The following is a 144179-nucleotide window of genomic DNA, read 5'->3' as shown; positions in this document are numbered from 1 at the left end:
TTTATTTCTGTTGGCAAAATGGTTGTCAGTATGTAATTGCAGTTTGTCTGAAAGTTGTTTATCCATTGTGTTAACTTAGTCTTCAATTACAGTAAGGCATGTTTTTATTGAGTCATGAACTGATAGATAAGATTTGACTTGAGTGGTAACAGCCTCGCATGTAGCGTTTAAATGTTTGACTTCAATTTGAATATCTTTTACGTCTTTTGTGGTTTTTCCTGCTGTAAGTTCAGTTCGGAAAATTTTGAGTCAAGTTTGGACACTTGGCCGCTCAGTCTCCTGTTAATCTCGTCTACTCTTTCACACAAAGTTTTTAGTGCTCTTAATTCAGCCTTAATCTCGTCATGTCGCGTTTTTAAAACTGTCATGTGTTTGTCAATGTGTCCTTCTTGTTTTCAGTATCTGATATGTATTGATGTCATGTGATTTTTGTTTTCAGTCATTTGCTTGATAATTGCGTCAAACATACTGGCAATATGTGTCAACTTAAATTGCTCTGCCCCCGCCATGTCGTTTGGCAATATGTCACGGACATGAATAGGCTCTGAGCTGGATTTAGCTCTTTGACTAGTGGTCGGCCTGTTTACGAAATTTACGTCACTAGGGCATGTTAACTGCTGACTGATCTTTATTATTGGAGTCAACTCTGAAGTCATTGTCAGTGTTTTGTTCAATGTCCAAGTTGGATTCCGTTTGTATATCAGACAACAGACAAACAATAATAATAACAGATAATGATAATATTATGTGATCAGAGTATAAATTTCAAATGGTGCTTAATAAAAACTTTGCACCATTGATAATGGCTCTTTGCATAAGGTCCATTCATTCTAAGTTTGACCGTTAGTGACTTATCTGAAAATATTTCTTTATCGGACTTCATAGATTTAATAATTCCAAAGTTTTGGCTCGTGCTGCATCGTCCATAAGATTTGTAGCACGTAACCTTTAGCCATACCAAGACACCATTTAATTGTAACTAAAGCTTACAACATAAATGAAATACAAGATTAAATAATATCACTGTATTCACAAAATATTATACTGAATTAAATTACATACACTTACATTAATTCTGTTGCTGTGTGCAACTATGAGTAGGCCTAGTGAGGTTGCTTCTCAATAAAATAGAACAATTGCGGTGTGCCAAATAATTATCTGCAGTGATGGCAGATTTGCGTCCGATCTGGACCACTACAAGAACAAAAAAGGTGCCACCTTCTCGGCAAGACAAGTGAACTGCGTAATTACTCTAATGTTTCAGCGGTTGCTCACCACAGTCGATACATCTGCTTATACTAATTAATACTGTAATTCTTTATTTATATTCTCAACTTATATCTACGTTTTTGCAATGCGTCGATGCCCATACTGCAAATGTGCCTTTAAACAAGTCACATCGACTGAGGCTAGGCCATATGGTAATAATTTCACTGACTTTTCGTCTTAACCCAAACGTCAATATGCCACTCTCATTGACCACCAGTAGCTAATGTGATGTTCCACCACATCTCACAAATTTTACTTTTAAGCTGATACCCTGTCCATGGAGGAGACTCAGCCTCTCAGGTGTTCCTTTGGACTGGTTTCCCACCATGTGTCACATACGCAATACAAGTTCGCCTTACAAAACATTTTCAAAGTTGAGAGTCCATATCTGTCCACAACAACTACATGCTAAATGACTCCTTTTGCTATTTTGCTTACATCTACGCCATTTAACAGTCTATTAGTTCCTTGAGAGCATACATCACTTTGTGCTTCTGCACTTCTCACATTTTGTCAAAACATATGCCCTTGAGAATTTGCAAACATTCACTGCTAATTTCACAGCCTTATATCCTCTTAAATTCTACCAGATACAATTTTTTTCACAAGACCAAATTTCCTTTCCGGCTCTAAGAATCCAATCTACCAGGATCTGTATTATCGGTGGACTGGTCTGCCAGGTGCCCGTCCACCTCAAATAGATGAAGGCTATGTGAAGCAGTTAGAGTCACTAAGGTGCTAGGTGTCATGACACTGAAGGTCACAGTTACTTATCGCTGCCTATCCCAATATTGTTTAACATGCTGTATTAACTGCTCCACAGAGATTTTGGTTTAGACGCTTAGGTTTGGCTTAGAGAGTATCTCTAGTGGTTAGTGCAGCCAATACAGCTGTGGGCATGTTACGTTCAAGTGAATAACTTCAGTCATCATGGCTCGTAAATGGAAGAAAGTTGGTCATGTTATAATGAATGTTGTCCGGTTAATTAACAACACACTAACTTCCAGTTCCAACCGTCTTCCCCCCGTGAGCCTTATTTGCTCGCAGCAACTCGCTACTACTACCAGTCTGTCATATATTCAATAAATCCAGTGTAGATCCGTTTCTTGGAAAGACACTGTGTTGCATTATCTCCCTTGGACAATGCTGACACCCTGCTCTGTCCATGAATAACTGCAGTCACATTCATTCACACTTGTCTGAATCACATGGAGTGGACAGACTGTAACTTCCTCCCTCTAACATTGTTGCATCTTTTCCACTGTCAACACTGCACAACTGTCTCCCTCTTCAGATATCAGTAACACACCACCTGTTCTCACTTGCACAAATTTCGGTATGGCTCCCAATTTCATTAGATAGGATGGTTTGATGTAGCACTTAAAATGAGCATATCTGTCTGATACTAGGATTCTGACCAGCACATACAATTGTGCCTGTCCATCCTCACTTCCACTGATGCAACATGATAATAAAATGGCAGTTTTGCCCACTATGCCCCATTATCAATCCTAGGCATGACTTCCTCTCTGCACTTTTCTCAATCGCGACACATACTTTTCTGGTGACAACAAGAAAGGAGTCAACTTCATATGTAACAGGTGATGAGTAGCCTCTTGGAAACTCCTCATCTCCACTCTTGCATCTCAGATACTGTCCACTAGTGGTTGCTGAGAGGTGGGACGGCACTCTGTCACTTTAAAAACACTGTCAGTTAGATTAACGTTAATATTTTAGATCATGATCTCGGTGTTCCCCAGTACTACATTTGGTATGTGTGGTATGTGACTTTTTATGTGGGGAAATTGCGGGCAGAATATTCTTATAATTGCATGTGTAACCTGTAGAGAATGTGTACACGAGGGGCCATAGTGGCTGTGACAGAGAACAGGGACAGAGACGAGTTGGGGGCCATATACTGAGTGCAGTGACCTGGCTGTGTGAGTGATTCTGAGAAGCAGCGGTTAGTGGATAGTACTGCATAGGGACTTCTGGCCAAAGCACTCTCCTCCTTCCCCTTAGGGTCAGACAGCAGGATGCGTTTGCAAAACATTTTACCTCAGCCAGGCGGCAGTCTGTCGTGAAGACAGGCAGGTGGCGAAAATGGGTGAAGGAAGCCATTGAAGAGAGACTACTGTAAAATGAGCTTTTGTGCAAAGGGTGCGAAGTCTTAAAACGCCGTGCATTTTCATGTTAGAAGCTGGGACGGTACAGGCAGAGCGGCTGGCATACATGTTTGGTGGAGGCAAGACTGTAACCCTCCCCCCCTTCCCTCTGATGACAGGAAGTCACCTGGTTCTTTTAGCGAGTGGCAAAAACATAAATTTCACAGGTATGACTGACTGTGAAGTTTAACAGCCCTCTTTTAGAAACTGGAAATGGTCGGCCCCAGAAGATTAGATCCCTCAATAAATGAGAGACTGTGGTCCCCTCTAGGTAGATGTTTATTTTGCCAAAATAATGGCCATGCTTCCCGTGAGGACGACGTCTCCCTAGTCTAAAATCTTCTTTTTTCAGATAAGAGAAATTTGGAGTCACTGACTGTCTCTTCTCACATTATGCAAAGTGGAGACCTGCTCCTCCAGCGTGGGAACTCCAATGCTGTGCCTGGACTGGCTACCAGGTCAACAGAACAGTCAAAACGGTAGATTCAATGAGTACAGGATAATTCGATTGGTTTGTGCAATGTGTGGGCGGTTTCGTTTTTCCTAATTCGGCTCCTGTACTGAGGCTTGGTGGAAAGCAGTTGTGATTCTTTGCATCTTCATCTTCTGGTCCTCCCCTGATGGAGAACTTTATGTCTTTCCTTTGTGGTGTGTATGTTGTGGTGGACTAAGAGCCAGTGGCGGTTACCAACTGTACCGACAGTGGAACTGCATTTCATCTCGGACATATCATGTGTCACAATGACGAACTTATACGTCCTGAGTCGGCCATTTGACATCTGATAATTCCAGCATGCACCGTCATACCTATGAGTCAAATTGGTTTGACCAGAGCAGCAAATGGGTGAACTGCACACCGAAATCTGTCGGGATTTCAGGGCACTCATAGGGAAGTTTCCTACATTCTGATAATCAGAACGCCAGACCGTATATTTGCAAATTTTCGTGTATGTGTCAGTACATTACAGCTGTTTCAGCGCACTGCTCCTCGCTCACAGTGCGCTGTTTTCTGCTGCTGCCTGAATCAAAGTGAAATGGTAAAATACTGCTGCACTGGTGTAGAGTTGTTAAATGATATTCACAGCTCCTTGTTCTCAGGTGAACCGTAGTTTGTGGTATACTTGGCTGTAGTTGATTCCATTTGAATAGAGTTGGGCCTCACAGTGGATTCGTGTAAACAAAATCAGAGTGCACTGTAAAAGGGATTAATTCAGTGGAGAATTTGTATAGCTTCCACCACAACATATGCTTTGTGAATCAAACACCAGTCCTCTTCTCGTTTGTGTTTGTCATTTTTGTGTAAGAGTTATCAGCTAGTTGCAGTTACAGAAGGATTAATAAAACTTGTTATTATTTTGTAAACTTAAGTACACCACTAATCGCATTCATACTCCCTCAACTACTCACTGTTTTTATTTTATTGTGGTGGTACATGGGTACACCAGGAATTTAAGGTTCAGTCTAATTAAATTAATTAACTTGATTATTAAATTGATTTCTAAAAGGCAACAAAAGTGATGTGAGTAAATTCATTAATTCATATATAAAAATTAAGGGTGTAGCTCACGATTTGAAGGTTATTGAGTAGATAATATTTTTCTTTAAGTAAAAATAATAAATTTTGGCATCACTCAGATTCGTTTCTACATATCTTTCAAAATGTGCTGACTGTATATGAAACCCATATCATTCGATGGAATGAAGCATCTCCGGAGACAATGTTCATTAAATCAAGAAACGTGACAAAGATCTTTTACTTCCCTGATTTTCCACGTTTGTAGGAACCTTAAACATGGAAATTTTATGTGAAGTTTATATCCTTAACTGAAAATTTTGGCAGTGTGTGCTATTAATTTAATCGTGAGGCACTTAACTTGTAATTTTACTTCCTTCACTGCTTAACCTGTGAAACATTGTACTCATTTAAAAAGTGTCAAAGATTATTTAAGTTGAGAATTCTTTAAGAAATAACTATATTTGTAAAAATTACCAAAATTATCCTGCAGATCTTTGAAATAGAATATCCTCGAAAAACAAAAATCAAGAGAGATGTAAATTTACTACTCAGTACAAAAAAGTTGCATGCTAATATGAATCATTAAACCATTACAAAAAGACAGACAGATACATAACCAATGCAGCAATACAATACAAGGTACTTACAGTTTTTTGTCTCACTGTAGAAACAAAGCCATTTCTTCGTATCTGCTGAAGAAAGTTGTGCACAAACTAAAAGTCAAACTTCATAGAAGTAAAATTATGCCCACTCTTAACTTTGCAGAACACCTTATCGAAATAAATTTAGTCTTTTTCATGAAATCATAATAGGCATGATAAATAAGGAAGATGAGATTCCCATATAACTGTAAGTAACAGAAAAATCTAAAAGTAATTCTACAGCTCTATTATATTCAACAAAAATCATTTGTAATATGGCTACGAAGTCTTTCGCGACGTATTTCTTGAATAAAAATCTCTCGGTGTACATGCCGCATCAATTCAGGGTAAAACTCCAAGCTTTCGACCACTACCTCCATGGTCGTCGTCAGGGCTAAAACAGACTGTCGTGAACTAGAGAGGCTCCCACTTTTATATGCAAAGGATGGCTTCTGATTGGCTGCAATACGTCATAGCAACAGCGATATGGCGCGTAGTGACGTGGAGCCCTCTACTTCCATATGTGTAGTTTCTATCCCGCATTGCTTGCAGCGCCATCCCTTGAATGAGGAGGTAAAGTGCGGGAAGTTTTTCTCTGCGATTTTTCTTTGTCCAGTGCACTCTTCCAATTGTTGCTAAGTGCATAGCTGTTGTCTCTATTAAAGTTATTATCGCTATGTCTAATTTCGACTGCTTCCCGGATCACAGAGTCCCAGTAATTCGATGCGTGGGCTATTACTCTGGTTTCTTTAAATAAAATCTTATGCTTGTTGCGCAGGCTATGTTCAGCCACCGCTGATTTTTCCAAATACCTGTATTTCAGGTGGCGCTGGTGCTCGATGCAGCGGTCGGCAACGGTTCTTACAGACTGGCCCACGTAATTCTTGATGCATTTGCAAGGAATAGTATAAATTCCCGGCACTCTTAAGCCGAGACTATCTTTGACTGGTCTCAACATTTCCTTAATTTTCCTAGGTGGTCGGAAAACTGATTTTATTCCTTCTCTCTTTAGGATCTGCCTATCTTGCTTGTTGTAGCACCGCAAAAAGGAAGCCGCACTATGTGTTGGTCCTCTTCTTGTATATGGCCGGCATCGTGTCTTACTTTCTTGGACAATACTGATTTAATTTCACCGGCAGAATTACCATTCCTCTTGAAAACAGTTGTCAAATGGTTAATCTCGGGACCGAGGTGGTCCTTGTCGGAAATAGTCCTGGCTCTGTGTACTAAAGTATTCAGCATAGCTCTCTTCTGAGACGGATGAAGGAAGCTGTGTCTTTGCAGATATAAGTCTGAATGGGTTGGCTTCCTGTACACAGAATGGCCCAGTCATCCATCCGGCTTTCGCTCCACCAACACATCTAAAAAAGATAACTTTCCTTCCTTCTCTACCTCCAATGTAAATTTTATGTTTGGATGTACACCATTGAAACGTTCGACGAACTGCTGCAGCATGTCACTGCCGTGTGGCCAGATTAAGAAAGTATTATCAACGTATCTGTAGAAGCATGATGGGCAGATGTGAGCACTGCTCAGCGCTCGTTCTTCAAAATCCTCCATGAAAAAATTCGCTATTGCTGGTGACAGTGGCGAACCCATGGCTGTTCCATCAGTCATTTCAAAATAATTTCCACTGTATAAAAAATAAGTGGTCATACACCAGTAAAGTTAGTTCAGTTCTATTGGTCTAAAGGCCCACAACAGAACTTTTCTAAAGCTTCATGAGGTAATTAGAATACTAATAATATATAGTAGCAATAACTAGCAAGTGCCTGTTTCGATATTAATTTCATCTTGAATAATACCAAAATACTGGTTGAGAACATTGTTGTTCAACTTAGATTTCTTTTGCATAGTAATAGTCCCAACTAAAAGAGAACATAGAATAATTTATCAATCATTGATGTTCTAATTCTAGTTGTATTTCATGAAACAGATCTGAACTCCATAGTAAATGGTTTAGCTGCCAATGATGGTCATAGTTTAGCAATAAAACATCTTCATCTGTCATGTTCAGTTAAAGAAGAGAAAGTACAGTTATTCAGAATCATAAATGCCGATCATTCAGTTAGAATTTTCTACATGAACAATGAGAGGAAGTTTACTAAGGTCAAAAAGGTGAGAATTAAATATCTCTCCAAAAAACATTCTTACAGTGTTATGAATACACTTTCCCTTTAAAATGTTCCAGAGGTAACAGAAGAGGAAACAGAAGTTGCTTCCACTAAAAAATATAACCAGTCCCTGGAAGATAACAGCCAGAAAATCAGAAATCCCAAGATATTAAAATAAAACTAAAAGGGTATTATTACTAGCCACTCCCATATTTTATCAGAATCTTCGGACTCGGGTACATAACTTCCAGTGCACACTATTGCATATTATTAACTAGTTTTTTATTCCAAAATGTAGACAGATAATGATAATCTGTAAAATAGATAAGGTTACATAAATATTTAGCATGAAATAGTAAATAAAAACAGCAGATGGATATTACAAAAGTAATGTGGTGATTTTGTTTCAAACCAACTACTTCTCTCCTGCCATGATTTATTATTTGTATACTTCTTATAAATATAGTAGTAGTAGTAGTATTTTATTCATCTGTAGATCTCTTTTTACAAGGACACAGGACATGTCAAAGTATTTACAAAATTAGATCAATTTAAAATAATCTAATTCATATACACATATATTTATAGCCTTCCAGTTAAAGACAATCATTAGATTTACTCCTGATATACAATACTTTTTTACAAATAACTTATTAAATAATGTAATGCCACACTGTTCACTCATATCTCACTATCAGTCAGCACACACACTATGCACACATTGTTTCATAATACTTCACACACACACACACACACACACACACACACACACACACACACACACACACACACTGGTGATCTCTGGGCCATTTTTGTACCACAACTACCCATTTGCTATCCTGAAAAACTAAGTCAGCATCCCTCCATAGTGAGTGAGACGTTGAGCTCAGAAAGAGGAAGAGGTGTTAGTATTGTGCTATCCATAGCTTGGGGGTAAGTATTTATAGAAAGGAAAAAAGAAGGAAAAAACATAAAGTGAGGCTGTTGTGTGGAATGTTGGATATTTTATAATCAATATTATTATTATTTATTTGTATAACATAATTTTATCAAACCCCTACTACGTTTTAGCTAAGCAATCCTTCAATGTATAAAATGTATTGCATAACAGGTACTTTTTAGCTGCCTTTTTAAATAAGTGCATTTTTGAAATGTCTTTAATCTCTTTTGGTAATTTATTGTACAGTTTTATTCCTTGGTAGAAAATGCTATTTGGAGTTTTATGTTTATTTTTTCTTGGTAAATGTAAGTTGAGTCAATCTCTTGTTGCATGGTCATTGGCAGAGCTGTTTGTATAGTAATTACCAATGTTATTTTTGATGTGCACAACTGACTGATAAATGTATTCACATAGAGCAGTTAAAATGCCCAGTGTTTTGAACAGATCTTTAAAATGAGCTCGACTAGTATTTTTGGTTATTATTCTTCTGACTCTTTTCTCGAGTTTGAAAATTGTGTTCATATTTTGTGCCTTTGTTCCCCAAAAAAGAATGCCATAGCTAAGAATTAAGTGTACATATGAATAATATGTAACTAAAAGACATGGCATGTTGCACACTGATGATAGGATTCTAAGGGCATAACATGCTGATGACATTCTAAATGCAAGTACCTATGTGGATTCACATCACTTTAACTGAGAATCAATATTCATTCCTAAATATTTTGCATTTGTTACACAGTCTATAGAGATGCCATCTACACTTAATTTAAGATTGTCATTTTTCCTCTTCAAATTGAAATTCATGGCATTAGTTTTCTTTATGTTCAATGTCACTTTATTTCCAATTGGCCAATCATAAACATCCTTGAGAGTTTCATTTGTTTTCTTGGCAAGCAGTTCTCTTGTTTCCTCAGCGACCATAATATTGCTGTCATCAGTGAAGAGAATTTTTTCACCATGAGTAACACCACTGGGAAAGTCAACATCCTTCTGTGACCTGTTGAGCAGACTGAGATTTATGGAACATGATGTATCAATGAACGAATAAAGAAAATGACAAAAAGCCATAGAAAATACTTAAAACAAAGCAATTCAAGAAAACCAGTCACGAATTGGAACCATTCCTCCCCAATCAGTTTGTGCCACAAGGTTTGTAGCAGCTGCAGCTGATTATTTATGGAACAATATACGAAAAAACTTAATAACCACAAAGCTGTTTCCTGGCATTCTACTTTTTCACAAGAGGGTCATAAACAAGGAAACATTAATTGATTTTCAAACAATGCAGTCTGCAGTAGAATGATAGCCTGGATTACAGGAAATTGCGGCAACTGATGAATTTCAAGCATTCTTCCAGACTGTTAAACCCAAATTTGACTATATCTATCCATAGAAGACCAAAATTTTTTCTGCAAGCATGTTGTAACATAGGTAAAATTAGGGAAAAAATGTGGTATACTAGCGAAATGAAAATATTGAAAATAATTTTATCACAGTTACATGATCACTTCAAAGCGCCAACAGGTCCCAGCTCAAAGGAAATGTTTTACAGCATTTAATTACAGGCAAAAAGAATTTTTAGAATTGACGTGGAAGAAGCCAAGAAGAAAAGTGGTGATAGCTTCATCGAAGGAGCTCACAAATCATACAAAGCCGTCAGTCTCGTAGCAGCACAGCTGGAAGAGGCAGCTGAAAAGGAATTGTGTTTGGATGGGGCATTAACAAATTTCCAGATTCCATTATGAATCTGTAGTCAGCTGATAACTTAACCGGGCATTTCTGGCCAGTTAGCTTAACCGGGGGAATAATTTTTCAATATGGCGGGAATAGTGACGGATGCAGACAGTGACGACGAGATTTTGGCTGAATTGTTCATGAGTATGAGGATGGAGAAGAAAGTGAGACAACATGATTCCAAGTTTAATTCCCGATTTCGCTTATCAAAGGAAGCCATACTTCGTCTTTTCAATATTGTACATGAGAAACTGGAGTGTATGACAGACAAGTGAGACTATTTTTCTGTTTTCTTAAATAAAACTTTTTATTTGTAGTAAGATGCATTTGATTTTAGTACCTCGTGAATTCCGTTGTGTTATTTCTGTAACTCAGGCACATTCAAATTGCGATTCGTGGCCAAATAGGCTGGAGTGTGTTAATGTTGCTTCAATAGTGAAAAGGACCATTTCGTTTTATTTAGCAGTCAATGCCATAATAGACATAACCAAATCGAAAAACCACACAAGTTTTGTGTACTATTTGTATTAACAGCTTTCTCCTGTTTTAGACAAAACGTCGATTTTTCGTGTTGCAGAATGTTTTGATATACCAGTAGTGTCCCAGTTTCACTTAACCACACTACAGCAGTAGCAGAGAGCATTGTTCCACTCTGTTTTCTATTGAGAATGCCCCTTTTTGCAAACACCACAGCAGTGTCAGAACAACATTCCGCCTTTTAGTGAAGATATTACGATCACAGGCCCATTAATGCTTCAGAGCAACGACATTGTCTCCCACTTACCATTATTCACTGAGGTGTATGAACTTTTTGTGCTTACTCAGGCTGAGTTTAACACAGTAAGATCAAGAAAAAGTTGGAATTTTTCCTTTTTCTTTTTTAAGAAAGGTGATACTTCCCCAGCTGTAGAACATAGCTGTTGCGTTACTCGAGTGTCAGTATTATCCGCATAAGCCTATCCATAATTATAATAAAATGGTAGCTATATGTGTACATTATAAGAGCAGAACAAGAATGTAATTACTGAATCTTCATAATTATGGCATGTGGAAGCAGCGCCTAGAATGCGATATTTTTAACTTTCCTTGAATAACAAGTTATTTTCAGTGTCCTCCTTTATGTCAAATTGTAGCTAGTTGAAGATAACATAAACTGAAATGTATTACGTTGTGCTTGTATGAAGTACAATTTTTATGTGAACTGATAACTTATTATGATTCTTTAATGTAACAAAAAGTTTGATTGTACACTAATATCCTGAGTTCACTCAGCCACATCCATAGCAAAAACATATTGTTGACTCTTATCTCTCATTGGGATAACAACTATCAATATTTTAGTGAATGCTTCAGAGCAACAGAGTTGTTCACCAACTAGCATTATTTCCATAAACATATCAGTCATTTGTGCTTACTGGAACTAAGCTTGACTTTGTTAAATTAGCAGGAAAATCAGCTTTTTGGAGAAAACTATAGCAGATCGCTGTTGTAATTCTCAGTTATTATTATTATCCACATAACCACACCCATAATTACCATAAAGTAGTTGTTATCTGTGTGTTATTAGAACATAGATACTTGTCATTCAGCTCTCAGAAATCTTTAGTAATTCAATCTACATAATCATTACACTGGAAGGAGTGGCTGGGAATTTTTAGTTATTGAGTCAAAATAATCATATCAGTGGAAGGAGTGGCTGACAAGTTACGTTTATAATTTCTCTTGAACTGTCTCATGTCAGTCTTTCCTTTTTTTGGAAATGACTCTGTTCCACCAATGAACCAGCTACTATGGACACTCTGATTTTGGATCCTTGTGATGCCTTCTGTCCACTGGCACTGGCAATGGGACAACCAGCAGGTTTATTAAAAGGATGTGTATGACACTGGACAACATGCACAGGAGACAGTTTTTCAGTTATTTCAGTTCTCTGAAGTAATTAAATGTAAATAAAATAAACAAAGATATATGTATCAATATATTTTTATTCTGAAATCATTTTGTTTTAATTGTTATTTTCTGGTCATAATTTTGAGCTTTATGCTGTTTTTTAACCAAAATATCTCTTCCTCCCTTCTGTGCTTCTTGTCAAGCTTCTTTTGAAGGAGCACCATCTGGAACTCTGTTAACTTTTCACGTTTGAGAACATGTACTTTTATTCTGAAAAGAAAACTGACAGTTCTAAGCTGAGATGACTGTAGAAAAAAAAGAAAGAACACAGTGAAGGTGTCAATCCTCATGTTACTTCTCCTTCCCTCTCAGATTACACGCAGCTGCTAGAGATGATTGCATAAGCCAAAATTATATATGAAATATTACTGATCCTCAAACATTTAGGGTGAGAACAATAACAGCCTCCAGTTTGATATGTGCCATAGGAACATTTCTACCCTATGACCATAAAAAAGATAGTGGTTTCTTACTGTAAATGTTGGCATCTTATTCGTCTTACATACCCTCAATATCATTAATAATCACCACATCATAGGAACAGGATTTATATACTCCCAAGAGCTGCTAAAGTGGATGCACAAATAGTGTTCAGTAATTCAGCAAGGGTATTTTCTGTAGAAAGCCCATTGCTGCAGTAATGAATTAATAATTCTAAGACATAAATACAACAGCATGTTAACCATTAAACCCTCTCAGAATTTCCAGTCAAATCAATATCCATTATGTCTGTGTCATCACAGTTTGTTGGAGAGACTGAAAAGACCAATTGTTTCAAAAACCAGACCGCATTTCATAGTTGCTTCTGTATTTATGTGACTGCCTACTGTTTACCATCTACCACACAGCTACATTTAACGGTATACCATCGTGTGTAGAACTTACTGTGGCGTTCTTCAATTGACAACTTTATCAAATTGTGTATTTCGTTGTACAGAATTTGGAACATAGATTCCACCAATTCGTAGCCCCTTCTGCCGATTCTGGGTATAATATTTACGTGTTTATTTCTTTAAAAAAATCGTACATCGGTTACAGCTGCTCTGATCATCTGTGTAAAGTTGTTTATGAATAGAAACTGTTGCATATTATTTGCCACACTTTATTCGGAAATCAAGAAAGATGACTTACTGGTCAAGCAACAAATATCTGATCCTTCAACTAATTTAAAGATAGATCGTTATATTGTTATACATGTAAGTACTCTACCAATTTAATTAAATGTTTTGCACTAATATTTTCACTGAATGAGACTGCAACGGTTTTTGTGTCTTTTGCTACACTCTTGAACTTGTTTACAATATCTACCAACCTCAAAATATCCCACAGGCAATAGTTTTCCGGTCTGGAATGCTGATCACTCACGTTTGACAAATATGCCTGCAGACAGCAACTGTGGTAGTATGAAATGATATAAGTGAAAATTCCCAGAGTGCTCTGCAGCTGTTGCCAACTTAACCGGATGACAACACTATTCCGGGAATAACTAACCAGGAAATCAAATGGCAGTGTACAATGCACACTCCAAGTTAACCCTTGGTTAGCGTGTTCCTCCATTATCTATCACTGGATTTATCCAGAGATTGTGCAACCAGCCCTTAAAGAGCACTTAAATTGCTTCACAGATGAGGTCTCATTCACATGGTTTTTAATGTACAGTTACTACTGATGTAATAGGTTTACAAACTATGTATTGCTCCATAAGAACTTTAAAGACAAGGTTAGACTAATTACATCACAAACAGAGGTAGTTAATCAATCATCTTTCTTGCACTTCATAAGTGACTGGAATATGAACTCTTAACTCTCTACCAAGAATTTCACAGTGGTTTACACATATGTTTTAAATTAATTAATAAAAACAGAAATGTGCTTGCTGAATTTGCAAACCTACATTTATTGTTAGGACATTTTATTGCAGTTATTAACACTTTCATTAACAACTAATTGGAATACCTGTGGAAAATAGTAATAGGATATGAAGTACTGTTCACAACTAAAATTCTAGCTAAATTACAAAGACAGAATCATCTTCTTCAGATACTCCATGTGAAGACCATTTGAGACCGATTCACACTGTAAATGAATGAAACAGACCAAGACAGAAGGCAATCTCACCTTCGGATGGTGGTGTATTCACACTAGATTGAACATCAACATGCTGTAGCTCCACTTAGCACAATATGGAAAAGCTAAAGAGCGACCATTTGTGATACAAAAAGTAAGAATGTAGTATCTGAATTAAGGAACTAGCTTGAAATTTATTAATTGCAGAAACAAAATTCACACTGTATGTTGTTGACTTAGTTTGTATGGGAAACTCCTGAGAAGTAAAACAAAGGGAAAAGCATCATACAAACATTTCCTAAGAACGACATTTATTCGCTCAAGAAAATATATACATACGAGGGTTGTTTTTTAAGTAAGCGCCCTTCGCGCGTATAGTCCCGTAGTTCGTGCGGACGCCACAACAAGCCACCACGCCACTTGCTGGCATCCTTCCCGTTCACACTGATGCAAGTTGCAGCTCTGTAGCTGACGTGTACGCATCGCTGTGCTACTTTATAATGTTTACGATTATTGAATCACCCCACCGCGTGTGAGATACGGTCAGTGATACGTTTTTTGACCGCCAGAAGCCTATCAGCTGCAGAAATTCATCGTCAGTTAACAGAAGTTTATGGCTTGAATGCAATGAGTGAAGGTAAAGTGGGTCAATGGGTTAGAGAGTTTAAAAATTGCCGTCAAACCTTCCATGACGAACAACGCTCAGGCCGGCCCTCTGTGATCACTGATGATTTGGTCGCTGCAGTCGAAACAAACATTCGTGAGGACAGAAGATTCACAATTTCCACTCTTTCTTCGGAATTTCCACAAGTTTCAAGATCGGTTTTGTACAAAATTTGTCTGGAAACCTAAACTTTAAGAAACTGTGTTCTCGGTGGATACCCAGACTCCTCACAGAGGACCACAAAGGGAAGAGATTTGCCTCTTCATTGGACTTTTTGATTCATTACGAGGAAGAAGGGGATGACGGTTGAGTCAAATTGTCACTGGAGATGAAACATGGGTATCCCATATCACTCCCGAAAGCAAGCGAAAATCGATGGAATGGCGACACACAACCTCACCCGTCAAGGTCAAAGCCAAACAGACGCTGTCAAAGCGCAAGATTATGGCAACTGTGTTCTGGGACCGGCGCGGTGTTTTGCTAGTGGACATTATGCCACGAGGAACGACAATCAACTCAGATGCCTACAGTGCAACTCTAAAGAAGCTCCGCAGAGCATTTCAAAACAAAAGGTGCAGCATGCTGACAAAAGGAGTTTTGCTCCTGCACGATAACGCTAGGCCTCACACCTCTCAAAAGACTCGGGATTTGATTGATTCTTTTGGCTGGGAAGTTTTGGACCATGCACCATACAGCCCCGACCTTGCTCCTATCGATTTTCACCTTTTCCGGTACCTGAAACACCATCTTGGCGGGCAGCGCTTCAATGACGACGATGAAGTGAAAACGGCCGTGAACTCTTGGCTGTCGGAGCAGGCGGCCGAATTCTTTGCAGAGGGAATTAAAAACTTAGTTGTGCGGTATGACAAGTGCTTAAATAAACAAGGCAACTATGTAGAAAAATAGGTAAAAGTGTATAGAATCAGAAAATAAAAGTTTTTTTACAAAAGTATTTGTATCTTTTTTAAAAATAAAAACGGCCCTTACTTAAAAAACAACCCTCGTACAAAGAAACTTATAATTCAATAGATATAATAGCTCTTTTACATTATCCATTACATATTTTTCATTCTAAGTACCAAATAATGTCCAAAACGATTGTAATTTTTTTCTTCATTCTAGCTAACTGTTTCATTGTTAATTTTTTTTAATGAAAGCTGTCACATCGATTTATGGTATTATCTAGAGACTGTATAGGCTTTTCTTGTGCAGGTATTGTAAAAGCTAAAATCTGAATCACAGTTGATGGAGTGGAATGTGATGGGACAGAATCTTAAAAGATTACACAGTACATTTCAAATGGTAGCATTTTTACAGGCCGCCAACAGAATGGAACAAGGACAAATGAAACGTGATGTCACAGTCAAGGTTTCTCAGGATGATAGATGTGATGTTGGTGAGAGAGTGGTGTCATACTCTGCTAACACCTGATGTTTGTTTTCGCTATGTGAACGAATATTTCGTATTTCTGTGTCTTCGTAGTATGCATCATTTTACTTTAGTTCGATGACACACTGCAATTATTTCTTGATTATATGGAGACATTGATTGTTATTCCACAAGAGAGAGAGATATCTGAAAGCTAAAAGTGATTTATATGTTACAAGAGCTGGGCAGAGAGTAAGAATGGAGTCTATATAAAGAAGAACATAGATTGATGTATTACTTATCTTACTTTATCTCCTTTCATCCTCAAAAGTTATTCAACTAGATAAACATCATGATTTTTTGTTTTTTAGTTCTCGTACATAAATATTTACGTCAACATCTTTCAATTTATATGTGATTGGATTGGAGAGAATAACATCTACAATTTCGAAAATTTCTGTTGACCAATTGGCGGTATATGCTTTCCAAAAAGTCTTTTCAGTTTGCTTTTCTCTCTTTATGGCTAATTTTTAAATTTGGGCTCAGCATCTAACAAATTTGTTACATAAACAGTTTTCAGTAAGATCTTTTCAGCGTCTTTTGGAGCCATTTTTATAGTTGTATGTCTTGTTTTATTGTATTCATCAACCAATCTAGAGACTAAGTCAACCCATTTGTAATTTTCTTGAAGAGCAAATTCCTTCGACATTTTTTCTTTAAGTGTTCTGTTAAATCGTTCTTCAACAGATGCTTTTAATTCAGTAAGAGTTGAATAATGATTAATGTTAGATTTTTTAAACAGCACATGAAACTATTTATTGTAAAATTCTTTACCATTATCTGTCCACAAATTTTCTGGAGTTATCTCTCTAAATATTTTTTTCAAAAACCCCTGTTACATTCTTACTTGTTTTATCTTTAACCGGAATAGCCCAAGCAAATTTTGAGAAGGCATCTGTAACAGTTAATAAATATTTATATCCTTTATTTATTTTTGAAATTCCTTTCAAATTACCTGAGCCCATTTCAACTAGATCGTCTATATCAAGAGATATAACATTTCTTCTTTTAAATTTTTTTTACATTTGATTATGTAATTCATTAATAATTTGTTCACAAATATTTATACCATCACAAACAAAATTTTTTAACGAATTTACTCTTTTTGCTTTTACATACTCTACAAAGACCTTCAATTCTTTGTCTTTCATTTTTAGTTGTTAATTTGTGAGGATTGTGTGTTTCAGTAAACTTTTACACTTCAAACAGTAGATGTGATTATGAGTATCCATTTATACACAATAACAATTTAATATGATTTAAATTATCTCACCAAATACAATTAACTTTACATCAACTAGAACAGTTTTAACAGAATCTTTCAAACTTAGAGTCAGAAAATTTGATTTGTGTAGAATTGTTGAGTGATTAATAGTAGTTATTTTATAAAGATTATGAAAAACCCTTACTGTGATATCAAAATAATCAAATTTCAAATCTTTGTTTATATTCTTACCAACAACAATCATTCTTTTAAGTCCAAAATTGTATTCGAAAGTGTGCATTTTTCGTTCCCTTCTGGTCATAAATGTAAATTCAATAATTTATTTAACATATCCATTAAGATTACTCAATTTAATTAAGTATGGAGTTAAATGTGTTTTTGACAAATGGCCGGCCGGAGTGGCCGAGCGGTTAAAGGCGCTACAGTCTGGAACCGTACGACCGCTACGGTCGCAGGTTCGAATCCTGCCTCGGGCATGGATGTGTGTGATGTCCTTAGGTTAGTTAGGTTTAAGTAGTTCTAAGTTCTAGGGGGCTTATGACCACAGCAGTTGAGTCCCATAGTGCTCAGAGCCATTTTTTGACAAATAATCTGTAATGCTTTATCTATTACCTTTTTTAAAGTAGTTAGTTAGATTAGTTTTACTGATATAATTATTCTACTGTGTTAGAATACTTGTATATTCAGGTTTTGTAACAACATTTGATAACTCTTTCTGTGAATAATGTTCGTTCACTACATCTTTTGCATCACCTGAGTCAGTTACATTCGCAATTCTTCTACCTTTAAACCCAATATAACCTCTAGTTACTTAAAAAAAACATTAAACTCTTCCTAAAATTGTTTAATTACATTATTTGTTTTTCTATCTTTCATTTTTGAGTAAAATTTGGAAATTAATTAACTATCAATTTAACCCTTTGTTGCCTGACGGTACTTAAAAGTACCAGTAAGTTTTGACTCTCATTATTTTCTCGTGTTGCAGTTTCGTGATCTGAGAGCCTGTCGGTACGTAACAGTAACTCTGCTCTACTGTTTCATAGATGTTATTGTGCATTACATAGACCTCTCTGGCGGTCAGAGCTTGAAATTGTTTTTCGCGCGCTGCTGTGAAAACAGAAGATTGTATGTGCTTGTTTCCATGGTGTTGCCATTGTACGTACTTACCTTCTTTGTTTTTTTTTTATAATAGTTTGAAGCATTACGTTACAAGTGAATGAGATAAAGTGGAAAATATAAAGCTGACTTATTAGTACCGTCAGGTTGTGCGAACACTTTATTGTAGCAACAATGCGTTACCTCTCACTAGTTGTTCTGTCCACTTTTTCTTACCCAGAAATCCGTAAATACATTTGCCTGTGGAACAATTAGAACAAACAGGAAAGGTTTGCCAGGGAATTTACCTAAAGAAAAATGTCTAAATCAAATCACTGAGAGTCATCTTTAGACCTAACAGTATTTCAATGGAAGGAAAATAAAGTAGTGTATTTTGCGTCAAACTTCCATGGCACTGAACAGAGGGTAGTGACAAGAAAACAGAAAGATGGAACTAGTATGACTATACCATGTCCAATTATTTTACGTGATTACAATAAAAACATGGGTGGTGTGGATCATGCAGACAGATTATGTTCAACTTATGGTCTTGACAAGCGATCAAAGAAATGGTGGCACTGTCTCTTCTGGGGAGCAATAGAAATTGCTTTTGTCAATGCTTACGTCATTTTCAGTGATCTACATGGGGCGCTGCCACTGCTGGAATTCAGGCGTGCTGTAGCACTAGGGCTAATGAATGAACAGCAAGTGCCAAATCTCAAAAAGAGAAACTCTGGTAAAGATGAAATAACTCTCCCAAAGAGAAGGAAGGATAGCTTTTCTGTTCCGAAGGATGTACGTCTTGGCAACCGAGGGAACCATTTTGTAGTGTTCAGTTGTAAAAGAGGACAATGCGAAATGTGTGCGAAAAATAAAATTCAGTCGAGACCACATTTTCAGTGTAGTAAATGTAAAGTGTATTTGTGCTGCAGTGAGAAAAATAACTGTTTCCTACAATTTCATGAGGTATCACTAAATATGTGATATGTATATACTGTCAAAAATGTATAGCTAAGTTACTATGTATTGTGAAGTTGCTCTAGAATAAATTTATGCGAAATTTAAAAAAAAATTCAGAAATATCATATTTCTGTTAATTAATTTTCTAATGTAAAAATATTTAATATTTATGTGGCATAAAGTACAAGTTATAAAAATTGGAGCATTTTTCTGCGCATGTTGTGATTCTGTCCATGGAGTCTGATGGTACTTCTGAGTACCAGCAGAGAAAAAAGTTGTGAAAAATAAAATAAAATTTTACAAAAAATCCTACCATCATTTGAGGCCACAATAGCATAAATTCTGCAAAGAAAATGTTAAAAAGTAAATTTTATCTTATGTCAGGAAACAAAGGGTTAACGCTCTGATGACTGAAAATCCTTAACGAGTTTCTTTAAAAAAATGTCCATTTATTAAAGTCAAAGTATCATTAAACTCGTAGTTATCTGAGAGCAATTTTTACGCAAGTAGACATGTGACCACAAATTAGTTCATTAAAATTTTGTATTGTCGCAGCATTGTAGTATAAATCATTTTTTCCTGAGAGTTGACTAGTTTAACTGGTATATTATCACAAAACGAATCAAAAACAAATTTTATATCTTTATTCTTATAATAACAAATCCAGTCAGAACCAAGATAATCGGATGTATCTCAATTAACTATACCAGATTCGTATTCTCTAGGATGACTTGGTAATTCATCAATCATAAAAACGCCAAGAAAATATTTAATTTTTATTGTTTAACTAAAATTTCAAAAGTGAAATGACATAATGCAGTAGAATAGAAATCGATTGCTTTTTGAAATTTTTTCTAGATCCTGCACCTTTCTTTTCCATTGATTATGTCTACTGTGTGCTTCCAATTGTGCATCAGCTTTTTTTCTTGTTTATTACTGCATTTGTAATTGCTGCAGATCCACCAACAAGTGAACCAATAGTTGCTAGATATATTAATGCAGCTAGTAGTAATGGAAGATACCCACCTTCATGTTTTGTCAGTCCTTTTCCTCCTATCATTTTTGTTAAATATTAAATAATCTTTTTCACAACAGGAATACCTAGAACAATGAGTAAATTACCACCAGTTTTTTCTCTTTCTTTCTTTTCTGAGCATCAGATAAAAACCGTTCAATACTATTTAATGGATCATTATTTGGTTTAAATGTAATTGATTTTGGATTAGTCTTGCCACTTGGTAGCAAAGTATAATCGATTGATAAGTTATTCATTTATATAGATTAAAAAATTTATAGGTATTAATATTTTTTACACTCTCCAACTATTGTCATCCATGCCTAATCCCACTCCTCAAACTGCAGTTGCTGCTAATTTTTCTCCTAATGAAGCATCGCTTCCTTTAATTCTTTCTTTTACGGCTAATTTTTTTATCAGCTTCATGTTGTTTTTCTAAATCTTTATTATCACGATAGGCAATGTCATGTCGTTTGCAAGCTTCATCTAATTTATTTATTCACCATGTGCTACTCTTTCTTCTAGTTTAGTAAAAGGCCTGCAGTACGAATATCTTAGTAGGTGCATTTCTGGCATTGGTACAATATTGAAATCCCGATTGACTAATCCTTTACCATGTTTTTCACTTTCCCAAAATGTATGACGAAGATAATTCGAAAATTTATTCAAATATTGAATACCTTTTGGATTTTTGACGACGAAATCGTTAAATTTATTTGTCAACATTTGTATTATTCCCACTTTTTCATTGTGATTATTTTTATTTCCAGGTAATTCTTCCACATGTATTACAGCTAATCTAACAATTAATTGATGAACATCATTCATTCAGACATATTCGATTGGTTTTTCTGAATACCATTTTACTAAGCCTTCACAAACGTTTTCTCCGTCACTTCGCAACGAATCACCTAAGTTATTTGTCTCAATGCTGTAAAAAGACATCAACAATTTTCTTTATCAAATATTTGTATGTCTACTTGTTTCCTTTACTCGATTTTGTTTTATTTGGATTATTATCAGAATATAATGCTCCTGAATGGTATAATATATATGCATAACTTGATAAGTCAGTACCTGTAAATAGTTTATTCATGTCTTCCATAGTTATCAGTTTTTTAGTTCAAAGATTTATTAATCCATCTGCACCTTCATATGTCCTTTCATGAATAGTTAATTTATCTCCATCGAAATTTACTGGTAATTTACCAAAGAATTTAAATGAACCAACATGTCTTAATTCAAAAGTAGTATCTTCACTGAAATTAATATGTCCTAACATTTCTTCACTTACATTTATTTTTTAACATTTTCATCCTTTTTTCTCTGTTCTTCATATTTCGTTAATAAATCTTGTATTTCTGATCCACTTCAAGGGTGGTCACACCATGGACTTTCATATTATTTAATTGGTAGTATATCATTTAATTCTTGTAACTGATCATGGGAATAAGGATTCATTTGCTTTTCAACTTCTCTATTTTCTTCAATAGCTTTCAAAACATTACCACCTAATCCTTTGATACCTTGTCTAACTTTTTCAATTGCATTGATACTGGGTTGATATTCTTTTTCAAATTTTTCATATTCTGCTTCTGATTGTTCCTTCCATTTTTTAAATTCTTCTTTGTATTGTTCTTTTGCTCTTCTCTTTCGCCTAGCTTTTTAACAACTTGTGGATCACATTTTGCAAACATTTATTAGAGATGAAAAAAACATTAATTAAACGTTTTTTAATGTTTGTGTTGAACGTTTTATGTTTGTGTTAGACGTTGTATGTTTATGTTGACTGTTTTATGTTTATGTTGAATGCTTTATGTTTATCTTGAATGTGTTAAGTGTTTATGTTTATTGTTCAAGAGGAACGATTCGTTACCGTTATGTTGTAAAGAAATCTTTTACTTTGGCTCTATATTTTCCTTCGTTCGCTTTTCTTGTCATGTCTATCATACAAAGTCCAAACTCATCATTCCAACATTTACTATACATTTCTTTAAAATCATCGAACTTCAAATTGCCACCAACAAACTCATGATAAATATGACTGAAATTTGTGACATATTGTATAAAAGTGTCTGACAACATGCAAATAAATTCTATGATCTAATCAATCCGATTCTAGCCACAGAACTTTGTTCACTACAAGTAGCAGCCATGTAGCATTCCCTTTCATTACTACGTATAAAAATCTACTTTGTAAATGTAGTAGATGACCAATAATTTAGTGCACATATGTCATAGAATTCAGACTGCTGCCTCACTGCTTCAATTAATCTTTAATCATTTATTATAAAATTATAAATTCTAGCAAAAGAAATAAAAAATAGTGAGCAACTGATGTCTACCACAAAAAGTATGTGAATCGAAACCTGTATGGCTGTGTATTGGGAGGAAATGAGCTTGGGTGTCACATGATCAACAATGGATAGATGACATCAGCCATGAAAACCTTCTTCCCAAGAAACCTTGACAGTGCTGTGATGTGATGTTACGGGATGGGATGGCCAGTTTGGATGCTGCCATGTGAAATGCATTGCAGAATGTTTTGGTGTGATGGGACTTGAAGTGACAGGTCGTGTGAATTGACCTTTAGATAATATCATGATTTTGGTGGTACTATGATTGTAGTTAATGTTATCTGAACGATACTGTACCTATTTATGGATTATATATGGAGAATGTGCGCAGCTCGAGGTCTCGCGGTTGCGTTCTCACTTCCGAAGCACGGGGTCCTGCGTTCAATTCCCAGCAGGGTCAGGGATTTTCATCTGCCTCGAGATGACTGGGCATTGTTGTGTAGTCTTCATCATCATCATTCATCCCCATTATGGTTGGAGGAAGACAATGGTAAACCACCTCCACTAGGACCTTGCCTAGTATGGTGGTACGGGTCTCCCGTATCGTTCCCCTATTCTCTGTCAAGGAGTATGGGATTTCATCATCATCATATGGAGAATATATAAGAAAAGAGTCCACATAAAGGCTAATTCACACTGTCTGTCATGGCACCATCACGTCACGTCACATCATGGTGTATTCACACTGTCTGTCTTGTCACGGCATATCAAGTCAATTCGAACCATGTGATCTCAGTTAGCATTGCTATCCTCAATTGTTCTTTTTTACGGAATTGTTTTTACACATGAAGTGCACATATGCACTGTGGTAGCTTAGGTTGGAGTATACATTTGTATGAAAATGATGTTTGTTGGACTCAAATTGTTTGCAGCTTGCAGGGATAGCTTTTACATTACAGAAGGAAGACAGAAGTGCAAAACAGTAAAAAGAAAGTGTGTGGGCCTGCAAAAATGTCATTACATGGTACAGAAGGAGAATGTCACACACTGTACAAGGTGCTTGAGGAAGAGAAATCTGCATTTTATATTTTGGAAAGACAAAGCAACGTTTTTTTAGTTATGCGGCCAGAATTACTGTAAGAAACTCAGTGCTAGTGGCTACCATTACATACTGTGAAAATTTGGTTTGTTTTAAGGTTATCTTTAGTTTTAGTTCAGTGCAAATTTTTGTGAAATAGATCTCCCTCAATACCTTTCCCTTCAAGATAGATTTCCTTTAAATGTTTTATTTGGTTTTGATAGTTAAATTGCCTTATTTGTATTGGGGTTAGCTAATGAAACCACGTAAGTATTGACCACTGATGCTTGCAGACCTGTTTCACACACAATTCAGAGAGCTACTGACCTATAAATGCGCCAGCCACAAATACACTTTAAAACAAACAAATTGCAGAGTCTAAAGGTTTCAGTGCGTTTCTTTATGTAACACTATAAATGCTTGACAACATACAAATAAATTCTACCAACTAATCAGTCTGATTCTAACCACAATATTTTTTTTCACTTCAGTGTCTCACCACTGATGCTTGCAGACCTGTTTCACACACAATTCAGAGAGCTACTTAACAATAAATGCGCCTGCCACAAATACACTTTAAAACAGACAACTTGCAGAGTCTAAAGGTTTCAGTGCGTTTCTTCATGTAACACTATAAATGCTTGACAACATACAAATAAATTCTACCTACTAATCAGTCTGATTCTAACCACAATATTTTTATCACTTCAAGTTGCACCCATGTTTCAATCCATTTCATTGTAAAATGTTAAATACTGTTCCATTATCTATAAAAATCACTCCATATTTGTAGTAAGGAACAAATAATTTAGTACGCTTATGTTGTACAATTCAGACTACTGTCTCACAGCTTCAGGTAATCTTTCGTCATTTATTATAAATTTTAACGAAAGAAATAGCGAAACTAAACAATTTATAGCTGATAATGAGCGACAAATAACTGATATCAACTACCAACACCACGATGGAACGAAATATAGAGATCTTCGATGGCCATGTATTGCGAGGAAATGAGCTAGTGAGTCACGTGATCAGCAACGGACGGATGTCGTCAGCCGTCAAAGCTTTCCACCAGAGAAACTTTGACCATGCCGTGACGTGCCCTGACTTGACGGGCCGGTCAGTGTGTATTGACTTGAATTGCCACATAAAATTTCTAGTTATATTACATTTCCTTCCAACAACAATGAATCAGTCAAGAGATGATGCTTTGTATAGGAGCATTCAAGGCAACGGTCAACTAAGAAAAAGAAGGAAAAAAAACAGAATAATATTAATTCTCTTCTGAATCTACTAAATAAAAAGTCCAACATGATACACTAACCAAACAGATGTATTCTGGCCGTAAACTGCATTTTAATTACGAGTATTTTCTACTACGATACTTTTGCTAAAGCGTTACGTAACGAAGTGAGATGGGATAATTCAGGACCAACAAGAGAACACGAGAATTCCTGAAAAAGAAAAAGACAAAACACTTTAATGCACCAAGGATGCCTCAATCCACCATGGAGGTTCTAGCACAGTCTATATTAGACTGTGGTTCTAGCCTCCTCGGAAAACAGGAAGATGATTGCAACTTTCTAAGTGGAGCTTCTTTGAAACGAGAGTGTTTGGCAAGAGCAATCGTAATCTACGAAGAAATGACTTTTAGCGGAAATGGTTATAGATAACAAAGTGCAAGTGAGATGTTTTATTATCAGTTGTGTAAACAAGTAGTAAGGATGTGAGACACGTAGCGGTATTTTGAGGTAGGTTTGACTTGCCGAGATGCGCGGAAGCAGGAATACATTTTATAAGTGCTCTGCTTCAGTCCATGCCTAGGCTGTAGTACTCCCATGTAGAATTTATTATTTTACCACATTTACTTGCACGTACCTCAGAAGTTCCCATCACTTTTTGTAAAATTTAATTTTAAATCGTATGACGTTATGGTGGATTTGAATTTTTAAATCGTGGTTGTATCGGAATAGCCACAAGAAATACAATTATTGCCCATCTTTTCAACTTTGGCGGTGTTTATAACCTACTCGTAACTTTACGTAAGTATGTTAGCGAATGACTTGTGAGATTTCATTAGAGTTAAAAAAAATCATTGCGCCTTCGTAATTGTACTGTGGTGTTTTTAAAATAAGCCACGAGTTGAGCAAGGTATCTCATGTGATTTTCTTATAATAGGCGATAGAGATAACCATGAAGAACGCAATGTGTGATTAATAAGGAAAGCGATTGGGTAATGTTGAACAGGTTGCAACAGTCTATGGTGTATAATTATATTCAGCTGATGGATGCAGAAACTTTTCGAAATATACAAACAGCATACAGGAACCTGTCGAAAAACAATCGAGGAGCGGTTAGATGGACTTTGGGGGGGGGGGGGGGTGTAACTATTGAATGTTTTGTTGAACTGGTAGTGGGTGAAGGATCCTCCTCACCTCTCCCAATCAGTAGTAGGCTAAGTGAGTCATTACTGATAACTTGCATGTGAAATCCGATTAGGATGTAATTGGAATTATTAGATTACTTTGATGACTGGTGGAGGGGAGAACACATTGTTTAAAGCACAATTTTAATCAGGAGTTTTTTTGTTATTTTACGTTGGAATTACTACAATAAGCAATTTGGAGTTGATGCATCCATTATGAGCAACAGTACGAATCTCCCCCTACTCCCCCCCCTGCCCCCCTCCTCCAATACTACAGGGTGTCTGAGGGAACACCTGGACTGGAACACAGGTAATGGTATCGGGTTCTCTTCACCGTCGATTGCGCGCTCTCTCTCTCTCTCTCTCTCCTCGGATGGCAGTAAACACCAGTTTCTAGATTGATGTCATGTTTCTTGACTTCCAGTCGGCAGTGATACAGTTCCACTTCATTGCTTGATGAACAAAATATGAGGGTACAGAGATCAGACCAGCTTTGCAATTGGACTGAAAAGTTCCTGACAAACAGAACAAACCCTGTCATTGTCAATAAATGGAGATATTCAGATGTAAAAGTAACTTTTATGTACCCCAAGGGAGTGTTACAGGGCTTTCACTTTTCACAGTATATATAAATGAACTGATAGATAACATCAGAAGTTCCATGAGGCTTTTCATTGATGATACTTGTACATACAGAGCAGTCACAGTGCTAGAATTTTTAGTGAAATACAAGATGACCTGCAGAGGGTTGATACCACATGCTTTGATTGACAGTTGACACTCATTGTAGGCAGTTGTAATGTGTTGTGCATAAATAGGCGGAAATACTTATTACTATGTGATTACATGATTGCAGAACAATCACTGGAAGCAGTCACAATAATTGAATTTCTGGGAATCTGCATTAATGTGTAACAAATATACAAAACTACTTGCAAGTAAGGCTATGAGACATTGGAATAATCCTCACAAAATTTAGTCCACCCACAAAGGAGGTAGCTTACAGTACCCTTATGGACGAATACTTGAACATAGCTTTGCAGTCTGGAATTCGCACCACAAGGGGCTGATCAGTGAAATAGTGAAGATCGAAAGAAGACCAGTACATTATGTCATAGGCTTATGTAGAAAACTTGAAAGAGTCTCAGAGATTCCTAGAAGAGTCAGCTAATAGCCCACTGACCATTTGCAGTGTAAACAGGAAAGGAGGTTGGTGACAGTGGTACACAGAGTCCTGTGTGCCACACACATCATAAAGTGGTTTATGATACAGATACTTTTCGTTTGAGTATTAAACATCTGTTCCGAACAAGGTGATGACAGCTTTTTAATTTTTAGGTGTAAGTTTGCATTGCTAGTTTTGGAATGGTTATTATGATAAAGCTTTGAGATATTTCCCCTGTTCAAAGATTGCATCAGCCTTTTGTTACCAAAATCTGCAGAAAGGGTTGCCCAGTCCTAGCACAGAATGTGTTAAAGTGTATTTAACTTAAATGAAAATAGGCTTATGTGTTTAATGCATTACTGGCAGAATATTCCATTTTATCTTTTATGAGCAAATAAAGGGTCGACAGAAGCGTCCGATCCCACGCGTCGGCTTTGACCCGTGACGTAAGGGTGTTGTCGTGTGTGACGTCATGACGGCGCGGAGTTTGGTTTGAGTGTGGCTGTCTGTAGTTCTGTTTTATCTTATTTTCTCTACTTTTCTGATCTGTTCGTTCTATCTCGTGAGATTTTTTTTTTTTTTAATTTAAAAACACTTATTACTTATTTTAATTATCTGTTTCCTCCATTTTCTGTTTTAGTTTATTATATTTATCTTTCTGATCTGTTCGTTCTATCCAGTGAGATTTTTTTTTAAAAGACAAAAAACACTAATCAGCTACTGAAGCATCTTTATCTTCTATGGGTTGCAGGGGTTACAACCCCTGGGGAGGTGGGTGGGTATTCATGCATGGCTGTCTCCACTTACACGTTGTAGCTACGCAAGGCGTCTAAATTTGTTTATATTTAGTTTGCCCCCCCACCCAAAACACCCCATTTCCAGCGCTTGTCCCGTAAGTGTCATTAGGCTTCTTGTGGAAAGTGTGTGTGTTTGTTTTTGTTTCCGCCATATTTGTGACGTCATGGGTCAAAGCACATGGGCGGGATCGGACGCTTCCGTATTTCCCAAATAAAGTACTAGAAGAGAATAGGCCTAGATGCTTTTGGAAGCAGATTCACTGGCATTAGGCCCGTCTACATCCATCCCTGGCAAAAGAGAAGGGAAACTTTTTTTAGAGAAAATGGGACTCTTCAGGTATTAGACACGCAAGTCATCCACAGCCCCTTCTCAAGGAAGACTGATCAGAATTGGATGACAGGGAAGTCACAGTGTGAGAACATAGGACCTATCTTGGTTTTCAGGGTGGGAACTGTGGTGTTTGATTCTGACTGATGTCTGCATAATCTGACCATTGTGCTCAAGCCTCTTTTGACAGAACAAATTAGTCACTATCTCTCGGTTTTCTTTGCGTGTTTACTTAACACTGTTTGATGACTGCAGTCCTTTAAACTCTTTATAAAGCTATTGTTATTTTTGACTTCTTTTGTTTGTGATTGTATTTGTATAATACATATAACTGATAACTGAAGAATATTGTCTAGCACATCTCTTCTTGAGCGTTATGTGACATTACTAATTTTTTATTCACATTACCATAGAGCTATCAATGTGAGAAACATGTAATTTTGTTGATGTTCCAATCACTGCAGTGTTTTTTATTGTAATTTTTGTAACTTACAATTTAATTTTTTTTCTTTTCTAGAATCATATTTCCAATATGCCTTGAGATTTTTTAAAAAAGAGGAGGAGCAAAAAAAGGAAAAAAGCTATGGATACGGTTGTTGATGAATTATCTCTCTCTCTGTCAAATGTAGTTAAATGGATTGCTATAGGAGCAATAGTGTTTGGTGGCATAGTGCCATATATTCCACAGTACAAGGAAATAAAACGAACAGAAGATACAGAAGGGTTTTCGTTATTTGTATGTCTCACATTGCTAATTGCTAATACACTGAGGATATTTTTCTGGTAAGTAATGAACTTTTTTAAGACAACCTGCCATTTATTACTGTACATAAGATACATACCTGTGAATGATTTGTAATCCATTTTGTTCCCAATTGGTTGTTGTATTGTTTCATAAAAGTAGCTTCAGGTAGATAAGCAAGAGACATTGCATGAATAACTTTTCTGTACCTGTAAACTTCATTAGAATGTTGGGTATTGCATCTCCCTATGGGAGGAAAATTAGGTCTAGGTTATGACTCAGTGCATTAGAGGACTTCAAATAGAATTAAATTCTGGAGAAAATAAAATGATTTGTAACTGATAGAAATTATTGTTGGATTATTATAGAGAGATACAAAAACTTCTGTTTCTTATTTTTATTGCAGTGTTTAGCAAAATCTGATTTAAAGAGCTCTCAGGAAACGTACTGAAATCCTGGTTATATGTGTGCATTGTCAGTGACACTAAAGATAACGCCATATGATGCCAAAGCATCCAAATTTGAGGGTAGGAAATCAGGACCAGAAATGAACTTACTTTCCAATTATTCCTTTGCAAAGCAAGAAGCTGGAGTATAGCTTCAGTTTAATTCTCACACCACCTCAAGGATGAGCGATTAGTATCGGTGGCATTGAGAAATAAATTTTATTGATAAAAGTTCCAAAGCCTGATGGAACCCTATCAGGTTCTATATAAAATTTTGCAGCTGATTTAGCCCCTCTTTTAATCGTAATGTACTGTAGAAAACGATGTGCACAGCAGTTGGAAGAAAGCAACAGGTCACAAGGAGGATAGCAGAAGTGACCCTGCACTATTGTTCAGTATCTGTTGCATAATCTTAGAAAATATTGTGAGTTCCGATATAAATATGTATCTCAAAAGATGATCATCTCCATGCAAACTACCAGATATTCCAAAGACATCAGTTGTGTGAAACCCAAATCGTGCATTGCTCAGATTTCCTGTAAGCAGGGCATCGAGGCAGTCAGGTAGATGCAGTATTTCTTGACTTCTTAAAAGCTTTTGTTTCAATAACGCACCCACACTTGTTATCCAGTGTACTTGTGTATGGGGGTATCAAATGGAAATTTATGGTCAGATTGAGATTTCAAAGGGAGGATTCAACATATTATGTTGTATGGAGAGTCATAGAACTTCATGTATGTTGTAGGTACCATTCATGTTCTTGTATATTAATGATCTGCAGGCAATATTAATACTAACCTTAGATATTTTGCAGAAGATGCATATATTTATAATGAAGTGCTATCTGAAAATAACTGTATGTTGTCAGACCTTGACAACATTTCAAAGTATTGCGGGTCCCAGCAATTTGCTTTAAATGATCAGAAATGTAAAACAGGCTGTGCACAAAATGCAAAAGCATTGCATCCAATGACTGAAAATCAATGAATTACAATTGGACAACTCTTACAAATATGCAAATGTTTTGTTGATGTTTAATAGAATGATCATGTAGGCTGTCATAGGTAAAGCGGGGGGCAGACCTTAGTTCATTGATGGGATACTGGGAAAATGGAATCAACTTTCAGACGAGATTGCCTATGAAATACTAGAATGAGCCTTGTGAGAAAATTGGTGATGATGTGGGACCTGTACCAAATGGGTCGAACAGACTAATTTCTTAACTCAATGTTTACCTTCCATCACTAATGTGACTAAGGAAATGGTGTGACCAAAAGTATGCCACACTACATTGGGATAACAAACATATACAGAGAGGGGCAGCACAAATAGTGACAGGTTCCTTGACTGACAGGAGAGTTTTTGAAGGGCTGAAAAATCTGAATTTGTAGATAATTGAAGGTAGATGACAATCCTGCAAAAGCCTACTTAGAAGTTTACAGAAACTGTATTCAACGAGGAATCTACATATATACTACTGCCAGCTATGTTCCCTCTTGGGGCACACTGATGAGATTAGACTAATTAACATGTGTGCAGATGCATTTAAGCAGTCATTCTGCGTGCACCCCTTTTGTGAATGAAACAGGAAGAAACCCTAATAGAAGTGGCTGAGCGATTCTAGGCGCTTCAGTCTGGAACCATGCGACTGCTACGGTTGCAGGTTTGAATCCTGCCTCGGGCATGGATGTGTGTTGTGTCCTTAGATTAGTTAGGTTTAAGTGGTTCTAAGTTCTAGGGGACTGATGACCTCAGATGTTAAGTCCCATAGTGCTCAGAGCCATTTGCACCATTTGAATCCCTAATACACATTATTGCTTGACTGTCAGGAGAGCATTGTCTGATAGCTTCTGTGACTACCGTAGCAGACTATTATCAAATGACATTCCGCAAAATCCAAAGAAATTTGGTCATACACTATGTGATCAAAAGAATCCGGACACCCCCAAAAACATACGTTTTTCATATTAGGTGCGTTGTGCTGCCACCTACTGCCAGGTACTTCATATCGGTGATCTCAGTAGTCATTAGACATTGTGAGAGAGTAGAATGGGGTACTCTGCGGAACTCAGAGACTTCGGACGTGATCAGGTGATTGGGTGTCACTTGTCATACATCTGTATGCAAGATTTCCACACTCGTAAACATTCCTAGGTCCACTGTGTCCAATGTGATAGTGAAGTGGAAATGTGAAGGGACACACAAAGCACAAAAGCATACAGGCTGACCTCGTCTGTTGACTTGACAGAGACTGCTGACAGTTGAAGAGGGTCGTAATGCGTAATAGGCAGACATCTATCTAGACCATCACACAGGAATTCCAAACTGCATCAGGATCCACTGCAAGTACTATGACAGGAGGGAGGTGAGAAAACTTGGATTTTATATTTGAGTGGCTGCTCGTAAGCCACACATCACACTGGTAAATGCCAAACGATGCCTCGCTTGCTGTAAGGAGCGTAAACATTGGATGATTGCACAGTGGAAAATTGTTGTGCGGAGTGATGAATCATGGTACACAATGTGGTGATCTGATGGCAGGGTGTGGGTATGGCGAATGCCCTGTGAACATCATCTGCCAGCGTATGTAGTGCCAGCAGTAAAATTCAGAGGTGGTGGTGTTATGGTGTGGTCTGTTTCTCATGGAGGGTGCATGCACTCCTTGTTGTTTAGCTTGGCACTATCACAACACAGGCCTACATTGATGTTTTAAGAACCTTCTTGCTTCCCACTTTTGGAGAGCAATTTGGAGATGGCGATTGCATCTTTCCACCCAATCAAGCACCTGTTCTTAATGCACGGCCTGTGGCGGACTGGTTACATGACAACAATCTCCCTGTAATGGACTGGCCTGCACAGATTCCTGACCTGAATCCTATACAACACCTTTATGATGATTTGGAACGCCAACTCCGTGCCAGGCCTCACCAACCAACATCGATACCTCTCCTCAGTGCAGCACTCTGTGAAAAATGGGCTGCCATTCCCCAAGAGACCTTCAGCATCTGATTGAACGTATGCCTGCGAAAGTGGAAGCTGTCATCAAGGTTAAGCGTAGGCCAACACCGTATTGAATTCCAGCATTACCTATGGAGGGCGCCACAGACGCATAAGTCATTTTCAGCCAGGTGTCCGAATACTTTTAATCATACACTCCTGGAAATGGAAAAAAGAACACATTGACACCGGTGTGTCAGACCCACCATACTTGCTCCGGACACTGCGAGAGGGCTGTACAAGCAATGATCACACGCACGGCACAGCGGACACACCAGGAACCGCGATGTTGGCCGTCGAATGGCGCTAGCTGCGCAGCATTTGTGCACCGCCGCCGTCAGTGTCAGCCAGTTTGCTGTGGCATACGGAGCTCCATCGCAGTCTTTAACACTGGTAGCATGCCGCGACAGCGTGGACGTGAACCGTATGTGCAGTTGACGGACTTTGAGCGAGGGCGTATAGTGGGCATGCGGGTGGCCGGGTGGACGTACCGCCGAATTGCTCAACACGTGGGGCGTGAGGTCTCCACAGTACATCGATGTTGTCGCCAGTGGTCGGCGGAAGGTGCATGTGCCCGTCGACCGGCACCGGACCGCAGCGACGCACGGATGCACGCCAAGACTGTAGGATCCTACGCAGTGCCGTAGGGGACCGCACCGCCACTTCCCAGCAAATTAGGGACACTGTTGCTCCTGGGGTATCGGCGAGGACCATTCGCAACCGTCTCCATGAAGCTGGGCTACGGTCCCGCACACCGTTAGGCCGTCTTCCGCTCACGCCCCAACATCGTGCAGCCCGCCTCCAGTGGTGTCGCGACAGGCGTGAATGGAGGGACGAATGGAGACGTGTCGTCTTCAGCGATGAGAGTCGCTTCTGCCTTGGTGCCAATGATGGTCGTATGCGTGTTTGGCGCTGTGCAGGTGAGCGCCACAATCAGGACTGCATACGACCGAGGCACACAGGGCCAACACCCGGCATCATGGTGTGGGGAGCGATCTCCTACACTGGCCGTACACCACTGGTGATCGTCGAGGGGACACTGAATAGTGCACGGTACATCCAAACCGTCATCGAACCCATCGTTCTACCATTCCTAGACCGGCAAGGGAACTTGCTGTTCCAACAGGACAATGCACGTCCGCATGTATCCCGTGCCACCCAACGTGCTCTAGAAGGTGTAAGTCAACTACCCTGGCCAGCAAGATCTCCGGATCTGTCCCCCATTGAGCATGTTTGGGACTGGATGAAGCGTCGTCTCACGCGGTCTGCACGTCCAGCACGAACGCTGGTCCAACTGAGGCGCCAGGTGGAAATGGCATGGCAAGCCGTTCCACAGGACTACATCCAGCATCTCTACGATCGTCTCCATGGGAGAATAGCAGCCTGCATTGCTGCGAAAGGTGGATATACACTGTACTAGTGCCGACATTGTGCATGCTCTGTGTCTATGTGCCTGTGGTTCTGTCAGTGTGATCATGTGATGTATCTGACCCCAGGAATGTGTCAATAAAGTTTCCCCTTCCTGGGACAATGAATTCACGGTGTTCTTATTTCAATTTCCAGGAGTGTATATTGTATGTAAAGGCTGTTTGTGGCACCAAAGTTAGTGTTCAGTCCCTACCGAATGAGACAGGAACTTAATTGAGGGTAGCAAAGCGAAAAGTGAAATATTTAACGCCATTTTCAAATGTCACGCTACAAAGGAAATCCCAGTAGAATTGTCCCAATTTAATCCTCGTACCTTTGAAAAGATGAATGAAATAAATATTAGTATCAGAGGTGTTCTTGAAACAGCTGAAATCATTAAAATTGAACCAATCTCAAGGCCCTGATGAAATCCCTGTCAGATTCTATACTAAATTTGTAGCAGAGTTAGCCCCTCTTCTAATTGTAATTGTAAACAAAAAAAATGGTGCCCAGTTCTTGGAAAAAGGCAAGGGTCACATCTGTCTATAAGAAGGGTAGTGGAAGTAACCCACAAAACTACCGTCCAATATCCTTGACATCAATTTGTTGTAGAACATATTCTGAGTTCTAACATATGAGGTATCTTGAACAGAATGACCTTCTCAGTGCCAACCAGCACGGATATCGAAAACATCGATCATGGGAAACCACCAGCTCGCTCTCTTGTCACATGATATACTGAAAGCTTTGGATCCAGGCAATCAGGTAGATGCAGTGTTTCTTGATTTCGGAAGACAGGGTGTATACAATCCGGGAAAAAACCTGGGAATTTTTTAGAATTCTGGGAATTTTTTGTTGTTTCAGTTTTAAGTTAAATTTTTGTAATTTTGACTGGTAAGAATTCATACTCTAACAAAGGATATTACTGTATCCCGCTATTGCAGAATAATACTGCAGCAATAAAACATGAATGAGAGAGAGAGAGAGAGAGAAACGAAAATGAAACTTCAATTTAAAAGGAAATGCGCGACATACAAGAACAAAACGCAGTGCTCATACAAGTGTTTGCCATCAGCAAAATGTGTCAAAGGTATTTGGAAGACTATGCAATGCTTCATAACAACAAATTGCCTCCAATGAGTGTGAGGTCACAACTGTTTGGATTCATTTTAGCAGATACAAGCGGGCTCTGTGCAAGCGCAGTTGAGTGGCTTATGAGTGGTACCTTCTCCCGTTTCTGGCTACATAAATGTGGCTGTTGGCTGTGTAAGCAGTCACAGCAAGCAGCTAGATGCAACCGGGAAAAATTTTGCTACCGCGCCCAAGCTTGCCAGATTCATGCATGTGCAATGAACCCAGATCGATTGGGGGGGGGGGGGTGCCAAATTCATATTCTTGAGGAGAAAAAAAACCTTGTTTCACAAAGCGCCTAGCATCCAGCACACTATCTTAGTATTGAGGCTGATGCGCAGAGCAGTCTGAGTTGTAGTGGGGAAGTGTGTAGTCTCCACGTGACCTGTGTTTACATTTAATGATTTTGCTGTTTCCTCTTCGTTTACTGCTCTCACATTAAATGAAAACAAAATGGATTTACGGGTCTGGGAGCTATCAAATGAATTAAAATACATTCACATAATTACGGAAGGCTAATATAGGTTATTAGTTTCAGGTTTTAGTTTATTTCCATTTTTCTGACAACCATGCATTAATCGCCTTGTAGAACAATGAAGTTATTTTTGTCGGTTTATTAAAGAAATTTGGTTTTTATTAATCTTTTACACTGAGGCAGTCAATGTGTTTGAAACAAAGTGCTTAGTTCCACACTATTGGTTAATTTCAACTGCTCACTGCATTTTAAGTGCGCATTTCCATCATCTACCATGTATGGCGTTATGCCATAATAAAGAATCAAAAATGAGTTAATACAGTACTGGTACTCCAAGAAAATTTACATTCCGAAACCCACACTTAAAAGCTTAATATCAGGTCAAGGCCTACTTCATTGGGAATCTGGACGTACGAATGTGCTTATTAAGTATGAACTTTAAATGTGCTATTTTAGTATGGTTCACAAAATTCCGATTTTCTTGGAGTATCCTCTGATGCCTTTTTTCTTTTATGACGTAATGTAAGATATTTTAATATTTTACACGTCCGAACATATGGGCTTCCTGTTTCATAGCAGCTGCCAAAGGACGGTGGCGCCTGTCATCTGGCACACACTGACGACTACTGAAACAAACCTGTTTCTAACAGGTCACGGGAAAATATTGCGAATGATGGTTTGAAAAGTGTTAATTTCAAAGTGAATTTCCTTTTACGCAAGTTGAACTATGTGCGAGAATGTACAATGAATTTCGTAAATCAGAGTGTTTGATGAGCCATTTAGAAGTATTTCGAGCTGAGATCATCAGACATTCATGTCATTATTATGAGCAAATGGATGTAGTGCTCTGGGAAGCTCTCTCTCTCCTGTGTGGTAGCTAATTTATTTGTGGAAAACTTTGAGGACAAGTCACTGGACTCTGCTAAAAATTTTACTGGCACATTTGTGTGATATATCCTGAAGTGTAACACGCGCAAAAAATATCAACATTGTGTGTGAAAGCTTAGCTTCTCTTGCAGCTTATTAACCTTAGAGACCAGTATTATATGTGAAAGCTTTTATTTTCTTGTAGCAACACTATGTATATTAATTTAAAACATTAACTTTTCCTGTTTGTGTATCTGCGCTACTTAACAGTGATGATGCTATTAGCTGATTACATCACGTGTCGTGTCGCCTGAATATCCGCTGTCATCGGCATGTAGGATCGCGTGACACGAGCTATGACTGACTTACAAAAGCGCATCACAATCTCGATTACAATGGTTCAGAAAGTAACATGCGGTATTTGGTGGAATTCGAATTTATACTTTCGTAATGTAAAAATATACAGCATGTATGTTGCTACACATCAAAAATTTTTCCAAAAGGAGTTTTCTTCCCTGAGTTTAGTTTCCTAAAGTGCCGGGAAATTCTACGCCCGTGTATGAAAACATAACCATTCAGAGGATTGATAAGTTTTACAGTTCTGAGGGAAAATATACTGTCAGTTAATAACACGGAAAAAATGTGTTTTCATCTGGGAGAAAATATATTTTTAAACGGGAAATCTGTGAAAAACCCGGGGAATTTTTTTCCTTGTCCTTGTATACACCCTGGAAGAGCGTTTGACTCACTACTGCTCCTATGCTTGTTGACAAAAGTACGATAATATGAGTATCAAGTGAAATTTGTGACTGGATTGAGGGCTTTTTGTTAGGGAGGACACAGCATGTTATCTTGGATGGAGAGTCATCGTCAGATGTAGAAGTAACTTTGGGTGTGCCCCAGGGAAGTGTTGGGACGGTTTTTTGTTCATGTTGCATATTAATGATGTTGCAGACAATATTAATAGTGAAGTCAGGCTTTTTGCAGATGATAGTTTTCTATAATGAAGTACTGTCTGAAAAAAACTGCATATTCAGTCAGATCTGATTAGATTTCAGCGTGTTGCAGAGATTGGAAACTTGCTGTAAATGTTCAGAAATGTAAAATTTTTCACTTCACAAAATTAGAAAACGTAGTAAAATATTGCTATATTATCAGCGACTCACTGTTGGAATTGGCTAATTCATATAAATACCTAGGTGTAACACAATGTAGGGATATGAAATGGAATGATCACATAGGTTCAGTCGTGGATAAAGGAGGTGGTAGACTACTTTATTGTTAGAATAGTGAGGAAGTGCAATCAGTCTAAAATAAAGATTGCTTACAAATTAGTGTGACCATTTCTAGAACATTGCTAAAGTGTGTGGGACCTGCACCAGAGAGCCGCGTGGTCTGAGGTGCTTTGTCATGGTCCGTACGGCTTCCCCCATCAAGTTCAAGTCCTCCCTCGGGCATGGGTGTGTGTGTTATCCATAGCAGAAGTTAGTTTAAGTTAGATTAAGTAGTGTGTAGGCTTAGGGACTGATGACTTCAGCAGTTTGGTCCCATAAAACCTTACCACCACCTGTACCAGATATGACAAACAGGGGATATTGAACATATTCAGAGGAGAGCAGCATTAATGATCACAGGTTTATTTAATCCATGGAAGAGCGTCACAGAGGTACTGAAGGAGCTGAACTGGCAGACTTTTGAAGACAGACGTAAACTATCCCAAGAAGGTCAACTAACAAGTTTCAAGAACCGGCTTTAAACGATTACTCTAGGGGTGTACTACAGCCCCCTACGTATTGCTCATATAGAGATCATGAGGATAAGATTAGAATAATTACTGAATACACAGAGGCATTCAAACAATCATGCTTCCTGTGCTCCATATGTGAATAGAACAAGGAGAAACCCTAATATTTGATACAGTGGGACGTACCCTCTGCCGTGCACCTCATGATGGTTTGCAGAGTATAGATGTAGATACATGCAGCTGTCTGGTGTGCAAATTATGGCTGTAGATGTAGATAAACTCAATTATGGCTGTAGATCTAGATATTCTCCAAACACTACTTGCTTACTGCATTTTATTTGTTTCTGATATGTCATGCTTCAATGTGTGTCAATGTACCAAACCATTTCGAACTGCTGACAGATGCTGTGTGACAAATGTTAGTTTCATTCAGTAGTGACATGGGAAGAACTGTATAGACAGTGATTACTGTTTCTCCGTAAATAGTTATTAGGTCAGTGAATACTGTGATTATCTGGAATGATTACAGCAAATGTTATAAGGAGTCCTTTGAGAATGTATAGGCAATTTGTTTTTGTATATATCCAGTATTACACTGTAATTGTTTACATTTTTTAAAATACTAGTGTATGTTACTTTATGTGCTGGGTAATTAATGTATTTTATACTTTGTAGATATCATGGATTTTATGTAAATTGCTTATTACAAAAAGTTAGTGAGAATGTAGAGAAAAATCTGATTGGACAACTGCTCTTTCAGGTTTGGAAAGCAATATGAACTACCACTACTTATTCAAAGTATAATAATGAACATAACCATGCTCGCGATGGTTCATCTTTGTGTTAATATCAGGAACAAGAATCAGATAATCCGCAGTAAGGACAAGGTGTTTTCAGGTATGGTCATACAATTTTACTCTTGACACAGTTCTTTCTGCCTGTGCAATATGCCTTTCCTTAAAGACTAATAATATTGATGTATGTAAAAGGTATTGCAGGTTCTTTGGAATTTCAGTCGGTAATATTTTTTCCTGGAACACACTACTGTTACTGAGGAAAAATGTTCTGTGATCAGTTTTTCCCCCTGCAGTAGACTTCTCTTCATATTGAATGTAATACTTGTACAGAATTTCATCGATAAAATGTAGGTTGGTTCTAAAAGGTGGACACAATGTCGTGTGACTATACTTTAAGGTGTAAATTGACTTTAAACTGGATATCTTGAAGCTTTCAGATGTGACCACTAGAGTGCTAATGAAGTTCCAAAGTACCATTGTTCATTGAGATTCATGAATGAGATGCATCTAAATGTGAAAGAAGGTAACTTTTTGCCACTTTTAGTGAATGGGTGATGTTCCACGGAAATAGATGCAATGAATGTATTTGGGGAGTGCAAAATTCATGAAAGACACTACCCAGAAGTGAATGTTTTTTCTGTCATATCACCAACAGTTCCCTGAATCTTTTTTGCGAGAAAGTGATAGCTACAAAATGTATTTTGCGATGTTACAGATTATGCTCCTTTCTTGAAATGATGATGATGATTTGCGATATTTCATTTGTCAACAGGATGTGTATCCAGCCATTTGGCACAGAGATGTTTGACAGATCCTTATACACCTGTCTGTCAACATTAAACAGGTCACATGTGGGAAACAGGCTTGCAGTTATTCTTCTTGGGTTTGTGTAAATACCACAATATTTAATCGGTGCAACTGCTAGTCATCTTCAGGTGGTGGTAGTTGCTGCTGTCACTACTCCAAGACGTGACTGATAATATCGCGCAGTGGCATCGAAATTTAATGCCCCCTGCTGGGAGCTGCAGAAAGGTCTTCTATATGTTTGCTGTGGATACTGACTGTGCCGCTGGATGCTTCTGTGGTTAAAAGCTGAACTAAATCTCAGCAGTGCATTGCATTGACTCATGAATTGGAAGTTCTTGTTTTCCTTGTTTTGATTTAGTGGCTGCCAGTGCTGGATTCCAGGGAGCACTTAATTCAAAACCTGCATCCCTGTTGATAAGATAGTCCACCATATAGATATGAATGGCACTCTCTTAGTAACAAAATCCCAGAAAGATGTTGCTGGGGATAAAATTTCAGTATTTTCGTAAAATGTGTGAATCCACAGGTCCAGGCAAAGCTCCGCTGATGTTCGATGCAATGTTCTTGTACAGTTTGGAGTGTCTGCCCAATATAAGATTTTCCATATCAGTATGGAATCATATACATGCCACATTTCCTAAGGCCAAAGTTGTCTTTGACTGAGCACAATAAATTCCTCAGTTCTGTTGGTGGCCAAAAAACACACTTGATGTCATGCCTTTTGAGGATTCTTTCTATTCTTGAAGACATGCCATCAAAGTAGGATAAGAACAGCATTGCAATGGGTGCCTGTGCATCTGAATTTACATCCCTGCTTTGAAATTGCTTGGAACAGAATGTGTGGCATATCTATCGGAATAGCTGTTCTGTTGGAATGCCATTCTTAAGTGTTGTAGCTCACCAGGTAGACTATCGACATCTGAGACCATGTGTGCTCAATGCATCAAAGAACGTAATATACTACTGCATTTTGCAGGGTGATGACAACTTGTGATCTGCAACCAAAGCTCTGTGTGAGTTGGTTTGCAATAGACACTATTTCCCAGTGTTCCATTGGCTTATTTTCTGATCATGACATCCAGGTATCGTAAAATGCTATCTTTTTCCACTTACATTGTGAACTGTATATTCAAATGGAATGAGTTCAGATGCTGGAGAAACACAGGTAATGTTTCTATTCAATGGGGCCACCCTACAAATGTATCATCTACATATCACGAGTATCAGGAAGGTTTGAGACTTTGTCAAGGTATTTGAATGTGAGCTACATCATTTGCACACTGTTCATAGTTCATGAAATCTTAAAGTATGACATTACCATGAATTTCCCTGTGTAATATAATTTCAGTCCTAAGTGCAGAATACGTTGTTGAGTCCACTTGTGCTACTACCCAACTGAAGTTGTAAGTTAAGAGTATCAGTTGTTGTCTCCACCAAGACTGCCTTATTTTTGTACTCTAAAGACAGTTTCTCAGTTGTTGAACAGTGGAGGAATTATGTTACTGTCAGAAAGTACAGCAGATGGCTTTATAACACATTTCGTTTTAGTTATTCTTTCATGAAAGATCTTTGGATGATTTTGCACTGTCATTGTTGGGTAAAGTTAATTAGTTAGAACAAAGAATTGACATCTACAATGACTAATGAGAGCAGACAAAGGTTTTGCTGTTCGTGGTAGAAAGCAACTTGATCTTACAATTTCTGCATCGAATATTTCAGCAAGGATACCTGGAAAAAAGTGAGTTTTACACAGTGGGATCTTTTTAACTTTTTGATTAGTGACTTTCCTTATTCATTTGACCTTAAATACATTTCAGTAGCAAAGTTAATATATAAGATCCATATTGCTGTGTTTATATTTTGCACAGTAGTTTGGCAGCAGTCAAGGTGAAATACCGTTGGCATTAAACTGACTACATGACAACTGGTTCTGAGTGGAGATAAGCAGACAGACATATTTCTAATGAGAACTAGTCTTTTACGTTGCAGCAAAATCTTGGGGTGCACTGTGTTTGAGAAAAATTTGAGTCTGAAATCTTTCACAGCTACTGCAGAACTGAAACTCATTAGCTCGTAACTTAGTCACAAAAAATTCTTCTGGTTTCTTACCTCTCATTGCCTGCCCAAATCCACTCTTAAAAAGTGCTGCCAAGAAGCACTGCTGACCCATATGAAATATTAAACAACATACTGTGCTTTTAAGGGAAGTTTAACCCACAAAAATCTGTAGAAAACCTGCCTTAGAACCTAGTGGTAGCATAAGTAAAACTTTATGGCCTAAGAAATAACATGCATATCATTGTCACTGAATAATGGTTCACCATTAGCAGAATATTTTTCACCTTAACTTGACATTGTTTCAAGCAGTTGAAATATCAGCATGCACAAATGGTTTTATGAGTAAGAAATTAAGACCAAGATTCTACAGAATAACAAGACACTTGGGTTCTTATGATACTTTGTTTCTTAAGATTTAATGACGCTGTCCTCCAAAATACTATTCCAACTCCTATGGCCCAAAATAATTACTTTCTTGCATATGTTGAATCGTAGAAAACTTAGATATTTGAGTAACTTACTGATTATTGTCATGATTTGTAACAAGTAAAGATTAAAGATATTCGTTGATAGTGGGTAAGCCATTAAAATTTGTTTCTAATTTTCTTAGATGGCTGAAGTTAACAATTTTGAAAGTGGACATCAAAAACTGTTTAGGCTCTAAATCATCTTTGCTTCGAGGTAAAGTAAGAGGGAATGGTTGTTGATTAAAAATGATTATTCAGTAGATCCTTCGATTAATGATGGATATGAACCATGGATCTTGCATTGGTGGGGAGGCTTGCGTGCCTCAGTGATACAGATGGCCGTACTGTAGGTGCAACCACAACGGAGGGGTATCTGTTGAGAGGCCAGACAAACATGTGGTTCCTGAAGAGGGGCAGCAGCCTTTTCAGTAGTTGCAGGGGCAACAGTCTGGATGATGGACTGATCTGGCCTTGTAACGTTAACCAAAACGGCCCTGCTGTGCTGGTACTGCGAACGGCTAAAAGCAAGGGGAAACTACAGCCATAATTTTTCCCGAGGAAATGCAGCTTTACTGTATGATTAAAAGATGATGGCGTCCTCTTGGGTAAAATATTCCGGAGGTAAAATAGTCCCCCATTCGGATCTCTGGGAGGGAACTACTCAAGAGGACGTCGTTATCAGGAGAAAGAAAACTGGCGTTCTACGGATCGGAGCGTGGAATGTCAGATCCCTTAATCGGGCAGGCAGGTTAGAAAATTTATAAAGGGAAATGGATAGGTTAAAGTTAGATATAGTGGGAATTAGTGAAGTTCGGTGGCAGGAGGAACAAGACTTTTGGTCAGGTGAATACAGGATTATAAATACAAAATCAAATAGGGGTATTGCAGGAGTAGGTTTAATAGTGAATAAAAAAATAGGAGTGCGGGTTAGCTACTACAAACAGCATAGTGAACGCATTATTGTGGCCAAGATACACAAAGCCCATGCCTACTACAGTAGTACAAGTTTATATGCCAACTAGCTCTGCAGATGATGAAGAAATAGATGAAATGTATGATGAGATAAAAGAAATTATTCAGGTAGTGAAGGGAGACGAAAATTTAATAGTCATGGGTGACTGGGATTTCGTCAGTAGGAAAAGGGAGAGAAGGAAACATAGTAGGAGAATATGGATTGGGGGGAAGAAATGAAAGAGGAAGCCGCCTTGTAGAATTTTGCACAGAGCATGACTTAATCCTGATAACGACGTCCTCTTGAGTAGTCCCCGCCCGGAGATCCGAATGGGGGACTATTTTACCTCCGGAATATTTTACCCAAGAGGACGCCATCATCTTTTAATCATACAGTAAAGCTGCATTTCCTCGGGAAAAATTACGGCTGTAATTTCCCCTTGCTTTCAGCCGTTCGCAGTACCAGCACAGCAGGGCCGTTTTGGTTAATGTTACAAGGCCAGATCAGTCCATCATCCAGACTGTTGCCCCTGCAACTACTGAAAAGGCTGCTGCCCCTCTTCAGGAACCACATGTTTGTCTGGCCTCTCAACAGATACCCCTCCGTTGTGGTTGCACCTACAGTACGGCCATCTGTATCACTGAGGCACGCAAGCCTCCCCACCAATGGCAAGGTCCATGGTTCAAGAATCATAGACGAAGGTTGTATACCTGGAAGAATCCTGGAGATACTAAAAGGTATCAGATAGATTATATAATGGTAAGACAGAGATTTAGGAACCAGGTGTTAAATTGTAAGACATTTCCAGGGGCAGATGTGGATTCTGATCACAATCTATTGGTTATGAACTGCAGATTGAAACTGAAGAAACTGCAATAAGGTGGGAATTTAAGGAGTTGTGACCTGGATAAACTGAAAGAACCAGAGGTTGTAGAGAGTTTCAGGGAGAGCGTAAGGGAACAATTGACAGGAATGGGGGAAAGAAATACAGTAGAAGAAGAATGGGTAGCTCTGAGGGATGAAGTACTGAAGGCAGCAGACGATCAAGTAGGTAAAAAGACGAGGGCTAATAGAAATCCTTGGGTAACAGAAGAAATATTGAATTTAATTGATGAAAGGAGAAAATATAAAAATGCAATAAATGAAGCAGGCAAAAAGGAATACAAACGTCTCAAAAATGAGATCGACAGGAAGTGCAAAATGGCTAAGCAGGGATGGCTAGAGGACAAATGTAAGGATGTAGAGGCTTGTCTCACTAGGGGTAAGATAGATACTGCCTACAGGAAAATTAAAGAGACCTTTGGAGAGAAGAGAACCACTTGTATGAATATCAAGAACTCAGATGGAAACGCAGTTCTAAGCAAAGAAGGGAAGGCAGAAAGGTGGAAGGAGTATATAGGGGGTTTATACAAGGGCGATGTACTTGAGGACAATATTATGGAAATGGAAGAGGATGTAGATGAAGACGAAATGGGAGACAAGATACTGCGTGAAGAGTTTGACAGAGCACTGAAAGACCTGAGTCGAAACAAGGCCCCGGGAGTAGACAACATTCCATTAGAACTACTGATGGCCTTGGGAGTGCCAGTCATGACAAAACTCTACCATCTGGTGAGCAAGATGTATGAGACAGGCGAAATACCCTCAGACTTCAAGAAGAATATAATAATTCCAATCCCAAAGAAAGCAGGTGTACACAGATGTGAAAATTACCGAACTATCAGTTTAATAAGTCACAGCTGCAAAATACTAACGCGAATTCTTTACAGACGAATGGTAAAACTGGTAGAAGCGGACCTCGGGGAAGATCAGTTTGGATTCCTTAGAAATGTTGGAACACGTGAGGCAATACTAACCTCACGACTTATCTTAGAAGAAAGATTAAGAAAAGGCAAACCTACGTTTCTAGCATTTGTAGACTTAGAGAAAGCTTTTGACAATGTTAACTCGAATACTCTCTTTCAAATTCTGATGGTGGCAGGGGTAAAATACAGGGAGCGAAAGGCTATTTACAATTTGTACAGAAACCAGATGGCAGTTATAAGAGTCCAGGGGCATGAAAGGGAAGCAGTGGTTGGGAAAGGAGTGAGACAGGGTTGTAGCCTCTCCCCGATGTTATTCAGTCTGCATATTGAGCAAGCAGTAAAGGAAGCAATAGAAAAATTCGGAGTAGGTATTAAAATTCATGGAGAAGAAATATAAACTTTGAGGTTCGCCGATGACATTGTAATTCTGTCAGAGACAGCAAAGGACTTGGAAGAGCAGTTGAACGGAATGGACAGTGTCTTGAAAGGAGGATATAAGATGAACATCAACAAAAGCAAAACAAGGATAATGGAATGTAGTCAAATTAAATGGGTGATGCTGAGGGAATTAGATTAGGAAATGAGACACTTAAAGTAGTAAAGGAGTTTTGCTATTTAGGGAGTAAAATAACTGATTATGGTTGAAGTAGAGAGGATATAAAATGTAGACTGGCAATGGCAAGGAAAGCGTTTCTGAAGAAGAGAAATTTGTTAACATCGAGTATATATTTAAGTGTCAGGAAGTAGTTTCTGAAAGTATTTGTATGGAGTGTAGCCATGTACGGAAGTGAAACATGGACGATAAATAGTTTGGACAAGAAGAGAATAGAAGCTTTCGAAATGTGGTGCTACAGAAGAATGCTGAAGATTAGATGGGTAGATCACATAACTAATGAGGAGGTATTGAATAGGATTGGGGAGAAGAGTAGTTTGTGGCACAACTTGACTAAAAGAAGGGATCGGTTGGTAGGACATGTTTTGAGGCATCAAGGGATCACAAATGTAGCATTGGAGGGCAGCGTGGAGGGTAAAAATCGTAGAGGGAGACCAAGAGATGAATACACTAAGCAGATTCAGAAGGATGTAGGTTGCAGTAGGTACTGGGAGATGAAGAAGCTTGCACAGGATAGAGTAGCATGGAGAGCTGCATCAAACCAGTCTCAGGACTGAAGACCACAACAACAACAACAACAACATGGTTGGGATCTACACTAAATAGCTTTTTGTTCAGGGTTGTGATCTATACATATCTTTACTGCATTTAACATATTACAGGACAATGTTTTTTCCCCAAATCTGTCATTCGGAAAATACAGGCTTGTCTTATATTCGCAGGTTAAACTGTTGCTGCCGAGATTAATATTTTTATGTTGTTTAATAGTGTGTTAGAGTGTACAGGGATTGTCCATCATTTAAAGATGAAACTTTGGATATTGAGGTCACATGCAGATTTATTTTGAAGAATTCAGAAAGGCAGCCCTGGGGCAAACTATAATCGCATTCGAACAGGTTTGAAATTTCCCTATATGCTGAAGCACATGATACAGTGTTGAAATTTCTTGAACAATCATGTGACATTTGACTCGTTTCATGCTGGTGCAAGGGATACGTGAGAAACTATGAATTAGCCACTACAACAGTCTATTGCTCTGCTTAAAATTTGACAATTTTGTGAAACACAGGAGCAAAAAGTACTAAATTCTATCATATTAGGAATTGTTCTTGTATTTGATCAGGTTTGCAGTAAAAGTTCTCGTACATGTGTGGATACTGTGTACAAACATTAATGTTGCTTTTTAGGTAAAGGTAACATTCAAAATTGGAAATGTCGTCCTTCAAAAACATTACTTGATTCTGAACCCAGAGTAATCCTACTTGATTATGAGAGACTGTAATGATTTACTAAGTGGTTTGCAAATGAGAAATTCGATTGATTTTCGGGTATTAGGATACCGGGTAAAAACATTACCAGCTTTTAATCAGATTTTGAACGTGATGGTGACATTCAGATAAAACAGGAAGAAAAATTTATCAACAATGAAATGCCAACAAATGAAACCACTCAAATTAAACTGACTGTAATTGTTTTGAGAATAAGTTAAAGCAGCAATATCCAGTTGTGGAGATAGTACCAGCAGTTGTCGTCGTCACATATGACTTCCACCCTAGAAGGTATTGCAGTCCGTTTCACAGTTGCTCAAACACAGCACTATGGAAGGGTTGGAGGGGAACAGTGATACCAACTTCGCAGAGAACTAGATAAGTGCGGGGAGGGGTGTAGTGAGCAGGCAGCAAAGTATGTCATGTTGCCAACTTTAGGACCACATTTAAACTGCCGTTTGTAGTCAGAATTGAATTGACTTTAAAACTGGACAAAAACAGTATCCATTTCCCCCCATGAACCATGGACCTGGTGGGGAGGCTTGTGTGCCTCAGTGATACAGATAGCCATACTGTAGGTGCAACCACAAAGGAGGGATATCTGTTGAGAGGCCAGACAAACATGTGGCTCCTGAAGAGGGGCAGCAACCTCTTCAGTAGTTGCAGGGCAACAGTCTGGATGACTGACCGACCTGGCCTTCTAACATTAACCAAAATGGTCTTGCTGTGCTGGTACTGTGAAAGGTTGAAAGCAAGGGGAAACTACAGCTGTAATTTTTCCCCAGGGCATGCAGCTTTACTGTGTGATTAAATGATGGTGGCGCCATCTTGGGTAAAACATTCTGGAGGTAAAATAGTCCCCCATTCAGGCAGGGACTCCTCAGGAAGGCATTGTTATCAGGAGAAATAAAACTGGTGTTCTATGGATCGAAGTGTGGAATGTCAGATCCCTTAATCATGTAGGTAGGTAGGTAGGTTACAAAATTTAAAAAGGGAAATGGATAGGTTAAAGTTAGATATAGTGGTAATTAGTGAAGTTGGGTGGCAGGAGGAACAAGACTTTTGATCAGGTGAATACAGGGTTATAAATACAAAATCAAATAGGGGTAATGCAGGAGTAGGTTTAGTAATGAATAAAAATCTAGGATCATGGGTAAGATACTGCGAACAGCATAGCAAATGCATTATTGTAGCAAAGATAGACACGAAACCCACTCCTACCACAGTAGTACAAATTTATATGCCAACTAGCTCTGCAGACAATGACGAGATTGAAGAAATGTGTGATGAGATAAAAGAAATTATTCATATAGTGAAGGGAGACTAAAATTTAATAGTCATGTGGGACTGGAATTCAATAGTAGGAAAAGGAAGAAAAGGAAAAGTTGTAGGTGAATATGGAAAGGGGGGGGGGGGTAAGGTATGAAAGAGGAAGCTGCCTGGTAGAATTTTGCACAGAGCATAACTTAATCATAGCTAACACTTGGTTTAAAAATCATGAAAGAAGGTTGTATACGTGAAAGGCCTGGAGACACTGGAATGTTTCAGATATATAATGGTAAGACAGAGATTTAGGAACCGGGTTTTAGATTGTAAGACATATCCAGTGGCAGATGTGGACTCTGACCACAATCTATTGGTTATGAACTGTCGATTAAAACTGAAGAAACTGCAAAAAGGCAGGAATTTAAGAAGATGGGACTTTTATAAACCGAAAGAACTAGAGGTTGTAGAGAGTTTCAGAGGGAGCATTAGGGAACGATTGGCAAGAACAGGGGAAAGGAATACAGTTGAAGAAGAATGGGCAGCTTGGAGAGATGAAATAGTGAAGGCAGCAGAGGATCAAGTAGGTAAAAAGACAAAGGCTAGTAGAAACCACTGGGTAGCACAAGACATCTAAAATTTAATTGTTGAAAGGAGAAAATATAAAAAATGCAGTAAATGAAGCAGTTGAAAGTGAATACAAATGTCTAAAACTGAGACTGACAGGAAATGAAAAATGACTAAGCAGGAATGGCCAGAGGACAGATGTAAGGATTTAGAAGCATATATCATTAGGGGAAAGATAGATGCCACCTACAGGAAAGTTAAACAGACCTTTCGAGGAAAGAGAAGCAGTAGTGTGAATGTCAAGAGCTCAGATGGAAAACCAGTCATAAACAAAGATAGAAAAGCAGAAAGGTGGAAGGAGTAAAAGGAAGATGTACTAAACAGCAATATTATGGAAATGGAATGGAACTTAGATGAAGGTGACATGAGAGAGATGATACTGCATGAAGAATTTGACAGAGCAGTGAAAGACCTAACTTGAAACAAGGGTCTAGGAGTAGACATTTCATTAGAACTACCAACAGCCTTGGCAGAGCCAGCCATGACAGCAAGATGTATGAGACTGGTGAAATACCCTCAAAATTCAAGAAGAGTGTAATAATTCCTATCCCATAGAAAACAGGTGTCAGTAGGTGTGAAAATTACCGAACTATCAGTTTAGTAAGTCATGACTTATAATTTGTACAGAAACCAGACGGCAGTTATATGAATTGAGGTACATGAAAGAGTGGTGGTGGTGGTGGTGGTGGTGGTGGTGGTGGTGATTTTGTAGGGTGTTTAACTGCCTGGTCATCAACGCCCGTACACAGTCCCAATTTTTACACAGTCCCAATTTTTACACAGTCCCAATTTTTACACAGTCCCAATTTTTACACAGTCCCAATTTTTACACAGTCCCAATTTTTACACAGTCCAATCAAGCCACTGTCACAAATGATGACGACGACACCCAGTCCCTGGACATGGAAGGGAATGAGAGAGGGTTGTAGCTTCTCGCTGATGTTATTCAATCTGTATATTGAGCAACCAGTGAAGGAAACAAAAGAAAAATTCGGAGTATGAATTAAAATCCATGGAGAAGAAATAAAAAGTTTGAGGTTTGCCGATGACAGTGTAATGTCAGAGACAGTGAAGGACCTGGAAGAGCAGTTGAACAGAATAGACAGTGTATTGAAAGGAGGATATAAGATGAACATCAACCAAAGTAAAATGAGGACAGTGGAATGTGGTTGGATTAAATCAGGTGCTGAGGGAATTAGATTAGAAAGTGAGACACTTAAAGTAGTAGGTGAGTTTTGCTATTTGAGGAGCAAAATAACTGATGATGGTCGAAGTGGAGAGGATAGAAAATACAGACTGGCTCACTCAAAGAAAGCATTTCTGAAGAAGAGAAATTTGTTTACTTTGAGTATGGATTTAAGTTTCAGGAAGTCATTTGTGAAAGTAATTGCATGGATTGTAGCCATGTATGAAAGTGAAACATGGATGATAAATAGTTAAAACTAGAAGAGAGTAGAAGCTTTCAAAATGTGGTGCTACAGAAAAATGCTGAAGATTAGATGGGTAGATCACGTAACTAATGAGGAGGTATTGAATAGAATTGGGGAGAAGAGGAATCTGTGGCACAACTTGACTAGAAGAAGGGATCAGTTGGTAGGATACATTCCGAGGCATCAAGGGATCACCAATTTAGTATTGGAGGGCAGTGTGGAGGGTAAAAATCGTAGAGGAAAACCAAGAGATGAATACGCTAAGCAGATTCAGAAGGATGTGGGTTGCAGTAGTTACTTGGAGATGAAGCATCTTGCACAGGATAGAGTAGCATGAAGGGCCGCATTAAACCAGTCTCCAGACTGAAGACCACAACAACAACAACAACACTATTCATTTCTGCATGGGACGGTAAAAATCAAGGTAGGACTCAGTGACATGTTTCATGCTGCAGTGTTTTGACGCTCACCGTGACTATGATGGGAAAGAAAGAGGGTGCGTTAGCTGCTAATTCTGCGCAGCCAATGAGAGAGCGTTGGGCAGAAGATATGTTTTCGAAGCAAGTGATGACATTGTAACATTCTCACATCAGTATTGAAGCGAAAACCGATATGTATTCAGATAAAAACAGCTGTGTTCTGCGGTCCCATGGCAACCACAATCTCAGAAATCAGAACATGTTTGTAAGAAACAGCCAAATATTTGTTCTGATGCATATAAGAATTTCCCAGCTGTACCATTAGGATGACGATGATGACGACAAACAGAAGAAGAATTAAAAATAGTGACAAGATAGACAAGAGGGTCAGTAAGCAAAAAATGTAAAAAAGGAAAGTCTGCTAATTAATGTAAACCATTTATCAAAATGAAGACAACCAATAAATGGCATAAATTTAGTATAGTTATAATGCTAACTTTTAGGTGGTACTTAGTGAGTAAAACAGTTTGTAATTGTTTTAGTCTGAATATGTTAAAATTTTTTTTCTAAAGGAGCCTCATGAAAAAATGGGGGTCATCTTATAATGAGGGTCGTCTCATACTCGCATAAATGTGGTACACTGAAACATTAAAAACCAGAAAGAGGGGGGGGGGGGGAGATGGTGGCAAGGGGGTTCTAGTGAGAGAGAGTCTTTGCGACAGAACTTTCTCAATTTGACAAAGGGGTAAGGAATTGTTCATTGTTTTTTGGAGGAACTACCTTCGCAAGTTCACGTTTTGTGATTATTTAGGAGACCTGTATCATGATGAATGTGATTGTCTTGTTAATAACAAATCATATATCAGTTGCAGCATGGAAATGTTTTGGAGGAAAAGATGAAATTTAATCCATGTACCTAAATTGAGCTTGTGGTTTATGATTGTTCAAACAGAGAGGAAAGTTTTGTTACAAAATATGCTTTCTGTCTTAAAAGCAGAGCGTACCAGCTACGTATACAGTCTCCCCTCCTGCCTTCCATATATTTTCCATTTTTTGTAAAATTTTCGTCTCATTGCTGTGCCAGTTGGGCTGTACTATGACTAAATTAAGATGTGTGGGTATCTGTTGGTGGGTTGGAAAAGGAAGTTTAATGCATCACGACAACATTCCCTTTGAAGGTATTACAGTGGTGAGGGAAGGCATATTGAAGTTACATTGGATTGTGAAGGAGATCGTATGCAGTGGCGGTCCAATATTTTTTTGCAATATGGTGCTGTCTACCACCTGGATGTCTCATATGAAGCGTTGCCACCAGTTGGATGTGATCTCAGAAATAGAACAAAGCCTTATAATGTTCAAGGACAATGTAGTTCCCCTTGAATTATTGCAGTGATAGTGATCGATGTGTGGTTATTATTACATATTAAAATCAGTTTCTTTCTGTAGGATATGGTATGGAAAAAAGGATATTTTTAGTTTTTTGTTGTTAAGCAGTTCTAAGATTGAAATCCGTGGTATAGGAACATTTATGGAGGAGACCAACAAGTACAGGTGTTGTTCATAACCTAAACTGTCTCCAACAATGACAAGTTAGTGATTGAACTATTCCTGTTTGCATTCATTTGAAGTATTTTTAATATGATCAGTGTGAGTGTAACCTTTCCATTGCTAAGCAAGTCACTTACTTTTCACATTGCTTTTATTGATGCGCGCATTTCTAAACACGCTGCAAAGTTTTGTAGTTTAGGACAAAAGTTAATGGGTAAGGCTGAAAAGAAACAGTCAAGTATATACATTATTCAGCCACTTTTGAATTCTTAGACTTACCCTTTATTGTTCATTTATTTCTTATTAAGGCATAAAAGTTTACTAATATTGGAAGACATCTCAGTTTGTATTTAGTGTGACTGCGTGTGCCATGCAGAGAAGCTATTCTGTCTCTGAAAGTGTACGAACATGTAATTATCCTTGATTTGTGAATCTGTAATATTCCATCAAATGATTAGCCATCCCTCCCTCATAGGGAGTACAGGATGGACCACAGTAACTTAAAATGCATTGCTGGCAGTGCTGTAAAAGGCACGTGTGAAGATACTGGGAAACTGCACTTGCCAAAATGACTAAAATACTTTGTGTGAGTGTGTGACATTCCCGGAATGTATCTACCTCTGTTAAGGCTGCAGCATGTGGAAGCAATATAAATGGTTGAATCAAAACACCTTCAGCTGTCTAAATTTCCAGTATTTTATTGGTGCAACTGGTTTCAGCACTACAGTACGCCTTCTTCAGACCCCATGACCAACATGTAGGAAGGATCACACCTCTGGTCCAGTCAAAATACGGTCCAGCATTCATTGACTAGTTTCCACAGATTTCTTCTTAACACCGTGATCCCTTTGATCATTGGCAAGTGATGTTTAAAGGAATCACTTTGTGAGGAACAAACCTGCGGACACCAGTCTTTGAACGCTGTTCCCTATCATGACTGGTCGAGAGGTGGATTCTTTCCTACACGTCGGTCAGGGGGCCTGAAGATGGCATAATGTAGCACTGAAACTGGTTGCACAAATAAAATAACTGGAAATTTAGACAGCTGAAAGTGTTTTGATTTGACACTTTGTATTGAACAACCAAGGTCCCTGAACCATATGTATAGAAATGGACTTACGGACAGGAAGCAATTTGTCAGGATTTATTGGACCATTATAGAATAGCAAATGTGGAGTTATCAGATAGTAGTTTTGGGTTTATGGGAAATGTGCATTTATTGGATGATAGTTTTGAAGTTATCAAACATTGGAAAATCTAGGATGGAATGTAGGCAGTGTGGTTTCAGTTGCCTGAGACTGCAATCGTGTGTGTGTGTGTGTGTGTGTGTGTGTGTGTGTGTGTGTGTGTTGTTGACGAAGGCCTTAATGGCCGAAAGCTTTTAACTTGTTGTGCCTATCTGGGATTCAGCATCTCTGCTATATGGTGAGTTTTGAACTTGTCAGCAGAACATTATGTCCACCGATCTATATAGACCCATCCAGGTGGCAAGGAATGACTGCTAGTCAGACACATGCATGGTGCATGTAGTATGAGTGAGTGTGCTATCCATGTGTGGAATGGGGAAGGCTTATTTGACCGAGAACCGATTGTGAGGGCCCGGAGGCTCGCCATGAGCATTTCGGAAACTGCACAATTTGTCAGGTGTTAGAGGAGTGCTGTGGTGAGCATTTTAAAAACATAGTGAAACCAAGGTGAAACCACGTCCAGGCGTCATTGGATTAGGTGGTGAAACAGGACAGGCAGCAAACTGTGGCGGAACTAACATCAGACTTTTATGCCGGACAGAGAAAAAGTGTGCGTGAACCCACATTGCACCGAACACACTAAACGATGGCCGTCCACTGCCGACGAACCTTGCAAGTGCCAATGTTTACACCACGTCATCGGCAACTACAACTGAAATGGGCATGTGACCATCAGCATTGGACATTGGCACAGTGGCAGAATGTTGCAGGGTCTGATGAATCCTGTTACCATCTTCATCATGCTGGGAGGGCGCAAAACCATTGTCTTCTAGGGGAACAGCTCCTTGACGCCTGTACTGTGGAACAGAGATAAGCTGACGGCGGCTCCATTATGCACTGGGGAACATTCACGTGGGCATCCATGGGTCCCGTGGAGCTCATGCAAGGAATCATGATGGCCAAGGGGTATTGTACATTGGTTGCAGACTACATGCATCCCCGCTTAATGATTGTTTGCCGATGGGAGTGGCATTTTTTAACAAGGTAATGTACCATGTTCCAATGCCTGGAGCATGATGGATGGGTTCGAATAACTAAGTGGCAAGTTCAATTCAGCTGCTGGTCCCCCAGCTGACCAGATCTGAATCTGATCGAACACATGTGGGACGTTATTGGATGTGGTGTCAGAGCTCATCAGCCCCCTCCCCAGAATTTATGGGGGTTAGGTGACTTGTGAGTGCAGATGCAGTGTCAGCTCCCTCCAGTGATCTACCAAGGCTCATTGCTTCCGTGCCAAGATGTCTCACCACAGTTAACTGTGCCAAAGGTGGACGTATTGGCTGTGAGGTAGGTGGTCATAATGTTCTGGCTGCAGTGTGTGTGTGTGTGTGTGTGTGTGTGTGTGTGTGTGTGTGTGAGAAGAATTACAGGGAACATAAAGTCTGGTATTTGCAGTAGGAATTATAATGCTTTCTATTAAAGTTAAACAAAAGACCCAAAGAATTATAAACTGAGTGGCAGCATGTAGATGGCACAGTAGTTCTTTACTATGATTTTTTCACTTCTTTCTTGTTTTATCATGTTAAGTATTGAAGAAATTTATACTTCCAAATGATTACAGATCAGAACCTTCATGTTAACAATTGTTTTTTTACCATGCAGTATTATCACATTGCACAACTGTTTTTGCTACTTCTTACTGATACAATGTGTTAGTGATGTATGTTTTTCTCCCCTTTTGTCTGTGTGTGTGTGTGTGTGTGTGTGTGTGTGTGAGAGAGAGAGAGAGAGAGAGAGAGAGAGAGAGAGAGAGAGCTAGCTAGCTAGCAAGCCAGCTAGCTGTTCTGTGCTTAAATTATTTCCTCTGACCACCTATACTTCGCTCTTATTTCTTTGAGATTACAATTTACATATGATACTTTTCTTATGCTCGTGCATGAATGTTTGTGTGCAAAGAAAATTGTTATGTGCAGCTGTAAAGAAAATTGTTACACATGTCAGTGTTAAGGAATGCACAGAATATTTTTATTTCTGTCTCCAGTCTTCTGGTATTATCTTCAGCTAAATGATACACTAAACTGTCACAGTTTCTAGGTTCCTTTGATCCTGCTGTCCACTGGAACTTCTGTGTGAACAGTCCCAAGCTTACATTCTGTAAAAATACTGTGAGAACTAATCCCATGCTCTGTTTCATGACAGAAGTGAGCAGCAAGGATGACACAAGTGGAAGGTCTCACAAGAGTAATAAGCAGCGGTTTCCAGTGCACACCTTCCGTGGTATGTGGTGGATAAGCCTCAGCCACCTTTTCTTCTTGTCCTCTATGCTTATAGATTGGTGAAATTGTTTTTCTGGGTTTCTCAGTCTGCACCTTATTTTCCTTCTCTTTGTGATTAGCTTGGACTGGTGAATGACCTGGCTTGTTTCCAGTTTCTTATCTGCAATTGCTTGCCTGTCCCCTTTGCCATGTGCCTTGTAAAATTGCTAACATCTTAATTCAACGTAAGTATAATGTGTATTTCTAACTTAAATATCAGTTACAGTAATTTAGTACATCTCAGGTTTTAGAATGCTGAAGGTAGCAGGGAATAAATAGTTTTTTGTTCAACTCGCCATATCCCAGAAAAGGGATTATATACTCCTAGCTGCATGTGAAAAGCAAGGAAGGCAGATCTGTCTATTGTAAATTTTTTCATGTTTCTGAGCACTTCCCATTAACAATAATCATCTTTTTATTACTATCAACCATATAATATATACACTAAATTATCTCTGAAAGGCGATATCTAATTATCACTTTTTGAAACAGGAATTACTGAACACAATGACATAATAGAAGAAAATAGGAGTTTGTTCCAACTTTTGGAATTTTTAAATGTGTTCACTCACTAATAGAATAGGAAAGGTACCAGATATATTTCAAAATGCAATGTTGACAAAGCTAGCAAAAAAATTCTGCAGAACCAAAACTTAAAGTACAGAGAGTTTGAATTAATAGACATCAAAAGTAAGCATTTTTTAAATATTTCTAGACTTACCTTACCTCCTGCCTTAAACTTGTGATGGCTAGAAATTCAGCAGTGGATTCATTGTGTTTTGTGTCGAGCCATCCCTGTTGTAATTGTTTCATGTCTAGTCTGGTATTCAAAGTCTCCTCTTGTATCTTAAGTATTACTAATATTAAATTTTGTACTTCCATTTTACCAAAAGAACCCTTATTTAACATATCACACATCAATGTGGAGCATATTTCATTACTTGCATAGGTGCAAATTGCAGAAATTAGTGATAAATACAGTACATCAATATGAAATAACATTCATTAGCAGCAAAGTTTGAGTTGTTTTGAGATTACCAGGTACTGTGTGTTCTCAGTTATGTAGAAAATTACACAAACAAGCTAACACATTGTTAGTTTGTGTAACATCAAAAAAAAAAAAATATCCGTAAATACTGCACTTGACAATGAGAATAAAATCTTGAAACACTTTTGCTTAGTAAAAAAAAATATATAATAATAATAATAATAATAATAATAATAATAATAATAATGTAACTGGCGCTGTATTTAAACTACAAACATTTGCATAACCAGGGTTGCCATAAGGTGTGGAAATCGGGGAATTTCAGACTTGTCAGGGGAATCAGGGAAATTTAAAACAAAAATGCTGGAAAAATCTCGTTTATGTCTCAGTAGATGAAATTATTTTTTTACGGAGATGTCATGCATCGTTGCTATCTGGGCGCAGCTGAGTACGTGCACTGCTTCCCAACTCCTTCATTCGTACTGCTTCTCCATTTCCTACCATTCCCCTCAACTAGCAGTCAGTGCTGCCATCACTTCTTGCCACTAGCCTAATATCAGGCAGTGAGAGGCAGGGAGGCATGAAGAGTGGTTTGCTGGATCTGACTCTCAGAGACTGTTGACGCAGCGGCCGGAGACAGCCGTCGTGTGTGCCTGAGTTGTGTCTGAGTGATTGTGTGAATATGTGTGTGCTCTCGTTTTCTGACAAAGACTATGGTCAAAAATTTAGTTGTGAGAGTGCGAATGTCTTTTCTATGTTGCTTGTCTGCAGCTCAGTGATCATCTTCATGGTGAATTGGTACCTATATTCATTAGTATTGATTCTGAGTATTCGTGGTGCAAGTTACTTGTTGCATGGATTGATCACTGCAGTCTCATTTCATCAACATGGTGTCTGTGACTTGTGAAGAACTGGCCACACGAGTGGACTTCGATGGACCAAAGCCGCAGGCCATTTCTGCATGTATCTCTAATGGATCGGGCCTGCCAATCTGAAGCTCTTTCGCTTCCCACTAATGTGCAGGTCCTGCCGGTTGGATCCAGTCTCACCAATCTGCCTGCAAGCTGGGTCTATTTGTGTGTGGTGTAATGCACCAGATTTTTGTGGTTTATCCATTAACCCAGGACTGTGGAGTTCCTCGGAAGACCAGAGGCCACGGGCATGGACGTAAGGAATTGTGACTTGTCACCACAAGTACATTGTACAATGCAGCATTTTATTTATGGACATTGTATTTATTCTAGAACGTTTTGGCTATTTGAAAGCAGTTCCTGTATTAGGAAGTATAGATAATATGAAGAAAATTGTTGCAGTCACTGGCGGTTTATATGCTATGTACTCATAAAATGATATTTGTTCAGGTGATGCCACATAGGGGGGCTTGCATGTCTGAGATCATGAAATGACGACGACGATAACACTTGGTCCATAAGTGGAGAAAATCTCCAACCTGGCCAAGAATTGAACCCCTGCCCATTGCGCTGTAGGCAAACACATTACCACTCAGCTAAGCAGGCGGACACACGATACCTGTAAAATAATAGATATATCAATGTGGGTAATAACTGGAAATAACATTATGGGCATAGGAAATCGGACAGGAGCGATAAAGAAGTCATGAACAGCAGGAAAACTGTAATTCTGGGAATGTGAAAGTGGGGTTATACTGTACTGCTGAAAATTGCAATTAGGTTGGGATTTTATTAGTTGTTTCATGAAAGTATAGCTGTAGTATAAAAACTTAGTCTGCCTCCATATCCGAGAGGTAGCACACCTGAGTTGCATGTCGAGGACCCAGATTCAATTCCTTTGCTGTCATGGACTTTCCTTCCTTGGTGGGAGTACTGGAACAGGGTGAATTCAACTTCATGATGCAAATTGACGAGTTACTTGGATGAGAAGTAATGGCTCCAAGATCTGAAAAGCCGATAATGGCTGGGAGAGTGGTGTGCTAATCCCATGCCCCTACATACTGCATCTACAGTGCCACTTGGTGGAGGTTGACATGGTGGCAGGTCAAGGTTGCATGGCATTCAGGGCCTGATCTTGTAGTTTAGTTTAGTTTTTCTATGACAAAATCTCACAGAGCAGTTGACTTCCTGACACATCATGAAAGATTGAGTAATGGAAGAGAAACACAAAATTCTAACTTGACTTTAAAACATACAATAATATTTGAGAAAAGATCTATTTTGCAATTGTGTCCACCTGAAGAAGCTTGTGTGTATCATCAGGGACCATTTCTTGCAGAAAACAGTAAGTTTGTACCAGCAAGTTTTAAACCATTTTGTTGCTGTCTTCTCTCTGTGCACTTTCACTGCTATCTTCTGTGCACTTTTGCTGCTGTCTTCATACATTTCCTGCCACCATTATCTTCTTCTGTTGTTTTTCGTCATATTTATGCCACACACATTCTGATAATATTTCACGAACTAGGCAGGTATTGCACCATTATCACTGCCACAACAACCACCTCCACCTCCTTCACTTGCTATTACCATCCTATACCCATGTGTAATAGAGCTGCTGTGAATTCTGATAATGTTTACATTTTTTTGTGTGAGATTCACGGCGAAAGTGTAAAATTCTAAATTTAAAAGAAATTTCTTAAGTCCTGATATTTTAACTCTGTTCAGTCTCAACAATTGTTTTGGGCTACTGGAAGAATTTACATATTTCATGCTAAATATCTCAGGAGCTGCTGGAGGCTGGTTGGGAGCTGTCCCACTTCTGTGATCGAGTTTCATAATGTTAAGATCAACTCCTTAGCTGTAATTTTGCTGGTATTGGAACTACCTTAGTACGCATGCAATAGCCTTAAACTAGAAACAGTGCCAGAAATTTCCCCAAAATGCACCTAAATGTTGAATGTACAGATTTTCAATCCATCTTGTATTTACTGACATTACGGGAAGATGTAAAACTGAAGTGTTGAAATTATGCCAGTGATAAATAATCCATGTAAGATAGCAACCTTATCAAATAAGTTTGTGTAGTTCTCCAAATGTATTTTATTTCCTTGCATTTGTTAATTTTTGTGTGTTAAAACTTCATTTCAGGATAATAGAAAAAGGTTTGTGCAGTCACTGAGTAGGAAATGACTGACCTTTTGTTTTCATTTGTGTTATAGTTCATTCACCGAGTAGAAAATGATTGATTTTTCTTCAATTGTGTTATAGTTTCTTCTTCAGTTCACAGCATAGGCAAACTTCCTGCTCTGGTTTCACCCTGAGTGCTGTTTCCACCTTTCAGAAGTTTTCCAACATCTCTGTATTCTCTAGGTCTGTACTCATGTAATAGATAGGTTTTATTCTCATATCAGTTTTGGTTCTTTCAATTTCTTCCTATGTTATCATATTTTTGTAACAGTTTCAATAAGTATAATTCTGTTTGTATCTCAAGGGTACTGATCATTTGACTTTTTCCAGGAGTCTCCTTTCTGGTCTTTGGATTTTATTTAAATCCTTCTTATAAGGGACACACATCTCTTTCCCATACATCAGTGTTAGTACCACTGTTATTTTATAAATTTTTGTTCTTGTGCCTTTTTTTCATCTTAGTCACCATTCTGCTGGTGGTGCCACCTATATGATCGGAATGTTCTTTTGTTTTTACATCTGTTTCGTTGTCATAAATTATGTCAACTTGCTAAACAAACTAAATGTGACATTTGTGCAATTGGTGTGTCTTCGATCACTTTAATATTAATCTTAAGAAACCATCATTTTGAGTTTTGAAACTGATATTGCTAGTATTGCTAGGATGTACTCTTTTTTCAGTTTAATCTAATTTGTACATAGTGAGTTGGGACTGATGATTAAATAATGATAATTATCTACATAGTTGCCTTACATTATAGTTGGTTTTCACATTTTGTAAAATATTTTTTTATAGATATTAGTGCTGTAGATCTGAAGTTAGTTTAACATCATGTGTTAAACTGGTGTCCTTTCTAGGAAATTGTTGCTAAGTCTGTGTAGTGGGTCGGTGGAACTAGCTATTTATCCTTATAAACTTTGATGACAGTATTTTTATGTATCTTCAAAGTGTCTGCAGTTGTTTTGACTACCTTTGTTAGGGGCAATAGTGTTACATGTTTCCCTCTCTATCCTTTTCGAAATACTCCCTCACGGAGTACATAAGCTCACATGTCTGACAACATAAAACATGAGCAGATTGTCGAACTTTCCGAAACATTCTGTTGTGCAAAATAAACTGGCTGCACAGCGAAACAAAGCCCATAACAAGACGGACCACAGCTGTTTGCTTTACTGGTTGTGAGCATTGTCTGCAATTGGCAGCAGTAGCCCCTACCTGCAATAGCAGAGAAATTTTACAATGGTGAACAGAACAGGAGGAGTGGCAATTACATTCTGTGATTCGGCGTTGCTATAGTGGCAGCACTGTGAACAGTTAGACATCAATCGCTTCATTATTCTGATCTGGGTGTAGAACGTGAACTTTCACAAGTAGCCAACAAGTGAAAGTATAGGATTTTCACATATTACTGTCCTGCTGTATGTTACCATTACTGCACATTCTCCATTAGTGGCATCATATGTGAAAAATTTATTTTACTGTGCGTCACCTGTATTGATTAGAAATCCAATTTGAAAGTTCTGCTGGATAGTGTTGATCTCATTGTCTGTGTATGCTACCTTCATACATTGTCACTATTTTGTCACAAGTTTGTTTCACAAATGTATCCAGTAAGCCAAAAAAAGTCACCATGTCTCATTTGTGTTTGTTCATCAGTTGTGTTATCAAGAATTAAATATCCTTGATTAGCTGTGACATGAAGACCTTTGGGAGATTTGTGACTATTTTAATCACCCAAAGTAATCTTGTATTTGTATTGTAATATATATTATTACCACCTTATAATGCATTTTGATGTGCACTATCTTCAGATCACGGGCACATAACTAAGAGTATCTTGTGTACATGCACTTACTACAAAACATAAATTCTGACACCTATAGACAACATTGTGCATGTTAAATGGGTTATGCTACAATGATTGTAGAATAAAAACGATTTCGGAAGTTTTGTGGGTTGTGCCTCTGAGAACAATCGCATAATTTATTTATACCTCATTGTATTTCATGTTACAATTAGTTAGCAATGAAAACTGTAAGGAAAGTTATACTTTTATTGTATAATAGTAGTGCACATTACTTCTGCTAACTTAAAATGGCTGAGTTTGTTATTAATTATTCCTGAAGTTTTATTTGGTGAGTAAGAATGATTTGCCCTTGTATAAAGAGGTGCACTGTGTGGTACTCTACCCTCCACCTTACACATTTTTCAGGGGGAGGATACCTGTCTGTTTTCAAGTGTTTGAAATATCAGGGAGAAGATGTCTACATTCTAGCACATGTTTTACACACCAGGAAGAAAATAGATGACTTATATGTAACATAATAATGAAATGGCATGTTTGCTCAGGTACAGATCAGATATATATTATTTGGTTTTATGTTTAAATGGCAGTAAATTTTATTTTTATGTTTTTGTAGTTAACTTTTTTAATGCCAAAAGGTAAGTTGTACTATCGTTTTTTTGTTTTAAGAAATTCGATGTTAAAAGATGCTACACGTATTCTGTTCTTGTTCTGAAATGCTTGGTCTTTCTTTGCCATTGTAATACCTGTAATAAAATGTTCCCCTTATCATTTTTGTTGGGCTCGTGTAACAGGATGTGATGTCCGTATTTGTTTAGTAACTGAAGAATTTGTTTTTATTTCATTTTAAATATTTGTGCTTGCTTTTATGTTGTGGTATGTGTGTTATAGCTTAATGTTGGTGCAGTATAGAAGTAAGATATTTTCTTGGATATCTTTACAGGGAATTCCTTATGATGGATATAAAAGCTGAGTCTGAGATACATTGTTTTCGGGCATTTTTATAAACATGGTGGAGATAATAGCTGATCTGATGATGGGGTAGCCTTTATTTCATGTATAATGCTCAGTCTGTACTCATATCCTTAATTGCGTAGACTAAAATGTCAAATATGGACATCATATAATGAATGCAAATCATCTTATCACTATAAGATGCTTTATGAGAGGTCATTTAAAAACTCACTGCACTTACAAGAGGTCTATTTGATCTGCTGTTTCCAGTGTGTGTTATGTTGGTAATATTCGGGTGTCATGCCAGGTGATTATAGATCTATAGAGAATTTCTGTGGCATAATATGGCCACTTTCATGTGATGTCATAACTGACAAGAAGAGTTCCCCAGCAACGGGATCGACTTTTTGAAATGAAGTATATGGTGATGTATATTAAGGTCCCAGGTATGACACCATGCAACCATTGACCCTGCTGGGCCACTGCTTGTGTGTAACTGACGAGAAAATTTCGAAATTTTGCATGATATCTCAGTAGCATTAAAAAAGTGGTGTCATTAAATTGATGATGTGGTGTAGTGAGGAGGATAATTATTTCATATGCAGGGGTGGTTGGGGGTTTGATTCTCGTCAGGTGCCGTACGTATTTTTATTTTTAAATATTTATTGAAATGCTTTTCATCATTACTTTTATTCAATTAATTGGTTTAAATGTAATTTTTTGTTTCCATTTCTTTGTCACATCATTTTAATCACCATATGAACTTTTTAATTTGTTTCATTTTTCTTTACATAATTCTTTTCCAATGGGAATTTTTGTGAATATGAATTTGATTACATTTATCTATTATTATATTCAGTTGTTTGAAAATTCCAATCTATCAGTTGAAAAACAAAAGATGAAATAATATATTTACATTGACTGGAGTGATGTGAAAAATGTAGTTTTTGTTACCTGATGGGCAATTTTTTTCTGCACGGTAATCGTCAGACGTTTTAAACATAACCTAAATACCTACTGCACTTTAGACAAAATATCTGTGGACTGTGGACAGAATAACACAAATAGAAAGATTTAAATGAAAGAAGGGTTTATGAGTAAACTTCAATACCAGCAAAATGAGGAATAATATTATGAACACAACAATGTGGATGAAAAAACAGGATGACAAAAGAAATTAAATCAAAATAAATACATAATTTTAAATAAAAACACATATATATATATATATATATATATATATATATATATATATATATATATATATAAAAACAATGATATGAATATTACAGAGGGAAACATTCCACGTGGAAAAAATATATCTAAAAAGAAAGATGATGAGACTTACCAAACAAAAGCGCTGGCAGGTCGATAGACACACAAACAAACACAAATATACACACAAAATTCAAGCTTTCGCAACAAACTGTTGCCTCATCAGGAAAGAGGGAAGGAGAGGGAAAGACGAAAGGATGTGGGTTTTAAGGGAGAGGGTAAGGAGTCATTCCAATCCCGGGAGCGGAAAGACTTACCTTAGGGGGAAAAAAGGACAGGTATACACTCGCACACACACACATATCCATCCACACATACAGACACAAGCAGACATATTGTCTGCTTGTGTCTGTATGTGTGGATGGATATGTGTGTGTGTGCGAGTGTATACCTGTCCTTTTTTCCCCCTAAGGTAAGTCTTTCCGCTCCCGGGATTGGAATGACTCCTTACCCTCTCCCTTAAAACCCACATCCTTTCGTCTTTCCCTCTCCTTCCCTCTTTCCTGATGAGGCAACAATTTGTTGCGAAAGCTTGAATTTTGTGTGTATATTTGTGTTTGTTTGTGTGTCTATCGACCTGCCAGCGCTTTTGTTTGGTAAGTCTCATCATCTTTCTTTTTAGATATATATAAAACAAATATGATGTGACTTACCAAACGAAAGTGCTGGCAGGTCGATAGACACACAAACATACACACAAAATTCTAGCTTTCGCAACCAACAGTTGCTTCGTCAGGAAAGAGGGAAGGACGAAAGGATGTGGGTTTTAAGGGAGAGGGTAAGGAGTCATTCCACTCCCGGGAGCGGAAAGACTTACCTTAGGGGGAAGAAAGGACAGGTATACACTCGCTCGCGCACACACACACACACACACACACACACACACACACACACACACACACACACAAGCAGACATATTTAAAGACAAAGAGTTTGGGCAGAGATGTCAGTCTAGGCGGAAGTGCAGAGGCAAAGATGTTGTTGAATGACAGGTGAGGTATGAGTGGCGACAACTTGAAATTAGCGGAGATTGAGGCCTGGTGGGTAACGGGAAGAGAGGATATATTGAAGAGCAAGTTCCCATCTCCGGAGTTCGGATAGGTTGGTGTTGGTGGGAAGTATCTAGATAATCCGGACGGTGTAACACTGTGCCAAGATGTGCTGGCCGTGCACCAAGGCATGTTTAGCCACAGGGTGATCCTCATTACCAACAAACACTGTCTGCCTGTGTCCATTCATGCGAATGGACAGTTTGTTGCTGGTCATTCCCACATAGAAAGCTTCACAGTGTAGGCAGGTCAGTTGGTAAATCATGTGGGTGCTTTCACACGTGGCTCTGCCTTTGATCGTGTACACCTTCCGGGTTATAGAACTGGAGTAGGTGGTGGTGGGAGGGTGCATGGGACAGGTTTTACACCGGGGTCAGTTACAAGGGTAGGAGCCAGAGGGTAGGGAAGGTGGTTTGGGGATTTCATAGGGATGAACTGGAGGTTACGAAGGTTAGGTGGATGGCGGAAAGACACTCTTGGTGGAGTGGGGAGGATTTCATGAAGGATGGATCTCATTTCAGGGCAGGATTTGAGGAAGTCGTATCCCTGCTGGAGAGCCACAGTCAGAGTCTGATCCAGTCCCGGAAAGTATCCTGTCACAAGTGGGGCACTTTTGTGGTTCTTCTGTGGGAGGTTCTGGGTTTGAGGGGATGAGGAAGTGGCTCTGGTTATTTGCTTCTGTACCAGGTCGGGAGGGTAGTTGTGGGATGCAAAAGCTGTTTTCAGGTTGTTGGTGTAATGGTTCAGGGATTCCGGACTGGAGCAGATTCGTTTGCCACGAAGACCTAGGCTGTAGGGAAGGGACCGTTTGATGTGGAATGGGTGGCAGCTGTCATAATGGAGGTACTGTTGCTTGTTGGTGGGTTTGATGTGGACGGACGTGTGAAGCTGACCACTGGACTGGTGGAGGTCAACGTCAAGGAAAGTGGCATGGGATTTTGAGTAGGACCAGGTGAATCTGATGGAACCAAAGGAGTTGAGGTTGGAGAGGAAATTGTGGAGTTCTTCTTCACTGTGAGTCCAGATCATGAAGATGTCATCAATAAATCTGTACCAAACTTTAGGTTGGCAGGCCTGGGTAACCAAGAAGGCTTCCTCTAAGCGACCCATGAATAGGTTGGCGTACGAGGGGGCCATCCTGGTGCCCATGGCTGTTCCCTTTAATTGTTGGTATGTCTGGCCTTCGAAAGTGAAGAAGTTGTGGGTCAGGATGAAGCTGGCTAAGGTAATGAGGAAAGAGGTTTTTGGTAGGGTGGCAGGTGATCGGCGTGAAAGGAAGTGCTCCATCGCAGCGAGGCCCTGGACGTGCGCAATATTTGTGTATAAGGAAGTGGCATCAATGGTTACAAGGATGGTTTCCGGGGGTAACAGACTGGGTAGGGATTCCAGGCGTTCGAGAAAGTGGTTGGTATCTTTGATGAAGGATGGGAGACTGCATGCAATGGGTTGAAGGTGTTGATCTACGTAGGCAGAGATACGTTCTGTGGGGGCTTGGTAGCCAGCTACAATGGGACGGCCGGGATGATTGGGTTTGTGAATTTCAGGAAGAAGGTAGAAGGTAGGGGTGCGGGGTGTTGGTGGGGTCAGGAGGTTGATGGAGTCAGGTGAAAGGTTTTGTAGGGGGCCCAAAGTTCTGAGGATTCCTTGAAGCTCCGCCTGGACATCAGGAATGGGATTACCTTGGCAAACTTTGTATGTAGTGTTGTCTGAAAGCTGACGCAGTCCCTCAGCCATATACTCCTGATGATCAAGTACCATGGTTGTGGAACCCATGTCCGCCGGAAGAATGACGATGGATCGGTCAGCCTTCAGATCACGGATAGCCTGGGCTTCAGCAGTGGTGATGTTGGGAGTAGGATTAAGGTTTTTTAAGAAGGATTGAGAGGCAAGGCTGGAAGTCAGAAATTCCTGGAAGGTTTGGAGAGGGTGATTTTGAGGAAGAGGAGGTGGGTCCCGCTGTGACGGAGGACTGACGAGATTTGAACCCACAACCTCTTACATGTGAATCTAGTATCCTCCATTACACCATACAATCAGACTATGTTTAAAAACTTTTTTAACACTATTATGAAACAAAATTCCATTTTTTGCCCATCAGTTAGTCGTAAACTAGGGTCCACCAGGGCGAATGGCTGCAGTGAGCGATACCTGGGATCTTAACCTAAATAACCTTAAAGCTGGTTTCAAGAAGTTGGTCCCACTGCGGGGTGCCTCACTTTGTGAGATACACAGCAAACCTTTAAAGATTTGTTAGAGACTTTTCATGCTGCTCTTGCCCTGTCTTCTTTGTCCTGCATTCTGCCACAGCTAGCTGAGATGCACAGTGCTGATAGTGACAATGAGGCAAATAAGAGTTCTGGAGTGAAATTTCACTCTACAACAGAGTTTGTGTTGTTTACAGACTTCCTAGCTGTTTAAAAACATCTTTACTCATTGTTCATGAATTATTTTGTTCAGCGAGTGCTTCCTATAATGAGATTGCATGAAAAGAAGCTGAAAGATTCTCTGTGTAACCTGTGGTGGTTTTGTTTTATCAGAGAGCATAAATTCGTGTGCACATGTATGTATTATTTTCTCAAATTGTTTGAGAGATGATTAGAGCTTTTCTATAGCTGAAATTTGCCACATCCTTTCAGATACAGTATAGTGTACATAGATTAGACAATACACAGATACTGATGTAAAACCATTACTGTAACTTCGTTACAGTGTAGGTAATTATTTATGTAAGGACAATGAGGAACAGTGGATATCATTTGAGGAAAGCATACCTGTTTAGGCCATTTTAAAGACTAATATTAGTGAAATTAGTGATAAAGAAATAAGTGATAGTACTAGCTATTGATACCAGAAAGTGACACTGGTGGTTTCATTATAGCATAAAAATGGTTCTCACTTAGCATTATTTGGTTATGTAATGAGGGAATCTAACCTACTCCAACAGTTGCCACGCTTTTGTACCAAGTAAGCTGACATTTGCAACTTAGGAGTTTCAGGAATGGTGGAAGTATGAGATAAAAAGTCATATAAAAAGTTGCCATTATCTGCAGGAAATGCACGTTACCTGACTAAGCAGTACACCTAACATGTAGTGTTGCAAATAGTTCTTGCACATTCAGTGGAATCTTTAGCCCAGTCAACACCAGTCATGTTAATTAACTGCTTAATGTGACAGATGATGAAGAGATAGAAGAAACATATGATCGATAAAAGAAATTACTCAGATAGTGAAGGGAGACGAAAATTTAATAGTCGTGGGGGAATTAGGTTGTAGGGAAAGGAAGAGAAGGAAAAGTTGTAGGTGAATATGGAATATGGATAAGGTATGAAAGAGGAAGCTGCCTGGTAGAATTTTGCACAGAGCAAAACCTAATCATAGCTAACACTTTGTTTAAGAATCACGAAAGAAGGTTGCATACGTGGAAGAGGCCTGGAAACACTGGAAGGTTTCACATATTTAATGGTAAGACATAGGTTTAGGAACCAGGTTTTAAATTGTAAGACATTTCCAGTGGCAGATGTGGTCTCTGACCACAATTTATTGGTTATGAACTGTAGATTAAAACTATAGAAACTGCGAAAAGGTAGGAATTTAAGGAGATGGGACCTGGATAAACCGAAAGAACCAGAGGTTGTAGAGAGTTTCAGAGGAGCATTAGGGAACGATTGGCAAGAACAGGGGAAAGGAATACAGTTGAAGAAGAATGGGTAGCTTGGAGAGATGAAATAGTGAAGGCAGCAGAGGATCAAGTAGGTAAAAAGACAAAGGCTAGTAGAAACCACTGGGTAGCACAAGACATCTAAAATTTAATTGTTGAAAGGAGAAAATATAAAAAATGCAGTAAATGAAGCAGTCGAAAGTGAATACAAACGTCTAAAAATGAGACTGACAGGAAATGAAAAATGACTTAGCAGGAATGGCCAGAGGACAGATGTAAGGATTTAGAAGCATATATCATTAGGGGAAAGATAAATGCCACCTACAGGAAAATTAAACAGACATTTGAAGAAAAGAGAAGCAGCAGTGTGAATATCAAGAGCTCAGATGGAAAACCAGCCATAAACAAAGAAGGAAAAGGAGAAAGGTGGAAGGAGTAAAAGGGAGGATGTACTTGATGACAGTATTATGGAAATGGAAGAGGACTTTGATGAAGGTGACATGGGAGATATGATACTACATGAAGAATTAGACAGAGCATTGAAAGACCTAACTCGAAACAAGGGTCCGGGAGTAGACAACATTTCATTAGAACTACTAATAACCTTGGCAGAGCCAGCCATGACAGAACTCCACCATGTGGTGAGCAAGATGTATCAGACAGGTGAAATACCCTCAAACTTCAAGAAGAGTATAATAATTCCAGTCCCAAAGAAAGCAGGTGTCAACAGGTGTGAAAATTACTGAACTATCAGTTTAATAAGTCATAACTGCAAAATACTAACATGAATTCTTTGCAGATGAATAGAAAAACTAGTAGAAGCTGACCTCGGGGAAGATCAGTTTGGATTCCATAGAAATGTACAGAAACCAGATTGCAGTTATGAGAGTCGAGGGACACAAAATGGAAGCAGTGCTTGAAAAGGGAATGAGACACGGTTGTAGCCTGTCCTTGATGTTATTCAGTTTGTGTATTGAGCAAGCATAAAGGAAACAAAGAAAAATTTGGAGTAGAAATTAAAACCCAAGTAGAAGAAATAAAAAATTAGAGTTTCGCCAACGACATTGTTATTCTATCAGAGACAGCGAAGGACTTGGAAGAGCAGTTGAACAGAATGGACAGTGTATTGAAAGGAGCATATAAGATGATCATCAACAAAAGCAAAATGAGGATAATCGAATGTAGTTGAATTAATTCAGGTGACGCTGAGGGAATTAGATTAGGAAATCAGACACTTAAAGTAGTAGATGAGTTTTGCTATTTTTGGAGCAAAATAACTGATAATGGTCAAAGTAGGGAGCATATAAAATGCAGACTGGCAATGGCAGGAAAAGTGTTTCTGAGGAGGAGAAATTTAACATCGAGTATGGATGTAAGTGTCAGAAAGTCTTTCGTGAAAGTATTTGTATGGAGTGTAGCCATGTATAGGCGTGAAACATGGACAATAAATAGTTTAGACAAGAAGAGAATAGAAGCTTTTGAAATGTGCTGCTACAAAAAAATGCTGAACATTAGATGGGTATGTCACATAACTAATGAGAAGGTACTGAGTAGAATCGGGGGGGAAGAGGAATTTGTGGCACAGCCTGACTAAAAGAAGGGATCAGTTGGTAGGACACGTTTTGAGGCATCAAAGGATCACCAATTTAGTATCGGAGTGATGAGTGGAGGGTAAAAGTCATACGGGGAGACCAAGAGATGAAGACACTAAGCAGATTCAGTAGGATGAAGGTAGCAGTAGTTACTCAGAGATGAAGAAGCTTGCACAGGATAGAGTAGCCTGGAGAGCTGCATCAAACCAGTCTCTGGACTGAAGACCACAACAATGTTTCTGGCGGGAAATGGTAACATATATGCCCTGAATTCATTAAGAGTATAGTGCATTTTACTGCATTTGCAAATCTCTGATGATGGATAGACATTAAACAATGGAAACTCCAGGTAGAAAGCTCAACAGTATATGAAAATATGTATTGCTACGTACCACAAAGACAGGCACAATTAAGACACTTCCATAAAGGTTTCGCCCACAGTCTTCCTCAGCAAAAGAGAAACACATGCATCATTCATACACACAAGCAAGCACACCTTGTGCCCATGTGTCTGCCATCTCTGGCAGCTTGGACTGGAATTCTGGAACAAAAAGTTATGTAATTAACTTTTTTTCGATGTGATAAATAAAGCTTTATGGTGTGTTCATGAAACACTTGATGAGCAGTATTTGTTTGGGTTGACTTCATCAATTTCTAGGACAAGGAGAAGACAGCTTTAAAAATACTAAATATATTAAATGTGTATGTATGTTTAATAATCTTCTAAAGGCAACAAATAGTTGAGTAGTTTTAAGACATAAAAATTAAACAAATGCAGTGTGGTCTTTCTTAAAGTCTGAATTCTAAAATTAAACCTGAACAATTATAATTTTTGGACAAACATGAGTGCTTCAGTGAATTCCTATCATTTGCATTACGTGGTCATTATACTTCAGATCATTCCATATGATAACACGCAGGAATTTGATGATGATTTTTGTTTTCAGTGATTTGTTGCCAGTGGCGTAATCAAAAAGTAGTTGTTCTATTCCCTATTTGTGCTTATTAAATTACATTAAATTTATTTCTCCCAGTCCATGCTCTGCTTATCAATCCTCTGTAGATATTTGTGCACTTTCCTACAGTCGCCTAGTACTGCCATTTCAACCTTCCTTCCGACAACAGTATCATTTGTGAACAACATCACAGAGCCTCCAACATTTTCACTACATCATTAATATAACTTGCTACGGTGCGTACCTGCATTGTTGATAAGACCTTGGTGTCTCTATGATCAAAGTCTTGAACAATAGGTGTAAACTGACACCCAGGAATTGTGCAAAATATGTGCACTACACAGATTTCCAGATTACACTGCATTTTTCTTCATCGATCATCACTGAAAACACTAGGATGACAGGATTTGGTTTCTCATCAAGTAGCTGTTCACAGTTAAAATACTCACATTCCCCTGTGTCACAGCATCACAATGGCAAATACAATCGCAGTGCACTTTCATTAAGGTTTATACAGGTGGACATTCTTATGTTGGTAATGAATTACTCAGTTGTGGATACATAAAGTTGCACGATAACAGATAATAAAGCATGGAAATGTATTTAGAACATGAAGACATTAACACAGTAAACAAACCATAAGCGTGAAGTACTGTCTGTTGTTTAGGCATGAACTCGAGAGTCTACTTAACACAACCCATACTAGCCTCAGTTTCTCTGGATCTCGCATAGCTGTTGCACAAGTGGTAACTGGGCCTCCACTGAGAATTTGGGGTGGTGGTTTAGGAAATTAAAAACAAGTTTATGAAACTATTTTATGCATTTGGTAATTACTGTAAATTATGCAAAAATTTTAATTAATGGTTTAATCAGTTAGTGAAGTATGTCACCTTGTGCATAATATCCAGGTCAAAGGTCAGAATATAACAAACACAGAGGCAAAATCTGCATTGGAAAATGTAGCCCCTCACAAACTTTAATATTAATGAACTTGTAAATTAATGAGTTTCAAAGAAATTGAAAAAGTTACGGAAAAGTCAGATTGCCAATCTCTATAATGATGGTGTTACTATGTCCATAAATACATATTAGCTCACATGAAAATTGCAATCATACTGTAGTAAAAAGTTCAGTAATTCATATCTTTTGGTTAATAATGTTTTCTGTAAGTCTAGATGCACTATTGAAATTGACACATTGAAAATAATGGTGAGTAATGAGTAATGGTAAGACAGAGATTTAGGAACCAGGTTTTAAATTGTAAGACATTTCCAGGGGCAGATGTGGACTCTGACCACAATCTATTGGTTATGACCTGTAGATTAAAACTGAAGAAACTTCAAAAAGGTGGGAATTTTAGGAGATGGGACCTGGATAAACTGAAAGAACCAGTTGTTCTACAGAGTTTCAGGAGGAGCATAAGGGAACAATTGACAGGAATGGGGAAAGAAATACAGTAGAAGATGAATGGGTAGCTTTGAGGGATGAAGTAGTGAAGGCAGCAGAGAATCAAGTAGGTAAAAAGACGAGGGCTAGTAGAAACCCTTGGGTAACAGAAGAAATATTGAATTTAATTGATGAAAGGAGAAAATATAAAAATGCAGTAAATGAAGCAGGCAAAAAGGAATACAAACATCTCAAAAATGAGATCGACAGGAAGTGCGAAATGGCTAAGCAGGGATGGCTAGAGGACAAATGTAAGGATGTAGAGGCTTATCTCACCAGGGTTAAGATACATACTGCCTACAGGAAAATTAGAGACCTTTGGAGAGAAGAGAACCACTTGTATGAACATCAAGAGTTCAGATGGAAACCCAGTTCTAAGCAAAGAAGGGAAAGCAGAAAGGTGGAAGGAGTATATAGAGGGTCTATACAAGGGCGATGTGCTTGAGGACAATATTATGGAAATGGAAGAGGATGTAGATGAAGATGAAATGGGAGATATGATACTGCATGAAGAGTTTGACAGAGCACTGAAAGACATAAGTCGAAACAAGGCCCCGGAGTAGACAACATTCCATTGGAACTACTGACGGCCTTGGGAGAGCCAGTCCTGACAAAACTCTACCATCTGGTGAGCAAGATATATGAAACAGGCGAAATACCCTCAGACTTCAAGAAGAATATAATAATTCTAATCCCAAAGAAAGCAGGTGTCAACAGATGTCAAAATTACCGAACTATCAGTTTAATAAGTCACAGCTGCAAAATACTAACGCGAATTCTTTACAGACAAATGGAAAAACTAGTAGAAGCCGACCTCGGGGAAGATCAGTTTGGATTCCGTAGAAATGTTGGAACACGTGAGGCAATACTGACCCTACGACTTATCTTAGAAGCTAGATTAAGGAAGGGCAAACCTACGTTTCTAGCATTTGTAGACTTAGAGAAAGCTTTTGACAATGTTCACTGGAATACTCTCTTTCAAATTCTGAAGGTGGCAGGAGTAAAATACAGGGAGCGAAAGGCTATTTACAATTTGTACAGAAACGAGATGTCGGTTATAAGAGTCGAGGAACATGAAAGGGAAGCAGTGGTTGGGAATGGAGTGAGACAGGGTTGTAGTCTCTCCCCGATGTTATTCAATCTGTATATTGAGCAAGCAGTGAAGGAAACAAAAGAAAAATTCGGAGTAGGTATTAAAGTCCATGGAGAAGAAATATAAACTTTGAGGTTCGCCGATGACATTGTAATTCTGTCAGAGACAGCAAATGACTTGGAAGAGCAATTGAACGGAATGGATAGTGTCTTGAAAGGAGGATATAAGATGAACACCAACAAAAGCAAAACGAGGATAATCGAATGTAGTCGAATTAAATCGGGTGATGCTGAGGGAATTAGATCAGGAAATGAGACACTTAAAGTAGTAAAGTAGTTTTGCTATTTGGGGAGCAAAATAACTGATGATGGTCGAAGTAGAGAGGATATAAAATGTAGACTGGCAATGGCAAGGAAAGCGTTTCTGAAGAAGAGAAATTTGTTAACATAGAGTATAGATTTAAGTGTCAGGAAGTCATTTCTGAAAGTATTTGTATGGAGTGTAGCCATGTATGGAAGTGAAACATGGACGATAAATAGTTTGGACAAGAATAGAATAGAAGCTTTCGAAATGTGGTGCTACAGAAGAATGCTGAAGATTAGATGGGTAGATCACATAACTAATGAGGAGGTATTGAATAGAATTGGGGAGAAGAGTAGTTTGTGGCACAACTTTACTAGAAGAAGGGATCGGTTGGTAACATATTCTGAGGCATCAAGGGCTCACTAATTTAGTATTGGAGGGCAGCGTGGAGGGTAAAAATCGTAGAGGGAGACCAAGAGATGAATACACTAAGCAGATTCAGAAGGATGTAGGTTGCAATAGGTACTGGGAGATGAAGCAGCTTGCACAGGATAGAGTAGCATGGAGAGCTGCATCAAACCAGTCTCAGGACTGAAGACCACAACAACAATAATGAATATATGTCGTGAAGAGGTTAAGGTTTTGAAATTTTTGAGCACCTGCAAGTATATTATCTTGGAAATGTATCTAAACTGAAAATTTTGTAAATGAAAAAATAATTATTACTAAGAGGAATACAACAAGAGCAGATGGGAGATTCCAGCTTGCTCTGTTTCAAACTGTAAACATTAACAACCCTATAACACTACTTTTGATACTCCTGCATTTATCATTACATCTACAGAAACTGTTCTGTTGATAATGGAGTGTTGAGTTCTATCTGTAAGGAAGTCCTGAATTCAGTTACAAATGTGATCTGATGCTTAGTGTGCTCATATGAGGGGTAAAAAGTTTTGATTGTGACTTTGGGGAAAAAAATATCAAGCTGTGACCATGAAAGTTGGTGAAAGTGTTTGTCCACCTTTTACATATTCACCATTCAATGTTACATACTTTTTTCAATGATGAAATTCTTGGGGGAAACTGATAGTAGAAACCTGCGTTTTGTCTGTTCAGGATACATTTCGCCACAAAAAACATCTTGTTGCCATTCTGGAAATACCTGCCATGGAGTGGTTTACTCATCTGAGGCAAGAGAAGGAAGTCACTAGGTGCCATGTCAGGGGAATATGGGAAGTAAAGCAAAATTTGGTAGCCCAAAGAAGCAGCTTGTCGGCTGGTCCTATACTGTATGAGCTGGGGCCGTGTTGTGGGACAAAAACATCCTGCTGGGCAGCTAGCATCCCGCAGTGCTTTGCCTTGGCAGCCTCCCACAAACTCGTTGAGATTTTGGTTGTATTCTCCTGTAAAGATTCTCTCCTTATGAGCATAATCTGTTAGCACCACACCACAGCAGTCCCTTAGCATCACCTTATTCGATCATGGTAGGCTCTTCACCATTTTGGTAGAGATCGATGGACATTTTTTCCACTGTTTACTTTGCTCCTGTGTCTCAGGGTCACAGTGATAAACCCAGCACTCACCCATGGTAATTAGGCACTAAAAGAAGTCACCTGGATTGGTCTGACACATGCAAAATTTCCATTGCTACCTCAGTTTAGTGAGCTTTCTGAATGGTCGCCAACAATCACAGAATCCAGTGGGCAACAACCTACATCATGTTCAAAAGCATTACGTGGCAGTGAAAACCAATCTGTGAGTGATTTATTTTTATTTTTTCCATTAATGTTCCATTTGTGATACACAGGTCTTAGAACACCAAGGTCTCCACTTATGTTTATTTACGTATTTTTGTGTTTATGGATTGCTGTTAATTAGTGTTACTATACTTTACTTTGCAAAACGATGGCCGAACTTCCCCGCATGGGGCCTCCTGGCCAACAATGCCATACGATCATTTCATCGTTCGTACCCCGTCTTTTTCCTTGAAAGTCCTTTATGTTCTCTTTAGGTTCTCCCCCAACTCCTTTCTGCAAAAACAAAAGTGCTCTCTCCCAAACAAACACACACACACACACACACACACACACACACACACACACACAGAGAGAGAGAGAGAGAGAGAGAGAGAGAGAGAGAGAGAGAGAGAGAAGGGGGGGGGTGTTAAATTATGCAAACCCCTTCAGTAAAAAAAAGGGGGGGGGGCACTGCTGTTATAACAGTTCTTCATTGTGCTTCATTGTTTGATCTTCATGACTGCTTATCAGCAGCTCACAACTTATGGAAATGAAGTACTCATTACTTTTTTCTAGTTTTTGCCCTTGTAAGGGGCAGCTCTTCTGATATGATAGGACATAGTTCAGAATTCTGTAGTTCCTGCGGACATTATTACTGCTGAATTTTGCAGAACAAATGTTCTAAGTTCTAATGTATCACCTGCTGAGTTATGTAGCAAGTATTTGCAAATATGATTGCTTTTGTTGTCCACATTAGCAAACTGGGCTGTACATGAAAATGCATTGTAGTTGTTTTGATCAGCATATGTCCATTAATATTTCTTGAGTTTTGAAATATTATCCAGTGGGTCACCTTGTTTCATATGAACCAAATGTTGTCCCTGGCTGGTTATTACCAGAATTCTTGCATCATTAGTGAATGTTACATTCTTTCTGGCACACTTTAAAAATATAACAGTGAATGAAATTGCAATCATATAAAAGACATGTAAGGGGCTTTTGAGATATACCAATAAAATTTTGTAATTTTTTACATAGATCACTCAAAGGTCGTATAAGACAGCACCAGTTTCATTTATGTGCTTTACCCATGAAAGTGTGTAAAGATGTCATAGTAAGAAGTCTTTATGAAAGATTTAAGTTTTGAAGTAATGAAGCAGCATTAAGATTCTTTTACAGAAATGTACTTTCTTATCTCTTTCTCTTGCAAGAAAAAATGCCGAAGGAAAGGGAAATCGTTATGCACTGTGTGAGGTAGTCCTGTCAGGCTGCTAAAACATCTATATTCACATACGAGGGGTGTTTGAAAAGTCCGTGCAAAGTCGGAGAGATGGGACCAACGGCACGTATCGAGGTCATCTTTGGAAAGAACGCACACCAAGTTTCAGCCATATTGGTCGATTTCTTTGTGTTGTGATTAAACATTACTTTATGAAAGGCAAAACGCCTCAGGACACTAAAGAGAGGCTTGATAAACGTTACGGTGACTCTGCAACTTTGATTAGAACAGTGTATAAGTGGTTTCAAAATTTTCGGAGTGGTCATATGGGCACAAGTGATGCTGAACATTTTGGACGCCTGTGTGGAGGTTACGACTTCAGAAATCAATGATAAAATCCATGATATGGTGATGGATGACAGAACAGTTAAGGTGCGTGAGATTGCTAGTGCTGTGGGTATCTCGAATGGGTACATAATATTTTGCATAAACATTTGAACATGAGAAAGCTATCTGCAAGATGGGTTCTGTGATTGCTCACGCTTGACCAAAAATGGAATCGTGTGAAGTGTAGGAAGGATTGTTTGCAGCTGTTCAGGAAGAATCCGCATGACTTAAGTGTCATTTTGTCACTGGGTGAAACGTGGATATATTACTATACTCCTGAGACCAAACAACAATCTAAACAATGGGTTACCAAGGGAGAATCTGCACCAAAAAAGGCGAAGACCATTACTTCGGTCGGAAAGGTCATGGCGACTGTCTTTTGGGATTCGCAAGGGATAATCCTCATAGACTATCTGGAAAAGGGTAAAACTATTACAGGTGCATATTATTCATCATTATTGGATCTTTTGAAAACCGAGCTGCTAGAAAAACGTCGGCAATTGGACCGCAAAAAAATGTCCTTTTCCTTCACGACAATGCACCAGCACACACCTCAGCAGTTGTGGTCGCAAAATTAATGGAAATAGGATTCCAACTTGTTTCACATGCCCCCTATTCTACAGACTTGGCTCCCTCAGACTACTATTTGTTCCCCACTTTGAACAAATGGCTGGTGGGACAAAGATTTTATTAACACAAGGAGGTGATTGCAGCAACTAATAGCTATTTTGCAGACTTGGACAATTCCTATTATTTGTAAGGGATCAACAAATCAGTACAGTGTTGGGCAAAGTGTATAAGTCTAAAAGGAGACTGTCGAAAAATAAAAAAGGTTTATCTCAAACACGTAAGTAGTTTTTATTTTTGCACGGACTTTTCAAATGCCCTTAGTATATACTTAGCAAATAGTGGCACAGTGCTTGGTGTAAAATTGTTTGGAGCAGTATTAGCCACTTTGTCTACACTTTCTGCACATTGGAGCAAGGGAAAGTTTACAATCTGTACGTGATTTGAAGCCCTCTCATCTTACTTCCATGCTCCCTGTGCAGGGTAAGCAATGGAAGGAGTAGAATTATTGGCACTCCTTTGTGAATAATGGCATTCTTATTTTACCCAGCTGACTTTCCTTAGAATATTACTACATTTGTTTCAAAGAGTTTCTCTGTTAGATATTTGTATGAACTGTACAAACTTACGATCCTTCCACTGTGTTTTTAGATTGCTTTGATGTATGCTGTCATGTTTGCTTGGAAAGGATCCCAAACAGTGGACAAATAACCTACAGTAGGTTGTAGCACCATTGCAACTGATGCGTTGCACTTTTCCAGAACCCTCACTACATATTTGAATCTCCCATTCTCCTATCCTACTAGTAATTCCATGTGTTCTTTCCATTTCATATCCTGAGCAAAACTCAACAGAAAATGACAAACTGCCTATTGGCTTCTGTCTCGGGTTCTTCGGCCGACGTTCATCTAATGATTTTTCTGACGTTTCGCCAGCATGAGTGGCTGGCATTGTCAAAGCTTCACCCTCCATTGCCGGTGGTGAACTGGAGGCGAGCTCGCGGCCGCAGACTATATGTACCTGGCGCACCAACGTCAGAGGGCTTCTCCGCGGTCATTTCCGGTGCGGTTCTCCTCTTGCTACCTGCGACGGTCGTTCGCTGCAGTACGGAACGACCGTCGCAGGTAGCAAGAGGAGAACCGCACCGGAAATGACCGCGGAGAAGCCCTCGGACGTTGGCGCGCCAGGTACATATAGTCTGCGGCCGCGAGCTCGCCTCCAGTTCACCACCGGCAATGGAGGGTGAAGCTTTGACAATGCCAGCCACTCGTGCTGGCGAAACGTCAGAAAAGTCATTAGATGAACGTCGGCCGAAGAACCCGAGACAGAAGCCAATAGGCAGTTTGTCAACAAGTGGCCACGAAAGCCTTAACAATTTTGTGTCAACAGAAAATGTCCGTAAGTGGTCATGTAAACCTCATTGTTTTTATTACAGTTCATATCCCTTCATACTGTTACCCTGAGGTATGTAAACAATAAAACAGCCTCCATATGTTTACCAGTTAAAAATGAGATGCTATGAGATTCTCTCACCGATAATAAAACCTGCCTTGCAGTGCTCTAAGTGAAAACACTGTCCAAGCTTTTCTACATTTCGTTATGATCATCAAGCAACATACTTTCCTACAAACAGCAACATTGTGTTGAATAGTATGGCAGTCCAGCAAACACACTGGATTGTTCTGTCACAAACTCTTCAAGCCAGTTGCATACTTGCAAAGATGGTCAATATAATTTTATCTTTGTTATCAGTTGTAAGTATGGTAGTTGTCAGATGCTCTTTGGAAATAAAAGATGATAAAATCCACCTGTTCCCTTGAACGTGCTGTTTGCAAGATATTGTTTGTGAAAAAAAGCAACATGTTGCACAAAAGTGGTTTTGTTGAACTTCAGCTGATTCGTAGAGCGAACATTTTTGACAAGGAAGTCAAAGGTGTGAAGCTGTTCTGTTGTATGGTTGCGAAACTTGGAAGGTGACTAAATATACAAATCAAAGAAAGAAAATAGAACTGGATTGGGCATATATTCAGGAAACCAGATGGAGCTATTGAAAGGATGGCATTGGAGTGGAACCCCTAATGAGTTAGAAAACGTGGTCGTCCCAAACAGATGTGGAAAAGGACGATCGAGAGAAAAGCTGCAGAGGATGGGAAAACCTGGAGTGAAGTGAAGAGACTTGTTGGAAATCGTACCAGGTGGAGGAATTTCATCATGGCCCTATGTTCCAGAGGGAATGCCAGGAACTAAGCAAGCAAGTTACAGCATTTTCCTTTAGAATAGGCTGCAGGATGCTGCAACAAATGGATGTTAAGATTATCATGGATTAGATATTCACTGTTGGATAAAGCAAACATACTTTTTCATGCATCTGGAGACTTTCAATAAGAATACAGAAACATTTCTGAACTTAGTTTAATAAACTCCAAACTGCATTCCTTGTATTTCAGTGTGTTATCTGTACATAACACAGAAAAAATTCTGTGATTTTTCCCAGCTTATTAACTGTTGCTCATTACTACCATGATGATCTTTATTTGTGGACAATTGCCAGTAGAGTTAGATGGTCATTCTTTTCTTCAAACTCTGTCTTCCTACTAGTTCTGGGTAAGTAGGTTGACTCTGCGTGTTGATGAACATTGATTTATCAGCCTTGTACGAGTAGTTTGAAGTTCAGTGATAGTGTAGTTTCACATCTCAGCTGCCTTGATCTCAAACGAGGAGACAGAGAATTACATGGATGGATTTACAAGTCTGAAATTTTAGCAGGAAATTTTGTTTAGCAGTAGGGCTAGTATCATAGTTATGGATCTATTGTTGCTTTCACAGTTGAATGGTAACATTGAAACAGATAATTGTAGTGTCATGTCTTAATTGATTAGTTTCACATGTTTAGTCAAAATGAGTAGAGACATGGGTCAGGAAGAGGGTAAAAAAAATCTTTTTATTAATGAAAACTTAATTGTAACCCAGATGCAATGTGAGTGCACAAAACTGTTCATGATTAGATAAGTAAATTTAAGCGTTGTTGTACTATAACATGTGATGGTTCTAAATTGACTCTGCAACTCAAAAAGTGTACAAATCTAGTTACAATTGTGGTACTGGTGTAAATAGGTTTTGTTATGCAACAAGTTCACTTTATAAAATTTTATTTTACAGGTCTGTCTTGATCACACAAACTTTTACACATCACTATTATCGGTTTCCGCTACTGTCATCGTTACATCATAAAATATTCTGATGTAGTATCAGTGTCAAACTAAACAGGTAGGTACATAGTACATGCTGGTGATGATCAGAATGCATTTGGTATTTATACAAAAAATTTTTGGTATAAAAATCAGTCACATTCTGATCATCACCAGCACTTACCATGTACCTCCATGTTTAGTTTGACGTTGATATTACATCAGAATATTTTATATGAAGGTGGCTGTAGCCGAAACTGGTAATAAGGAAGTGTAAAAGTTTGTGTGATCAAGACGGACCTGTAAAATAAAGTGCCAAAATATGATCACGGACTCACTTTCACACTTTTGTCTTCAATTTTATAAAATTGCCATCCATTCGACATGCACTACAGGATAAACTATTCCTCCAGACATGCGTTACGAACTTTGGCTATTTATATCCATGATGTACTTGCATGTTTTCTAATTTCATCTGTCCACTGTCCATTAGGTCATCATCATTGCCATTGATTACCACTTATAATCCAGCAGAAAAATTATTTGATCCATCTACTATCAGTTTGCTTGGCTACATGTTCCAGTAACCCCATTTCCCATCTTCCACTCCAGTCTGTTACCTGATTCATTTGTTTACTTTGAAGATAGTAGTTTATAATTCCTTGCATTCTCATACCCTTTTTTATCATTGAAAATCACCTGTTCCTTGACCTGAGGGAATGTTCACTGTGCAAGAGCAGTAGTGTTTCAGTACTGTTTGCTAATTTTAATTATCAGCCATTTGTATGTCTGTGCTGACATTGAAACTTAGATAAAGTAGTAGGATTCTTGTGCATTTTTAAATATGGAATTTAACAATTTGTTTTCAGTTTGTTGTCTTCATTTATGGTGGCTGACAGAGTTTTGGGAGACTGGATGTGAGAGGCAGTGTCCTTTCATTCTCTTCTCTAAACAGATTGTAACAAACACTGTTTCCACAATATTCTGTGAGTGCTGCATATAACAGTGTTCATTGACTTTACATAGGCCCAAACAATCTCCCTTCATTCTCTTTTCGAAACAGATTGTAACACTGTTCCACATCATTCTGTGCATATAACCTAGCTGTTTTTTTTTACCTTACTTCTATGCAGAATGCATCTAGTTTTTGATTTGATTTATTTGAACTTTGGTGACAACTCTTTTTCCTTTTGTTTAATTTGAAACAAAATCTAATTTTGTATATCGAGTGTGACAGTGATTGTATAACAGATCCACTAAATACAAATACTCTGCTAGCAGTTGCAGTAAACTTATTGCCTTTTTTATATCCTGGTGTCATAGGTAGACTGTTCGTCACTGGCTTCGTTAGGTACGTCAAATCATAGGGAAACGAACACACATTTCTATAAGTCTGGAATAGATTGAGTTCACAAAGCGAATGAAGCCCTAACAGGTCCTGGCCATAGCAAAGTTAGTGTAGAAATACAACAGTTCCAAATCAGTAACCACTTGAGACCGAAAAACAGTCAAGTCGTTTGTGCAATGCACAATACAGCTACGAAGTACAGAAAGCACTGAATCTATGCCACAAACCCAGTGGTAAACAGTTGCCATGGGGTCTACCATGTGACTTGCATGTCTTGGCCATGGCTCCCATTAAGATGGCGGCTCACAGCCGTAGTACCTCTGATAGTCCACATCCGCAATGGACAGGGGACCTGAATCACTATTGGATACAAAACCCTTTGGGATTATATTGACTATAACAGCATTGTGGCCAATATTTTGATGACGCTGACAAAAAGACCAGGATTAAAATCAGTGGGAAGTCCAGGATGGAATGACAGCAATATGGAAAGGGTAAGTTGCTACTTACCACTTACAGGGGAACCTCCCCATCGCACCCCCCTCAGATTTAGTTATAAGTTGGCACAGTGGATAGGCCTTGAAAAACTGAACGCAGATCAATCGAGAAAACAGGAAGAAGTTGTGTGGAACTATGAAAAAAAAAGCAAAATATAAAAACTGAGTAGTCCATGCGCAAAAGGCAACACCAAGGATAATCTTAGCTCAGCAGCGCCGTGGTCCCGTGGTTAGCGTGACCACTTGCGGAACGAGAGGACCTAGGTTCAAGTCTTACCTCGAGTAAAAATTTTAATTTTTTTATTTTCGCAAAGGTATGATCTGTCCGTTTGTTCATTGACGTCCCTGTTCACTGTAATAAGTTTCGTGTCTTGTGTTTTGCGACTGCACCGCAAAACCGTGCGATTAGTAGACGGAAGGACGTGCCTCTCCAATGGGAACCGAAAACATTTGATCGCAAGGTCATAGGTCAACCAATTCCTCCACAGGAAAACACGTCTGATATATTCTATACGACACTGGTGACGGCATGTGCGTCACATGACAGGAATATGTTGTCGACCCACTTAACTTGTACACTTGGCGAATGGGTAAAAAGATTCTTCTACCTTGCCCGATTTAGGTTTTCTTGTGGATGTGATAATCACTCCCAAAAAAGTGATGAAAACATAAGAGTTTGTCACATAAACTGCAACAAATGAATGCAACAGTTTCACAGTCGCACAGTTTTCCTTGTGCTCTGTCAAAACATATGTTTTTAACGTTTTCAAATTTTTCCTTGTGTAGACCGTCAAATCCTGCATATGTCCAAGCAAATCTGAACATGTCCTGGAATTTTGGAGAGTGAAGTTGATTATGTGTGAGTACCTGAACTTTGATAATTGTCTGAAAACAAAAAATTAAACTTTTCACTCGAGGGAAGACTTGAACCAAGGACCTCTCGTTCCGCAGGTGGTCACGCTAACCACGGTACCACGGCGCTCCTGAGATCACACTATCCTTGATGTTGCCTATCGTGTGCATGGACTACTCAGTTTGTATATTTTGCTTATTTTTTTCATAGTTCCACACAAATTCTTCCTGTTTTCTCGATTGATCTGTGTTCAGTTTTTCAAGGCCTATCCACTGTGCCAACTTATAACTAAATCTGAGGGGGGTGCGATGGGGAGGTTCCCTTGTTAGAGGAGCCACTGAGTTGCAGTCAGGTGCAATGGAAAAGAGCACTAGAAACATTTTCTTGTTGGGACAGTCCTTCAGAAGTAGAACTGTCACACAGCAACTTGCACACACACATGACCGCTGTTACGGGGCATTAAGAGGTTTAATATACATGTTTCGCATATGGGCTGTAAGACAAGTTATTTTAGGCAGCTGTCTGCATTTAGACTGCCTTGACTGACTCTTCTACAGTTTTATAAACATGACAGCCAGTAGAAAAATATGATTATTAAACTAATTCCACTCTCATTCGTTACTCTTGTTTCCACACCTACTTCGGCATGTGAGTGGTTGCGCATAGTTTACAGTATATAAGTACTCAGGCAAATTGTGGTTCAACTGTACATTTCACTGCCAAGGTATGTTTGTGGATATAATACTTGAACAAATTTAAATATGACAAATATAAATCAGAATGAGAAGTTAGCTCCAGATCTTAAGAATGAATTTATTATTCATAAAATGCCTCCATTCCCTTTGTTCTACCTGGTAAAAACCTATTTTACTGTGAATTATTCTTATATTCTGAAAGGGAACAAGTTTTTTTGGCTCTGTGACCATTATAATAGTATGCTTACAATTGCAATCAAAATTGTATTGCTGAAATTATTGTGTTAGTGCAAGAATTTAGTATGTATTTCGTTCCTCATGTTCAGAAAGATTTGTTGTCAGAATAAAAAGTACTTTACAAATATTAACTTTTATATCTTTCTTAGAAGCTGTAACCCATCAAAATTTTCTCACTGGTACATGGGGTGTGGATATTATTATTATTATTATTATTATTATTATTATTATTAATGTTGCTAGTCATGGTTGGGGAGTAGGGAGTGGGTGCTTTCAATGCTTGCATCAGTGTCCCTGTAATCTGTACCCTCCTTTTTTTAACATTGCTTAGGATGCATTTTGCTATTGCTTAGGATGCATTTTGCTTTACTTTCAATGTTTTTTATGTCTGTCATTTTTTCCTTTTGGTATTAAGGAATTTACTGTGTTCTTTAAAGCAAAAGTTCAGCTTCAGAGCAAGTAATTTACCTTACGTAGACCTAGCATATAATCATCCCTGTTATTAACTAATTCTTTTCTCAGTTTTCATTTTATGAGCACCCTTGAATAAGATAGAAAAACTGGATAGAAAGTGCTACAGTGTTACATTAAAAAGTAGCTGGATATCATTTGTTTGGTAATATCTCTTATGATTGTTCTTAATGCAAGGCATTTTTAAAGTATTAACTACTGTTGTTTGTGTGTGTCATATTTTTGACAAATCAACTAAATAAGATTTGACTATTGTTTCTCAGTGGCAGATAATAATAGTTGCCTTTCTTTTTGTATCAATAAAAATATTTGTATTCAACCAAAATAAATACAAATATTTATTTTGGTTAAACTGATTCCCATTAAAGAAATTAATTGGTGAGTGATGGCACACATCTTTTTTGCATTGTCATTCCTTAGTATAGCAATTTATCACTTTAATTTGGGGTGTATAAGTTGTAAATGACATAGCACTTGCATGCTAGTTATATGCATTTTACAAGTATTTATTCTGTGGTTGTACTAGTTTCTATTTCTTACATCATTATTACTGCTACACTAATTGAAATTAGAACTTCACTTCAGTAGCAATTTGTGCCATAGAATAGTCATATGTATTGCAAAGTACATACCAGGAAACATTATTATGTACATTTTTATGTTATGAGTGATGTTTGTATTTATTTCATATTGGGGAGTTACTAATTTTATTATAGTCATGTCACAATCAGTGCAGATACTACAACTTTGAAAAATTATTTATACAGCAAATATATTGTAAATATTAAAGATTAATGTCAAATCACAGTGCTCTGCTGATTCCCTAGACACTGTAGAATTTGTTCATTTATACAGAGTGTTTATAAAGTTCTGGAAACACTTAAAAAAATTGGTACAGATAAATGGCAAAGGACAACTTAAGAAATGCCACAGTATGTGAAAGAGATACTCTCATTTTTGTTTACAGTATTTATAAATATTCTGTGTGTCCATCCTTCATTACATGACGCATCTAATCAGTACTACTACTCTGCCCATACTCAACTCAGCATATCAGGAGTGACAGTAAGAACAGCTGCTGCAATGTAAGTCTTTTGAGTTTTTGTGGTAGAGATGGAACATAGACACCATTTTTCATGTAATCCCACAAGAAAAGATCGCAAGGCATCAAGTTGGTGACTGTGATGGTCACTTGAGTAGCGCCAAGTCAGTGGCTGCAACATGGCCTGTCCAGCAGTGTGGCCATGTCTCATTCAGGTAGTCTCGTACACATTTGTGGAAATGTGGAAGTATGCCATCTTATTGCAAGATGAAATCCTTTCTGTCAGTTTAAAGTTCTGGCATGAGCCATAGTTACAGTGTGTCAAGATAGACAATACCATTAATAATTTTCTCAACGAAGAAGAAAGATCCTAGACTGTCTTGTTGGAAATGGTACAAAATGTGTTAACTTTCTCAAAATCCTGAACATGTTCAACAGACAATTGTATGTGGATTTTGTGTCACATTCACTACCGATTGGCAGATGGCAAATTGTAGCAGATAAAATTGCCTCTGCCTCATTCTCATTAATTTTCACCAATTATAGTCTGTGGCAACCCTGTCACTGGTTTTCTATGCAGTAGCATGTGAACAGACTTGACACTCACTTGAAGAAACTTAACCTTCTTAGAAAAAAAGCTGTGTGCTAATGTATGTGGAGACACAGTTGAAGTCTCAACAAACACTTACCCATACGTGAAATGATCAGAAGTGTACCTTACCAGTGTAAGCATTGAAATGGATAAACAGAGCAGTGGAGTTCCAACAACAAGATAGGACTCTGTAGCATTGAAAATTTGAAAATAATTGCCTTGAAATTTTAGGTTACACTGGCCTGAAGCACTGTACCAGTTCCAAACCTGGTGGAAATTCTTTGTGGTGCAGCGTATGCATCAGATGCAATCTGTGTTCAGGTGCCATTACTCTGCCAACAGGACAACAAATCTTTCTACATCACTAAAGAATGAAAAGCCACTCAGGACAAAAGTGAAGTAGCAACATCCTAACCTAACCTAACCTGACCTGGTAGACTAGAAAGTATTAACATAGGTTTACATAAAATAACACTCCAGCTATTGTGAGTTTAATGAAATACAAGAAATAATACATGCAGATTTTATTTTCAGATAGTTTTTATGTAATTGTATATGAGCACCATAGCTTTATACTTTAATCTCATAGGTCTCAAGGAAAGGACATTGTTGAATGTTAATGAAATTACACTCTTTATGTGTATAGAATTTGCCTTTCAGAAGACTGTATGAACTGCCCTTTAAGATCATGTTATATGACAAACCTGAACGATTGAATAATAATATAGACTACATCACATTAGTATTTTTAGTGGCAAACTGGCCAGTAGGCATACAGTATCTTTTTAAGACTATGTGTGCCTATTTTCCTAATTTGAAGCCAGATATATTTCGCTAATGCAATCTGTACTGTTATCAGTCAGCTGTTTTGATATGAAACATGGGCATCATGCAAAGTTCTGTGATGCAAAAACTTCTGAAGCAGCCGAAGATTTTTTTTATCTGTTGTGCCATTCATGCTGTTGAACAGAAATGTGCAGGACATTCACTTCACTCACTACAGTGCTCATAGAAGGAACACCAGGAGCATTGGAAACTTAGAGAAATACACAAGCTGAAAAGGCTGTAAGGAATGAGTGCATTTCATTTGTTACGATATCGTGGACGAGAAAGGCAAAAGGCAAAATGTGTATTCAGGAATAGATTGTTGAGGATACTAAATAGTAAATGGTAGGAGGTTAGCACATTGTGTTGGCTCCGGTCTTTCAGATGGAAAGGAATGTCCTTAAGGGGGTGGACCAAGGTCACATTGGATTTTGGCACTGATATTTATGATTTTTTTTAACAAAATAACAAATTACAAAATTGATCTCTAACCTTTATACTGCACCCTCAAGATTGTATTGTGTGTGCGGTTGTTTTTTATGTAAACTTGCACCCAGAGGACACTACACAACATTGAAGAAGGCCTTCACGGAGTATGGGGGTGGTTGATGGGAGCTCTGAACGCTACAATTTTCAACCGACAACAAAATTTCAAAAGGTGCTTTGAAACTGATGATATTGTCCAACATAGTACATAGGAGTGTTTAAAAAATGGTTTTTAACAAAATGGCAGCACTCTGAAATAAGTCAATGTTTTTGACAGAAAAGTCATGTAATAAACATGCACCAAAAGTCAAAATTAAAATATATCACAATTCTATGAACTGCAGTAAAACAAGGCCAACTCACTAGTTGCAAAAAGATGTAACGTCATTGCTTGTATATTTTATGAGTTATAGCTCCTGCCAGCTTGAAAAATGTTTAGGGGGAAAAAAGCAGGCATTTAAAATTTCAACTTCTGTTTTTTTATATTGAATAAACCTTTAATCAGCGATGGCTGCACCATACAATTGCCCACCCCCACCCCCACCAATGTCAAGACTCTCATTTTGATGAAATGGACCCTCTCTTACAGAATTAAGGAAGTGTTTTTTAGTTATTTATTTATTTTTCCAGGTTATTGAAATCGCTTGAGGGTTCTACTATGCCTTTGTTTAGTGTACTTACCATCTTTAGAAGTCAGTTTAGTTTTTGCATATTATTTGTTCTTTTGACATTTTCTAAACTTTTCATTTGCAAATTGGTGCTATTGACCATATCATTCTGTACTTAATTTAACAACAGCAGCAGGTACACTGATAAAGCCAAAATGTTAAGACCATTGTCCACCGCAACATTGGATGCCACCTGGTGGTGTTGCAGGCAAGTGATGCAGTGAGAAAAGTATGTAAGTGAACCTGACATAAACGGGGGATCACCCTGGCAATGATATGGACTACAGATGGGGAAATCCGTTGCTTATCTCAACTTTGACTAAGGGCAGATTATTATTACACATAGCCTGTGAACGACTATCTCACAAATGGCGAAGCTGGTCGGTCATGTGTTACTGTCTTGACCATCTACAGAAAGAGGTGAAGGACAATGAAACTACCACTAGATGCTAAATGATTGGATGTCCGTAACTTCGGAGGCTTGTTTGCTCTGTAAAGTAGGACAGATGGTGATCTGTGGCATCTCTGCTGAAAGAGCACAATGATGGTGCATGCCCAAGTGTTTCGGAGCTCAGACCGAGCGAGGTGGCGCAGCGGTTAGCACACTGGACTCGCATTCGGGAGGACAACGGTTCAATCCCGTCTCCGGCCATCCTGATTTAGGTTTTCCGTGATTTCCCTAAATCGCTTCAGGCAAATGCCGGGATGATTCCTTTGATAGGGCATGGCCGATTTCCTTCCCCATCCTTCCCTCACCAGAGCTTGCGCTCCGTCTCTAATGACCTCGTTGTTGACGGGACGTTACACACTAATCTCCTCCTCCTCCTCGGAGCTCAGCGTTCATCGTACATTGTTGAACTTGGAGCTCCGCAGCAGGCCACCCCTTTCACATGTTGCCACAATGACATCGTCAATTGTGATTGCAGTGAGCACGGGACCATTGGGACTCGATCATCGATCAATAGAAAAGTGCCGGCTCTTCGGGTGAATCACACTTTTGCTACATTTGGGTTGATGGTAATTTCCACAAACGCTGTCAAGGTGAATGCTGGCATGAAACGTGCAGCACGCCACAGTTGCAGGCTGGTGGAGCGGTATTTTGCTATGGAGACGTTCTCCTGTGCTTGAGGGCCTGTGGTGGTAATTGAAGACAAGTTGACAGCTGCAAATCACCTGCCTCTCTTCATGTGTGATGCCTTCCCTGATGGTAATGTCACCTTTCAGCAGTATAATAGTCCTTGTTTTGGAGGCAGAACTGTGCCACAGTGGTTTGAGGAACGTTAAAGTGAACTCACATTGATGTCGCGGCGACCAAAAACGCCTGATGTAGAGCCCATGGAACCCATCTGGGTCACTATTGGGTGCCATCACCACATGCACAAATCGGTGGCCAGTTACTTGCGTGAATTACATGAACTGTGCATAGACATCTAATGCCACATATTTCCACAAACCTGCCAAGAAACTGTTCAATACATGATATGTAGATTCAGTGATGTATTTCATTCCAAAGATGGACAAACAACCTATTAAGCAGGTGTTCTTAATTTTTTGTGTCATCAGTGTATATTTCTGTTGCTAATATTTACAGCCATTCCTTCTCAGCTTTTAGATCAATGATTTTTATCTTTTAGAAACAGCAAGTAATATTTTCAAGATAAACAGCAGTAGATATATTTGTTGGGAGTTAAATATAGCTTGTCACAATTTATTTTTTCAAGTAAAACAAATATGTTAAGTTTGGACTAGACATTATACTCTCCATCTGTGTCATTGAAAAACTTTTGCTGCTTCAGAGCTCAGTATGAATAAATGCAAGAGCATTGGCGTTATCTTGTGTCGGAGTTGATTTGCATAATATGGCTTATGGCCCCCCCCCCCTCCCATCTTATATCTGTCACTATTTTCTGCAAGTTATTTGGTTCATTTTGCCTACAAGTGTAATATGAGTTCTGTTCTGTTTAGGTATTGTGGCTTGATGAAATTACAAGATTATCCATGCTTCTTTTTCAGACTTTGATTTACAATACTTCTGGGCTTGGACAGACTTCATTTCGTATATAGATTTTCTCATAGTTTTTCACATAGCCTGTGGCATAGTTATGTACCTTTTTATCGACGTGCCATTATTTGTGGAATTGGTTGGATTCCTAGCAGTACTCTTTGAAGCAATGCTTGGTGTCCCACAATTAAAAAAAAATTACCAGAACAAGTCTACGCTGGGCATGAGGTGAGTAAACTAAATGTATCATTAGATGCATCTTCTCTAGTTGAGCATAATCTTGAAATGCAAAACGATGATGTAAGCTTATGTTTATGTACTGCAAGTGATGAAAATGATATCCTGCTATGGCAAGAGCAGCCTGACAGTTTATTATAACCACATTGTCAAATGCTCACCAAATTTCCACTGCTGAAACTCTTGTAATCATATGTTGAATATTGTCTCCCATGTTTGCATGCATGTTGGCGTTTAACACTTCCAGAGATGAATATCACTTTGATTTAGATCTGAGGAGAAGAGACCAGTCAGCTATCGTATCATCAAAACACCTTGTGATAGTGTCATGGACACATTCGAGGAGTGTGTTTTTGCCTTATCCTGCATGAAATAACTACAGGTACTCTTCATTTGGTGTTACTTCGCCAATCACAGGTTGCAGTATATTGTTCATATTCCCATAGGAAGCAACAGTTAGGTGGAAAAATATTTATTCAATAATCCTTATAATAATGAGTTGTGCACCACACTCCTGTTTAGACATCAAACAGAAACTCATAACTGATGATTTTCAGAACATCATTGTTGATTGTTCTGTAAGTTCACATACCTTGAAAAATGCAGCCTTTTTTCTTTTGAAAAACAGAGCATTTTAGGGTCATGCACATAATTGCAATAACCATTTGCAATGTTGACATTAAATATCATCTGAATTGATCAGTCGATGCACTGACATTAATTTCAAAGGTCTCAGTTGGAGTTTGTGCACAGCTTTGTGGGCAGGTCACACAGGTCTGAAGTGCTGAATGGTGGACTTCTTGCCAAGGCTCACCCTAACTCATGTAGTTTATTCTTGGTTGGCGCACTTTGCTTGCTAGACATTTTTCTTTTGCAGAATATGGATTCAGACACATGAAATTAATTTACTAGTCTATGTATCATCCAGTCATTCAGAACACATACAGTGACAAATTCTTTATGAAGGCAAGCTGACATTCTGCTTGCAGCTCAGTTCATGAGCATTCAACATAAGAAACAGGTAATACCTTAATGATCAGAAACTATACACAACAATAAAGGAAAAACAGTAGACTCATTATCACACATTAAACAAGGCACATAGACTCATCATCACACATTAAACAAGGCACGATACACACTTTTAACCGATATGTCCAAACAGAGGGCTGGAGCATCATGAAACCTGCCTGCTTTTGTTTTAGTTCCGGCACAGTGCCCGAAGGTCTAGCTCGATGGCCTTTGTGCCAAGAGTCATAATAAATAAATAAAGGTAGATTTATGGTAATGGTTTACAGGATACCAGGTGTTGTGTATGCGAGAGAAAATGTTAAATCAGTCACTCAAAATATATTGCAAGTACCATGACATAGATCCCACAAAATGATATGAAACTTCTCTTTTTGCCAGAATAGTGACATTTTCCTTGGGGCTGTGCTTTAGTTTTGGTGCTGAAGTCCCGTCGTCATGAATATTTTAAAAGATTTAATGGTTGTTGCTTTTTGTGCTGTAAATACTTAGGAATGTGAATTGATTACATGTTGCTGTAAGAATGTAAATTTGTGTTTAATATGGAAATTAATTTCGTTAACCCTTAACTACTATCGACTGTCTCTCAGACCGCTACGAATTTTTGTGTCAAGATATTTCTCACATCCCTGCAAAGCCAAATGGACTCTTCCATGTACCTTCCTATTGGCTGACAAGCTACACATGCCAGCATTCTTGCATTGTTGCTGCTCTGTGTTTCGTAATTATTAGCCTTGAGAGGTCGCACAGACATTCCATAGTGTTTGCACGCTGCGTTTTTGATGCATGCTACTGTTTCTCCATGGTGGGGAAATCTGGACCTTCTATGCAATGCCTATAATGTGATACAGATGTGGATGTGACAGCTGATGACGATGGAGCTTACTTCTTCGGGAAGAATAGATGTTTTCAATGGAAAAAAAGCAGCCACCAGCTAATGTAAGAACAAAGCAACACAAAATTGTCTTGCAGCTTCCTGGAATGGACAAATGGTGCAAAGTCTTGGAGAAAATCCTGCTGTTTTGGAGGTATGGAAACTGTTCTTTACACCAGATATTCTAGCTGAAATCATTCAATGGACAAATCTGAAAGTATCTGAGCTTAGAGCACAGTATGCTAACAATTGCTTGCCCTATCTACAAGATGTTGATGTCATTAAATTGAAGTCTCTAATGGGTCTATTGGTGTATTCACCCATTTTCAAGTCGGGGAATGAGTCTGTTTTCAGCATGTTTGCAACCGATGGAACAGGCAGAGATGTTTTCGGATGCACTGTTACCAAAGAAAGATTTGTTTTCATTGTCTGCAATACGATTTGACAATCCAGATGACCGGATGGAAAGAAAGAAAATAGACAAATCAGCAGCAATTTCACAAATCTTTCTGCATTTCATCGAAAACAGTCAACTTTGCTACTCTGTAGGGTGTGTGTGTTCATGAAATGCTTGTTCCTTGTCGGGGAAGGTGGGGTTTAGAATGTCATGCCAAACAAACCAGCAAAGTATTGCCTGAAAGTTCAGTGTTTGACTGACGCTCTTACAAATTACTTGTACAATGCGAACATTTATTCTGGAAAAGGCAGCGAGGGTCACACCCTTCCCAGCCATGAGAAAGATCACAATGTTCCCGCTGTAAAAGAACAAAAAAGAGATCCCACAGAACTTCTTACCTAATAAGAAATGTGGTGTGCCCGGTTTTACAGAAGACATGACTCTGGTTTCCTTCCTGCAATACTGATCTCTTCTATGCACCATTCAGTAAACAATGATCCTGAATAAGGAAAACCTGAGATCATTCTATTTTATAATATAATAAGAGGGGGTGTGGGCTGTCTCGACCAAAGGTGTGCAGCGTATTTGTCAAGTCACCAGGCAAGAAGATGGCCTTTGGCCATTTTCTTCACATTAGCGGATGTTGCTTGCGGTGTAAATGGTAATGTGGTACATCAAGCTTATCCAAAGGCAGAAGTAATGACGAGATTGAGCTTCATGAAGACTCTAGCAAGAGACCTAGTTGAACCTCATGTGAATCGTAGAATTTCTATTGGGCACTTGCCACAAGAGTTGAGTGACACCATCAGAAGAATCTTTCACTTACAAGATGAGCCTCAGATAACGAAAGAAGACTTCGAAAATCGAAAAACGTGTGCCTTTTGTCCTCGTCGTCTGAAGAGGAAAACAAGATACCCTTGTCACCAGTGTGGTGTTCCGATTTGTTTGGAGTGTTCCAGGAAGGCCTGTGTGAAGTATTTGCTGGTGGAAATTGACTAAGTATGATTCAGTGGCACATGAGAACACACATTTAGTTTTTACTTGTAATTTTAGAAGCAAAATGTGGCAAAGTTTCTCCATTCATAGACTTATGGACTGAAATATTCGCTCTACATTGCAAAGATGAGTTGTAAACTGAAAGCTGATGTCGCACACAATTTATCGTAAGTCAAGTTGGATTTTTCCACCTAGTTATATTACCAATTCGTTATATAATCCCTCTGATGATGATCTGTGTGTGAGTAGAGAGCTAACTATTTGCTCTTATTTTCGTAACTCATAAAATAAAAATATACTCCAAATGTTGCCTTATTCTAATTGTCAAAGTGTTTAAAATACTGCATTGTTTTAAAAAATCAAATTTCTACAAAGTCCACGTCTAAGAAGTGTAATGAACGACAGGAAATCAAGAAACTATATATATTCAGCAAAATTCTGGTTTGATGTATAAAATAAAAAAATGCAGTCTGGGAGACCCCTCCATAGCAATTGTGTTCCTGTGAACTACCATAGTAGTTAAGGGTTAAGTCACATTTTTGAATGGTGCATGCTCTTTTCATGATATAAAGCTCTTGTAAGTGGAGGTGTGTACCCCGAAGTACAAACGCAAGTGCAGTTTGTATGCCTGTCATTTGGGGAGAGCTGTTTCAAGTGGAAATGAAAGTGAAAAGGTTTGAAGCACATCTCTTAAAATTGTATAGAATACCGCACATTACCTAACCCACCACGCAAGCAAAAGTGAATACGTTTAAAACTTTCAGCAACTCCTGAACAGAACATTATTATTATTAATATTATTATTAATATTATTATATTGTTGGTAAAATAGATAAGGCAAACTAGAAAATCATCTTTAGTGATCATTTCACAGAAGTGTCCTTTTGTCTAGGACATAGTCTCTCCTGCTGTGTGTTGGTATTGTAAAAATGTTCCCATTTGTTTGGGTCTGGCTTATGTAAGTGTATAAAATACGAATAAGCTCCTTTTTTTTTTCCAGTGTGCAAATGGTTCTAATGTGGACAACAGGAGATATCTTCAAAACAATATATTTTTTGGTAAGGCAAGCTCCTCCACAATTCTGGATTTGTGGAGTTTTACAGATTCTCATTGACGTTGGGATATTGACACAGGTTTATTGGTACCGCAATAGCTCTGGTGTTAGAGCTAAAAAGCAGGATATGCCAGACTAATAAAATAGCATTTATGTGATCAATTGTGTTGTGATTTTGCATTACTGATGTAAATACAGAATGTTTTGTAGTTTGTGCATTTAATTGTTGGTCTTTTATGAAAAAAATATTGTTTCAGTATTTTGTATTAATGAGAACTGTAACAACTATTATATAGTGATTTTTGTGTGTGTGTGTGTGTGTGTGTGTGTGTGTGTGTGGACAGCATAAAATTAATTAGTGGTTTTAATATTATAAATGCAGATTCAAAGTAATTAGAAGGTATAAAAATCTGTACTTAAACTGAAGTAATTTTCCACTTACTTAAGACTAATCAGATCTAAATTGAGCTATAATGCTGAAATAGTCTCTTCATGATATACTTTAAATCTAATGAATGAGAATATTTTAGTATTCAGGTAGATGTTTATTCTGGGTGTGGAGGGAAGCTCGCATGCGAGCATGCATATCTTTATCTACAGATTAACTAGCATTGTTGAGTAATACTAAGTACCCTCAGCAAGAAGCACTTTGTATGTGTGTGATGGAAAATATTTGTGGTTCATGACAACTATTTATAAATAGCCTCAATGATTAGTGGTTTTAGTGGTGGTAATTATTACCACTAGGTTCTGTTTGTTCAGTATAAAACAAGTATTAATAGTGCTAGGGATAGGGAATAAAGTATGACGTTAATTTAAGAAATTGAAAAGTGAAGTGAAATGTAGTTGTGCATTAGAACATCTCTAATATCTCATTTACATGTGAGTTTTGTAGTATTCAGTTAATATTACCTTGTCACTCAGCTCTCTAATCCATTATTGGTAGCTGTGCAAATAACACAAAACATCTTATATGTCATTCTTAAATCTACCCATTTTTGATTGTGCACAACTAAAGGCATCGATCATTACCGTTTGTTTTAAACTTCATTGATGATCTGCAGTAAATGTGGAGGGAGGGATTTCTTCCCCCTCTCCTGAGATGTGATACAAAAAGAACCACCTCTCATATGTGGCCAGTAATTTGCAGCTTTCTCTAAAAGTGGATATAGACTTGCAAAATTAACTTCTTATTTTGACTTCTCTAGCTTGCATTCCGAAATATGTGGTATAAGAACTTTATTTTGATTCATCTGGCTAAAGTTCTTTGTTAAAAACTTAATTGTAGATCCCAGAGTTGCTGTAGGTAGCTTTCAGAGAAGCTAGTGACATTTAAGTGAGTGTGTTGGCCTTGAAGTATTAAAAATCTTAGGCTTGAATTTTATGTAACAATTAAGAGTATATGTGCCTAACATAACATACTAGAGTTTATCCCTATTTGATTCATATTATACTCCAATTCTGGGCTTAGTGTACAGTTCAATAACAATTAACGATCCTGCACATCTGTTTGTAGTCATTATAACAGTGAGCATAATTGAAATATTTGTAAACAAATAGGTTAAGGAAATGGCTGCCAGTAACTTTGCAGGCAGAGATATTTGTTTTGTAAATAATGTTTGTACCCTCTTTTATCATTCCCACTGTGTGTGTTGGGCATACCAATAAATTTTAAATGTTTGTACATATCACTAGTATTTTAAGAAAATTAATTGTTAGGGAAGATACAGAGCCCCTGATACATTTGTCAGTACAACTTTAAATGTCTTATAATTTTATACTTAAGGAACTGTGTAAAGAATGTTAGTAATGTAAATTGATATATGTGTGAAATAAGTTGATCCATACTGCAGAGTTTATTGTAATATAATATTCCATGTTGTTTCTTGAGAATAATCATAAACTCATTCATATGAATTTAAAGAAATAGCATAAAATAGTAGCTACAGCTTCTGTTACAATTTAGTTTTTAAGGTTTCGTGTAAGTGCAAATATTTTTGAATAAAATTCTTTTGGCCAACAAACTGATATGTTGGTTTACTGAGCACCTCATAAGTATGTTTAATATTACAAAATTGATGTCAGTTGCTAAAGATTCTCTCTCTCTCTCTCTCTCTCTCTCTCTCTCTCTCTCTCTCTCTCTGTGTGTGTGTGTGTGTGTGTGTGTGTGTGTGTGTGTGTGTGTGTGTGTGTGTGTGTGTGTGTTGGGGGGGGGGGTGAGGGGGGAGTTTATCCTTGACTTGTATTGCCATACTTTTTACCTGGTGTACCCCACACAGTCTAGTTGAAGGTAAGAAACCAGTCTGGCATTTGTTGAAACAGGAGTGGAAAATATAGGGAGAGCCACACCCAGGTTGACTTATTACTTAACTATCTGTTTTGTGGTGTACATTAGGATGTTCAGATTTATTTTTAAAGACAATATTAGCACAGATCTGTTGGTGATGAGCACCATCTGTATGACAGTGAATCGATTTTTATTTTTATGCTTTTGGAATGTGTTGGGTGAAACCATTAGTCACGGCAGATTGATCAGTCCCTTAAGTCTCTCATGGTATCAATTCATATAATGTGCTGATGAACTGCAACTGATTTGATCACTGCACCCCTGCTCTTCAAACCTATGTTGTACAATTATTTCCTTGCTTTATTTCGGAAGAGAACACTTAGTTTTATAATGAGTACAGTACCTTGTTTAGACTTATCCTGTATTTTGAGCAGCAATGATATTTAAAGTGTCGAGAGCCTTCTAATTTTTGTTTAATATCCAGTTATTATTCAAAGAGAATAAACATTAATTTAGTCATAGGAATAGTTCAACAGATAACTTGGAAAATGTACAGTTTTTTGCACCCATTTTTGTTTCTAAACATTTTTTTTTCTGAGGACTGAACTTTTTTATTAGTTTTAGTTTGCTATGAGTTCTTTTTCTCTGTCCGGCTTTAAATATTAGTATTTGGACAACACAGACCTTGAAAAAAACTGTTTGCTGGAGTGATATTCAAACCCAGAACCTTTGCCTTTCACAGGCAGATGTTCTACCAACTGAGCTACTGAGCACAACACACGACCTGTCCTCACAGCTTTACTTCCACCAGTACCTCATCTGCCGGTAGGCGATGAGATACTGGTGGAAGTAAAACGGTGAGGATGGGTTGTGAATCTTTCTTGGCTATCTCAGTTGGTGGAGCACTTTCCTGCGAAAGGCAGAGATCCTGGGTTTGAATTCCGGTCCAGCACACAGTTTTAATATGCCAGGAAGTTCCATATAATGGACATTCTGCTGAAGAGTGAAAGATTCATTCCGGAAATAATGACCTTGCTGGTGCTTGCATTTAGAACAACTGACAGTTTTTATCCATGTGAAAACTGGTCATATTGTCTGTCAGTCACCTTCAAGGGATCCTGAAGTGTGCTTATGTGACAGTATCTACAGACTATACTACAGTAATGAACATAATAATACATATTCTGAGATTCACCTCATTCCTTATGTTTTGACTGATCCTCTAAATTCAGCAGGATGGACTACATTTTGGGGAAAAAAAAGAAAAAAAACTAATTAAAACATTGAAACAAATACACTGACTACAGCCTTCCTTTTAGAAATACCATATTCACTTGATTGTAAGACGAGGTTTTCCCCCAAGTTCGTCATTCGAAAAAATACAGCGTCATCTTATATTTGCAAATTAAATTATTGTTCCCAAAATGAACATCTTTACTTTGTTTAATAGTTTAATATAGGGGTCATCTTACTTTTACTGGTGGAACTTTGGCATACTGCCAGTGCTATATGCCAGGCTTCTTTAGAAGACTGAAGCAGGGAAGGTTTCATGAAATGGTACAGCTAGTTGTTCAGAGAGTGTGAGAAAAACACAATGAAGAGTTCCTGATTACGCAAGCAATTTTCGGAATGAAGGTACAGGAGATAAAGAGAAATTTTCTGAATGCAGAGCAACTACTGGCTGGTGGGTGAGGATGATAAAAGCAGGACTTACATTATGAAGAACAATGCCAACTCAGCAGCATTTGACAAAAAACTACTTACGTGTCAGTGTGATACAATTAAGCTAAGAAAAGTCCACAACAATTTGCTGGGCCACGTAGATAACACTTTAGATGCCTGTTTCTTTTGATGTACTGTCAGATATTACTGTCGATGTGAATGATGTTAAAAGCGTTCCTATAAGAAGTTCTATCAACGAAGAGTCGAAAATAACAGCAATTCAGGGTGCACTAGAAGTTGGAATTAAGTTCCTCCCATATGAAGGAAAGCCACATCAACAGAACAGAAATGTCTGCAGTGCTTGATTTTAGGCGCCAAGAAAATGGATGCCCCAGTTCTAGATTAATTAATGGTCATTCAGAGCATGCCAAGCTCTTTAACAGAAGGAAAAGGTTGGTACTGGATACTTTAAAGGGACACGTGGAAACCCTCGGTATCTATTCTAGGCCAGTGGATTCTTACTGTCTGGAGCAGAATCTCACTTGATTATACAGGGTTGTCAAACAGCCTGAAAAGTTTGTAAAGGTTTTGCAGGGTAGGTTGTGCTGAGAAATAATTACAAAGGAAAAAAAAATATGTTGCGCTGTTTCTGAGTTAATTAGCATTGAAGTTAGCCAATCAGGCTATTTGATGCGCAGATTCAAGTGTCCCACCAGATACAATTAGTGTCAGTTGTTCTCATAGCCTTTGGCTTGGGTTTGATACTTGCTACCATCCTAAGTCAAATTTTTGTATCGCTCTCTTGTCCAGTTTTCTAAAATCGAACAAAGAATATGTTACGTTTCGTAGTGCCATCTGTGGCAGACCGCTTGAAGTTGCACATGTAACTGCCTGATGCGCTAACTTCAATGCTAATTAACATGGAAATGGTGCGGTGTATCAGATTTTTTTTCTTAACAAGTGTTGCTCAGCACAACCTACCCTGCAACACCCATACAAGCGTTCCAGACTGTTTCTGGCCACCCTATGTAATAGAAGGATTAAAAAATTGTTGCATATCCAAAGCTATTTGGGTGGCTTAAAAGATGACATTATGGAAGGAGTGCTAGGAAGGAAGAATTGGCAGTAGGCTCACAAATGAAGATTATTGTTGTTGTTATGATCATTATCATTAAAAATAATAATAGGGCCTACCACACACTATTCACTTCGTAAGCGAAACAGAAAGTGAAGATAAAAATTGATGTAAACAATCAATACATAAGATTAGAATGGCAATAATATTAATTTTTTAGGCACATACCTATATCAGTAAAACAGTTTGTAATTTTGATTAGAACATGTTAAAAATAAAAAAGTTCTCAATGGCTAAACTGAATTCAGATCAATGTAAAGAAAGGATAAATTTAGTATGATGACAAAAAGAAGTTCATAAAAAAAGATACTTTGGTCTGTTACAGAGAGGAGGCAAATCCTGTTGTCAGATCAGTCTTTCCCTTAATACTATTTTGTAGTCCAACTGAAGCATCACTGCAATTGTAATCCAGTATTTCATTATAAACTGTAGTCTCAAAGGAAGGTTGCTGCAAAGACAAGAACAGCAAAATTAGCTTCTGTTGCAGTTGACTGATCATATACAGGGTGTTTCAAAACGAGTGTCAGGTTTTTAAGGCTATGTAACATTTATTACTGTCAGCTTACAATTATAAATTATACATCAAATGAAAGAGCAACTCAGTTTTTCTTACAAGTGTTTGTCACACGGCACACATTGAATCGATAGGCGAATTCCTCCCAAACCTTGAACAGTGTGTCTGAAGTAACTGTTACAACAACTGCTTCAGTTCTGTTTCTTAAGTTGGGTATATCAGCTGGTAACGGAGGCACTTAAGCGTGATCCTTTATGAACCCCAAAAGAAAAAATCACGTGGCGTCAGATGCGTGAATGTGGAGGCTATGCAAAATGAGCTGTCATCTAGTCCCTTGCGGCCAATCCCATGGTCGGTTACTGTCATTTAACCAATTACGTACTGACATTCCTACCTGGAGTTTCCATTGTTTGATTTTGTTCAGTCATGAATTGAGTTATGCCAGTGAGTTCATGCACTATCTTGCTGCAAATAAAGTTCCGTGATTCAGCTTCTTCCAATTGAGGAAAGAGTCATGGTTCTAGTGCATGAAGATAAGAAACACCAGTTACAGTTACTTCACCAAAAAATATAGGCCCATAAACTTTCTGCTGGGCTGTGGCTCGAAAGACATTCTATGTAGGGAATTCTGGTTGTAACTATACCATCTCATGCAGATTTTCTGGCCCTGGGATGGGAGCATTGTGTGTGTTTAGATTTCCACTTAGGTGAAATGTCGATTTATCAGTGTAGATGACACAATCCAGAAAATCTTCATTGCCATGCAGCAACATATTGTTTGTAAAGTTGGCGCACAAACTGTAGTCAGTAGTGCATGTGCATAACTATACAAACAAAACTGGATTTCTCTTCCATTTGATGTATTATAACTAATTGTAAGCTGAATGTAATAAATGCTGGAAAGCCTTAAAACTGCGATATTTATTTGGCAGCACCCAGTATTCTTATGAGTAAATCGAATGAAGAGATACCAAGACCCGTCGTGCAAAACCATGGTGCGACACGGACTTCGCAAAGCAATAAACTAGAGCCATTGTGACCGATAAAAAAATTACTTATTAAATTTAGTCAGATCTGGATCAAAGGTATGAACATCTTGTTTGATGTTTTAGAATTGCTCATTATGGTACCAAAAAACGCCTTACGTCCGTGAATGTTCTTCAGACGGCACAAGCCACCTGCAGGACAAATGCAACTGGACAAGTTTCCTATGAAATTCACCAGTGTGTGGTGATGGCAGACATACCAAGGACTGTTTCATCCTGTGTAGACATTTTCCACATTAGAATATCATTGTCACTTGCCTGAACAATTTCCTTTTGGCAATTTTTCAATTTACTTGTACACTGAGAGTGAAGTCTTTCCTGATGGCACTGTTGTATAAAAAATTATCAGTCTTCTTGCCATGTCAGTTAGGCTAAAACCTCAAGCTACGTCCATTGTCTTTGTTAGGAGCAACTGACTGTTAGAACTACTGCTATGGTAGCCTTATATAGCCCATAGAGGCTTTTGATTGGTCAGTAATTGTGTAAAGCTGTCGCAGATGGTGTCAACGCCTGCACTGGTGGTGTCACTACTCCCACTGTAGCACAAACACTGTGTTAAATATCCGTGGCTCTTGTCTGCAATGAGAGCTTGCTTTCATGTAATGCTACGATTATCTGTGCTGTCATGGTTGAATATGCATTCTTATTTCTACAGCCTTTTTAATTACAGAATGCCAATATGTAGCAGCCTAGCACAAAATTTTTTTTCATCAGTATTCTGCATTTGTTTGCGAGGCTGCAACTGCAGATATCTCCAGTTCTTGACTTGCACAGCAGCCGAAAACTGTGCAGATGGATTTGACCGTCCCCCCCCCCCCCCCCCCCCACACACACACACGCACAGCGGATGTTATAAATACCAGGGAGACTGAGACCCTTCTAAACAGGGCATAGCATCTCCTTTATCTTCTTAGGTCAGAAAATAGATCTTATGCGTCATCTCCCCAGGCCTCTATTTTGTGGGATGTAGTGCCACAGAAAGGAAGGAATGCAGTCAATGGTTCATCACATGAATGTTCAACATTTTAACGTTACCTTTTCTTGGAGAAAGCTGATTTCATGTCACATGACCCATAGCTCTTCTTTCGGGCACATACTTTAGATGATCAATTTCAGAATCTAAGTGGTCCTCATCTGAAACAGTTTTCCTCTGTGTACCAGTATATTTAATGCTGCTCTTTTCTGGACTGGATGGAGAAAACTATGTGTGTTGGCTTGCAGCACACTGAGTGGCATCCATCCAACTTTCATTTTACCAAAACATCTAAAAATGGCAGCCTTCTCTCTTTCTCTGTCTCAATGGTGAACTGTATGTTTGGGTGCATGTTGCTCATATGTTCATGGAAGTGCTCAAGAGCTGCTATGCCATGTGGCCAAACCATAAACATGTCATCAACATAATGATAAAATAAAGATGGATGAAGGGGTGGCCCATGGCCATTCTGTCATTTCATAAAATTTACAGCCATACAAGAAATAGGTGGTTGTCATAACTTATCAGAGCAACTTCATTATTTCAGGAGGACTGCAAACAGTTTGTGTGTCCTCCACAGGAACTTTGGTGAATAGTGAGACGACATCCAGGCTGACTAAAATATTGTTTGGGCCGACTCTGATCTGTTTAATTTCCCCAATGAGCTTCAGTGTGTCCTTGATGTGATGTTCACAGCACCCAACTATTGGAATCATCAACTTAGTTAAATATTTGGCCAGCCTGTAGGTAAGAAAACCAACAGCATTAACAATTGGCCTCAATGGAATACCTTCCTTGTGGACTTCAGGTAATCCATACAGCCTGTGAGGTCTAAGAGCTCGTGCTCCAAGATTTTTGATGACATCCTCTGAGAGTCCAGAATTCTTCAGGAGCTCCACCACTTTTCTGCTGCATGACTGTTGGGTTCTGTTTTAGGCATTTGTACGGGCTGCCTTCCAACAAGGATGCCGTTTTGCTGTGATATTCAGTGGTAGTAAGAACAACCATGGGATTTCCCTTGTCAGCCAGAAGTACCACAAGATCTTCATTTTCCGCAATGCACGGAGTTCCTCTCTCTTTGATGTGCTGATGTTAGATTTGGGCAGCTTGGTCAAGGCTAAAATGCAACTGGTGGTTAAGTATGAGAGATACTGCACGCTTGTTCCACTTTGCGAATGAACTCCATGATACGTAAAGTGCCTGGTGTAGCCATGAAATTAAATCCTTTATTAAGGGCAGAGATGGATTCATTGCCTTCCTGATGAAGGTAATCTTTGAAAGCTTGAGGTTTTATCCTGAACTGATGTGGTAAGAAGTCTAAGAACGTTTTATGCTTGTACCCTGCCACTGGCATGTATTAGTGTGTACTGACTCAACAGTTGAGGTGAGCTATGGTTTCATTACGCAGTGGTTGTGTCTCATGTCAGTTCAGCGAGCAGAGGTACATGTGTGTGTGTGTGATGATAGCTTCTGTACCCCATAGTGCGGATGGTATGTCTGTTCACCTTTGGGTGGGGTGTAGCGTTGAATTAATACTTTTGCTGCTACAGACATGTTCTTTGCATTCCATACTGATATGGCTTTAGTTATTGCTGTATGGCTCACAAAATGCTGGTGCATGTGCTGAGAGACAGTGTTCTGGCCTGTAAGAAATACTTGTCATCCAATTTTTATTTTTGCACACGGTACAGTCTGGTAACTTCACTTGATAAAGAACTGAATTTCTTTTCATTATCCATTATACTTAATGCACTGCATCAAATTAAGTAAAACATTGCAGGAAATTTTTAAGAGTGCGGACGTAAAAACACATGGTGTAAACTTTGCATATGGTTGATTTTAGCTGAGACATTGCAGTGACTCAAATGTAGCTATCAAAATTTTATTTGAAATTGAGAGCAGAACAATATCTCACTTCATTCTCGAGTTATTGTGTTTCATATCTGAAGGGCAGTCTCTTGTGACACGCCCATTCATTCTTTGCACGTCGTGAACCATGTGGTCTCAAAAATCTTTGTATCTCATAAATGATGCAAGATAACAAAACGAGATGTTTTCCAAATGATAGCATGCAATGGGGTGTGTATGTTAATACTCGAAACTTTTTTATTCAGTGAGGTAAGGAAGTAACTTGTCCATAGCAGTGAGATGTCGGCAGCCCTGGATGCAGTTCTTAGCACTGCAGGAAAATCAAGCAGTGCACTTATATCTCTCTACAGCACCTGGGGAATGGCATAGCAGAATGTGTATACACACCTACAGCAGCAAAAGCTTTAATGAGTGAACTGTTGTTGTCTTGTGGCCGTAGTCTGTTCAATTTTAATGTGGAACTGTTGACTAGACCTATGTCATTGTTGTTTCCCACAGTGGCATGACTGGCAGTGGCTGTTGTATTTAAATTAAAGCACTTGCAGCACACTCATGAGACAGCATGTGAAAAGCCCAGTATCTAAATGACAATGAAGATGGGAGTGCCTTGTGCACAAGGTACTGAACATTGGCTGTGAACAAATGCACAGTTGTCATCCATCATACCCATCCTGCATAAGACTGTCATAATAGCAGCCAGTACTACCTCTGATGAGCTCATAGTCATATGACAAGCTGCACTTGGTGACAGAAAAGTTCCCTCCCTAAGTTAACAGCTACCAGTTGCTTGTGAGCATATTTTCTCTCTCTTTCTCAGCTCATACAAATCGTGTTGCATGTGTGTAGGGTCCTTAAATGACCTACGCATATAAACAGACATTTGCATCGTCCCTGTGCAATACAGACATTATTGGGAGGTTTGATTATATCTATGCTGACAGAAAATTAAAAAACAAAACTATTTTTTTTTACCTCATTTGTCTTCTTTCACCAATCTCGGTGTCTGTTAGTCTTTTGAGCTGGTGTGATAAAGACATATATAATTGCGCTCTCTCACTATTGTGTTAAGTTACAAGTTTTCATTCTACTACCGAGTTACGTCCTAATTTCCTTCTCGTGATGCGACGAGGACGTGCATTTTTTAAATGGACCTTTTCAGAGTTGAAGTCGACACGAAGGGATAATAACCACTGCAGTCACACTGGCATTGTTGTACTTGTTGGGGAGAAAAGGTAGATACCAAGCCACACACCAAAACTAAATAGAATTAACGTTGAATAAATATTCCAGAACTGCCACAACTTTCTTAACACGCATGCATCTGTACCTGCGTGCTTTTCTGTGGCTAAACAATAATTACTCCAACTTTGGACAATTAACATTATCTCTCTCCTCAACCACTACATCTGGCGACCATGACAGGAGAAATTGTCAGTTATGACAGTTGTATAAAACAGTACTGTACTGCCAGAATGTGTCAGTAGACAGTGAACACAAAGTAAGTGGATTAAGACAACTATGAAATGATATACTCAATGGACTGCAGTGGTAGAGTAAAAAGAATTCTTGTTCATGTCCATAATGTTTCCTGGAGAGCAGGGCACACTAAGTAAACTTGTCACATGTGTAGCTAAGTGTAGTTATGTAGGCTTATCGCGAATTCATGTTATGAAACTTTCTTTCCTTGGCATATGTAATGATGGATACTCGTGTTATTTGCACTGTATGAACACAGAACTTGTACATATTACGTGATAATGTTGTACGCAAATATTTTGTCAATGGTGGGAAATGAGACTGAAAAAATGACAACCTGTGCATGTTAAAGTAAGATGAAACTACTAATACAGAATGTTGACAAATGTACATTCAAAAAGGGAATGCCTGAGAGCAAAAGTGATACAAAAAGTGAAGGATGTTACGTGACATAAAATCACAATAAATGTATGTAATATTAACTGTCGTGTGTGTTTATGTAAATTTTTGAACGATATTGATGTAAAGAATGTAAATGTCATGTTGAAATGTATCTGTACGGAGTAAGAAATATGCACACTCGTGTGTCAATATATTTCAAAATGTATATGCTTATGTTATCGTAACAATGATGAAATGTAAAAAAACATGACGCAATGTGAAGTTGAATATGTTTTCCAGGACTACTTATGTGAACTAATAACTGTGAATTTGCTACAAACATTTTGTGAAGGTTTGAAACCCATAATTCCATGTGTGTTCCCATAAAAAAAAACTTGCCAGTGCTGGTATCAACAAGACATTTTACCACAGAGAGTGTACGGAAAAGAATAAAGGCGTTGGAGGCCTACCTTGAACCCATTCAGCTATCTTTAGGATGCTAATAGAATGAGCCTGGTTCAACCACTGAAACATGCGGATTACGACAGGAACAAATGCCTGGGCCGTTAACGATGAACCTCTTCGCCACAGCATTGACAGTTCCACTATGCACAAGCCTCAGCACACCATGTTGCAGCAATGAGATGAACACTTTTATAGGCTTAGGGTAAACAAGTGAAATTGTAGCAGGCTCATAGACAGCTCTGCTTGACTGCAGCGTTAACAAACTCAAGTGTGTGCACAGCATATGACACATGAGGGGCACATGCTGGACAATGTTACAATAGCAGTGGTTAGATTACAATAATCAAATTACAGCCTCTGAATTCAAATGTGCCTGTCGACGCAATCTTCAATTTTTTTTTTAATAAATAGTAGTAATAATTTGTAAAGTGCACATTAAACAAAATGAGATATACATAATACGTAATGACATGTTCCGGGAGTAAACAATGTACGCTTGGCTACAAATAAAGGTCTCAGTACCCTGCCTAACAGGCCAAGAGTTTAAAGTTCAGAAAAGGGACATATAGTTTGATGCACCACCACTGTATACTGACGTTGAGTGATATGGATCACGCCAGTGTGTGTGTGTGTGTGTGTGTGTGTGTGTGTGTGGGGGGGGGGGAGCGTTGTGTAGGTTCTTTACAGAACCTACATATATAGATAAATATTTGTGCCATCCCCATGTAACAAAGATATTGTAGGGGGTATGGTTATATCTACGCTGACAGAAAAGTGAAAAAATAACTTTTTTTAAAAAATATATGTCTCATTTGTTTTCTTTTCTCACCGATCTTGGTGTCTGAGTCTTTCGAGCTGGTGGAATAAGGATGTATGTAATTGTGTTCTCACAGTATTCTGTTAATTAAAAGTTATAATATGTGGGAGTCGCAAGTTTTCATTCTGTTACCTAGCTACATCTTTCTCCCAATGTGACAGGGACTTGCATTTTTAAATGAACCTTTTCGTAGACGAAGTCAACGTGAAGAGATGATAGCCGCCCAGCCATGCAAGCATTGTTCTACATCGTTGGGGAGAAAAGGTAAGTACCAAGCCGTATACCAAAACTAAAAGGAATTAACACTGAATAAATGCATCAGAACTGCCACAACGTTCTTCACACACACACACACACACACACACACACACACACACCTATCTATACCTGTCTTTCTGGGTAGATAATTTTTGGTGCGGCTAAACGATAATTACTTGAGCTCTGGACGATTCACATTATCTCTCTCCCCAACCACTATACACGAAAATGCTGGAACACTTGTAATATGATTAAAATGCAGCATTTTTTTAATTGCAATAGCTGAACGTTATGACCACCCAAATAAGTGTTTTTTCACTTTCAGCATACAACATGTAGTTTTTGCTGTCACATGCTCTGCCAAGCATTTTGTTGAAGGCTGCTGGTATCAGATAATGCACATCATGATGGTATTCCTCCAGATCAGTGATCTAGAGGCCTTCGGCTGAATACAGCCTGAATCAATGTCATTGTAACATATGGCTGAGAACCACAGGCTGCATTCGGACTCCGGGCTGCAGTTTGATGACCACTGCTCTAACTGAGATGCTGGTTTGTGAATTGTCCTTGCTTGTACTAATCAAACCATGATAGTACATTGCTGTTTTTTTACACATGGATATTTGTCATAATTAAAAAAAAAAAAAAAGGTCTGGAGGAGAAGACATGGACCACTAAGGTAACTGAAGTCCATTTTATTGTGTGCTTTCTGTAAAAACCACAAGTACCATCCCCTCCCCCACACCATCCAGTATATGATTTTTCTCCTGAAATATTTTACTGTTTCCTTTATTGAAAAGTCAATCACCATGTTCCTGGGCTCATTGGGGTTTTAATGGATTCTGTAGTCTCATCCATGAACAATGGCAGTTTGCACAGCTCAAGATACTGTCAGGAATTGCCTTGTTACCTTGTCCAAGCCACAGCTGCAGGAAGTGCACACACATGTTCTGCACTTGAAGAAAGCATTTATATTGAAAATTATGTCTTGCTTGCTTGTGTAGAATTTGTCACTTACCGCCACCATCATTCTTGATAACTCATGACAAAAAGAATAAAAATTCACTAAATAACTTGCTATGACCACGTTTAAGCTTGCATTGGCTACGACATTCGCAGCAGAGTGATGAGAACACTACTGAATGCTTCCTGGTTGTAAGAAATGTGTGACATAGATGTGCAGAACAAGCCTAAACTTGACCACCATCATCCGTGACTCCAACAATAGTAAGAGATCTACACCACCGTGCATGCAAGGCTGTGTGATGTGGAACCTTATTTGCAACAACCAGTGAACTGTGTATCCCCTGAAACACTTTCTCCCACCAACGTACCAGTTGAACAACACACTGCCACAAATTCTAGTTTTCATAACAGACAGGCCTTTAACATCTACATTATTGGAAAGACAACAAACATCTTGTCTACAAAATGTCAGTCATTCTTCCACTTTTGAAATATAATCATGGCAGCACATTAACATCAAATAAGCTTTGTCATTTCCATTATCTCCTTTCCCAGTAATCAGCAATACGATCTACCCTTTGTCAAAGTCATTTAAATAAGCGTGTACTCTTGGCAGCATTAAGATTACAGGACAAAAAAGGCATGTACCTTCAGGAGCCTGCTGCAGCAGCAGTTTTCAGTGACATGAAAAGGTTGGCCACAGTGAATTCATGCTATCTCAGACATCTGGCACATTGTTCTATATAGATACACAAATTTTCAGTTTTAGCTGATGTTCTTGGGATGAGCCAGAGTAAACTTCTGGCTCATCCCAAATGCAGAACATCAGCTTACATGCAGTACTCCTAGCAGGCACCCTGAAGCCTTAGATAAAAGTAGAATGAAATTTTCACTCTACAGCAGAGTGTGCGCTGATATGAAACTTTCTGGAAGATTAAAACGGTGTGCCGGACCGAGACTTGAACTTGGGACCTTTGCCTTTCGCGGGCAAGTGCTCTACCAACTGAGCTACCCAAGCACGACTCACGCCCCATCCTCACAGCTTTAATTCCGCCAGTACCTCGTCTCCTACCTTCCAAACTTCACAGAAGCTCTCCTGCGAACCTTGCGGAACTAGCACTTCTGGAAGAAAGGATATTGCGGAGACATGGCTTAGATAAATGTATCAGTTCGCATCATTTACATTCAGCCATAAATGTGTTAATCCAACAAGTTACCACATTTTCAGTCCGTAGAATATGATTGGTTTCTCTTCAACCACTGTAAATGGCATTATTATTATTATTATTTTGAGTGGACAATGTTTGCAAAGGTCTTACAGGTGGTATTCCCTGAGGAGTGTGGTTGTATCCAACCCATTTCTCTGAAGTGTGAGGTGGCCTTTATCAATAATAATGAACAAATTTTAAGCTGTTAGTCAAGGTACACATCAGCAGACCATCCATTATGAACATTTTCGGTCCTGTTAAGATATGAACCAGTTGCTAGCCATTACGATGTACAAGTTCCGAGACTGATTTTATAACCACTTGATTACTTTGGATTCAGCCTGTCTGATGGGATTCTTCCTAGGATCCAATGAAAGCTAACTAGGGATAGTCCTGTACTGTGTGTATCACAGCTTGGGGAGTCTTGCAATCATTCCTGTGCATAGCAACAGTAATTCTTACTGCTCCTTGTCTGATGGGATTCAGTTTGTGCAAGGTGGAATGCAGATCTTTGAAACTCATCAGTTTGAGAAGAAAGAAACCTTTCTGAGGTGGAGACAAACATTCCGATTTCCCGGCAGCTGTTGGGGGAGGGCTGACAGTTCTCCAGACTGGTTGATAACATCTGAGCTGGATTGTAGAACCATCCTGGATTGTGCTATTTAAGGCAAGAGACTGGTTGTTATGCATTCTTACCTATAAATGAGAGAACTTGCTGTCTTCTTATATGAGGTGGACTAACATTGTTTAGCAGTGTGGGTCCAGTGAACAGTTGTAGGCAGAAGTGCATCACATACAATGTGCTTGGTTTCTCCGTGCAGTCTAGTAGGGAAATGTGGGAACTACTGTGCCATTTGGGTACCCAATACTCAGCTAATGTGTAAACTAAGTCCAATGCTGCTGCTGTCAGTGTTTTTGTCGGTGCCCACGAAGTAGCAGTTGACATCTGCAATAAATGATTACTTTTCACTTTTGCAGCTGTTTCCTGAACTTGATGTCAGTAGGTAAGTGACTTACCAAAGGTAATTTACCGCCTCCCCCCCCCCCCCCTCCGAAAAAAGATGATTAGGAGTAATATTGAACTGTAATCTACAAAGGGGCAGTCAAATGAAATGAAAAAAAGTAAGTGAACCGTTTATTATCTCACAAATAATTGCCTTTACTGTTAATACATTTATCTCACTATAAAACAAGGCCTAAGAAACCATGATTGTACCCAGGCACGCACCTCTTCATCCAAAGCAAACTGACAGCCGCAAATGTCTTTCTTCAGGGCTCCAAAAACATGGTAATCACTTGGGGAGGGATTGGGACTATATGGAGGATGTGTAAGGGCTTCCCAGAAAAACTTCTGCAGTGTAGTCGGAACAAACTTGGCAACATGTGGGCACGCCTAGGTATAATCATGATTCCTTAGGCAACTGCAAACATTCTTTCTTGAAGGCAAAGACCACACTGTCTCACAGTGGGGTAAATCCATTAACATTTATGAAGATTTTTGTGAAAGTCCTCTTCCACATCTATACTCTGAAAACCACTGTGAAGTGCATGGCAAAGGGTACGTCCCATTGTCCCATGAGGGTTTCTTCACTTTCCACTTTCTTATGGAGTGTGCGGAAAATGATTGTTTGAATACCTCTTGCATGCTGTGATTATTCTAATCTTGTCCTCAGATCCCTATGTGAGCGATACATAAGGGGGTTTTGGTATGAGTCATCACTTTTCTGGCAGGTTGTGTGCATCTATGCTGAATACAGGGCACAGAAGGGAACTATGCAACATGCCATTGTTCAGTTTGCGGAATTTACTCTGCATGTGGTCGCAATGGACTTGCAATAGGCAGTTATTCAGCATATTATTCAGTAAGGGGATGATTTTTATGCAGGCAACTGCCTTGATAAATTTCATTATTAAGTCCTCTGTCCACAAACTTCATTTGCCGCCATTGCACCTAGGAAGACCAACACTTTCTTCTCAAATGAGTGCTTAAGAAGAGTATTATCACTTCCAACAGACACTGTTATTCTGTTTGGAATAAATTGTTCAATCAACTTGTTTAACACATTGACAGCCACACAATTGGCGACAGACATTTCACTGCCAGGCCATGCCATGGCATCTAGCTAAGACTCAGGCTCTGCTGTGGCTGACAGCAGGCCCACGGTGTCACGCCTTGATGTGGCCTTGTCATAGTCAGCATATTAAGACAGTGAGCAATGCTGTAGCTTATTATCTCTTCCCAGCTTCAGCAATGTAGTAACTTTTAGTCTCCTTGAAGAGTGGTGGAAGTCTTACTCACTTGATTCCAATGTGCAGCTTAAAAAAGCACCAAGTCAGCTTTTAGTGTGTGGCCTACAGTATTTTTAAGCGATTCAGATGTATGACGTTCAAGCCTTTCTGGAGGTTGTTTAAGCCTTACTGCACTTCTGAAGGTGTAAATGGTTGGAGCGTAGCTCATGTTGCTGAGGCAGTTCGCTTTTTTACTTTCCACCGAATTTCTTATCTGCTGTTATGTTGGAAGTTGGGACAAGGTGGTTTCTATAAAGTGTTGCATACCTTCTGAAGGTATTTGAGTGATCCAGCTTATGAATGACACACCAGGCTTTCCTGCTGGAATGTGTCAGATTCTTGATCTACAGTTTTCATCCATCTATCTTTCCTGACACGATGCACTGATTTCAGAAGTTCTGAGTTGCTTTCTTCAAATTCAGTAGTAAGTCTGCTAGTCTTCTAATTCTGTCCCAGTATATAATCTTTATGGACTACTACTGGAACACTTGTTTTAACTCCTCTCACATTAATATCAGGGTATTTGCCATATGATCTATTTGTCATCCAAAATGTTTCATAACTACTGCCTGTCAGTAGAGAGCAAACTAAATAGAATTTTCTTTGATACCAGCAAGTATGAGCTGATGTTCGAGAACAGTTGTTTCTGATACGCTGCTACAGGAAACATGAAAGGAAGAAATTACTCTTCATTAATAAATGATCTATAGTTTTGTATAGGTATGATAAAACATCAAGTAGACATTGGAGAACACATCATACATAACAACTGTACAGTCACTTGAGTAATATGTTTCTCGGGAGCTCTGATTTTCCAGACCGATTAAAATACTCACTGGCACATTTTAAAAATGGAATAGGTATAACTTAGTCAGTTTGATTTGCTAACTACCAAGGTTCTTTAACAAACTGTTTTTCTAAGTAGCAACACACATCAGTTCGCATATTTTGATATAACTTTCAAAAGGTCTGGAGGGGAACGAAAAAGAGAAATGCTATTTCTCTCTGTGTGATGAACAAGAGATGTTTTGAACTGACAAACATTTGATTGTGCAATACTTTTTCTTAACGTGGAAGATAAATTATTACTGATGGTTACCCTTGTTATCTAGAAGTTATTTATGTGCAAACTAACAATGAACCAACATAGTTCTCATTGAAACATGATACAGCACAAAGAGCTATGAGATTTTGTTTTTAATCAACTGCATTTCTTCAGTTACCTCACTGATTTGCAACTGAACGCATCATAATTACAGCAAACTTATTTCTGCGGGTGACAAGTAACACTTAGTAAACTATTAACAAGTAGGTGGTATCACTAGGTGGCTTAAAGTAAACATATCTTTCTAGGAACAAGTAAGCTTATACTTTCAGAGGCAGAACTCTCCTAAAAGTGTCAAGTTATCAAAACCAGCTAGTTGAAAGGTCAGTGATATCAAGTGTTTTAATTTATTAGAACTAAAGACAGATAAAAGATTTCTTCAAAGTCTCATGTTCAGGATCTTGTGCAGAAAACAAGCACTGCTGTCTTCACTAAGAGATTAATTTCTACTGTCACTTTAACATGAAGGATGGTTTACTTCCCTCTTTTGTGTCTCATGGTAAATCTACAGTGTCAGTTTCTGAAGTTCATGCAAATTGTTATTAGTGTGTATCAGAATTCTGACTATTTTTTATCACTCAACAAGATTAGGAGGTAATTAAATGGGCTCACTGAAAACCAACTACAGCATTTACTCAGTGAATATGAGGGAGAAAAAATATTTGTACCTTGGTAACACAGTCTTAACTAGTCCATTGACAAGTGTTACATGTTCACCAGGTTCCACTAAAACTATGGAAAATCCAAATTTTTAAGCTGAAATTGCAAGGCTCCCTTTTGGAACACTCTCCTTATTCCATACAACAGTTCCTCGGTCTAGTTGACAGCCTTTTGTTGTAACTGTTACTTAAATGTAAGAACTGCCATTAACCTCACATCCATTATTTAATAAGCAGCCTGTAAATAATACATTATTGTAGAAAATGTATGTATATTGAATCAGAATAATGAAGTGATTGACAGTTGGGCAGGGAAGGGAGGGGTTTTGGAGCACTGTTATGCACAAGTGCAGTATGTCTTCAGTAGCAGTGCAGTTGTGGAGTTCCGTACTTAGTATGTTCATACACTCCTTGTTAACCTGCAATATTGAGTTCCCATTGCTGTCTCACAGTAGTCTTATCACTTTCCTAAACAATTTCAGAATATAAGAACAGTTCGCTACAATAATGGTGAAGACCACAATTACCTTCTGCAGTTTGTGACTTATTTCATAACTGAGTAGTTACAATACAAGTGGTCCCTTGGAACTTGAGAAAAAAAGTAAAACCTGTTTAATAGGACTCCAATCACAATGGTCCTACTGGCAGTAACAAGGCCTTGTCTTCCCCAGGCCAGGTATAATGGAATACAACAGAGAATCGGAGCAAGATGGAATTCTTGGCTCTTCTAAAAGGCTCACAAATGGAAAAAATGCACATTTAAGTATAAAAGAAAAGAACCAAAAACCAAACCTTTGGACTCCTAATGTGAAACCTACAGAGCAAAATCACTTTTTTATAGGATTCTATAGGATATCAGGAATAAGATAGATTGCAACTCACCATAAAGATGACCCACTAAGTTGCAGACAGCCACAACGAAAAACCTGATACAGATGCAGCTGTTGGCCAAAGCCTTCCTCAGAAAATAAACACATACATTCACACAACCATGAACACTTCATGCAGACTTAGCCACCATCACTGGCAGCACAAAACCAAGAACACCTCACGCACACTCCGCCGCCACCACCAGCAGCTCCGTCCAGATTCCAATCAGAGTTGCCAGTGATGGTGGCTGAGTGTGCATGAGGTGTTCTTGCTTGTACGTATGTTTACTTTGCTGAGGAAAGGTTTGGGTGATAGATGCACGTGTAGTAATCTTTTTGTTGTGCTTGTCTGCAACTTAGTGGGTCGTCTTCACAGTGAGTAGTCTACCCTATTCCTTATATTGTTGTTATTCAAATCTGGAGTTTCCATAGTTTATTTTAAGTGTTTAATTTAGCATCACACTGCTTCTTAAAAACCTATAAAATGTGCTCAGTTATCAACTGAAGCATATTAATATTAATCATTGTAAATACAGACTTTTCTCTGACAATCTCCCCCATTCAAATGTCAGCAAAAACATGAAAAGACGATTTGGTCTCCTGTACCTTTAGCAGCTTTGTTTGTCACAATTTCGAAGTACAGAAATGGAGAAACTGAATCCATGTTTAACATATATTTGTACATGAAACTGTGACTTTATGCTCTACATAAAATGATTACAACAATTTAAGGTGTTTCGTCACTTTATCTACCAACGGACTAGGTCCTGGGCCTATTCCTAGAACAGTTGCACATCCAGGTTCTAATTGAGTTCTTCCTGCATCTCGTATGAGACATGAAACAAGATTTAGTTCTTCTGCTCTTCTCTTGAGTTCTAATAAACACTCTTCTCCATCCTTATCTCCTCTGACAATTATTTTAGGCTGGCCTACACACTCCCATAAATTTAAAATATCTGGAGCTCTCGTCTGGCACCTTTTGTAACAAGACAAAGCTGCATGGGCACACTGAGAAGCCACTTTCCCTTTGCTCATTTGTAAATCAGGTCTGACAATTAACACCATTTTCACATTATGTCCTGTCTGTGCTGCTTCTATTGCAACCTTCCAAATACTGCTTTTTTTAAGGATGCCCCTGCTCAAAAGAATCTGACAAGTAAAGGCTATTCCTGCACCTGCAAAGAAGGCCGTGTAGACATCCATGTCATTAACTTTTAGCTTTCTCAATTTCCTTGAGCACTCATCTGTTTCTTCCTGTACACTTCCATACAATTACGAAATTCATTCACAACATCTTGACACTTTCTCCAGTCTTGTGTTTCAGCAATACATTCCTAGAATACAGGAAAAGTATTATTACTTTTATTATTACTATTGTTATTATTTACTATGCAACACGATTATTTTCTACACTTAAAGAAATCTTTTACGGCAGTTACGTATGTGTAGATGCAGTCAGATACAAACGAAGACTAGTGAAGGTGAAATGGTGACTAAGAGTACGATTATAATTCAAATGACAACCACCTGCCAAATGAGCGCCTGGCTATGTATTATATACTGATACGAGATGTTCACATAAGCTCTCATAAAAAAAAAGAGTATTAAAGGCTGTGCTATTTCAGTGAAAAGAGCTACCAGTGAAGCTGGACACAAATATGCATGACGTTAACACACAACTCAAAAGTGAATTATTGGAGAGTAACATTGGATATACTTCAGTAATCTGCCTTACTGAAAATCATATGGACAAAACATGAGTTTCGTCAGCAAGCATGCTATAAAAAAATAAATAAGAGAGACAGTTTAGCAGAGACAGATAACGTATAAAATTGACTGTTTGGGCTAATTTCGAAATCCCACAGCCGAATCAAATTCTCTTAATAGTCTTCAATAACACAGCCAGAAGAGTTTCTGTTACGCTTCGGCCGCAAGTTCTACTAGTGATAATATACACCAATAGAAATAAAAGCATCATAAAAAGGTAATAGTATCAGCATACCTGAACCTTGTAATGTAACGCTAGGCATCCTGTCTTCTTTAACATTTTTTCTACGTGGTCTTCAACATCGTCATTTTCTAGGGGTCTCATGTTACAATCAGTTCCACTTTTCTCGCTACAAAAGTATTGTATGAAAATCATTAACTGGGCGTTTACTGATCTGTAAAGAGAAATAGACCACACAACACAAGTGTACATTACATAATACTTACACACGACATGTAATATAACAACTTCAGTGATGATGAAGGTGATTTTAAATATCCATATGTAACAGAAACATGGAAAGCAAAATTATAATTCTGGAAGGATCAGGGCATACACGATACCACTGCTACAACAACCCGACAAAATTGCGAGGTGTACCACACTCAACAGACATAAACAAACAACGATGTAATTATTTTCACTGATTAACACGTTCTAAGCACTTGATAAAAGAGGTGCACATGCATTGAAAACTTGCACAATGTGCAATATATTCGCCATCTGTATGTACAACAGATTTCTTGTTTCGTGATACCATGCTTGCGTGTGTAAGTACGTTACACAGTGACAAATAACAAACTAGGGATTCAAAAACGAAGTAAAACAATATCTCTTTATTCATTCGTTCTACGATTTATTTGAAATGAGGTGTAATTTACACTAAACTCCAGTGTTTATGTTACAGAAATCTTAACTTGTAGATAACTGATAATGGAGTGTGTAAAGCTGCGTACACACTAGGGCAACGAACGACAGAGACTGTATTCAGCCGTAATTTGGTCGCCAATGCACTGACGTTCGGCCTCTCATCCACACCTGACGAAAGGAGTGAAGCCAAGGGACTGGACCATTTGGAATCATAGTTGACTCTTGCAACTAGCCAATGTTGCTCCTGTTTTTTGCTGTTGTAAAATAGTGTGTTAATTCTAATTTTATCGGCCGATATTGTGAGAAAAGAAAAGGCTTTAGCAGTCGTCGCATGAGCAGCGTTTGTTTTGCTGCAAGAAGATGATCATTAGAAAAAGAAGAAGGAGGGAAGACGCTGGTGAACGACCTCTCTTAAAACTAATGAGCAACGTGATGTGACTAAATTTATGTCTACCTGAAAGCTGAATTGGAATATCGGCTATTTCAGAATTTTTACTTCATGAAACCTACAGATTACGAATTGTTATTGAATTGTGTAGGCCCTAGTACTAACACTACTACTACTACTAAAATTTCCAACGATAGCACGTTTTTTAGAAGAGCAGCAGAAAGGTAATAGTCGCTTCCAGTTTTGTTTCTCTTTGTCGTTCATGGGGAAAAGATATCAATAACGACACCGTATTCTTTATCACGTTGTGCATTCACTACTTTCTAATAGCTGAGTTATTTTCCTCCAAGCGTCTAATCTCTTCAGTTTGTTTTTATAATCAGAGTTCATAGGAGCCCATAAACATTTCCGTTCACAATAAACTCTAACAGCTTTAGTGTTGTCTCCATATTTCACTCTGTACTCCAGTATTTTTTAAACACAATAAAATACACACCCTAAGCGAGAGCTGGCATTGCCTGTAGATGGAAACAGTGACTGTTTAAATTAATTTTATGAGTAGAGCCACAAATCGCATATAGTATGTTTTATTGACTGGTTTCACTCTTTAATTTCACAGCCAACTACTGTAATTTAAACTGTAAATTCCAGAGTTTCGTGTTAAATTAAAGAGCGAAACTAATCAATAAAACATGCTAAGTGTGACAAGTGGCAGTAATGAAACACTTAAATACAGGCCCATTCTAGAGACACAACAAGTCGCTATATTGTTGCCAACAGTTAAAGTGAGCTCTCCACCAGTTTCAAGTGGAAAAACCACCAGAAAACTACTAACAAAAATACCCCTACTTTCATAATCGATAAAATTTCCACTAACAATTTTTTAAAATTATTATGAAAGAAAACAATAAGTATATTAGTAATTAGTTTCCTTTACTATTAAGTACCATAATAAAATATCCACAATCATCTAATCAACTTACAGTAAATAAATCAGCAAGTCAAGGTTAGGAACATACAAAAAGTTCTATAACAAAAGCTAATTATTTAACGAATTCATCTTCTTCAGATGAATCATTTTTGTCTGCATCATCATCATTGTCATTTTCAGATTGATACGATTCTTTAGTACTGATTTGTTTTACAACGTTTATTGGAATTTCATTTTCATAGCAGTATATTCCTTCAAACCTGAAACCAGCAGTTAAAAGATTTAACTTCATTCTATTCCTCTGCTTGTTTTTTATTACATTCATACTACTAACAGTCACTCAACATCGGCATTGGAATGAGGCAGTATTAGGAGAGTAATCGTAGAAGTCGCTAATTCCTCAAATCTTTGAAATGCAATACTTCGTTCCAAATTTTTATGTATCTTTGGTCTCGTTCTAGTTCAGCAAAAGAATTTGTCGCCATTGATCATCATCCACTCTTGCTATAAATTGTACACTTTGATTGAGCTGAGCTATTATATCAATTAGATTTTCTTTTTTGTGGTTAAGTGCTTGTTCAATACTTATTCTGGAATGTTTTTCATGAACATCAAATTTTCTGGTAACTTGTTTTTTATTTCTTCAATCAGACTTACTATAAATGTTATGCACCGATTACACATTTCCTCATCTTCCAGTGGTAATCCTTTTTCTCTCATTTCAAGCAGCTGCTTTTCAAAGTGGAATTCCAGATAACATCTTCGATGGAAGGAATCATGAATATTTTGAGTAAAAATGTTAGCTTTATTTGCAGGTTAAGTAACTTTGCTGATAAGCATGTCTATGAGGTTGGTCAACTCAAAGAGTTTGGTGTGATCTATATCTTTCGACTCGAACATTTTATTGACTCTGTGTATTTCAATTAATATTGGATGTAAAAATGAAACATATGCCTATTAATCTCATTCACAAACATAGTGTCCAATAACTCTGTCATGTGCCACTTAAGCTACAGAAAAATGTGTTTTTAGCTCTGTACATTGCGTGTATATTCTTGATACAGTGGGTTCTATTGACAACCATCTTGTCTGGCATGCTTGAACTATTTTCAATGGTTTCTGTCCATCGTTGATGGTTTTGTATATCTCCTTATAAAGAGATTTCTGTCTCTTTAGTTAAAAATTCCAAATTTCTCAGTAAAAATTTTTTTGGAGCAACTGAAACAGCTAGTTGCAAGGAATGGCACAAGCAACATACTCAAATCAGGTGTGGTATCTCTTCTTTGAATTTCGTAAATACTCTGTTATTTACTCCAACAATAACAGAGGCATTATCTGTACCAGTACTGATTACATTTTCAGGTCACAAATCGAATCACTGAAGTGTCTTCTTTATAGCAGAGACAATAGCTTCAGCATTACACTCATGCAGTTCAGCAATGTCAAGGTATGTAGATATTATTTTATGGTGTAATTTACTGTAATAAACTATAAGCAATCCCAAATATTTGTGTACAGCAGTATCAGTAGATTGATCAGTTAATAAGCTAAATGGTTGATCTTTGTAATCTTCTTTTAGAACACCAGTGAAATGCGTTGCTAACACGTGTTTCATACCTGAGGTGGACTTAGTTCCGCACAACTGAACTTTTTCGATATCTTATTCATGACTGTGACCATTTGGGAGAAAACGGTCTACTATATGTCCCGAGTTCGAGTCTCGGTCCGGTACACAGTTTTAATCTGCCAGGAAGTTTCATATCAGCGCACACTCCGCTGGAGAGTGAAAATCTCGTTCTGGAAACATTTCCCAGACTGTGGCTAAGCCATGTCTCCGCAATATCCTTTCGCTCAGGAGTGCTAGTTCTGCAGGGTACGCAGGAGAGCTTCTGTAAAGTTTGGAAGGTAGGAGACGAGGTACTGGCAGAAGTAAATCTGTGAGGACGGGGCGTGAGTCGTGCTTGGGTAGCTCAGATGGTAGAGCACTTGCCTGCAAAAGGCAAAGGTCCCGAGTTCGAGTCTCAGTCTGACACACATTTTTAATCTGCCAGAGAGTTTCAATGCAAGTCTTGCTTCTTCCTTTTTTTTTATTGCCAATGGGCTCTGACTTGAAAGCAATTTTAGGCTGCATCATTTCAACCTGCAACAATTTACTTAGTCAAAGACTGGTCAATGATATAAAACCGATCAATGAATGACTAATCAATTTAATAAAAAGGGTAGCTTACTTTTTATTTTGTAGATGTTTCTTTGACATCCCATGAGACTTCAAATTTCCATAGTGACCCCTTAAAACTATACCACAAAATTTGCACTTCACTGTCTGACACATAGTACTTTCAATAACTGGAAGCCAATCTTTGAAATGTTGGTCTTGAAGCCAAGAATCTCGAAACTACTATGTATATTGTGGTTTTGGCATAGTGGTGAAATAATACAATACACCGAGGGTCACGATTGTATAGTGCACACACCAAACGACGACAGTCGAGTTACCTTTTGTGCACCTCTGAAGTGACGCACCCTGCGTGAGCCGACAAGTGCTCAGTGGGTGTTCAAAGCGACAATGAAATACGTGAGCACACATTGTTTGAAACTGGTTGCTGCACTCCCTGCACCTGTGCAATCCGCTTTTGCTCGTGTAATGAACTATAACTTGGTGCTACTAAATACTGTTCATTCTATAGGGAATCCCTGCATGTAGTGTATTGAGTGTGAAGGATCGTTTGATGTCACATTGTAATGCACCAGTGTTGTCTTTGCAACAAAAGTTCCTGAAACCAAATGAAGTAGAAGTAACATATTTCGAAACATATAAATAGCTCAATGGTTGAGAGACTGCATTTTCAGTAACTGAAACTGAATTCTGCTACACCACCATAAAACCCACCAACCACTTGAAGCAATATTTCGCCATTAAAAGAAGGGTAGAAACCACCAGTTTTAGTGGAAAATCCACTAAGTTGGCAACACTAATCGTTACTGAACCAAAGGACATTCGACGTGTTGTTCTCACTAGGGGAGAGGTCACAGCGCCAACCGACCACCACGCTTTGAAGTTACCTTCAGTAGACCGAAGCACAACAAAGGCCGAACGCTTCATTGGCTCTGATTTGCTGCACATATACACTAAGCAAACCTAGGCTAACGAAATGGTTTGCTGTCGTTCGTTGGCCTTCTTTGGTCTAGTATGTGTATGCCTTAATGTAATTGCTTTGTTTTAAGTAAAGGCCGCTCAGCACCCAATAATCTGCACAAATGTCTGTCTATGTAGTAAAAAGTCGCAAATCTCGTGTGCTTATACGACACAATTTCAATACAGACTGTCTACTGCAGGCACACCTTCTGTTGGCCTAGGAAAGAACATTCAGTGGCAAGCAGCTACTCTCTCATGAAGAGTATTTAAGTTCATGAGGCTATATTGACAGTGCAGGAAATTATGCTGTGGCCTGTGCTCAAAATGGTTCAAATGGCTCTGAGCACTATGGGACTCAACTGCTGAGGTCATAAGTCCCCTAGAACTTAGAACTACTTAAACCTAACTAACCTAAGGACAACACACACATCCATGCCCGAGGCAGGATTCGAACCTGCGACCGTAGCGGTCGCGCGGTTGCAGACTGTAGCGCCAGAACCGCTCGGCCACCAGCGGCCGGCTGTGGCCTGTGCTCCTCACCCTTAAAATGTTAATAAAGTGACAGAGGTAGCAAGAACGATTTAGATAGTCAAGATAGTGGTTGTTAAGGCATCAGCTGATTTCAAATATCAGTGTACTTCGAGAGTTACATGGTGAACCTGACGACTGGTGAAATTGTTTGTGAGTGGACATGGAGACACATAAATACCTACTGGCATGCACTAAAATATTTTGGACTAAGTCTCAGCTGGCAACAGATGTGGAGGCCTCGTCTACTAACCATCCAACAGAAAGCTCATAATATACTAAAACTACTAATAGGCCAAACTTGAGGATTACACCCGTACACTATTCTCCATACCCTGATATAACCCATTCTCTGCTGTGTGAATGTTGCATGGATCTGCACCTCACCCAAGTTCTATAAGTTTGTCCAAATTCTTGAACGCCATGCACTCCATCTCACTGTCCACATCCGTTTACCTTTCCCCACTTGGATCCTCTGCCATGCTTTCAAATACCCACCCCTCCGACACACACTGAACAACACTGCATCTCCTGTACTATTTGCAAACTATATTCCAATAACCCCATTGTCTATCCTCTGATCACAAACCCTCATATACTGTTACTCCTTCACAAAAATGTCCCTCTATCCCTACTCCTATGCACACTCCTTATTCTATCTCAATGCAACTTCAAGCACCTCCCTGTCCTTGACAATGCGATGTGCCTCAATATTTATCCCTCCTACTAACTTTAGCTCTTCCACACCTATCCCACTAACCATCAAGCCCCCCTCTCCTTTTCCCTCTCCATCCATATGTATTCCTTTCCTCATGTAACTATTACCCTCCTCATACATTACTGTCTGTGTTTCCACTATCCACCTCTCCTCCTCCTATTATCTCCATCGTTTCCCTACCTGACAGTTCCTATCTCTCTACCCACACTCCTCAACCATGTGGAACATAGTCTTTTCTCCAACATCACTTGTCACTGACTGCAACTCCTTCAGATTTTAAGTGAGAGTGTAGCACTTCAGCGTTTATCTTTTCATAAAAATTTCACATTTCTGCAGTGTTTTTTAAAAAGGTATACAGGCGGTCCATCTGAAGGTTCGGATGAGATTATCTCGAAAACTATACATCAGTTAAAAATAGTAGGTAAGACAAGTTCGTAAGCTCAAAGAGGGACATCAAATGATACTACACATGGCCTCCAGCCCCCACCCCCTTTGGTGGGGTGGGGGGAAACTTTTAAATCTTAAATGGAAACACCAATTTTTTATTGCAGATTCGGGTTCTCCATAAAAAAGTAATCAAGTTTTGTCTGAAACATTTTTCAAGCCATTGACAGATGGCGCTGAAATCGAGAAAAAAGTAAAATTGGGGAAAAACTCTGATTAATTTAGAGTTATCTGAGAGAGACGCATCAAATCGAAAAAAGTGCACCAATTCTTTCATTAAGCCAAATTAAGCTATTTTTTTTACAAAATGTATCCTATCCGCCACAGTTTTTGATGGCGGGAGGCGGAATGATATTAAAATCTCGTTGGGGAACTCTTCACAATTGCATTACTCCCCGTGGCCAAACGGCGAACTATGGGTCAGTATAAAGGTCAGTGCAGTGCGATCAGACATCTCTTCACTTTCAGATTGTGAACTGTAAACATCAACTGATGAAAGTAAATTATTCCTTAGCCAAACATGGCTCACTAGCCTCTTACAGAGATTGTTGATATGATGTTAATTTTAGGCGAATGTCATAACAATTACGGTGCAGCTGCACTATTGTAGCAGATCGTTTCCCAAACACACAACATCCAAGCGAAAATATTATTCGAAATGAGCTCGAAATGGATACATGCACTGTCCACCTTGTCATCACGAATACAATGAAAATGACGCTCGTACTCTTACTGTTCTCGCCTGTGTTCAACAGGATCCCGAAATTAGTTGTTTTTTAGCAGTCCATTTTTGATTTTTAATTTAAAATAAAACAACCACATAATTTGTTTCTCATTTTGTATTTTTTTATATTCACTTGGCTGAAAAGCAAAATATTGTACCCTTGACAGCCCATCTGCCCCCATATGCATATGGGGTGATGGGGATAAACTAACAATAAAGGAAAAAATACCTGTCCTTGTAACTCTTCATATAACATGGAAAAATGCTTTAATGATGAGACTAATTTTACCATATGAACGACTGGTAGCGAAATTGCGATTTCTGACAACAGAAATAAGTTACAAAAATTTTAAATTTCGATAGCAGTGTCTGAACAATCATGGAACGAAACAATAACTGAGACATTCAAGGCTATATAATTGCTCTGAAGAGGGATTCCTTGAAGACAAGTTACACTACTGGCCATTAAAATTGCTACACCGAGAAGAAATGCAGATGATAAACGGGTATTCATTGGACAAACATATTATACTAGAACTGACATGTGATTACATTTTCACGCAATTTGGGTGCATATATCCTGAGAAATCAGTACCGAGAACAACCACCTCTGGCTGTAATAACGGCCTTCATACGCCTGCGCATTGAGTCAAACAGAGCTTGAATGGCGTGTACACGTACAGCTGCCCATGCAGCTTCAACACGATACCGCAGTTCATCAAGAGTAGTGACTGGCGTATTGTGACAAGCCAGTTGCTCGGCCACCATTCACCAGACGTTTCCAATTGGTGAGCGATCTGAAGAATGTGCTGGCCAGGGCAGCAGTCGAACACTTTCTGTATCCAGAAAGGCCCATATAAGACCTGCAAAATGAGGTCGTGCATTATCCTTCTGAAATGTAGGGTTTCGCAGGGATCGAATGAAGGGTAGAACCACGGGTCGTAACACATCTGAAATGTAACGTCCACTGCTCGAAGTGCTGTCAATGCGAACAAGAGGTGACCGAGATGTGTAACCAATGGCACCCCATACCATCATGCCGGGTGATAAGCCAGTATGGCGATGATGAGTATATGCTTCCAATGTGTGTTCACTGCGATGTCACAAACACGGATGCGACCATCATGATGCTGTAAACAGAGCCTAGATTCATCCGAAAAAATGACGTTTTGCCATTCGTGCACCCAGGTTCGTCGTTGAGTGCACCATCGCAGGCGCTTCTGTCTGTGATGCAGTGTCAAAGGTAACCGCAGCCATGGTCTCCGAGCAGATAGTCCATACTACTGCAAACGTCGTCGAACTGTTCGTGCAGACGGTTGTTGTATTGCAAACGTCCCCATCTGTTGACTCAGGGATCGAGACATGGCTGCACAATCTGTTGCAGCCATGCGGATCAGATGCCTGTCATCTCGACTGCTAGTGATACGAAGCCATTGGGATCCAGCACGGCGTTCCGTATTACCCTCCTGAACCCACTGATTCCATATTCTGCTAACAGTCATTGGATCTCGACCAATGCGAGAAGCAATGGCGTGATACGATAAACCGCAATCGTGATAGGCTACAATCCGACCTTTATCAAAGTCGGAAACGTGTTGGTACACATTTCTCCTCCTTACATGATGCATCACAACAACGTTTCACCAGGCAACGCCGGTCAACTGTTGTTTGTGTATGAGAAATCGGTTGGAAACTTTCCTCATGTCAGTACGTTGTAGGTGTCGCCACTGGCGCCAACATTGTGTGAATGCCCTGAAAAGCTAATCATTTGCATATCACGGCATCTTCTTCCTGCAGGTTTAATTTCGCGTCTGTAGCACGTAATCTTCGTGTTGTAGCAATTTCAGTGGCCAGTAGTGTAAGTATCTCAGTCATGGTATGTAATTCAGATGTGTTTTGAACTCCACAAATTATAATAAAATCATGGGAGTGGAAAATGAGATATTTTGTTAGTTTAATATGATGTGCTGACATTACTATACCGTACAAAAAATAATTTTATTTTTTACTGCATAGTCACAAAAGATTATGGCATAGGACAGTACTGAGAGGAAGTATGCTAGCAACCCCTTATTTAGGTCAAAAGAACATGTATTTCTAAATGGAAAAAAGGAAGAACTAATTATGTTGGTTGTCTGCAATGATTATTTTGTTATTAAAGTTTCCCAGTTTTTCATTAGGTCAACTGTTCTAGTTTTTTCTATTAAAGGATTATAAGCAGCTGCCTTCTTATCTAGCTCACTGGAATCCTTAGCCTGAACTTTCCAAAAAACATGTGGAACTACTATATATTTCAGTAAATTCAGCAATGAACTGCTTAACACACTGACACATATCAACCATTTTGGAATTCACTGCCTCAGCAAAGACGAGAAACACTAGATTGAACAAACAGCTATCTCAAACACGTTTTGCTACTTTTTGCACACCAGTCTCCTGTCTACATGGTTACTTAACAGGGTGTTTTAATATTTCACTGTGCTGTTGTTGTGCTGAAATTAAAAACTGTTTAAATGTCTTTGACCTGAATTCAATTTTCAGACAAGATGTATAATTTTGAAGTATTTGTTTAAAATTGTTGCGACTGTCCAAACTGGTGAAATTGGAGAATAGTCAAGAAAGTAAGGTATCTGGTAAGACAGACAGTAGGAAAGCAAAAGACAGTGGAAGGGAAGCAGTAATAGGACAGAACAGACATAGTGAGGTATAATTAAGATTTGAGTATGTGGATCAGTGCAGCAGTTGTTACATACTGAAAATATTGAAGAAAGGAATCTATCAGATAGGGAATGTACTGCAGGTTTGAAGAATGTTTGGAAGAAAAAAATAAAAATGACAGACAGAAAATGATTAGGGACATGACATCAAAACACCAGAGTGTAAGCAAGAGATTGAAGTTTCTATGTATCAGGGGCACAATTGACAGGCTGAAAATTTTATTAGAACAAATGTTAAAAGCAAAAGAGGATAATACTAAGGAAATTAAAGGAGGGATGTGATAATTAAAGGTGAATTGGACAGAGTGCACTATTGACCAAAGGAAGAGTTTAGAAGTATGAGGAACAAGACACAAAGTAAATTTAAGAATATGAGGATAAAATTCTCTAGGGAATTATACACAAGAGTGAATAGTTTGGGTACTGAAGCCAAAAAAATGTAAGACGTTTAGACTGTTAAGCATTTATACAAAAAGCATAAGGAGATATAGTGAACTGATGGGAAGCCTTAAGAGTCCAGTGAATGGAATGATACAAAACTTGCAAAAACAAGCTACTGGTGTGTGGAAAGGAAATCTGATCTGCAGAGAAAGTTGGAAGAAGTAAGGCAGGAGAAAGAGATAGATAACAGAAAAGAAATAGAGGATCTCAGACAAAAGACAGAAGAAATGCCACAGCTGCTTACTCAGATAGATAATAAAGTAGAAAATGTTAAAAGATATTTAGAAGATAGATTTGTGTGAGGAATAAGCCTCTTAGAAATAGTTTCAGCATTGCCCGATTGATCAGAAATTTAAGCTAGAAGGGAGTTTACATCCGGTAATTTTCGTTAGGGCTATTAAGGGAGATTTACCAAATAAATGGTTTGAGAAATAAAAAACTGATTTTGTTAGGAGTTTGTCGGAGGGTGATAGTGTTTCATGCCCTCACAAGTCCATTCTCGAACAACCACTCGAATTATTTTTCAGAAAAAAACTTTCAGAATGTTCGTCCTGTCTGTGGTACTAGTTTTAAGCACATTACATTTCTCTGGCTGTCAAACCAAAATTTTCCTGAATTAAAATATTATGATAAGGAATCTTACAATTTCCTCAAAATTTTCTCTGAAGTACTCTACCACCACAGTTTTTGAGGTGATGGTCTATTAATGCACCCAATTACCCTGTTTGAGCCACTTCTGATACTTATCTTCACCCAGATTATTTCACATTTGGAGTCTGTAACAATATTACCAAGTACTATTGACTCCTTTATGGCAAAAAAATACACTGCCACCATTAATGTTTAGCATATGCCTGTGATATAAATTGTAATATGAACTTAGGAGTTTACAGCTATTCACTTCCAGTTTCAGCCAATCTACAATTCTTAATACTATGTGGGCATTATTATGTGAAATAAGTGTGCCTAATTCTGACATCTCACAATGGATGCACACGGAAATTATGATTACCACATTAACATTTCATCTTACTAATCAGCTAGGGTGAATGTTCTATTTTGAGGATAGTCTTTCTATGACTGTAATGGGTATATCATCATTAACTATATGGGGAGATTACTCCAATAAAAAAACATAGGAATGCCATACATGCTCTGCTATCTGAATAGTATTTTTAGTCGTTTAGTGCGCTCCTGACATACTGAGAGGGACCCTGCAAATCTCCAGCTGATATTAGAGGCCAAAAATATCAGCATCTGAGATCATCAAAAAATTGTCTGAACCTCTGGTTTGGATCTTTCACTTGGCTTCAAACCAGAGAACTGCAGTGGACTCCGGACATGATGCTGCAAATAGTGAGCCATACCCAACCCTTGTGTAAAGTTAGTTCTTTTCAGTAATGCAGCAGACTCTCTAAAGAAATTGTGGATTGTCTCAAAACACAGCTAACATAATTGGTGCCTACAAGAGTTGTGATTTGCAAACATTTGCATCCATTGTGTACAATAGCTACTGGCAGGGCCCTCTCCAGATCTCAGTTGATTATTTCTGGAAAACATGCTGAATGCATGCTGCATTTCATTCCTGGCCTATTTGAGGGGTTCCATTACCCTCCCAATGTCAGATCTCCCAATGACCAACATTTCCAGCTTGTCCAGACATGACAGAAATACTGGCCACAGACTCAACAGAAGAGATATCCTGTGGTGTCCTGTGGTGGCTCAAACATATTATCACTACTTGGCAACACTTCTTACCCATTGCTAAGTTATAAGAGGACAGATGCATGATTAATTCCCACATTTGTCTCTCATCATTGTCAACCACTAACCTTCAAATGGCGACAATCTTCCCAGATTTTAAGCATTAGAAGTTGTAGTGTCTTCAGGATTTCCAATAACACCACAACTGTTACAACTTTCATCATACGTACCCCAACGATGCTTTCACCATGCTTGCCCCAACGATGCTGCTTCTTAGGGCTGCAGCTGAAGCCTGTGAGATGTGGCCAAAAAGGTTTATAGCTGTTTCTGTACAGCTGAAAATTCACTTTGAGTCTAAGCAGAACAAACACATTCCTTATCCTTTTCTCACAACGTAAAACTATAAGAATTCATGTAAATATACTGGTCAGAGTAGCCACACTGACTAAGAAACTATTAGAAGACCACAATGAGAGACAGAGATCAAACTACCATCTGTGGTGCTGGAGACAGCATAAATGTACGCTAATAAAATTACAACACACAAAAACAAGAAAAAATCTAGAGGTAATTCTCATAATTATTGTTGTAAGTACATTAGCATTGGTCATAATTTGTTGTTAGTATACTTACCAGAAATAGCCAGTAGTGGCTGGTTCTACATTTTAATGCAAAGCTTGAAATCATTTCACATACCTAAACACTCTCTTACATGATGACATTTATGGAACATCATCTGTGAATAAATGAATGAGTCAATGAATGGTACATATGTGCATTGACTTGGAGATTTTTAGTAACTTTTAACTTGAATGGAATTTATCATGTGCAAAAAAAGTGGTGGGTATATTTCCATTTTTAACATTACACTGTGAAGCAACGGAACAGGACAAAACTAAAGAACTGTCTCCTTCAAAAATAAGTTTTCGAAACCTAATACCAAAATTAACAAAATATAAAACAGATTTGGTAACAAATCACACAAAAATTGGTCAAAAATGATATCAAAATTGTCAAGAATGATATCAAAATTGTCAAAAGTTAATGATGACATTGGCCATAACATCAAAAGATTCTTTCCTATCTCTGGCAGAAAGGTGTGCCCTGGCTTGCAAACTGAAATGAGCAGGACAGCTATTGTGCATACAATAAGTCTTTGTCTATTTGTCAAATTATGCAGAAGCCTTAATTGACTGTCTCATAACTCAGAAACCAATCATTTTATTTGAAATTTTCTTATTATTCTCATATATGAATTTTGATCTTTTGCTATAGACTAATGTTTTCAATATTCTGTATCACTCTTGAAACATTTCAGTATTGTATATAGATGGCCTTAAGATCCTTATTGCGCCTTTGTAATACATTGTTTATTACCATTGTACGTAAATATTGTAAAGCTATGGAATTTAATTTGATAAGATGACCCTACAGACTGGCCCCCTTCGATTTTATTCATATTTATCTTATCTTGTGGTTACTATCTGAACATCAATTTCTTAAAGTAGTACTACACAAGTCTCAAAAAACTTGAAAATATCACATCCGAAGATTTGAAGGTTTTGGAGCACTCTTCAGACACAATACATTTCGAGTATATTAGCAGAACGTAGTCATTTGCACTGCATAGAAGGCTAATATCTGTGAAGTTGTTGCCTCAATTCTCAGTAGCAGCAATATTTCTTTTTACTTTTATTTGAAGTCTACATTTATATCCAAATGGAAATTGACAAAAACGAAATCATAATTTTTAATAAAACATCTTCTTATTTCTAATTACTAATCAAGTGAAAATAAATTGAAATTTGACACAGAAATCCTAGATAATTAATTAGTAAGTCAAAATTATTGTATCAGGAATAATTTTTTGTCTGTTGCACCAGAAAAGTATTTTATTTTCTGTTTGATGTTTTGTATTTTTGTACTAAATTTTGATTTATCGTGAACTGTCACATTTTTATGTGGATAATGTCTAAAAACAAAAATATGTTATTTTTGTTTAAAATATATCCCAATATTTGTCAATTAATATTTCCATTTGCTTATAAGTATGGATTTCAGATGAGAGTAAAAAGAATATTGGTACTACTGAGAAACAAACTAATAAATTCGTGACTATATCTACTGGGGTAATGGAACCCTGTTGAAATGCTCAAAATGCTTTGTACTTAGCAGCACTCGAAAATTTTCGACTCTTAAAAGGTAATTTTTTTATTTGTTTGGAAATTGCATCATATTGCTTTAGGAAACTAATGCTCAGACACTGATCTCTAGACCTTGTAAGCATGAAGAAAATTGATTAGGGACATTTTGTAAAATTGTAACATCTGAAGTATAGGTAGTCTTTTGTGATATATTTGCAACAAATCGACAGAGAGAGAGAGAGAGAGGCATATAAGGTGAGCACTTCAATAAAGCTGGTGGAAGTGACTATACATAGTTTTGTAATACAAGCAGCAATAGTAGGCCATAAACATTACTGCACATGGAAATGGTGGTGAGTTCATGGTTGCAGTGTGAGCTTTGTATGTACAATGGGTTGCAGTTGACAATTAATGATAACTGTATGTTATCCATTATGTGTGGAGATGTACTTACATAAATTCAGCGTTAAAAAGTAGTATCAAATGTACATGAGTCATGTGGACACTCTTGCTGACAATGACATTATAGTTAAATCGCATTGAAGCAGAAGAAAAGTTATGTAGATTAATATTAATGTATATTTTATAGACCAAGGCCTTACTGAACAATTTGATTAGAATGCAGTCATTATTATGTTCATATCTACACACTGATTTCCCAGATCATTATCATTTGTCTTAGGGTCAACACCATTTCTAAACTGCTATTTAGATAGTCACTGAACAGCGAAATACCGTTATTAGAATCAACAATTTAAAAGAAAGTGCAATGAAATTTGTGGCATAAAATAGTGATGTGGATTTGAAGTCAGTTTTCTTTAAACGGTTGCAGTAATAAAGTTAATTTATTGCACTAGTAGCTACATTTAATTTATCACTGTAACTGCTGAAATGAATGAAACTATGAGTTCTTTATTTGAGTTTAAAATTGTCTTGTTGTGCATTGTACTTATCTTGCAATTTTTTGGCATGCAGGATTCCAGTGTTGTCATAGCATTTCAAGTGATCAAAAGTCGTTAAGTATTTTTATAGCAAATAAATGTGATGCTGAGCAGTGTCAGTTACTTCAGTTTCCACATTAGCTCTACTGTGTCATAATAAGACTTGCACAGTTGCACAAGCAGGGACTGAATTTTACAGAAAAAAACAGTACCATCTTTTGTACAAAATTTATGTATGTAGTATGTGCAAGTGAGTGTGATGTGCCTTTATTTGGGAGAATAAGGGCATTTTAGCTTTTGAACTATGTGTTAGTATTCTCACATTCTGTGTACAAAGTTGTGTCTCCATACCACTTTCGCGCAACGACACTCTGAGCGTGTTTTTTAGGGAATTGACTAGTTAGAACCTGGGACCTGTTGCTGGTTCGGAAACGCCAGACTACACATGACATGTAGAGTTCAGAAGAGTTCAGTGAGACTAGCGGTGATATAATCAAATACTTAATGATTTCAGCGTCAGCTCCACTGCACTCCCTGTAAAAGATTCTTAATACTAACTAAATTTAGTGGAAGGGGTTCAAGGCTTTCCTATTTGTAGTTAGCTGGTAAAATAATGTCGAAAAATCAGTTAAGTTTACCATTGGAAATTTTATTCTACTCACAAAACATTGTTTATAAATTGCACTGTTGATAAAGGGAAAATTTTAATACAGGATGATAAAAACCAACTGCGTTCAACAAAAATGTGAACGAATATTCCCTGAATGGGTTTCCAAGTTCCACAATGGATGGAAGGATGACCTATGCCATATCACATCTATAATCTAGATTTAAGTTAAGTTTCATAAAAGAGTAAACTATCAAACTTGTCTACAGTGACCCTCAATTATCTTTAATTACTTATCTAACTTGTCGTAAATTACAGTGGCTGATGTGGTTTCTCAATAATTATGTAACAGAAAAATCATTGTGTTTCAGATTTTTACTTCAAGTAGCAAATGCGAACATCATGAGATTTAATTGACGATCGACACTAGTATTACGTAAAAAGGGGATGTAACAAATGAGACTTCTGCAGTTCTGAGTGAAGCCTTATGCGCTCAAAAATGCGGCATCGCGTGCGTTCATTACCTTGTCGGTGTTTAGGCAGAGTCAGGGGCGGTGGGTGGCGCAACTCCACACAGTTCGCCGTCTCGGAAGCAACTCTCTCCTAACTTCTCCTTACTACAATTTACCGAAGTTGGTTTTAGGAAAGCTATCTGGCTGTGTTTTCAACTGACCAATCAGGGTCTCAATGTTAACCTTAAGCTCCACCTACAAAACTTCTGTCTATCCAATGAGAAACGTTATGCTTTTCGTGGTGTGGCAATGTTTTTAATGTTTGGTACGTCACAGAGACGTGAAAAAGTCGCACACTAAAACTTGCAGCTCATGTGGCCCTTTTAGTGTTATCATAAGATCTATACTGTTCTTCTGGAGGGCTCTATCTTTTAACATGGGCTCGGGGGTGGCTTTGGCGGTTGGCTGGTGACGTGGGTGTCCGTCCCTTATCGTAGGGCCTCCTAGCCTACACGATTCTGCTCTCAGCTTCTGTTCTCGTTTCTCCCCTCGGAACTGCGTCTGTTTCACGGTGGGAAGGTATGACATGCATTTAGGCATTCTTCTGTTAGTCTGTGGTATTCCATTTGCTCACATGTTGATTGTATTACTTTGGTTAATTTAATGTCATGATTTATTCGGAGCTATGTGACATACTGCCGGATTTGCTATCATGTCAGGGTTTTCATGGAAGGTGTTGGATTTGCCTTACACCTTACAGTATTACTGCATCAAGAGACACGTGTAATTAAAGCGGCTGCATAGTACTGATGATAGCTACTTGGCTACAGAGCATAGTGTTCTCCATTGTTGGACTGGCAACTGTTCTTATTTTTGTAAATAAATTCAATTAAAATTTTAAATGATATGGTAGCTTTGAACCTTTTCAGCTCCTTTATGATAGATCTGTAAAAAGAATGTGGAACAGAGAATACAGCATGATGAAGCCAAGAAATGTTTAGAAAAGAAAGTGAAGAAAATTTTAGCAGATTCTAATGCAAAGTATACAGATGACGATGAAGGTGTCAGTGTGGGAGTACACAAAGGATACAGAGGAAAAAGTTATGCCTGCTCGATTTCATAAACTCGGTATTAAAACAGATATTTTAAAACAACTGCATGAGTGTCAAATCTGAATTGAGTGTTTGCAAAGAGAAGTTTTAATGAAAGAAGATGACCCTGGTGGAGAAATATCTTTATGTGAAACAGCAATAAAACAAACCCTTTTGGTACTGGGCAGGGTTTTAGAAAATGTGACTGCAAAACTAAATGCACCACAAATAAGTGTCCTTGTTGCCAAAACTAGTTTCCATATGATCCAAAGTGTCACCAATCTTTAGACTGCACTAATAAGTAAGCACAATTTTATCATAAACTTCATAAATTCAGTTAATTGTAATGATATTTTGAATCATTTGATTCTTTGTATTAATTGGTGATAGGTAATAAGGGATTGGTGACTCACTCTGTCAACTAATTTATTGATTGTTTGATTGTATTGACTTGATTCTTTAGAGACCAAAAAATAAACAATAAATAAATAACATTATGTTAATTAATGTATACAAAAGTGTTCGTGTTGTTCCAGGAAAGAACTTAGGTAATGTGCAGATTATTAGATAATTTGCGGATTATTTGCAGATTGTTAGATAATTTGTGGATTACCTAGGCAGTTTGAGAAAAGAAAAAAGTACAGGACTTCAGTGCATTAGTATGACACTAGCTAATCTGCATATTACCTAGATAAACTGCAGACTAGCTGATTAGTGCACTTTAGCGGTAACATATACACTACTTACAAGGGAATGGTCCAATCTGACATGTCAAAATATACCCTGAAAGTTTTTACAGGGAAAGAATACATTGAAAGCAAGAGCCTGTCAAACTTCTAGCTGCTAAGATATACTGTAAGTATTTTAAAAAAACCGAAAATTGTCAAATTCGTAGCTCACCAGGCAGCTGGATGAATGTGTACTCCTACTGAAGCCCTAGCGAACTATACATTCACAACATGGCAGGTGCTAATCACTGGTTGTTGGCGCATCAGTAAGTAGATAACACGACTCTGCGTGACTATAATTTGTAAAACAAATTTCAGTTTTCGTTGACAGTTCCTCTGAAAGAATTCTCTGACTGTGAACTGTGTAAATGGAAGAAAGATGTACATGGAGTAATACATATGTGGCAAAATGAAACTCACAAAACTGTGAAAGAAGAATTATATGAAAGATTTACAATGCAAGATGGCCACAAAGTCCCATTACCAGCATCCCCCAATTAATAACCAACAAAAACCCAAAAAGTTGGATAAATAGCATGAACAAAAGTTTTTTAGAGGAGTTTTCCTGAGGTATGAATCATGTGCAGCTGCTTGTGAGAGGCAATGCATCGTTAATGATGGAGATGTATAAGACTGGGCTCCCCAAATAACAATTGACATAAACACTGCTGATCTGAAGTCTTTTTCGACTTTATTAAGCAGATTCAAGGAATAACACAGTATAGGAAGTCGCAAAACAATTAAATTTACGAGGGCGGTTCAGAAAGTAACCTCCGATTGGTCACAGTGCGGGTTGTGGGGGGAGTAGCGACGCCATCTGTGCGTTCACGCACTCAACAGGTCAGTCGGCATCAAGCCGTGGTCGAGTGAACGTCGTACCTGCGCTAGTTTAGTTTTTGTGGCAGTTTGAAATGTGTGCTGCAATAGAAAACCCCACCAAATGTGAAGTGCGTGCTATCATAAGATTTTTTACAGCCAAAGGATATTCTGCAGCAGCTATTCATCGTGAGCTTTGTGCCGTGTACGGACCAAGAGTTATGAGTGAAGGAGTTGTCCGTGAATGGGTACGTTTATTTAAAAGTGGACGAGAAAACGTTCATGATGAAGAGAGGAGTGGTAGACCATCATTGGTGACTGACGAACTCGTTCAGACAGTTGATGCAAAAGTTCGTGAAAATCGACGTTTCTCAATGTCGGAGTTGTCTACTGGTTTTCCACAGATTTCTAAGACTCTCTTGTACGAGATAGTGACAGCAAGATTGGGTTACCGTAAGTTCTGTGCACGATGGGTGCCCAAAATTCTTACCGACCACCACAAAACTCAAAGAATGGCCTCTGCATTAGACTTTCTGTCACGTTATGAGGACGAAGGAGAACCATTGTTAAACAGAATCGTGACCGGTGACGAAACCTGGATTAAGTACGTGAACCCTGAGACAAAAGAACAATCAAAGATGTGGGCACATTCAAATTCGCCTACCAAACCAAGAAAAGCCTCGCAAGATTTTTCTGCCAGAAAACTGATGGCAACGGTGTTTTGGGATGCCAAAGGGGTGTTGTTGGTTGAATTCATGGAACGTGGTACGACCATTAATCAAGACGTGTGCTGTGAAACAATAAAAAAGTTACGACGGGCTATACAGAACAAACGCCGTGGTATGCTGACTTCCGGTATCGTTTTTTTGCATGATAACGCCCGTCCTCACTCTGCTCGCAGAACAACGGCCCTTCTTGAGTCCTTCAAGTGGGACGTTATCAACCATCCACCTTACAGCCCAGACCTGGCGCCAAGTGATTATCACCTCTTCATGCATTTGAAGAAATGGCTCGGGTCACAGCAGTTTGATGACGACGGAGAGCTCAAAGATGCGGTCACAGGCTGGCTCCAGGCACAAGCGGGTGATTTTTATGCAGAAGGAATTTCAAAGCTTGTGAAGAGATACGATAAGTGCCTCAATCGCTATGGAGACTATGTAGAAAAATAGTGCAAAGATGTAGTTGTAAGATGTATATATTAAAATATTTTTATTTAACTTGGTGTATTTTTTTAAATCAACCGGAGGTTACTTTCTGAACGGCCCTCGTATACCAAGGGAAAGTACAGGGGAGATGCCACATTTGCCGTGTCGAATGCATATGTCAGGTGTCGTGAAAGAACTATTAGCAAACTGCACTTCATCATTTTGAGGCAAAAAAAGACAGAGTCTATTGTACAATCGATTAATGCTATGATGTGTTGATACACAGCAATGAGCCCGCATCTCGTGGTCGTGCGGTGGCTTTCTCGCTTCCCACGCCCGGGTTCCCGGGTTCGATTCCCGGCGGGGTCAGGGATTTTCTCTGCCTCGTGATGGCTGGGTGTTGTGTGCTGTCCTTAGGTTAGTTAGGTTTAAGTAGTTCTAAGTTCTAGGGGACTGATAACCATAGATGTTAAGTCCCATAGTGCTCAGAGCCATTTGAACCATTTTTTTGAACACAGCAATGACATAATAAGTATTAGTAGATTACTTTTTCTGCTGCTTTAGATCTGTCTATAGATAATTCAAGGCATATTAGTAGTAAAAATAACAAATAGAGACTGTTTAGTGGCAGAATAACCGACCAATCAAAATCTGGAAGAATGTGAAAGAATAATTTTTAACATTTCGTTCAAAACAGTTCTAAACAGCTGAAGAATTTACTTCACTGCTGTTGTTGACCTCTTGGCCAGGACAGAATGATACCTCTGTCTTTCAGGATGATTGCAAAGAGACTGTTGAGATAATTCAGATTTAAAAAAAATGGTTCAAATGGCTCTGAGCACTATGGGACTCAACTGCTGTGGTCATAAGTCCCCTAGAACTTAGAACTACTTAAACCTAACTAACCTGAGGACAGCACACAACACCCAGCCATCACGAGGCAGAGAAAATCCCTGACCCCGCCGGGAATCGAACCCGGGAACCCGGGCGTGGGAAGCGAGAACGCTACCGCATGACCACGAGATGCGGGCTCGGATTTCACCCAGAACGACCAATATAACTCTTGACAAAGAATGTTTTCAACTGTGGAAAGTATTTTTGAGGAAGTTATCGGACAATATTGTTTCCCATAGCTCTGTATCATTTGAGGTTTATCAGAAAATTATTCTTAAATTTCAATATTTGTGCATTATCAGTTTGTATTGGCACATTTTACAAATTGCTTTAAGTATGCTCTATATGCACCACAAAAGCAGAACAATGGCCAGGATAATTTCTTGCTCCATCGCATTTCTGTCTAAATGAAGCTAGTAATTACTGTGATGTGCCTGCAAGTATTAATTTTTATTTTGCCTGTAGTGTCATGTAAGGGGAATGTGTGTTTTCGTCATTCAAATGACACTTTGCTTTATTGTGATGTCTGTGGGGAATAAACAAGAAACTGTTTCATTGTTAGTAAAATATACATTATTCAAAAATTATAATAAGTGTGTTTCAGGAATTGTTACACAATAAATGTGTATGAAATATTTCAGTGCAATAAATTAAAGTCATGATTGATGGAAGCCTTCTGTAATGTAACATCAAACACTGACTTAATACACTTGCATCACTCCAGATATTAGAACTACATGGCCCTACACTATCTTATAGAGGCTGAACACGCTCTAGGCAGGAAGGACTGTACAAACTGCTGTCATAAGCTGTTCTTCCTAGGATAAAAACGTTTAAATTCAACTATAAAAAAATACTTGCAGTGCATATTAGTCGTTAAAACTGTGATAGTGCATTGCTTATGTTGTATTCTTCCTGTATAAACAATATCGGGGTAGGTTTCAACTTCCTTTAATGGACCATTCCCTTGTTAGTTGTAATTTTAGGTCCACACAGCCTAATAGTGACACCACTGAATAGTGACTATTTGTTTTTAGCAGCCACATAGGTTACGCTATTCTTAATGTAACACCTCAGTAATACATGTCTCATAGGACTTTTTAATAACAGATGGTGTTTTGGAATTTTAAATAACTCATAATAATTTTTTATGGGCTCTATATTTCATTATCTGAGTGGATTATTATTTTCATTTTTTAGTTTATGGTACAACAAACTGAGTTACTCTGAAAATGTGTACAGAACCTATATGTTTGGTTCAGATCCTCACGTTTTATGTAGTAAGACTACATTAAAAACTAACAAATATTCATGTAATATTGCAATATAAGGTTTAGGTACATAATTAGCATACTGTCATACCACCCTTGAAATTGTACATAGAATTTGTCATGTTTCATTCAAATTTTCACATGCTATAAATAGTGGGACTACATTAGTATGAATTTAATGGATGTTCATGTAACACTGAGGCATATTATCAAGTAAATAATATAGCTCACTGATCTCCCATCTTCTGTCAAACCCATCTTCCACCTCACTACATACCCACCTCCAGATCTGCTCCATCCCCCATCCATTCGAAACACCTCCCACTCCCCCTCAACTGTCCTCTCCACTCTCCCTACAACCCACATCTCTGTTACCCATCCTACTTGCCACCCACTTCACCCACGCCCTTAATTCTTCCTCTATTGAACAGCTGTCAGAGTGTGCAGAGAATGTCATTGAGTAGGTTCAGGTCCAGGATCTTTCAGTTTCTGAGTTTTGTGACGTTTCGACCATCCAAAATGGGTTGTGCATGTTGTTGCACATGGTTTATTTCTTTTATGTAGGTCACTAGGAATCAGCAAATTACCATTTTATAGTAGTACATCTATGTGATCATTTCTGAAACTATAATTTTGTTGTTTGTTGGTGTTTGTTCTGCACATACACTTTTTGTTGCATTTCTGTTTAGAATTTCGTGCATGTGGGACATTACGTGACCATGTGCAGCCCTGCAGCATGCTGTTGAGATGGCATAGGGAGTTGTGCCTGGAGCAATTGTTTTATCATATCCTACCCAGTTAAGGAACGCAAATAAGGAAGCAGTTCTTGGCGTAATATTCATTTCAAAACTAGATTTTACAGCTCAAAGTCCCCTAACATTTTGTTATGTGGTGACTTTAACAAAGAGGTATTTTTATTCATACTCTGCAATATTGTTATGTAACATTACCAATCAGGTTTATGTGTACACAGCACTGCAAAAAGCTAGTAAGAAGGAATACACATTTCTTGCAAAAATAAAAGAAACAGTTCTTTAAGTATCTTACATCAGAATAAAGAACAATAAATCATTTCATGACTATTTCAAAATGTGTAAAAAATTATCAAGGTTATTTCTGCGGCAAAGAAACTGTACAACTGACATTTTATACTTTAGGAATAAATACAAATCCATAAAAAGTTGAAAGTTAAAATGATAAAACACAGTATACTGCCAGTCTACAATTTAGCCTAGAATGGCATTCAATTTAAAATGTAAGCAACATAAATTAAGCAATAACAACTAGCTTAGATAAAGTACTAGACAAGTGTCTTGTGGCGAAAAATATTGCTTCACAGAAGGCAGATTTGTAAAATTTTGCTAAAGCTGTCAGTATATTTGAAACAAAATATTTAATTCAAAACTGGTGACCAAATTTGCCTGCTTAATCAGCTTCAAGTAAATATTTACTAATGTTCATACATATATAGCATTAAGAAATTTTACAGTGCCATAAAAGAAACAGGACATCAGAGACTGCTCCAAGAGCTTTGTAATTTCGTCAACCACACTAAAATGGTTAATTCGGCTTAAAGTGCACATTTTTGTTTCCAGATTCACATAGAAGTACCTGTTATTCAGCTTTTCTATGGTTTTCAGAATAGCAATGTCCTTGTAATACTATAGTTCAATTCTTTTATCTTGGTGGCTCGCGCATGCCTGCCCAGACAGTGGAGACTGCTGCGTTGCCAGTTACAAACGACGCACGCCCCAAGAGTAGCAGCGCCATTGTATAGTATAGTTCGCAAACTAACGTTTAGGGGGCAGCACGCAGTTTATGAAGTAAAGCCACCACGGCCGCATGAACCCTTTCGCTGGTACAGAGATGTGCTCATCGCATTCCGCGCTGTGCGCGATTTTGTCATCACTGCTCGCCTGTGCTGACACATAGTCTTCCGACTGCTTTGACAAGCTTATCATTCGATTTCACAAAAACTATTTGGCCAAAAAATTTGATTTTTACTGTTTTCTTGACTGATACCTTCCCCCATGAACGACTTAATTTTGTTTCGATGTTCAATGCAGTTATTGTGCAGCATTCAATGTAGTAAACCACTGCACGAAATTTTGAATAATTTGCAGAGGTAAAAGTCCATAGTGTATACTTTCCGTATGGTCGATTTTAGTTGCCACAATGTTCAGAATGAAATGTGGACAAGATACCTAAATTTCATATAAAATTTACTGTATAACTATATCTCATTTAATTTAAGTACCAGATAGGTGTCGTATGTAATATTGACAAATATTCCGTCTTTCGCGACCCAAAACTGAATTGTGGATGTAATCAAACACAGAAACTAAAATATATTGTCAGTGAGGCGCAGTGCGCAAACAAGTATTTGTCACAACCGATAGCAAATACTTGCCAAAACATAGATCAGTCAACAAAAACATTGAATATGATGATGTTGCCAAAGCAGCGAAGCAAAGAATTGCATCAGACAATCAAGTTTCTCGGCAACGCACGAGCCGAAATTTTGCTCTATATAGTACTTTTAATACTGTCGCAAAAGAATATATCTCAATATAAATAGTACAACAGGGACTGCAGAAGAGAAGATATACAAACAAAACAGATAACATGAATATTGTATGTGTGATTTTTCATTGTTTTTAATTTCTGTGAAAAGTAATATTGGATGACAAAATTAGAAAAACCGAAAACTTATTATGATTTAATGAAGAGACAAAGCACTAGAAATTTCAAAAAATTACATTCAAACGAGTAAAATTCATGAAGTAAGACACTACGGTATTGTTTTTAAATAAAGAAAATATTAGGCACCAACAAGGTTTGAACCCAGAATCTTTCACTTAGCAGCCAGTCATCTTAACCATTACACTAACGCAGTTTGTCATTCAACAGTGTGCCTTGAGGACTGAAAAACATCAAGCAAAATACCGACAAACACTTGGTATGACTATGAATTACTCACGTTTCGTCGAAGTACAATAGGAAATAAACAATTACTGCTGTTCTTTATTGCGAAAAAGCGGTTCGTGAGAATGATACAAACACCTTCCCTTGCTATTGCCTGATTTGGAAGGCTTATTGCTTGTTTGGTTTAATTGATTAATAGAATATGAAGCAATTGGTATAAAGAATTCTTTTTCCAAACTTTCTATGAAAGAAAGTCTGCTATATCGAGACATTGTTTTTGTTCAATTACTTTATTTATGACTGAACATTTCTAAAATTGAAGACACTCGCCCATGCTCTGCACTGCAGTCGATCTCTGCAACATCGTTCTCTGTTCATTGGCTGACTGTGTTTTGTGATGTCAGATGCACAGAACGAACCTAAACTCGGCCATCGTCGTAAATGATGCGCACTATAGTTGTATATTATGTCTGTTAGGTTCTTTATTATGATATAATGCCATTCGTGCCAGAAAAGGAAAATGTGCACTTGAAACTGAACAAAGTTGAAACTAGCCTATAGTGTGGAATGAGACTTTTTTTTCATCTGTCTACTTGCTGCTACTGCTCATACGGCAAACAGCCAGACTTCAAGTAACCAGAAGTGGGAGAAGGCACTGCTCACACACGAATTCAGTTCTGCGCATGCACACGAGCCTGCTGGTAACTTCTCAAGTGAACCTAGGAGTGCCACTTTGTTGTGATCTCTGCCACTGATCTGTAAAATGTTAACATCAGTCGATGCACAGATGTGATGGATGCAGGTCACAGCAGTGTATTGGTTGTTAAAAGTGTCATACTGTGTGTTATTAGTTATTGGATATGCACAATGTAATCTATATTATGTATCTTCAATATGTATTCATATCCTGTAGTATGATAACTCGTTCATAAGACCAGGAATATGATTTTTTGACAGT

General features: G+C 38.4%; 2 protein-coding genes across 4 annotated transcripts; one reads left to right on the top strand and one right to left on the bottom strand.

The window, feature by feature from the left end:
- Window positions 1-25699: 25699 nt before the first annotated feature.
- On the top strand, window positions 25700-97862 carry LOC126237052 (solute carrier family 66 member 2). Of its 3 annotated transcripts, none has more exons than XM_049946828.1 (6): window positions 25700-25912; window positions 29394-29659; window positions 39446-39582; window positions 56129-56203; window positions 91284-91500; window positions 95806-97862. In XM_049946828.1, the coding sequence occupies exons 2-6, from the start codon at window positions 29460-29462 to the stop codon at window positions 95996-95998; spliced, it is 822 nt and encodes a 273-aa protein (XP_049802785.1). In that variant the 5' UTR covers window positions 25700-25912; window positions 29394-29459; the 3' UTR covers window positions 95999-97862. The 3 variants fall into 3 exon arrangements, with proteins under 3 accessions (XP_049802785.1, XP_049802784.1, XP_049802786.1); XM_049946827.1 differs by having other exon boundaries at window positions 25702-25912; window positions 56126-56203; XM_049946829.1 differs by lacking the exon at window positions 56129-56203 and having other exon boundaries at window positions 25702-25912.
- An 18693-nt stretch (window positions 97863-116555) lies between these two features.
- Window positions 116556-117041, bottom strand: LOC126235340 (peptidyl-tRNA hydrolase 2, mitochondrial-like). The gene has a single exon (XM_049944062.1). The coding sequence runs from the start codon at window positions 117039-117041 to the stop codon at window positions 116556-116558; it is 486 nt and encodes a 161-aa protein (XP_049800019.1).
- Window positions 117042-144179: the final 27138 nt, after the last annotated feature.

Source organism: Schistocerca nitens, chromosome 2 (genome assembly GCF_023898315.1).
Source record: "Schistocerca nitens isolate TAMUIC-IGC-003100 chromosome 2, iqSchNite1.1, whole genome shotgun sequence".
Taxonomy (NCBI): Eukaryota; Metazoa; Arthropoda; class Insecta; order Orthoptera; family Acrididae; genus Schistocerca; species Schistocerca nitens.
Note: the sequence above shows the minus strand (reverse complement) of the source record. Positions and strands in the feature narration are given on the sequence as shown.

Bases quoted from the DNA above. Each gene is read 5' to 3' on its own strand.
- LOC126237052 (XM_049946827.1), top strand. From the start codon at position 29,460: ATGGATACGGTTGTTGATGAATTATCTCTCTCTCTGTCAAATGTAGTT. The intron at 39,583-56,125 runs GTATGGTCATAC...GTTTCATGACAG, and splicing joins TAAGGACAAGGTGTTTTCAG to AAGTGAGCAGCAAGGATGAC. The intron at 56,204-91,283 runs GTATGTGGTGGA...CTTCTTTTTCAG, and splicing joins TCCAGTGCACACCTTCCGTG to ACTTTGATTTACAATACTTC.
- LOC126235340 (XM_049944062.1), bottom strand. From the start codon at position 117,041: ATGGATGTCTACACGGCCTTCTTTGCAGGTGCAGGAATAGCCTTTACT.